Below are 144179 nucleotides of genomic sequence, written 5' to 3'. Positions count from 1 at the left end.
ATAAGGAATTGAGATTTGTATTACTTCTCAATAGTACTAATTCATGTTTACAGTTCATTATGATTTTTTCATAATCTTCTGCAAAACCTAATATTTTATTTAACGGTATATACACAGAAAATCCTCCATCGGTGGTAATGCCTGAAGGAGACCAACCCCAAACTTTTGCGCTTTTGGATTCATTTTCATTCAATGATAGATAAGATTTAATTGTTGTGGTAATACCTGCATTTTTAACCTTATCTATTTCTATCCCATTTAGTTCATATCTTATATCTTGAAATAGAAATAGTACAGGGTTGTTTACGAAATGCACACTCGGCACTTTTTCTTTGCTAGCGTTATTTTGTTTATACACATCGACTCTGCCCTCAATATACAAACAGCTGAGTGCAGGCAACACATACAAGTCTTGTTGATTAATCGGTATCCGTATTTCATCATTTTTGTTAAAACTTGAAACATAAGGCTTGTACGAATGATATTCAAAACTTTCTATGCTATTGTCGTAAGACGCTGGTTGGCATATATTTAAAATGTTCATATTAACAAACCTAGTAGCCTTAAAAAGTCTTTATTTTTCTTTGTTAGTTTTTTTTAATTCGCAGCGATGTTTCTTTGTGAGGTGATCCTTTAGGACTGAGTCTTTTTATAGGAGTGAAGGTGTTTTTATGAAAATTTAACATTTTGGTTTAAAGTGCAAATACAACTGAACTTCTTCACCGCGTAAGTTAATTTGCTTGTTTTCTGCGTCTAACAACCTTATATTGAGTGAATTTATTGAGCTCTGATTGACAGGAAAGTAAATTAAATTCTTAGGTATTTCAATAATTCTGTAACCAGGGGGTACGTTAGGCACAAATTCATAAATAATATGGCTTGCTTTTCCGTTTACAAATGATCCACTGATAACATCACATTCGATGCGTACGATAGTTGTAGCTAAAATGCTGACAGGATGCTGAGATTCAGTACTTATATTAGCTTTGATTGATTCTCTATTAAATCCTAATATTTTTCCGATTGAATTATTTTTATTAAAGTGTACATCTTTGGAACAAAAAATTCTTGTTTTTAACGTATTATTATTACAACTCAATTTCAACGCTGCATTCTTTATATTACTTTTCAGATAATCGCAAATATCTTGAAACTCATACGATCCTTCAGGAATTTCAATAACTTCATCTTTTCCATAGTAAAATTTGTTATTTTTTGCGTCTATGTTAGGTATAGAATTAAATGTAGAAAATACAAAAGCCCACATTCGTACTCTCCATTCAGTTGTAATGTAGGGGAATAGTTAGTTGTTAAAAATTCTCCTCTGCCTGTTATTGACACAGTGAAAGACATTATTATACTGATACAAATATATTTTTATTATATTATTTATACAAATGATGTTTCCAAAATTCTTTTAAAAACTTTAAACAAAGGTGTCCACAGTTTATAGTACCATAAGATTGATATTGCAAATAATTATAATTTATAGTAAAAGGACTTAAATAATTTACTAGTTCCAATGGTGGTTTTAAATCACCAAAACTATCAAAATATTCACAGTAATTAATATATTTAACGTAGGCTACCCAATGTGTTCCAGGATTGTCAGAACTATCTAAATTTAATATAGCACACTCAATTTTTTTTGGTTTCCGAGGAAGAGTATCTCTCATATACACTCCGCGAAAGTAAGGAATATCAATAGCATGTTCCATTATATCTAAATTGGTTAGTGCTCGTCTGGGTAGCCGCTTTTTCAGTTTTTTGAAGGACTTAGATATAATCCTGCTCCCTTTTTATATGGTTTTATATACAAGGCCTTTCCTAAAGCAACAGATTCCATCATCTTGTTATGTCGTTTAGACTCTTCAAAGTTTTTCTGAGCTACTTTGTAATCATTAACAGCCTTTGCTATACCTGCCGCGCCACCAGCAAGTGAACCTAAAGCTGACAGACCGGCAAAGATGGGAATGAGCGGTAAAAAGCCTCCACATTTAGGAATGGGTATACATCGTGGTAAACGTGTACGTGATCCGTTATTTTTAGAAAATAGTCTTTTTGCGGTTGCATATGCATAGTTTATACTTGAACGCTTGTCCTTTGATTTAATATTTTTAAGCTTAGATTGTATATTTTTCACTACTTTCATAAATGAACGAACTCCAGCGCCAGCTTTGAGTTTTGCTTTCATTGCATTTTTTACAATCCATGAAGCCAATTTTTCTCCTTTTCCAGCACTCTTCGATTTTATTCTCTTCTTAGCCATATTCAAAAGGTCTAAATCTGCTTTATGTCGAATGTTTAAATCCTTATTATTGTATGCAATATCGTGGTACATACAAGCTTCATCCAATTTATTTATACCTCGGTCACCTCTCAATAATCGTTTTTGAAGTTTAGTACCTGGTCCACAAAACTGATATCCAGGAATATGTAGTTCGAAAGGTAAATTATTGATGACGTTATTTAAAATACCTCTTCCCTTCTTCATAGATATTCTTAAAATGAAGATATTTATTATGACGCTCACTTTATATTACAATAGTAATGCATTCTTGTCCACCCAACTATTTTCTTTTTCACATAAACCTAACCACTTTACATAAAGTTTATTACCTTTTCGTTTAATAACTTTTTCAATAAGATAAAGTTCTGGAAATTTCGTTTTTTGTAATTCATATTCATAAAAAGCTCCCAAATTTTTCTGTTTATGTTTGTCTTCTAATAGGTATGTTGGTGGATTCGTATCATTTACCTTGACAATAACGAATATTTCTGTCGACCAGTTGGGAGTATATCCTTTATAGAAATCACCTTTAAATTTACTTATCCGAACACTATCACCAACCTGGAACTTAGGTTTGCGATATAAAACTCGTTTTTGTGCACGCAATATGTTACATCTAACATCTATCTGGTTTACTTTATTTACGTCGACAGGTTTAAATTTAGTAGTACGGTGAGTAGTATTGTTATATTTTTCTACAACGGAATTTAAATTTGGTCCTAACCATTTATAACAACCATACAAACTAAAAATTTTGTAAAGATTATATTTTATTGTACGAATAACTCTTTCCACAATAGAAGCTTTTTTAGTGGAGTAAGTGGAATAATGATTAATGTCATATTTCTTACACAATTTATTAAAAGCATCATTATAAAATTCCTTGCCTAAATCAGTTTGTAAATTTATAGGTTTTCGTTTTGAACGAGATAAAATTTCAAACATTGCTTTTGTCACACATTTTTTGTTTTTTGATTTTATAGGATATGTCCACACATATTTTGTAAAAGTATCTATTACAACTAAAACATATTTATATCCTTTGTTAAAATAAGAATATTTCTGAAAATCCATAAGATCAGCTTGCCATAAGTCGTCTATTCCTTTTATAATTGTAAATCGACGAGGAAAATTTCTTCTTGCTGCTTTATGAATTTCATCCACTATGTTTTTTTGCTCATTGTGTTGGTTCAATTTAAGTTCAATCAAATTATCTATTTCTTGTTTTGTATAAAACGATTTTGACAAACGGTCTGATGTAGCTTTTTCCAATTTTTTTAAATATACTTGTATATTATCATTAACCACTCTTATTTCTTTTCTTAACTCTTGTAGTATATTATCGACGTATGCTTTGTTCACTGCTTCATCGGCTTCATTTGGAGATGAAAGACCTTTTAATTTAGATGTTTTCAAATCATAGTGTCCAGCATCAGTTTTCACCAATGTATCGTTTAAAGTGTCGATAAATTCCAATAATCGCAAACGTTTATGGACGTGATGACCGAACTTATCTACATTCATTGCTGTCTAGATGATTAGAGATCTCGAATTATACTGGTCATTTTCTGTGGCGATAGCTGTTTATGTTCTATATTTATAATTCCAGCTTCTCGTAATTCTTCTATGACTGCAATAATTTCATTATCTACACCACTATTGCCAGCCGCTCGTGATCCTAACAACAATTTTAATCGTTCTACCAGTTCGTTGGGATCATCCCAATAAACATAATCAGTATATTTTTTTACTTTTTTCAGAAGTGGAATACCTTTTCCTTGAGGGAGACTTTCTACACTTGAAGTCATATTTTTTGAGAATTTAAATAAAGGCTTAATGACATTAATGTATTTAAAACCTTTGTTACTGTTTATAGGTTTAGATGACTCATAATTACGTCGATGTGCATTAGTATCAATTAGTAACAATTTATAATTTTGCAAGTCCTCCTCTCTGACTTTTTCTAGATCAGGTTTCCTTTTAAATAGTAACTCTCTTAAACCATCTGTCTTCTTTAAAATTCGAGTTCCTATTTTCAGAATGTTATCATTATCGAAAATACGAATATTGCCAAGCATTAGTTTTCCCCGCTCATGTCTTACTCCAAAAGGTATAGCATCCATTACTTCTGATGATGTAGACCACGACAAAGTTTGACGATTATCTGGAGAAGACGCAATAGATTTGAACGAACCTTCACTGACATTATTATCTTCAGAAGGTGTGGAAATTAAAGTTTTGTTGTAATTATTAGGAAAGTCGCTTTCAGAAACAGTGTCATTCGATTCTTCATTGGATAAATAAGAAGATGTACTTTCATTTTTACATTTTTTCCCAACAGAGGTGATGTAATTATTTTCATTCTCAACCCACTTGTCATTATTTTTATTGGCTATCAAATTAAGCGGATCAACAATAGGTTTGAAAATTTTCTCCAGTGCCATATTATTTACGTTTTTTGTATCGTTAATCATCCCCACTTTTCTTTTAACAGCTGCTGCTGACTTAACTATTTGTTTTTTAAATGTTTTTTCCATTTTACTGCTTGATATTGTGTTCAGTCGCAGATCACACTTTAAAGTGACCCTACATTATCACTACATTGTATTAAGTGTGTTAACCTAAAACTATAAAAGTGTCAAATGCTGACCTATAACATCCTTTGTTTTTATCACAATCCTTATTAATAACAAGATAACTAAAAGGCTTTTTCCAAACTTTTGAACACATTTCACGAAATTGATTCCATGAAATATCAGACCCAACATGCTCATCATAAACATGTTTCAAATTAATGTCATCTTGTTTGAATAATACAATCAAATTGGAATTGTCTCTCACTAGTTGTTTAGGTATTTTTGTATATGTTTGATTAATATAAAAACAATCAATTTTCTTATGTCGACCCATAGCAAAATAATCTCTAATGCTGTTCTGATTTTCGCAAGCTACATCATCAAATATTATAATAGAATCAGGTAGCGCTTCGTGAGGACTCAAAATTTCACAATTGTGATTGTATTTATGAAAGGTTGTACCAGAAACCATGTTCATAACTTTCTCTAAAAATAAGTATTTTGCTTGATATAAAGATTTTGAATAAACATATAAGTTACAAAATCGCGGACCATCTGTATGTAACAATAAACTTATTACTAAGTTGGTTTTTCCACAATTTGATGGACCACAAACGATACAACGTATTGTGTTCGGCAGAAGGTTTCCGTGTCGGTTTGGTTCTTGTGATGAAGCAGGACAAATACAATCTAATTTTAGTGAGTCTTTTTGTTTCACAAATTTCATTTGAAATTATTAGCATATGCTTAAACTCGTCTGCAGTACTCAACGAATTTGAGCGAAATGAATTTAGGTATAACGAATAAACACGTTTTATAATTTAACATGTAAAATCTTGTTGGTAGAACAGGAATCAGGAAAGTACAACAAAATAATGTTTGATGGTTAGAATGAATCATGTGTAAAAAGTGTGTTCGGTGTGTGATCTTTCCACGAGCCCGCGGGTGATTCTTATCAATTTTATAATGGATTCAGGTGAGTGCATTCGACTAATGTTTTGTGTTTAGAATGAATCGAATTTTGTTTATTGGGAATTCTGGGACACAAAAGTGTTCCAGAATTCCCAATAAACATCTACTCGTATTAAATGTAGCCAAACCGATTCAACCTTTAATGTGGATAGAATACGTAATGAATCTAATAAAAACATTTTGCTGAGTCAATGAAAAATTAAACGTCGAAAGTCGTACACACAAAATAGATGATTTAGTTAAAGGTCAAAAGAAAGTAATAAGTTGGTGACTCCTTTCAGCGGTCCATTTACGAGTTACAGTGGTACTTGATCACTATAGATACGAGGACAGAAGTGTAGAAGGATAATTAAAAAAAAATATTTAAAAATGTATTCTCGGTCGACAAAATGAAACCGTGGATAAACCAGGTGGAATCTGATTCCGACAGTTCATATGAAGATTTATACAAAGAAGAGTTAATGAACAAAGTCTGTAAGTAGTTCAATTACATAAGAGAAATTTATTGAGAACTTCGCTGATCCTTACCACAAAAATGATAAATATTAATTCTATATATATTAATATATATAACAAGACCATGTTATGTATTTACAAGTATCCATTCTATGCCCATCCCCATCAAGAGTCCTTAAGAGAGTTGTACGAGGACGCCCCACTGTAGAAACTGTGATTGGCATTAACAGCCATTCTAAAAGAGGAAGCTCTGGTGGTGTAAGCGGTAGTGCCAGTTGCCGTTGTAAGAGACCGACACACTGAGCGTGGTGTGAGCGGTGGTTCAGTTGATGAAGAGAAGGACCTGTGCAAGGCTGACACACTGAGCGTGGCGTGAGCAGTAGTGCCAGGCAATGATGAAAGATAAAGCTGCTGACTATGGCCGACACACTGAGCGTGGTGTGAGCGGTAGTTCAGCTAATTAAGAGAAGGAACTGCACAAGGCCGACACACTGAGCGTGGTGTAAGCGGTAGTGCCAGTTGCCGTTGTAAGAGACCGACACACTGAGCGTGGTGTGAGCGGTGGTTCAGTTTATTATGAAAAGGACCTGTGCAAGGCTGACACACTGAGCGTGGTGTGAGCAGTAGTGCCAGGCGATGATGAAAGATAGTTGCTGACTATGGCCGACACACTGAGCGTGGTGTGAGCGGTGGTCCAGCTAATTAAGAGAAGGAACTGCACAAGGCCGACACACTGAGCGTGGTGTAAGCGGTAGTGCCAGTTGCCGTTGTAAGAGACCGACACACTGAGCGTGGTGTGAGCGGTAGTTCAGTTGATGAAGAGAAGGACCTGAGCAAGGCTGACACACTGAGCGTGGTGTGAGCAGTAGTGCCAGCAAAATCAATGTAAGTATTAATGTATTAATTTACATGGTCCTGAGATAACACGTTTTGGAACTATAACAAAAGCAAGTAGAAGTGTTAATTGTACCCAGTAATTGTGGTCATAATACATGATGTTCCTGCACCTCTGTTTAATTTAATTTAAAGTAATGAATGTGATGGCGTTGAGTCTAGACAAATTAGAATTGTTGCTGAAAATGTTGTGATATTGTAAGTAGAATAAAATCAAGTTCAACAAAATGGGTAAACTAAAAGTTTAAGAGCATCTTCTTTTATGTATTAATTATTAATTTAAATTTAAAATGTTATAATTTACAGAACATTAACTTCAATGCAGTTGCTCAATAAACAGCAACGATATGAGAATTAGCCTTAAACGGTAAGAGATGACAGGGTGATATGAATAATGTTCTAATATATATTATTATTTCAGCTATTCAATTTCTGAAGCAGAATCGAAGCAAATTTGAAAGCTCATTTGCATGCGTATTTTAACTACGGGATTGGGGATCCACAAAGTGAGGACACTATACATCTCAGGATGGCCGAATAGAAAATAGTATGATTCGGTTGCGAACGATTTATTGGTACTCAAATATTTTAAAAATTAAAGATTGTTAAAGGTATATTCTATTGATTTGTTTCAAAAGGACTATTTTTGGTCGACTTCTGTTATAAAATTGTAGTCTCTTTATGTTGAAACGAATATCAAAAATGAGTAGAGTAACGCCATCTACTGTTATATTTGTGTATCTGTACCCTCTGTCTAATGTCTTTCAAATAAATTAGTCGTTCGTTAACTGTCAACTTACGTGTTTCATTTATAGGTTATGAGCCTCTCCCTGACCGCTTTGCAGTAAAAAAAAAATTTGTAAAAGTATACAGTTTTGTGGACTATTTTGTGTTGTGCGAGCAGCAAAATGAGCACCGGTTACCTAACTAACGTGCCAAAGCTCAAAGGGCGCGAGAACTTCGAGGATTGGGCGTTCGCCGTTGAAAATCTGTTGGTTTTGGAAGGCGCGGACAAATATCTGAAGACAGAAGGAACTGAGGCAGCAGCTGCAGCGGCAGATCTAAAAGCACGAGCTAAGCTGATATTGACTATCGATTCATCATTATTTGTGCACATAAAAGAAACAAAGACTACGAAAGAATTGTGGACAAAGTTTCGATCATTGTTCGACGATTCAGGTTTTTCGAGAAGGATTACTTTGTTACGTCATTTAATTTCTATCAGATTAGAAAATTGTGAGAATATGACGAGTTATGTGACACAAATTGTAGAAACGTCTCAACGTTTAAGCGGAACTAGTTTTGCGATTAACGATGAATGGATTGGTTCATTGTTACTAGCTGGATTACCAGAGCGATTTATGCCGATGATTATGGCTTTTGAACATTCCGGGATGAACATAACTGCCGATTCAATCAAGACGAAATTACTTGATATGGAATCAGTCGAGCTCCAGTGAATCAGAATATTTGGATGGCAACGAAGAAATCTTGCAGGAAGAAGAGATCACAAACTTTCAGAAAGAAGAAGACAGAATCATGCAAGAAAAGGCCAGTAGTAAATCCAAAGAAGGAGAAACTTCAGAGACAAGAGACATGCCACAAGAAAAAGAGAAGAGAGTGAGGAAGAAACCTTCAAAATACGGCTTTGCTAACATATGTACTACGCCAGGAGAAGTAGATGGGATGACTTTTGCAGAGGCTATCAGTGGTCCTGAGAAACAACAGTGGTTGCAGGCGATGGCAGAGGAGCTGCAGTCATTCGAAGACAATCAAGTGTGGGAGATTGTCGATGCTCCAGAAAACGCGAGTGTAGTACAGTGTAAATGGGTCTTAAGAAAGAAATTTGATTGTGATAATAGAGTGAAATATCGTGCCAGACTTGTAGCAAAAGGTTTTACACAGAAGGCCGGTGTGGACTATCAGGAAACATTTTCACCTGTGATTAGACATGCTACTTTGCGCTTACTGTTTGCTTTGAGTGTGCAATTAGATATGGACATCACTCATTTGGATGTCACAACAGCCTTTCTTAATGGATATTTAAAAGAGAGTATTTACATGCATTTGCCAGAAGGATTTCCCATTGATAATTCAAGTAAAGTTTTAAAATTAAGAAAAGCTGTTTATGGACTCAAACAATCCTCATTAGCATGGTATCAGAGGGTTGAGGATACATTGTGTAAGTTAGGGTTCATTAAAAGTAAATTAGAACCTTGTGTATTTATTAAGAAACATAGTAATGGAAAGTTAACTATTGTTGGAGTTTATGTTGATGATTTTATTATATTTTCTAATGAAAATTCAGAAACAGATTGTTTGTTAAAAGCTTTGAGTCAAAAATTTAAAATAAAGAATTTGGGTTAAGTTAAACAATATTTAGGCATGAGAGTCAACATTAATAAAAGCTCAAATGTAATTACAGTGGATCAGGAGCATTATATTGAACAATTGGCTAATAAATTTGATATGTCTGAATGTAATACAGCTGATACTTCTATAGAGTGTAAATTAAATGTTGAAAAGTCAAATGTTTGTAATGAGTTGCCATTTCAAAAATTAATTGGAAGTTTAATGTATTTGGCCGTTCTCACTCGACCAGATATTGCATATTCAGTTAGCTATCTCAGCCAATTCAATAATTGTTATTCATATAGTTATTGGAATTATGCTAAGAGAATATTAAAGTATTTATTGAAAACCAAAAACTATTGTTTAAGATATTCCAAAGAAACAGCAGAACTGATAGGATTTGTAGATGCAGACTGGGCTAGCGATGCCACTGACCGACGTTCATATACTGGATTTTGTTTTATGAAATCTGGGTCTGCTATTTCTTGGGAAAGTAAAAAGCAAAGAACTGTAGCATTGAGTAGTTGTGAGGCAGAGTATATGGCTTTGTCAGAAGCATGCAGAGAAGCAATCTATTTACAAAATTTAGAGTGTGAATTAACTGGTTCTTGTAAAAACATTACATTGTATAATGACAGTCAGAGTGCATTGAAGCTGGTAAATAACCATCAGTCACATAAGCGTTCAAATCACATTGATGTGCGTTATAATTTCATAAAGGATGTAATTATCAGTAATAAAGTTGAAACTAAATATTTGCCAACTGCCAGTATGCCCGCTGACTTATTAACTAAAGGGTTGCCTGTAATAAAACATTATAAATTCATGGAAACACTTGGAATTGTTGAACAATAAGTTTTATTTTATATGTTTGTTATTACACAGTTTTATAGAGGTCACAGGGTTATTTGTGATTTTGATATAGTGGGGGTGTTGAAACGAATATCAAAAATGAGTAGAGTAACGCCATCTACTGTTATATTTGTGTATCTGTACCCTCTGTCTAATGTCTTTCAAATAAATTAGTCGTTCGTTAACTGTCAACTTACGTGTTTCATTTATACTATATAGTTTTGGAACTCAAGTAACTCAAGCACACTTTAAAAAAAAAAAATTATTTCCTATACGTATACTTATACTTATTACTTATATGTATACTTTATCACATTGCTCTTCGAAAATTTGTGTGAAACGTAAATTAAATGATTATGATCATTGCTGATCGACTGCTTGTCGTCAAATTGTAATCTAAACGTAGTAATTGATACTCAAGTTTCTTATGAGTAGTTGATACTCAAGTTTTTTTTAAATATTTAGTTGTTGTATACTTTATCACATTGTTCTTTAGAAATTTAAGTTTGTAAAAGGTAAATTCAATTGATTTGATCCAAAAAGATCATTGCTGATCGACTGCTTGTCGTCTAATTGTAATCTAAACGTAGTAATTGATACTCAAGTTTTTTTGAGTAGTTGATACTCATGGCTCTTTAATATTTAGTTGTTGTATACTATATCATATTGTTCTTTAGAAATTTAAGTTTGTAAAAGGTAAATTCAATTGATTCGATTCAAAAGGATCATTGCTGATCGACTGCTTGTCGTCAAATTGTAATCTAAACGTAGTAATTGATACTCAAGTTTCTTTTGAGTAGTTGATACTCAAGGCTCTTTAATATTTAGTTTTTGTATACTTTATCACATTGCTCTTTGGGACATTTAAGTTTATAAAGGGTAAATTCAATTGATTTGATTCAAAAGGATCATTGTTGATCGACTGCTTCTGGTTAAATTGTAATCTAAGTATAGCTTGGTCTAGTCCACCCTTGAATTTTATGTTTTTCTTTTAATATAATTGTCTCAGGGCACACATGCGAGCAACCGATGTAGTACGTGTAATGTTAACCAAAATTTGAAGTATATATTTTACAATATTATCTTTTAATATTTTAATAATAATAATAGTAAGGAATGTATAATTATAACAGTACTTAGTATGTATTTATATTATTGTAATTTATTAAAGAAGAACTGAGAAAGGAATTCTGGTTGTATCATTTAGTAAGTTAACAAGTGAGTGATCTTCTTGCTGATAAATTTAAGTTATCAGATTCAAGCGCACAAATAAAGATCTGTCACCGTATTGGAACTAGAAGGCCAGACCGAGCTCGTCCAATATTAGTGAGTCTCTGCTCTCTGAAGATCAAATCTGATATATGGAACCAAAAAACAGCACTAAAGGGTACTAAAATTAGTATTGCCGAATTTCTCACACACACAAGGCAAAGCGTATTCTTAGCGGCTCGACGACATTTCGGTATGAAGCACTGTTGGACCCTCGATGGAGTAATCAATATTAAGATCCCAACTGGTGAGCGTGTTAAGATCACAACCGAAGGTGAGCTAAATGCTTTAATCAAGCCATTTCCAGGAGAGGAGATATGCAGAGATCAGGGCTCGTCGACGGCAGTAGACAAGCGACCACCCCCAAAAAGAACGACTACGGCTGTAGTCGATAAAAGGAATATGACCCGACGGCAGACACAGGCGGTCAAATCTAAGTTGCCACCACCTCCGCATACAAATTGAGTCTCTTGGCCTCTTTCACTTATATCTCCCTGTGTATGTATTCACGCGGTGCTTATTAATTCTGTATATTGATGTTGACGGTGGTCCACTATATTTTATTAAATTGCGAGTGGGTAAATTCCTAGTTTCCTCTTGTTACTCATGACTGATTTGTGAGTGATGTAGGTAGTTTTGTTTCTGTTTTTTTTTTGATCTGACATCCGTCGTTTTCCTGTCTTAATGACAGGCGTCAGTTGTCAAATGTCAATTTTCTTTTTAAAGTACCTAACCATCGTACACTTTGGAATGAATACAATCGTTGTAAAGCCCGCCATATACTCGAGACTTGTCTTTTGGTGTGTTCATAATGTTTTTTGTTTCATGTTTGAGTTTCATTATTTTTCTTTATCTGCTTGTACCAATTTATCTTAGACCTTATAATAAAATTTGTATCTGTATCAGTTATCAGGTCCGGCCGGCAGGTTGTGCAGGAACAAACTTAAAACTACACCCTACATACATAATATTTATATTTTTATACTTTTATTATTTATTATATTTAAATTAACCCATTTATCTATATACAATGCAGCAATGTGATAATATTTTTTTATCCGAAACCTTCTGCTCTGCTGAGGGATCTGGTGACTCAAGTTTCGTTTCCTGTGATTCTACAATGACCTTGGGGACTTTTGTTGATAATACATTCCACAATTTTCCATATAATTTTAATGTGTGTCATATCAATGCACAAAGCATTCCCGCGCATTACACAGACTTCGTTGAAACGTTTTCTTCCGTGCACCTTGGCGCAATTCTTGTGTCCGAAACCTGGTTGAAACCAAATTTACCTTCGACTAGCTATTCGCTACCTGGCTTTATCTTAATACGAAACGATCGTGTCGAATCCCGGGGAGGCGGCGTTGCCATTTATTTAAGAAGTGATATACATTACCGTGTGCTCGCTATGTCACCTTCTGAATACACCGCCAGCAGCGAATATATATTTCTTGAGGTCTCGTTTAAGGGAGTCGGAGCCGCTTTGGGAGTATTCTATTGCCCCTCTTCAAATATTAATTACTTCAGTGTTTTTGAATCTCTCCTTGAGTCGGTTTCTCCAGATTACACACACCATCTGATCCTAGGAGATTTCAACACGTGTCTGATGAAGGATGACTCCAGGGCCAAAAAGCTGCGAGGTATTGTCAAGTCGGTCAATTTCTCAATCTTACCATCCGGTTCAACACACTTCACAGAACATGGTCCCTCTTTGCTTGACTTGATCATTACCTCTTCCGCTGGTCTTGTTGCCAATCATGGTCAAGCGCCCGCTCCTGAATTCTCTCATCACGATCTCATTTACGTTTCCTATAAAATTAAAGTTCCAAGACCAAAACCAACCATAATGAAACTCCGTTGCCTTTCCAAAATAAATAATGAAGCTCTTACATCTGATGCAGCGAGGATAGATTGGTCTCCGATTTTGTCGGCTAATACAGTGGACGAAAAAATTTTTCGCTTTAATTATGAAGTGTTAACACTGTACGATAAACATGCTTCCGTACGTGCCATCAAAATAAAGCGCCCTCCTGCACCATGGATCACGGAGGCGGTACGTATCGCCATGAGAAAACGAAATCGTGTCTTTAGAAAGTTTAAACGGGATCGTACTAACGAGAATTGGTGCTTATATAAGGCTGCAAGGAATCTCTGCAATAGATTTTGTAGAAATGCAAAACGCCAATATTTCTCTGACAACATAGAAAATGTTTCTCCAGCTAATATGTGGAAATTTCTTAATTCTCAGGGTATAGGTAAAGTACAGAAATCATGTTCAAAATTCCCTTTCACTTTGAATGAGCTTAACAATCATTTTTTCCTCAGTTCTTCTTTTAGATGAAAATATAAAAGCTTCGATCTCTTCTATTCTTGCTTCGCCTTCTCCCGACGGTAGGCCATTTGAATTCTCAGCTGTCACTGAAGGCGACGTATACAAAATCATTTATTCCATCTCCTCTAATGCCGTTGGTCCAGATCAAATAAGTCGTGTGATGTTAATTCCAATCCTCTCTTATGTCCTCCCTATCATCACCCATATTATTAATAACAGTTTCTCAGAAAATCGCTTTCCTCTATCATGGCTTATGGCCTATGTACGTCCTCTCCCAAAAACCCCAGATCCTACTCATTTGAATGACGTACGTCCTATCTCCATACTTTCATTCTTATCGAAGGTCCTAGAAGCATCTGCCTTCAACCAGTTATCAAAACATCTACTTGATAACCACCTTTTAAACAAATATCAATCTGGTTTTAGGCCGGCGCATAGTACCACCACTGCACTTCTTCGAGTTACAGAAGACATTAGAACGGGCATGGAACATAAACAAGTCACAATTTTAGTATTAATAGACTTTAGTAACGCATTTAATACTGTTGACATTGATATCCTTTTAGCCACCCTTTCCCGTTGCAACGTCTCTTCTTCAGTGATTTCTTGGTTCTCCAGTTATCTTCATGGACGCCAGCAACAGGTTCGTAACGGTACGGATGAATCAGATTGGTGCGAATTGAAAGCTGGCGTCCCACAAGGCGGTATTTTGTCTCCTATTTTGTTCTCAATTTTCATAAACTTGCTTTCATCATTTATTAACTGTTTCTATCACTTCTATGCTGACGACTTGCAGTTTTATGTACAGACGAATATTGATAACATGGAACAGGCCATTGATTGGCTGAATCAAAACATCAACGGAGTTCTAGACTGGTCTAATCGATTTGGCATTTCTGTTAATGTTAAAAAGTGTCAGGCTATAGTAGTTGGCAGTTTCTATCAGATTAATAATATTGACATTTACACTTTGCCACCGCTGATCTTTGACGGAACTATTATTGAATTTAGTACGACTGTTAAAAACCTTGGCTTACATATTGATACCAACTTACATTGGGATTCACACGTTGTTGCAACCAGTCGGAAAGTTTACAGTGTTCTGCATTATCTGCAACGCTTAAAACATTTTCTTCCAACAAAGACGAAGATTTTGCTTACCCATGCACTTCTTCTGCCTATAATTGATTATGCTGATGTGTGTTATCTGGATTTAACTGAAGAGCATCTCAACAAATTAGAACGTCTTCTAAACAATTGTATCAGGTTTGTATTCTGCCTTCGGAAGTACGATCATATTTCTGAATACCGATCTCAGCTAAAATGGCTCCCCATCCGTAACCGCAGGAATCTTCACATTTTATGTCAGCTCTATACCATTCTCAATAATCAGCTTGCCCCAGACTATCTTAAAAAAGACTTCCAACTATTAAGTTCTACTCACGAAAAAGTCCTACGTTCTTCAAATAAGTGAACTCTTGCTATCCCTTTTCACCGTACAGGTATTGCCTCCAATTCTTTCGCCGTTATGGCTGTTAGGCTCTGGAATTCACTTCCTGAGTCCATCAGGACATCCCCAAGTCGTTCTAGTTTCAAATCGCGGGTATACAGGTTTTTCTTGAGTCGCGAGGGTATTTAATATCGCCTTTTCACTCATTTCGGTAATCGCTGCACCTATTTATTTATGTATATTGTTTATCTATTGTAGTTTTTATGTATGTATATTATAATTATTTTATTTTATATTTTGTGTAGGTATAATATATTTATTTAGTTTAACCCCACATTAAGTTCTCTGTAAGACCCAATGGTTGACTGGTAGATAATGCTTCTAGCATTAAGTCCGCCAATTGTGCTTTACATTTGTATTTTGTGCAATGAAGTTTAAATAAATAAATAAATAAAAGTATAGGTATCGCTATGCAGAAGTTCCATATAAATACACATCGACTTACCGCCATCGAGGTGTATTATAATAGCCACCAAACGCACACGCGGGAATATAGACTTCCTCCACAATAGTGCCACTCCACCGTATGGTCTCCCACGAAGTATACCCTGAGAAGTATCTACTGCCGATTTGCCAGTGAACGCGAAATTTTCATCAATAGTTCCCAGAGACTGTAGGTCATGTAAGAGCCACGTCTCTTGTAATGCAATTATGTCAGCAGTCCGACACAGGAACATGGAACAGACCGGTGTACATTCTTACAATTGCAGCTAATAAGTTTAGTTGTAACAGCTATACTTATTGTTTTTGATGAACGGTCCTTGGCTTTTGGCCACTTCGTTGTCTTCTCTTGAAGTCTATGAAACGTCTATCAGCTACTCTTACTACTACTCTATCAGATAGAACATGTTGGCCGAGCGGGCCGAGTGACACACATTTGCAGGTTTCTTTATTTTAAATTGAAATTTATAGTCAAAGTGTAGTTTAAAGCTCAAAACTTGTATATTTCAAAAGTTTAATCTATTAACTAAAACAATTGAAAAAAGTTTTTTTGAATTGGTGCAGTGTAGGCAATGTAAAATAGCAAACTAAAAACGAAATATCGGCAATTTCAATTGAAGACCAACTAGCAAGTCACTGCTGCGCTGACTTATCCGCCGCTGATCACCGAACGTAGCCGATCGCCGAGCGTCGAGTGCGATGAGACAATAGCGACCCCGTACCAGGAACCTAAGCGATAGAAAACGATACAGATAAGTCGAAATTTCTTGATAGATTATAATTCTGCTATCACAATAAACAATTTATTGTTACGGGGCAGCGTCGTTTGATGCCTACATTGTATTCACACCGATCTCACTTGTTTCCATCACTTGTCTAACGCGTAAATTGTAAACTACTATTAATTTAATACAAATTGCGTGTACCTCGTACAACGTGGTGCTAAAAATGACTCCTCCATCTACTACTTGTGCAGGTTGTCGGTGTACAATCCCGACCAAACGGATATCGGAAGATATACAGGTGTCAGGTGTGGACTGTATGACCAAAAATGATATTCGTGCAATTTTTCAAGAAGAGCTGTGTAAAGCTCTTAAATCAACTATCAAAGAAACAATAAAAGAGGTTATGTCCAACGAATTTAAATGTATAAATGAGAAGATCTGTTTGATTGAAAACTCGTTACAGTTTTTTAACACCCAGTACGAACAACTGAAAGTTAGTGTCAACGATAAATTGAACGAGATAAATAGTCTAAAAAAGGATAATGACGGGCTCAAGTCGACTGTCAAAGAACTGTCCCAAAGGCTTGGCGATATAGAACAAATGCGTGCGAACAATGTCGAAATAAATGGAATTCCCGAGCACCCCAATGAAAACTTATCTAGCACTCTAACTTAACTGGCAAAAACAGTTGACTACCCGCTAGATTCAAGCGACATGCTATTGACCACGAGAGTTGCTAAGTCACAAAAGGAGGTCCCCCGACCACGTTCTGTAATCGTTAAGTTCCGGAGTCGTGCTATCAGGGATGGACTTCTCGCTGCCGTCATGAAATTCAACAGGGCTCACCCTAAGGAAAAACTGGCGTCTCACCACTTGGGTCTGGGAGGAGCACGGGTTCCCATCTACATCTCCGAGCATCTTAGTCCATCCAACAAGCAGTTACACGCAGCAACCAGGATGAAGGCTAAGCAATTACAGTATAAGTTTGTTTGGATTCGTGATCGTCGGATTTATGTCAGGAAAAGTGAAACTACCCAAGCATTATACATCCGTAGTAACGATAGCTTGAGACTCCTTAGTTGATGTTGTTTGAGACGTGAGTGATTCTTGTTACTTCTAGCAAAATTCAATCTGTATTATCAAAATTTGAGAGGAATGAGAACAAAGACTGACAAGATAAGAAAGAACAACTACGATATTATAGCATTCACTGAAACCTGCCTACTGACACAAATTCTGGACTCTGAATTTATCGACCAACGTTATAATGTTTTCAGGAGAGATAGACATTCTGGAGACGGAGGTGGTGGAGTACTTATAGCTATAAAAAAGAGTTTTAATTCATCTCGAGTTCGCATATGGGAAACCATACATGAAGATGTTTGGGTTGTGCTGGATGTTAAAGATAACAGTCAGCGAACGAGAAAAATTGGTATCTGCTGTTTTTATTTGCCTTATCCTAAACAATACATCTTAGAATGTTTTTGTAACAATGTTTCAACTATTATACCGTCACTAGATAATGTTATAATTACTGGCGATTTTAATCTTAAAGACATAGCTTGGGTGCCCAAAGATGATGGCTCTAATGCAACAACTCCGACAAACTATGAAAACTCGCTAGGACTCACATTGGTAGATTTCCTTAACTTACATAGTCTTTTTTTTTTTTTTTTACGTGTGGAAAGACCTTCGTCTACCCGGCCGGCTACGGGAAGCCGGACGGGTTATGTGGGGCTTGAACCCACTAAAACCACACGGTGCCATCGCCTGACGCTTGTTGCCAGGAGTGTGAGCTGCCCTCGCTCATATTCCTGACGCGGCGGCCGCTTCCACGGCGGCCTCGGCTCGGCCGCTCTCCACGGAGCGGCCAGCGGGGTGACCCGTCGGCCTTCACTTCTACCCGCTAGGGGACGGTGCGCCTGGCACAAGCGCGCCTTCAACCCAGGGCCGTTTCGCCAGGCAGCGGAATCCCGTTTCCGCCGCCCGACCGGCCCTTATTGTGGGGGCAGCAGGTGCAGGGCGTATGCCCGCCTCCTGCGCCCAGTGCGCCGGCGGCGTATGGGGAGGTCGGACGTGTCCTCTCTCACCCTTTCCGCCGCCTCTTTGCGGAGCATGACGCTCTCCGCAAAGGTCTGCACTGCTGTCCACGACCTCTCGCTGTCGACCATCTGTCTCACGACAGCCGGCAGGGAAAGGTCGTCCCCCACGACCGCGCGAAGCTCCGCGCGGTCTTGGTCCCAGGCTGGGCAAACCGTCAAGGTGTGCTGGGCGTCCTCGTCAGCACATCCGTCCTTACATAGTCTGTCCCAACTAAATTATACGAAAAATGCTAATAATCGAACTTTGGATCTTGTGCTAACAGACATTAAAGGGGCGGGGCTTGAGGGGTCAATGGATCCACTTAGTAAAGTTGATTCTCATCATCCACCACTCTATATAACGTTTGATATTAGCTTATTGGTACTACCCAGACAAATTAAAACACATTTAAATTTTTATCGTGCTGACTACTCCAGCATAAAGGATGAATTGGGGAAAATCGATTGGCCTCTAAAGTTCTCCACTGCTGTGAACATTGATGGCATGACGGACATCTTCCATAGTGAGATAAATAATATTCTTGAAAGATATGTCCCTAAATCTCGACCAAGATCACAAAAGTATCCATCGTGGTTCACTACTTCTCACATTAGACTTCTTGCTGAGAAAGATAAACTAAGACACCGTTTTCGTAAATTTAAGAACCCTCGGGATGAAATCGAATACAAAATTTTGCGTGAACGTTGTAGTCGCCTTGCTAATACATGTTATTCAAAACATATACAAGTTACGGAAGAATCAATTAGCTCAAACCCAAAAAAATTCTGGAAATTCCTCAACGATAGACGTAAGAATACGAATAGCCTTCCATCTAACATGAAATACGATGATGACACTTATTCAACAGGTAAGGATGTGGCTGATTCATTTGCGGCACATTTCTCGTCGGTTTTTTCTAAAACAGTGAATGTTCGAGGTGTGAATTCAGGTCCATCCGATGGCAACATTGTTTCTGAAACGCTCTTACAAAATATTCAACTCACAGAGAGACAAATACTAAAAGCATTAAAGAAGCTTGACTCATCAAAAGGTCCTGGCCCAGATGGGCTTCCAACCACATTTGTTAAAATATGTGCTGCTGAGCTTACTTACCCATTATATATCTTGTTCAATCGTTCGATGGAATTAGGTGAGTTTCCTTCTGTATGGAAAGAGGCAAGAATTATTCCAGTATACAAAAAGGGTGAGAAGAACAATATTAGAAACTACAGACCAATATCCATTTTAAACGTTTTTTCAAAGCTCTTTGAATCTTTAGTCTGTAAAGTACTTACAAACCATATAAAGCCCTTATTGAATCCTAAACAGCACGGTTTTTGTCACGGAAAGTCTGTCTCAACAAATTTGGTTGAATATGTCTCCGAACTTGTCGAAAATGTGGACAGAAGAACGCAGGTTGATGTTATCTACACAGACTTCAGCAGCGCTTTTGACAAGGTTTGTCACTATCTTTTGCTGCGAAAGCTCTCCGCTTTTGGAATTTGTGGCTCATTACATCGCTGGTTGGATTCTTATTTAAGATCTAGGCTTCTCACAGTGGCAACTAATGGTTACTGTTCAACACCGTATGTAGCAACTTCAGGTGTTCCCCAGGGTTCTCATTTGGGTCCGATTCTGTTTTTAATATTTATAAATGACATTGGCAATTGTATTAAAAACTGCAATTATTCACTGTTCGCAGACGATATGAAGGTTTTTAAGACAATATCTTCGGTCGATGACGCGCGTAAATTGCAGGAAGACCTTGAACGTATCACTATTTGGTGTGATAATAACCTTATGACAATTAACGCTAGTAAATGTCTACACATAAAATTCACGCGAAATAAAATTAAAGTTCAATGTAGATATAAAATTAACGGATCAGAAGTAGAGGAAGTACAACAGGTTCGTGACCTGGGTGTAACACTGGACAGCAAGTTGAGTTTCGTGCCTCACAATGAGGCTATAGTTTCGAAATCTTTTCAGATGCTTGGTTTTATAAATCGAAATACTGCTGACTTCAAAAATAATAAAACTTTAATTATGCTGTATAACGCCTTAGTGAGAAGTCACCTCGAATTTGCAAGTGTAGTATGGAATCCTTATTACAGAAACCATGCAGACAGCATTGAGCGCGTTCAGAGGGCTTTCACACGGCAACTGGCTTATAAAACTCCCAACTTTAGCTACCGAAGCGAGTACAGTGAACGCTTATTAAAATTTGGGCTTTCGTCCCTAACTGATCGCCGTCGAATGCTGGACATCGTATTCCTTCATAAGCTGGTTAATGGATCAATCAATAGTGAAGATACTGTTGACAAAATTAGACTCACTGTACCTAGGCCAAATTCCCGTAGAAGGCTCACTGAAACATTCATTATTCCCCAAACCCGAACAAACCTCGGAAAACATGCACCCTTACAGAGAATGCTTTCCTCCTATAATGGAGTAAATGCCAAGTGTGATCTCGACATATATCACGATTCGTTATCAAAACTCAAGCGAAAACTACTGGCATGTCATCAATGACAAATGTATAAAAGTTTAAAAGTAATAATGTAATGTATTTCACAAATATAAGGTATAAATTCATATATTAAATAATAATTGTTAATTTATTTCTGAAATGTATTCTCTAGACTATAATTTTAATAGTAATAGTTACCTGATTTTAATAATAATAATAAATAACACTCGCCTGTTTGCTTGAAAGTTGTGTTCACCTGTAATTGGGTTGCATGCTAGCACATAAATTGAATGTTACTCCTAAATTTATTTCATGTAACCTGTTGGTGTACCTAAATAAATAAATAAATAAATAAATACTCCTTCCGACCAAAATTCATCTTGCAAAAAGTATGATAACTTACTTTTAGGTACATAGATTTTATATGCATCATACTCTTTTGGCGTTTTCATAATAATCTTTTCCAATTCAACAGGCACTTCTGTCTTATTTTTTATATAATTTTGAATATCTGTCTCTGTTACATTCTTCGCTATGTTGTAAATATATAACGGGATTCGAATGTCGGCTGCTTTAAATTTCATATTAGATTCCACAACTGCCTTTCCTTTCTGACCAATAAATCTATTTCTCAATCTCTTTCTTTGTATTAATACCCATTCCTTATTTTCTTCCTGAGATTTCCATTCACCTTGTTCCAAAACTTGAGTGTAAGATTTTCTCTCCTGCGGCCCGCGGTCATTGTAGATAGACCCGGCCGTCTGTAATGGAAGCGTAGGTACAGGCGGCGCATGACTCATGCACTCGCTCCCCACCAACTCTGTGTTGGTTACCACTCCCATCCGTCCGTTCACAGCTGATTTGATGACGTTCGCCGGTGACACATCGTTATGCATCTGTACGGCCGGAGATTTATTTTCACTTATACCTTCTTTCGGATGCTGATGTTGGTAACGGTTTTTTGGTTTTGGTGAAGATGAGGAGCAGAAATCCTTTTCACTATCAACATGCGGTAACCCCCTCGGTCCACTGCTATATTCGAAACCCTCTAATAAACAGGCACCCCTTTTTGGATTTACGTTTATGTTTCTAGGGAAATTGTTCACAGCCGTAGTCCCTTTAAGGATTTCAATGTTTAATTTGCTTAAACCTTCCTTACTTGCATAGTACTGAGACACGTTATTGATGTCCTGACGCATTTTTACTAAGTCCTTAAGAATTTGCGTTACATCGACGTGATCAAAAAGTACCGGGGGTAGCTTCTGTAATTCTCTTGCGACGAAAATTGGCAAGGTTTCAGGATCAGCTTCCTTTAGCGTACAGAGGATGTCTTCAATATCTCTTACAGTTTTCCCATCACGTTTTCTAGTTTTCATTGACTTCGATAAAGATTCATACAGTAACCGCTTTGCAGTCACAATATCACTTTGAGAGAAAGCTGTAACACATAATTATACATTTCATGAAATGAATTCATTCATTTCATTTATTTCTGAACAATGTACATTGTATTGAAATGTTACATTAATTACACTAATATTTTCTAAAATTCTAAACATGTTCTAAATATAATATAGGAACATTTTATTAAAAATATATATAAATATTATTACAAGATTCCATGTCCTAAAATTTTAATGTTCAAATGTCAAATAAAAAAATAAATAAATAATAATAATCAAAATGTACATCATAAAAACAATTACACTCTGGTCAAAAATTTGTCGGTGGAATAGTAGCACTTTTCTAATAAAAATGCTTTGAGTTTGGTTTTGAAGTCAGATTTGTAAATGTCATTCTTTAATTCTATAGGCAATTTATTGAAAAATATTATTGATTTATAATAGGAACTGTGAGCCACAACTTTCAGGGTAGCGACAGGCACTGACGCTAAATCCTTCCTTCTAGTTGCTTCTCTCTTAATCCGCTGTTCTTGGTTTTCATACCTGCTTATGTGTTTGGCTAGATGAGTCAGTAAAACAAGAATGTACAGACCAGGAACTGTTAGTATTTGGAGTTCCTTAAAAAATGGTCTACATGACGTTTGTTGAGAAATACGGACCAATGTTCTAATTGCTCTTTTCTGAATAACAAATGCTTTGACCATATTGTACTCGTAGCTTTTTCCCCAAAACAAAATGCTGTATCTAAGCTTCGATTCGACCAGAGCATAATAGACCAACTTAAGGTGTTGGATATTCACCTCCTCTCTTAGACTGCGAAGGACATAGCAAGCCGTACTAATTTTATTTACTATATCCTCCAGCTCCTCTTTCCAATTTAAGTAGCTGTCAATGTGTACGCCCAAAAACTTGACCATCTCCACCATTTTTATGTTTTCACCTTGCAAGGTACAGTCTAAAATATCTTTTTGTCTGGCACATGTCCTGAACATCATGACATAAGTTTTGCAAACGTTTATTTTAAGCCTATTTGAAGAGAACCATTCCTTGAAAGCATCAAATGCCAAATTTACTTTAGTCTTAAGGTGAGGTAGATCTTCCGCGGAAACTATGGCATTGGTATCATCTGCATACACAACTAGTTCTACACCTGGTATTTTATTACTGATATAATTAATTAGGTCGTTAGCAAAAATTATAAAGAGTATCGGTCCCAAAATTGAGCCTTGGGGTACTCCTACCTTGATGTTCTTAATTTTGGATCTTGTAGTTGTTACATTGCCTTCGTTTTGTAAGGTTTTTACCTCAACAAATAATTTGCGATTTTGGACATACGAACGGAAAAGTTTTAGTGCTGTACCTCTTACTCCGTAGTGCTCTAATTTATCCAACAAAAGTTCGTGGCTTATAGTGTCGAAGGCAGAGCTGAGATCTAGAAATATAGCCGCAACCTTCTTTTTCTCATTAATTTGAGATACAACATCTCTTATAAGAGTATCAATGGCGTCTTGTGTACTTACATAAGTCTGATAACCAAATTGTCTAAAATTGAGTATTTTATTTTTGTACAAGTGTTTGACAAGCCTAAACTTAATTACTTTTTCAAAAATTTTAGATATAGTGGATAGTATTGAAATTTGCCGGTACATAGCAGGGTCCTTTTTAGATCCCTTTTTGTGAATGGGTACTATTTTCGCAATTTTAAATTGTTCCGGAAATAAACCGGCTTCCATGCACATATTGAAAAAGCAACTAAGTGGTTCCGCCAATATATCAATATTATCTTTTATGATTGATATTGGAATTCCATCATAACCGCACGACATTTTAGGTGGCATTTTGCGTACTATTTTTCCAATTTCATCCGGTGTTGTAGGTATTAGTTTCATATTGTTTTTTATGTTCGGTTCATTCTGTTGTAAGTATTTGATTGCCATTCCAGAGTCGCCACAAGGCACACTATATTGTGTGAATTGTTCGGCAAATATCTCCGCTATTTGTGCAGGGTCGTCTGTAAGCTTATTGTCAGTTCTTTTGAGCATTAAATTTTGATGGTCCCGTGCGGTTCTATTCCTATGTTTATTAATAATATTCCATACGTCTTTTGAGATATTCGTCGAATTGGACAGTTCAGATTCCACTGCTAGTTTTTTGGCCTTTCGAATGACTTTTCTGTACAGCGTTAAATACTTATTTTTATATGTAGTTACTGTCTGGTCCACATTATTTCCATTTCTGGTGGTTAGACATCTTTTCATCTTACTGGACACTCTTATGCCTTTTGTTATCCATTTCAGTTCTCTTGTATTACCTGTCTTCATTTGGACTGTTTTAATAGCAAAACTCTGTTTGAACAGACTGTTAAACGTGTTAATAAACATGTTGATACCCATTATTGTCCAGTTTTGGTTTAATATTTTTTGTCGGAAAGCTTCCCTGTTTTTCTGATTGAAAATGCGTTTCTTAACCCTTTTGACAATGTTATTTTGAATATCAGTTTGATTTTTAAAACGACACAGCAAACCTGCATGTCCATCTGATAGTCCATTGTGATCGACACTGCAGTCTAGTACAAGTCCATCAGGTAGATTCGTTATAATATTATCAAGGCATGATTGCTGATTATTTCTTTCAAAGGTTATTACATTTACCAATGGTTTTAAATTGTATTGTGATAAAATGTTGAGGAAAATCCTTTTTTTGTCGCTGTCCACTAATAAATTAACATTAAAATCACCGCATATAACGCATTTTTTATTGAAAAAGTGTTCCAAAAGCTTTTCTAATTGGGTTATAAATTCGTCAAAGTTGTTGTCGTGTGGGGTTCTATAACAACAACAAATACATATAGCTGATAGAGTGTCCTTAATACAACAGACTTCAAAACTATCTCTCTTATACAGTTTATTCCCTATAGGCAGTTCTTTACAATCTCTATCTTTGCTACACAAAATAATAGTACCACCTCTTTTTTAATTCTTTCTAACATTGTAGGATGACACTATAAAGTTGTTTAAATTTAGTAGAGGCACTAATTGGTCATTAAGAAAATGTTCACTAATGCACAAGAAATGAACAATGTGTTTTAAACCATCTACATACAGTTCTATATCATCTTTTTTACAATTTAAACCACACACATTTTGATGGAAAATATTAAGAGAATTCTTATCTGTACTATTATCACCTATTAAACTGTAAGATATGTCTTTATTCACGAAAAAACCTATTTTCAAAATGACAGTCATCCGTTTCTGTGCCAAACTCCACCTTATTATCTAGTTTATTTGATATTTTATCAGTGTCAGTATCATTTGATGTAGCATTAGCTGTAAATTTATTTTATTTATATAATTACGTCGTATATCTGTTATATAATTCAAATAATTATTGTGATAATTTATTTTAAGTATCTCTCTCAATATTAAACCACAAAAGTCCAGTTTGCTAATTCTCTTCGAAGACATGTTGTTGAGATAGACAAATTTAGTATTTCTAAAATGTGAGCATAAATAATTTAGTGTTTTATTTAAGATGTCTTCATTAAAGTGTCGATTACTTTGGATTTTACCAACTAGGACGTTTGTGTGCTTAATTTGACACAATTGGTAGTACAAAAAAGATTGCATTTTTATAAAATTATTATCGTTGGATCCTGCTAAAATCAAAACGAAGTCAGAATTGGTGTAACCCTTACAAAGTGAGCTGCATGATTGCAGAATTTGATCCATTTGCGCGTTTGGTTTAAGAAACGAAGTAACCGAAAAGTTTTTTCCTAGTAGATTTTGCAATTTGTTCCCTACTCCTTTCGCCAACTGGTCTCCTAGTATTAAGATTTTCCGCAGGCTTGCAGTTGAGAAATTCTGATTTGAGATTTCATCCGGATTGGGTCCTTTCGTCCTAGTCGATGTCATATTACGATTTTCTCCCGATGAGTAATATTTTATGAACTACGTAGATGCTGTAGGGGCCACACTCGCCATAACAGGGAATTTTGGTTCTTTGATGGGTGTGCTGCTGTTGATATCCAGAATTGTAGCCAAACCTTCCAGTGACTTGTTCCGCCGCTTTTCAACATAATTTTCACTTTCAATATCAAGCACTGTTGAGTCAACATTTATTTTTGGAGGTGTTGTAGGTATTAACTTTTTGCTGTGTATTGGTGGAGATTTTTGTATTCCACTACTGCTTATGAAGCTTCTGATGTGTCTATATTGCGGAGAGTAAAATTTTCCTGGTGTCTTGGTTATATTTTTACAGTCTTCTATACCAACAGATTTATACAATTTAATTTTTTTCTGATATTCTTCCAGTTTATTTTTGAGTGATACGTTTTCAGAACTTAAATTATCAACCTCATTATTTGCAATTTCAAGATCCATTGTCAATTTTTCAATTTTTTGCCTTAACTCCATAATTACATCAGATCCGTCTTCCGATCTCAAATTTGGGAGGCTTTGATAAGTATTGTCTAGGTAAAACTCCTCGCTTTTATTAGTATTTCTTTCATTACACGGTTTACGGTGTGTTATATTGTCATTAGACTGCATTTTCCTTTATTTGTTCTGTTACATAATTTTAAAATAATCGATTGTTGTAAAAATTACAATCGATTATGTTCGTATCTATATGCTGAACAGCTTCTGAACGTTTGTGAAGGCAGTTGGTATTACTTATGTCAAAGTGACAGATATTGACAGCATCAGTTTGTTGTTTGTCCAATCAGCTGAGTTGCTAATTATTGCGATAATAATGATTTTAACGAATAAAAGCCTTTGTTTACAGTTTTTTGTTGAAAGATATTCAAATGTTAACGATTTATTATTCAGATTGTTCTCACCACTTTCGAGTTTTTGCTTCCAAAAGCTTTGCAGAATTGGTTGAAATAATGCCACTTCACTTAATTTGAGGTTAGTCACAACTTGGGCTACTATACAGGACTTATTAGGTGAAAAAGGTACCTTATTTTAATTAATTAGTGATGGAGCTATTAACAACAATGTTTACGTTTCTGCTGACATTGACAGAAAAAAGATACGGTTGATACTCTCTTCATCCATAATGTCCATTTTATTACAAATGAAAGCCAGTACTTCATTAATTACAATATTGCATGACACACATTTTACTGTTGTTGACATTTTGGTAAAAAATGCAACTTCACTAGTGAATCAGCGACCGTTCGCTAGCGCGTGCGAACGCGAACGTTTAATATAATGTTTGTAAGTTAATTGACGTCGTTGTAGAAAATGCAGCAGTGAAGTTTGTTGCGCCGTTTCTCCTTCACTTGCGCTTTGGAGGCGGTAGTAAACTAAAGTAAATTTCTGACGTCATTTCTTGGTTTCTGAATAAACAAATTTTATTTAACTTTTTATATTATTTTACTAACCTTACTTTGGGGAAAGGGGTCTACTGCCACGGGCACAAGGGGAATTGAGTCCCCACCCATGACTGCCACTAGGCGCTGTTCTAGCAACGACAGCTCTGGCATCACATCTACGCCACCTCCGGTGCGCCTCATGGACTGAGCCCTTTGTTGGCAGACCTTTTTAAGGGACGACTTTTTTCAGTCCAATACTGAAATGCATGAAAAGGAAATAATTATGATTTAGTATATATTCATGTTACTAATATAATAAATTAGTTTTAATGCTAGCTTACCTTAGCCCAAGCCTGCCCATCTTTTATAATCCCACCCAAGGTGTTAGTGGACTCGGCGAACTCCTGCCACTTTTTTCGGGTTTCCTGTTTAGCCTGCTGCGTTCGCAGAAGGCCTCGAGCAATTCCTGGATTTTTCTCCAGGAACTCCACTAACGCTGTCATTTGGTACTGTGTGGGTCTGTTTGCCATTTCTATAATAGTATATAAGTGAAAAAATTATTTACCTTGTGAGCGCCAAACTAAAAATTTTAAACCACAGTTTTAAATTGTTGGTGAACGTTCCATATACAGGCACAGGAAAATACTCATACAGCCAAATATGCCATTTGAAACATTGAATTTGATTATTTTTTACCTAAAAGTTATTTATTAGTAAGAAATAAGCATTGTTAATAAAAATAACAATTAAAATGAATTATTTTCTTGAAAATTACTTAAATTTAATATTGTTTATCAGAGTTTTTATTCATTCATTCATTCTATTTCTGTCGCAGACAGAGTGATGTATGTCACTGTCATATTGACGTTTAGTGGAATCGCCAAGGAAGACACAATCGCAATACCAACTCAATCTCAAGGTTAATGATTTCAAGAGTAACAAATTAAATTGTGATTGGAATTGGATTGCGACAGAATTGAGATTGCGATTGAGTTCGAGAGTAAGCCTGCTGGCCTCCACATGGGTGGTGGAGGCCAGCAGGCTACTTACGTAACATACATACATAAAATCACGCCACTTTTCCGGAGGGGTAGGCAGAGACTACCTCTTTCCACTTGCCACGATCTCTGCATACTTCCTTCGCTTCGTCCACATTCATAACTCTCTTCATGCAAGCTCGGGTTGGAGGTCGAAGGGTTCGGGTACTTTTGACCTGACCCTTTACCAGGACGTCCATAATTTGATCAAGATACGTTCGTCTAGGTCTTCCCACTCCGACCTTTCCCTCCACACTCTCCTTGTATATCTGCTTAATCAACCTGCTTTCATTCACTCTCTCCACATGGCCAAACCATCTTAACATACCTTTTTCTATTCCTGTAACATCTTCTTTCACATCACAACATTCCCTTATCACGCTGTTCCTTATCCGGTCACTCAATTTCACACCCATCATACTCGTTAACGCTCTCATTTCCACAGCATTTATTCTGCTTTCGAGCTTCTTTTGCCATACTCAACTTTCACTCCCATACATAAATGTCGGGACCAACACGCCCCTATGCAAAGCCAGTCGAGCCTTTTTGGATAGATTTTGATTGCTCATAAAGACATGCAAAGCTCCATTCACTATGTTTCTCGCGTTCACTCTCCTTTCAATATCACTATCACACTTGCCATCTGATGTAAACTTTGATCCTAGATATACAAACTCTTTTACTTGCTCAACTTTTTCTCCTCCGATCAAAATATTACATGCTGTCATTTCTTTCTCCATTTCAAAAACCAGTGTTTTAGCTTTACTTACGTTCACTTTCATTCCTTTCTCTGTCAAAGCTTCATGCATACAGTTTACCGTCTCCTGTAACTCCTCCGCTGATGACGCCAGTATAACCTGATCGTCGGCAAAGAGCAGACATTTGACGAGTAACTCATTCATCCTTAATCCACTTTCAGACTCTTTCAAATCTGTCAAACAACTATCCATAAATAGGTTGAACAGCCACGGTGATGCAACACATCCTTGCCTAACGCCTTTCTCAATCTTAAACCACTCAGTGTGCGCTTCGTTTATCCTGACACAAGCACTCGAATCCTCATGTAAGGATTTCAGTGCTCGTATTAAGAGACTGCTCACCTCATGCATAGAAAATGCTGACCACAATTTATTCCTCTCAACTCTGTCATAGGCCTTTTCCAAATCCACGAATGTGCAATAGACTTTTTGACTCTTGGCCAAAAACTTTTCGGCTTTGCACCGCAATGAAAAGACCTGATCAGTACATCCCATTCCCTTTCGCAATCCCGCTTGAACATCCCATATTTTGTCATCAGTTTCATTCCTGACTCTATTAATCAATACAATTTGCCGACGACGCTAAGCAGGCTTATACCACGATAATTTTTGCAGTCCAGCTGTGACCCTTTTCCTTTGTAAAGTGGCACGATAACCGCCTTACACCAATCTTTTGGTACTCGGCCGCTTCTCCAACACAAATTGAAAAGGCAGTACAACTGTCTAGCTACGACGCGTTTTCCTGCTTTTAGCATCTCGACTGACACTTTATCATACCCAGCAGTCTTACCCGCTTTCATACTCTTAAGTGCTTCCACAATTTCGAACATTTCAATTTCGCCTTTCATCTCAATCTCTTTCTCTTCGCTATAGCAGAACTCTTTCTTATTTTCTTCCTTTTTTTCAAATAAACTCTCAAAATAGTCCTTCCATATCTTTAGCACACATTCTTCTCCTTTTACAACGCTACCATCCTGGCATCTGATCCTAGTCAGCTCTCTGGTTATAGTTTTTCCTCGGGCTGACCTTACGGATTTTCAGAATACTTTCAGATTTGTCTGAAAGTCTTCTGATAGCCTTTCATCAAATTCCTCTTTATACTCTTCTTTCTTTTTATTCACAGCTTTCTTAACCAAATCTCTCATTTTCATATTCCTTACGCGCTTCATTCACATCTTCATCCGTAACCTTTTGCATTCTTAAGTTAGCTTTTGCTGCTAACAAATCCAGCCATGCTTTCTTCTTTAAGCGCACAAGTTCTTGCACATCTTTACTCAGCCACGCACTTTTGTGATTTTTTCCTTTTCTTCTTCTACTTACACCACACACTTCAACAGCCACTTTCACAATTCTTTCTTTAAATTCCTTCCATCCATCTTCAATATTGCTCATCTCATCTTAATCTTCAAATTCATCCTTTAGTCTATTAATATACTTCTTACCTACATCCATATCTTGCAAATTTTCTACTCTCACTCTTTCTAATGCGCTAGTTTGCTCCCTAACCCTGTGCCGCCAGGGATTGAAGATATCCCTTATCCGGGATATCACCAGTAAATGGCCCGAGTCAATGCCAGCACCGCGATTTTTCAATCTTTCATCTACAATCACAAAGTCTATCATACTTTTTAAAATACCTTCCACTCTTGTGTAGGTGTGGATCTTTATATGTCGAAACATTGAGTTCGACACAAAAAGATCCCACTCTAGACAAATTTCTAATACACTTCTTCCATTATCTTTCACCTTTTCGTTACCAAACGCACCAAGTACCTTTTCATATCCATCACGCTTTACACCCACCCATCCATTAAAATCAGCTAGCATTATAATCTTCTCATTTGGCTTAGTAACTTTCAATACTTCTCTTACACTATTCCAGAACTCCTCGTTTTCGCTTTTTGCTGTTGTTGTACCCCTCGAACCCACATCCCACGGTGCATTAACACCAAGAACGAAGATCCGAGTGATTCCAACTTTCAGCCTAATCCATAGAAGGCGAGGGCTGACACACTCATACGCATACACACACTCAGCCATTCGTGCAGAAAGAATTAGACCGACCTCTTGACAGCCTCGGCTTGTACTGGAATTTCCAGACCAATAAGACGCGAAGGGCCGTGCTGCGTCACGTCGCATCCTTTCTGCTTCGTTTCATTCACGCACAACACATCCAAACGTCTTTCATCCATCATCTGGCATACTTCCTCAATCTTATCCTTCATTCCTCCTCTTACATTCATCGTCACAAAGCGGCTTTCAGCAGACCGCATATCCCTCCCACCGGGAATGAGACGTGATGGGGTGCGGACACCATCGCCGCCATTTAGGTGCTTTTTAAAATTTTGCATCCATGCGATTCCCACGAGGCGCAAGGGAAATATAATGTCCACCCCAGCAGAGCCCCGCATGCCAGGGTAAGGCTAGCCATTACCTGGGAGTCGCCCAATCCCATGGCGGAGGTGGCACGCTCGAGACTAGGCTCGCCCCTAGCCATGCATCCATCGGCGCGGCAGACCTTAGATTGGCAGGAATTGGCATTAAAAGAGGAATCGCAAGTTTATAAGCCTATCCGTTAGTCGGCTTTTACGACATCCGTGGGAAAGAGATGGAGTGGTCCTATTCTTTTTTGTAATGGTGCCGGGAACCAAACGGCACATCCATACTTAAAGAAACAAAATCAAAAAATTAAGAAGATAAGTTGTGGTGGATCGTTGTTTTAGGAAACCGTATTGCTCTTCAATGAATAATGATGATAACACATTATAAACTTGAGTGTGCATCAGTTTTTCAAATATTTTCATAAAAATACATAATCTAGAAATCGGTCTGTAATTCTTTACGTCACTTTTAGTACCACTCTTCTGAATAGGCGTGATAAAAGCACGTTTGCATATTCTAGGCACTAAGTTTTCTTCGATTGATCTAGAAAAGAGGATCGTTAGTTGTCGAATAAGGGCACTCGCACAACCTTTAATGAATTTTGAATCAATGTAATCCGGTCCTGACCCTTTGCTAACGTCTAAAGATGTCAATAGTTTAAAAAGTGTGTCGGGATTAATTTCAATATCACAAACAGAAAATCCATGACATGGAAGATCTTGTTTACCACGCAGGTTAGAATTATTAACACTGGTATTCGATAGACTCGAGAGGAAGGTAGAAGAGAAATAATCAGCAAAAAGATTGGATACATCTTCACCGGTCTAAAACCGGTGAAGTTTGTTGGTTTAATACCATATGTATGGTAAAACCATAGACAGCTTCTTCGTAAACTATGCTGTGTGTTAATTGTAAATAATATCTGTTTTGTTGTAATGCACAGTTCTATTATATACGGCCTTAACACACAGCATAGTTTATGAAGACTTGTTTGTTATCTGTTGGTGAGAAGAAATTATTAAGAACCTTTATCAAAGGAGTACAAGTAAATAAGAAAAAAATATGTTATTTCTCATAAATCAACTCACTTCAATTAAAATTGTGATACCTAGGTAACAGAAATTTAAAAGTATCACTTGCAACTTATTTACATGCCATTATTACCAGTAGACCTGATAAATGTTAAAACAACTTTAAATCTCAATAAATCAATAGAAAATCTTATTTAAATAAGATAATTTTAAGCTTGAAATAAAGTAACATTTAAACATAACATGTTTTAACTCTATACTACTCCATACATTTGCCAAACAATTATTATTAAGCTTAAGGATAATACTTAATAATTTTATTCACTTAAGTTAATCTGTGACCTATATATACTAGATGGCAGTAATGTGGACAGCAATAATAATTACTCCTATTTAATGTGAAATGAATTTCCTCCTTCCCACCATCGACCTTATACTTCCAGAAGATGCATCAATATTAATTTCCTTAAAAATTGTTCTAATACAACCTGCTATCATAGCTGTAGAAGCAGGCTTTATTGCTCCTATAATAGATATAAAATATATATATGTAATACTAAATTTCTACCCTCAACTTCAGACTTCATTGAAAGTTCTAAGGCAAACTCTTCTCTCAACATGGGGCAATAAACACCATCCTGACGGCTGATAACTTCCAGAATTAATGAATGCATGATTTATTATGCATTGAATGAGTCATAATACAGTTGTTACATTTATTTAAAGCACTTAACATTCAGCCACAGTTGGCATACAAAATATAGTCTTATGAATTTACATTATTAACATTATCAAATAAATTAATCAATACAATAAATTATTACATAAATCAGACAGTTACGATATATTCATTTCAATCAGTGATTATTATAATTTACAGTCAATAATTATGATTATTATAATTTGTATAATTATTATTATATATTATATTGTATAATTATTATTATAATTTTCTTGTGTCAATTTACTCGTCAAAAAGTCCTGGATTGAGTAAAAACACTTATCTCTCAATAAGTTCAGTAGTTGAGTTTTAAATGGTTTCAAGTCCAGTATTTTCAGATTATATGGTAGTTTGTTGAAAAATCTAATACAACTACAATAACTATTTTTATAAAAGTATTTGGTTTGACTAGCGGGCAACATGAGCATTCTAGAATGCCTAATTGAATTCATTTTGAAGGCATTTTTCTGTTTAAATAAATGAGGATTTATCTTCACGAAGACGCAACATTCATAAATATATATAGAAGGGACCGTTAAAATATTAAGTCTCTTAAATAGGGGTCGACAAGATGTTAATAGGGCCGCATTACAAATTCCGCGAATGCATTGCTTCTGCGAAATAAAAGCTCTATCAAGATCAATCGAATTTCCCCAGATAACGATGCCATACCTCAGAATTGAATTGACATATCCGTGGTATGCTGTCAAGGCAGTTTTCCGGTCAGTTTGCTTAGCAAGTCGCCATAGAGCATAGGCAAAACGATTTAGTTTTGAGCAAACATTTTTAATATGTTGTTTCCATGAACACTGATTATCAATTGTTATACCTAAGAATTTTATTTCATTAGCTGCATGTCCTATACATGCAGCTAATGAAATAAAACTCTCCATCTGAGGAGAGTACTGTTAAATTAGAGTACTGTTAAATTATCAAATTTTTTATTTCTATTATAAAACCTAAGGTATTTAGTTTTATCTATATTTACATATAGATTATTCATTTTTAACCATTTGATAATATTTGCTATAGTCCAATTCAAATTCAAAATTCAAAATTTTTATTCATTATTATAGGATACTTCCTATATATCACTTAATAATTGTCGTATGGTTTAACAACATTGGTTGACGTCAAATAAATTACTTAAAAACTAAGTTTACTGCCGCTTCCAAGGCGTCAGTGCAGAAGAAGCGGTAACAAACTGCACTGCAGCATTTTCTTCAACAACGTCAACTTCACAATATTAAATTATACTTAGAATAGAATGTGGACGAGAGAATACATTGTTTAATTTTATATATTTATGAGATTTAATATTGAAAAAAGCAATCCATAAAATATATATATATATATATTATGGATTGCCAATTTTAAAAAGATTTATGTACAAGATTTATGTACAATTAATAACGAGGTTCCTGTGCCAAGCTCGAGCCAGATGTTTTTATCATTAAGGTAATCATCAGTCCTATAATAAGCCTTCTCACAAAGTACTTTCTTTACATACTCTTTGAATTTTCGGTTGGGCATATCAAGAACAGACTCCGGCAACCTATTATAAAATCGTATACAGTTCCCCATAAATGATTTACTGACTTTGCTAAGCCTATGAAACGGCATGACTAATTTATGTTTATTACGTAAATTTCTATCAGTTGTGGCACTAACTTTTTGAAAAAAAGAGGTATTTTTCCTAACATACATTATAAGATCAAAAATGTACTGGGACGCTACTGTAGGTATGTTTATTTTCTTAAAGAGTTGTTTTAACGAGTCTCTTGGTCCTAAGCCGTAAATTGCGCGAACGGCCCTTTTCTGAATTATAAAAATAGTTTTTATATCAGCCGCGCTACTCCATAAAAGTAAACCATAAGATAACAAGCTATGAAAATAGCTGAAATAAACAAGCCTAGCTGTAGCTACATCTGTCAATTGTCGGATCCTCCTAACAGCATAAGCGGCAGAGCTAAGTCTATTGGAAAGTTTAGAAATATGAGCACCCCACTGTAGCTTTGCATCAATTATAATTCCTAAAAACTTTGTATTTTCAACAAATTCTAATTTCTTGCCTTCCAGTATTATGTCAGTATTGGCCTGCCTTACGTTTGGAAGGGTAAATTTAATGCATTGGGTCTTATTAGCATTTAAAAGAAGATTGTTGGTTGAGAACCAGATAGATATGGCCGACAGTATATTATTAACCGAACTTACATTTTCGCTATGGCGATCTAATTTAAATATTAAAGAAGTGTCATCGGCAAACAGCACTATACCCGCCTGTTCTTCCACCATAAAAGGCAGGTCATTGACATATACCAAGAAGAGGAATGGTCCTAAAATTGAGCCCTGAGGAACACCCATTGAGACGCTTGATCCGCTTGACTTTACTCCATTAATATCTACAGTTTGAAGCCTATCAGTCAAATAGGATGCCATTAGTTTAGTTGATTTGTGGTCAAACCCATATTGACGAAGTTTACGCAAAAGTGTCTGATGATCTACGCAATCAAATGCTTTGGAGAGATCGCAAAAGACTCCAACTGAATCCTGTGAACTCTCCCACGCGTCATAAATTTGAGTAACAAGTGCTACTCCCGCATCAGTGGTGGACTTCCCGGCAGTGAACCCATATTGTTGGGAATGGAAAATGTTATTGATTTTAAAATATTGTTGCATTCGATTAAGCATCATCTTCTCAAACACCTTGCTTAAAACTGGCAATATAGAAATAGGTCTATAATTTACAAGGACTGTTTTCTCCCCTTTTTTTGAATAAAGGTATTAATTTGCTACATTTCATTAAATTTGGAAAAATACCCTCATCAATACATTAATTAAATATAAAAGCTAGATCAGATGCAATAATGTCTATGATTTGACTTATGATACTAACAGACATACCCCAATGGTCTTCAGACTTTTTCAAATTAAGTTGTTTGAACGCCTTTAATATATTATCAGAGTTAACATATTTAAATTTAAAGACAGATTTGATGGGAGTTGTGTTATTATTAACTAGGGTTTTTAGCGCGCAATGGACAAGAGTCAACGTCAGAAGTTAGCTCCACAGGGATTTTTGCAAAGAAATTATCAAAAGCATTTACTATGTCCTGAGTTTCAGAAATACTTTTGTTACCGGATGATATTTGTTTAATACTGTCTCTATCTTTGATTTTGCCAGATTCTTTATTAATAATGTTCCATGTTTCTTTAATTTTATTTGGTGCGTTGTTTATTTTACTACTTATGTGAAAAGACTTGGCTTGCCTGCAAACTTTTTTAAATTATTTTAAATAATTTTTGACATATTCTACAAAACTGGGGTCAAAATTGTATTGTGTCTGGGCATATAAGTCATATAACTTATTCCTACTCTTGTGAATACCTAATGTAGCCCATTCACTGAACTGTAATCTATTACGAATATTGACTTGTTTCTGCTTGAACCTTTTTGAGTATTCAGCAGAAATCATATTAAATAAATTGTTATAATGTTCATTAGGATTATTTCCAGAATATGTTAAAGTATTTAATTGATTTGCAATGTTTATTTTAAATTTTCTTATGTTTTTGGAAGAAAGAGGTCTACACATAATTTTATCATTATGTAAATTGTTTAAGGACTCTTTCTCAAAGGTAACATATTGACCGGTGTGATCCGAGGGCAATTTGTGAATAATTGATTTCCGTATATAAAGATTATTGCAAAAAAAAATATCCAGACACTTGGCAGATGTAGATGTTATTCGGGTTGGTTCAAAAAAAACATACTCTAAATTATAAGATTTAAACAAATTAATAAATTGTATACTAGCAGTTGATTTAACTAAAATGTCAATGTTAAAATCACCACAAATAATTAATTTTTTATTACATTTTGAGGTAACATGTAACACTTGATCCATTATTTTTAAAAATTGTTTAAATTCACTGTTTGGGGGACTGTACACACAAACAATTATATGATGATCTAGCTCGGCACAAATCACTTCGGCACACCGCTCAACCGAAAGTCTGGTTATGTCTGTTCGCTCTTTACAGCGAAGACCGCATTTGATAAATATCATAGACCAACCTCTAATTGCAGACTTTCTGTTTAAGCAGCTCACAATATTATAATTGTTTAGGCTGAACATCATCTCCCCCTCCATGAGCCAATGCTCAGTCAAACATAAAATGTCCACATTTAATTCTTCTAAAACTAGTTGTACTTCTAATTCTTTGCCGGGAAGACCTTGTATATTTTGATGGATAATTCTTAACCCTCGAGGGTTTCCCGTTGTCTAAGTGTGCAGTTTAAATTAACTGTCAAGTCAACAGAGTTACCATCACACAGAGTTGGCAATTCTGTAGTCAACTTATAATTAATACTTCGCTTACAATGTAAACTCGTCCAAAAATTAATATTACTAGCTACCAATGTAGCAATTTTGTTCTTATGGTAAATATTCTATCATTGGTCTTAAAACAATCACCTATGAAATTGTTTGTGTCAAAAAACACAAATTTGTCACTGTGACGACATGTCAACGAATGCATAAAATTATTGAGTAGGTGAATGTTTTTACTAAGTTTTGGAGACTGGCAACTCATATATGGAATAGCACATAAAATTATTTGGTTAACTTTTAATTTATTCAAAGATTCAAAACTATTAATTATATCTTTCCTGCCAATTTTAAAACTATCACCAAATATTACTATGGTGGATTTATTATTCAAATTTACATTATTAATTCTCTCAATAATTTGGGTAAAAGATGCATTTGGCATGCAGTAATTTATAAAATTAATGTCGTTATTAAAATTTCGATTAGGTTTTTCAGTTACTACTATTGATATGTCATCTGCGAATAAATTGCACTGATGTTCAGTGGCATTTGAGAGGAACAAGAGCTTATCGTGGGAGACGAAGTCAAATGCACTACTCATGTCAAAAAACAATGCAACAGTATCGATTTTCTTGTCAACATTTTCAGTTACCGTTTTAATCAGATTGAAAGCCGCAAGGTTGTGGATTTACCTTTACGAAAACCATTCTGTTCATTTCTTAGTATTTTATCATTTTCAAAAAAATCTGTTAATCTTGTGTGCATTGCTTTTTCCACGACCTTATCGAAGATACTAGTTTAGGCAACGGGTCTGAAATTCTGCATTTTGTCTTTATCACCTTTCTTGTGTATAGGTATTATTACCGCTACTTTTAATGCTTCAGGGAATTCACCTTTTTCGAATGAAAGGTTAATTATATATTAGAGTAATAGCTTTGTAGGAAACTCATCATAACCCACCGAGTTTGTATTTTGTAATGATTGGATGATATTGAATATCTCAAAAGAAGTTGTTGGTTTTAAAAAAAATACTAGATTGAGATGTATAAATATCATTTGAATTGTGGGCTGTTACGTTTGGTTTATTTGATTTATTGGTTTTATTTATAAAGTAAGTATTAAATTTATTACAGATGTCAATTGTATTTGTAATGATGGTGTTGTCGTCGTTAATAATTTCATTTATGTAATGTCTTGAACTTCTAGATTCTTCGTAACTTGTAATTAAATCCCATGTAGCTTTACTAATATTTTTAGCATTTTTAAAATATACTTCATTGTTTAATTTTCGTGCATTATTAATGCAGTTTTTAAGTAATTTAGTGTATTTACGGTATTCCATTTTTGTTTGGTTATTTTTCTCTCGGTAATATTGGAAGCGTAGTTTTCTCCTATGCATACAAGATTTCCTAAGGCCATTTGTAATCCATGCGCTTGATATCTTTTTGGTGAGTTTATATTTTACGAAAAGGAAAACATAGCCTGAAAAACAACAAGAGAGTGGCATGAAAATTATTAAAAGCCTTATTCATATCGGTTTCCTCATAAACATCATTCCACGATAGGCTAGCAATATACTCTGCAAACTTTTTTATATTTTCCGGACAAAAATCTCTTTTGTGAGTATATGACACTCTTATATGTTTTTTCTCTAGAGGAATATTAATGGTTTGACAACTTTCATGATCTGACAATCCCATGCGATAAGTATTTCCGATAGCTGAAGGAATGTTACTTATAATTTGGTCAAGACAAGACGCCCCTCTCGTAAGTTCCTAAATGTGAATTATCATACCATAATTTTGGGTTATTCTCATAAACCTTCGACGAATCTCCTTCTTGTAATATTTAATATTGAAATCTCCGGCTATTGCTATTTTCATATCTTTTTTGTTTCGAAGTTTAGATAGAAGGGTTTCCAATTTGATCTAAAATATATGTACATTAGAACTAGGAATTCGATATAAACAAATAATTATATATTTAATTTGTGGTATTTCGACACCACAACATTCAAATGAATTTACCGATGCCAGCTCTTTTAAAAATTTGATTTTTTTACATTCATAGTCTTCTTTGGACAAGATACATACACCACCTCGACGCATATCTGTTCGAGAAAAGAAGTCCACCAAGTGATAACCACCAAGGTTCAAATTTTTTTCATCTCCTATTTTTAAAAACGATTCATAAATACATATAAAATCAATTGAATTACCTTTATTAGTTAATTCATAAATGGCCATGCTCAACATGTCAGATTTACTTAATATTCTGATGCATTATTATATAATCGGAATGAATTTTTTTACTGTTGTTATTTACGAAAAAGAACATTATTATTTTTGGAATTAGAAATGTCAAAAAAATTTGTAACAATTTTTTACGGTAAACTATTGGGAAATAATCTAGTAGAGTCAATTGTTTCTTTGATTGTGGCTTACTTATGTTACCCGCTATACGTGGACTAGAGAAATGTGGCCTCTTATTATAAGAAATATTAAAAAATTTCTCCTCATAGTCAAAAGTATCAATTATAATATTTAATTTTCTCGAAATGTCAGTATTATAATCAGAATAAGATGTTACATTCAAATATTTAAAGTTTTTTAATACTGAATACTTAATACAATAACAAAACAGTCCTTTAATTTTTTAATGTTGTGGATAATTCTATAGCTAATTTGGAAGGATACATACATACATACATACGATCACGTCTTTATCCCTTACGGGGTAGACATAGCCAACAGTCTTGAAAAGACTGATAGGCCACGTTCAGCTGTTTGGCTTAATGATACAATTGAGATTCAATAGTGACGGGTTGCTAGCCCATCGCCTAGAAGAAGAATCCCAAGTTTATAAACCTATCCCTTAGTCGCCTTTTACGACATCCATGGGAACGAGATGGAGTGGTCCTATTCTTTTTTTTTATTGGTGCCGGGAAACACACGGCACTTTTATTTGGTAGGATTATAATCATTTTCCCCTATACATATTATTATTTTATCATTTAAGTCTACATTTTCACATCCTCTTAATACTTCTTCACAGGGCGCATTTAGTTTAATAATTGCAGATATGTTATAATCTTGGTTTTTCGGGTAGTCAAAGAAAAGTATACACAAGTTGTTCCAATTTAAATTTATTAATTAATTATTTTAAATTCCCTATTTTACCTTGCAATACTGTTATCTTGCTCCCCTTAGTGCCACTATTCTGGGGTATTATAATCCATAAGCCATATGCACTAATTAGCATATAATAACGCACTCACTGTCGGCTTGCTCAACACTTTCTCACTGCTTACTATTTTCTTCACATCACTTCTGTAAATCCCACAAGATGACCTCCATAGAAGCCGTCCAACAAATCCAGAAATCTCTCCAGACTGATCTACTACGGAGAATGACCGACTTTGAGAACCAGCTGAAGATGTCAAAGGAGCCAGCATCACTCAACAAGCTCTGGGAAGACTACAGCCAGTTTAAGAGTGATGTCTGTGATATCATGCAGCTTCTCCAACAACAGCTTGAGGAGTTGGTCAGATCTGTAGACAATATTGAGATGAGGCATCGGAGAAGTTGTTTACTATTTGGAGGCATCAAGGAAGCTGAAAATGGCGCAAATGAAGATGCTTCTGCAGTAATCTCTGCCATCCTGGGCGAAAGGTTTTGTATGGAGGGAATCTCTTCTAGTTCTTTTGAAGCATGTCATAGAATAGGATCAAAAAATAATAGCCGTCCCAGGCCAATTCTTGTACGCTTTGTTTGTCCTGCCATAAAGAACACTGTCTGGCGTAAGAAGACAGTCCTCAAAGGTACGACGACAGTAGTTTCAGAGTTCCTCACCCGTCGTCGGCAGGCGCTGTTCACCGAGGCTCGTAGGCGATTCGGCATGACCAAATGCTGGACATACGATGGTTCCATTTTTGTTTAACCACCCTCGGGGAAGCCCATCAGCATAAATGCACTGGAGGATCTGGACCGGGCCGGAAATGCATTTGCGGAAACTGCACCTGCTGCTTCCTCATCTGGGACTGGGGTGGTTTTAAAACAACATCGCCAACATCCCCCCAAGACGGGCGAAGTTGCACCTGGGTCTGGTGACAGACAGCAGCGAGCGAAACGAGCGGCTACCAAATTTAAGTAGTAAATTGCTTTAATTACGTACTTATTAAATTCTTTTTTCTCTTTTAGGTAAATATTACTATTTCTTGTAGGTAGTTGTTTATTTAGTGTTGTTTAGTTTGTTTACATTTTTCGCCGTTCGCTATAGCTACCTACTTTGTTTTGTATGTTAACTGTCACGGGCTGTCAGTGTCATTTGTGAATGACATTGACATTTTGGTAATATTGTTTTTTTAAACTGTTGACGTGACGTAATTTTTGTGTAAGCCGGCAGACCAATGCTGTATTTGGCTTTTATTTTATTTTTTTTAATTAGTTTTACATATATTTTTTTTATTTATTCATATTTATATTATTATAACATTATTATGGATGATTCTTTTCATACTGCTTGTAGTGATAATGACTCCACATTTCACGACAGTGATTCACTTCACACTCTTTTAAATAATGACCTGTTACCTGTCAAAAAGTATTTTAATGTATGCCATATAAATGCACAGAGTGTACCAGCACATTATTCAAGTCTTCTGGATCTTGCTTCCGTTGAATACCTTGACGCAATTCTGATCTCTGAAACTTGGCTTAACTCTAGTTTGAACTCATCTTTTTTTACAGTTCCAGGTTTTATAATCATAAGGAATGATCGAGGTATTGGTCGAGGCGGTGGTGTGGCCATATACTTACGTAGCCACTTTCCGTATAAGTTACTGAGCAAATCCACTTATTCACACACTGCATCCCCGGAGTACCTCTTTTTAGAAGTGGAAGTAAATCGAGTAAAATTGTTTCTTGGGGTTTTTTACTCCGCCCCCAATGTTTCTCGTTCTAATCTCTATTCTTGTTTCGAATCAGCCTTGGAGCCTTTTGTTGCTTTTCAATCTCATTTCTTATTGCTCGGCGATTTTAATAATAACATGTTAGACGACTCCCTCTCTTCGAAATTTCTTCAACTGTCCTATTCGTTCAACCTTTCTGTTCTCCACCTTAACGCTACACATCAGAATCTACATACTGATGACACTTGGCTAGACCTTATTTTAACATCTTCAATCTCTGATGTCTTTCTACACGGTCAGTATCCGGCCCCTGAGTTCTCAGCTCATGACCTTATCTATGCGTCATACAACATTCACACTAGGAAACACAAGCCTGCTGCTGTGTTGATGCGCAATTATGCTAGACTCAACGAGGAAGCCCTCTGTGTAGACGCCGCTGGCACTGACTGGAGCACGATCGAGGCAGCCGACTCCATAAATGAGAAGGTAAGCCTATTGAATGAGACCATTGTTACACTCTTTGATCGTCATGCCCCACTTCGTATGGTTAAACTTAAAAGACCACCATGTCCATGGATCACTCTGGGAGTTCGAATGGCTATGAGAAAGCGCAATAAAGCATTCAGCAAGTTTAAGCGCGAACGCTCAGAGATTAACTGGACTTTCTACAAAGAGGCAAGAAATCGTTGCAACCAGATGGTAAGATCTGCTAAACGTCATTACTTTCATGACCATATATCCAATTTATCCGCGGCAGATACCTGGAAGTTTCTCAAAAGTCTTGGGTTTGGTAAAAGTGTATCCAAGGCTCTTAACCTTCCTTTCTCCTCTGATGATATCAATGCTCACTTTTCGTCTGCCTCCTGCCTTGATGATACTACTAGAACACAAACCATTTCTAATATTACTTCTATGCCACTCCTTCTTTCCGAGTCTTTTTCTTTCTCTTTGGTATCTTCTGACGATGTGCGCAAAGCATTACTTTCCATTAAATCTAAGGCTGTTGGTCATGATGCTATTAGTCATAAAATGGTTTTGCTCCTTCTTGATTTCATTCTCCCTGTTCTTACCCATATAATAAATTTTTCGCTGAGTACGGGAGCATTCCCTTCCTTGTGGCGTAAAGCTTTTGTGCTGCCCTTGCCAAAAATTACCAACCCCACTTCATTAAGTGACATTCGGCCCATTTCTATTTTGCCTTTTTTTTCAAAAGTTCTTGAAATACTTTCTCTATCCCAATTATCTTCCCTTGTCATGTCCAACAGCCTGCTTAGCCATTTTCAGTCTGGATTCCGCCTTTGTCATAGCACCAGTACTGCCCTGCTCAAGGTTACTGAGGACATTAGACTTGGTATGGACCACGGTAAGATAACTGTGCTTGTCCTTATAGATTTCTCCAACGCATTCAACACAGTTGACTACGAGATCCTGCTAGCGCTTATGTCACTCTATAATCTCTCCACGACCGTCCTAGATTGGCTGTCATCCTATCTCCGCGGTCGACAACAAGCTGTCCGCCTCGACCAGACCCTTTCTTCGTGGCGAGATCTGTCTTCTGGTGTTCCTCAGGGTGGAATCCTGTCTCCACTACTCTTCTCTATTTTCATTGATTCCCTTACGACTCGACTTTCCACTTCTTACCATCTATATGCTGACGATCTTCAACTTTACCATTCATGCGATGCTAACGATATCAACTCAGCTGTAGCGCTGTTAAATAATGATCTGTATCGCATAGCTGAGTGGTCGAAAGAGTTTGGTATCTTTGTGAACCCGAAAAAGTGTCAGGCTATCATTGTGGGTAGTTCTGGGCAACTTAGCAAGTTAAATTGTGAAACTGTGTCTCCTATTAAATTTGGTCATAATAATATTCCTTACTGCCCTAGCGTCAAAGATCTTGGGTTGCATATTGACCCCACTTTCAGCTGGGTAAATCAAGTTACCAAAGTAAGCCGTAAAGTAACTGGTACGCTTCGTTCTCTCTACAGATTTAAAAATTTCCTCCCTCAGAACACCAAAAAATTACTCTGTCAATCCCTTATCCTATCTTTAATTGACTATGCAGATGTATGTTACTGTGACTTGAACCAGCAACTTGTCTTAAAGCTGGATAGACTAGCCAATAATTGCATTCGTTTCATATTTGGTTTACGAAAATATGACCATGTCTCCTCTTTTCGTTCTCAGCTTGGTTGGCTGCCTATTCCTCTTCGTCGCAAAGCTAGAATCCTATCCATGCTGTATACAATTCTCAACGACCCTTGCGTTCCAGATTATCTTAAATCGAAGTTCCCACTTTTAAGCGCTGCCCACGCTCGATCTCTTCGCTCTTCTGAAAACCTTCTTCTGGCCACTGCTGCTCACCGCCTGGGATTCATGTCGAATTCATTCCAAGTGCAAGCCATTAGATTATGGAATTCTCTTCCTGAATCTATTCGGAAGGCGCCTAATAGATTTGCATTCAGGGAGCAAGTCCATGATCTTCTTTTTGACCAGTAGATTTCCTTAAACTTTACACAATCATCCAATGTATGTAGTATACTACTCTGTCAAGAAAGTAGCAGGAAAAGATCAATAATACACAAACTGTTTGTTATTCATCCAAATTTATTTTATCACCTTCAAAATATGCTCCTTTAGAAACGATACACTTACGCCAACGAATAATCCAATCATCAAAACATTTTTTAAACGCTGTTTCCGGAATTGAGGTCAGTTCTCGCCGCGAATTCTCTTTTATGTCTTCTACCGATTGAAAACGGGTGCCACGAAGTGGTAATTTGAGTTTAGGAAAAAGAAAAAAGTCGGCTGGAGCCATATCTGGTGAATATGGTGGTTGCTCGATGGTATTTGTTGAGTGTTTGGTTAAAAATTCGTTCACAATGATGGCCTTGTGCGAAGGTGCATTATCATGGTGCAAAATCCAAGAATTTTCTTTCCACAAATCTGGCCTTTTTCGTCGGATTTGCTCTCTTAAACGCCGCATAACACTCAAATAATATTCCTTATTTACCGTTTGACCTTCCGGCAAGAATTCCGAGTGCACAACACCGCGATAGTCAAAGAAAACAGTCAACATGACTTTGACTTTTGAACGACTTTGGCGTGGTTTTTTCGGTTTCGGTTCAGTTGGAAGGCGCCACTCCGAAGCTTGTTGACTAGTTTGCATGTCAAACTCGTAAACCCTCGTCTCGTCACCAGTAACAATGCGTTTCATGAATGTTGGGTCGGAATTGACTCGTTCTAGCATGTCCTCAGCGACTCTCATGCGATTGAGTTTTTGAAAAAAATTCAGGTCTTTTGGGACTAGCCGAGCGGCAACATGTTTCATACCCAAATTATTAGTTAAAATGGTACGGATCGACTCGTGAGATACAGAAAGTTCGGTGGCTATCTCTCTCAAAGTTGAATGAGGATTTTCAGTCACTATTTCCTTCACTTTTGCAATGTTAACTTCAGTTGCAGACGTTGATGGCCTACCAGAGCGAGGCAAATCTTCCATCACATCTCGACCGCTTTTGAACGCTTTGTACCACTCATAAGCACGAGTTTTTGATAAAGTCGATTCACCGTAAGCCTTCTGTAACATTTTCAGTGACTCCGAACACGATATTCCATTGGCAATGCAAAATTTAAGACAAACTCTTTGTTCGATGTTTTTATCCATTATGAAATTAGCAATACACACTAGATATGATATAACTAAAAATAGCACTGTATTTAATGTAAACAACAGATGCAACTCAAACTCCGCGCCAAAATGGAAAACAGTTGTGCCAATCTAACAACAACAAAAAAAACTAAAATTTGAATTTGGAACCATAAATAAATAATCCATTCCCGATACTTTTCTGACTGAATGTATGTATGTTTATTTTATATGGAGTATATATATGTATGTATATAAAGTCATACTTATGTTTGTATATATTATATGCAAGTGTATTAAGTAACCTATTATTATTCATATTTATATAATTTTCTATTTTACAGTTATCGCACTACCCGTACATCCATCTCAGTTTGGTCCAAAGGTTCGACTGGCAGAGAATGCCTTGTGGCATTAAGTCCACCTGTTGTACATTTTACGTGCATGAAGTCTAAATAAATAAATAAAATAATTTTCATAGCTAGTGTTTTCTCTTAACTTTGTTATCTTCGCAGCTAGTCCCTTGCATTGTTGTGTACTAAATATTTTTATACATCTACTTTGTCTATTTGATTGTTCCTTTTCATTCTTGGATGCGTTATTGTTTATCTCCTGTACTAGTGTATCAGAGTTAGAGTTAGATGCCGACATTATTGGTGACCCTCAAGTCTGATTAGTCTGAATTGCTTTTTCTTTGTATAATGAGTTTAATGAGTTCAATTTAGTTGGTGATTCCGAGTAGGCGAAATTAATACGTCTCTTCGTGAGGCTACTCATTTTTCGGGTTGAATTAGAGATAGATTAATTTTTAGTTCCTGAGCATATATGTGTTAGCTCTTTGATTTTGAAAGTTTTTGTTTTTATGATATTTTGTAGTCTACCATTTTCTAATGATAGTTTCTCAATTTCAGTATTTGCACTTTGAAGTTGAGTAGTGAGTAATTCTATGGTAGTTTTGAGCTCGTCTATTTCATCTTTATTTATTGTTGACAAATCCGGCATACTATTCACACGCATTGACGAATATGACAAAGGTGATGAATCACATGAATCGGTATTTGGTAAGGATTCATAAGATTTTCTTATTTTTCTGTATTTATTTCTTAATGTAATGTTTTCGGATTACATATTGTTTGCACGTGCAATCGTATTGTGTTTATTTATTTTTATATATCTGATAAGTGGCGTCCTCTGTTAGATGTGACAGGACGTTGTGTATAATATTGACTTTTTAGTTTCGTATTTTCAGTACAGATGGCGGTAGCTTATTAGCGCCATCTGTGGCTGATAAGCAACAACTTTATGTAAATACGTTACTATAAAAATTTAAAATTAAACACATTTCTTCTATTGTTTTTCAAATTCATGTATTGTTTTCTTGTGTAGAATTTGTCACTGATATTACGTATGTAAATGTTTCTTAATAGGTTTTGAATTACTCACAGTTTTTATTATATTACTGACCATTCAGTTATCTTCTTATTTAGCTTGAATAACTTACACTTTACAATTGCACTTTTACATTTATATTTATTTGATAATCAGACAAATTAAAAGACGTTTTACAATTTTTATAATTAAATTTCACGGAGCTCAATGTTTTCGTGGCGCCACCTAGTGAAAGCTCAGAGTCAGCTTCAGAGTCAGTTTAAGAACAAAATTCAAAATTGAGGCCACATAATTATTTCATATTAATATATATGAAATAATTATGTGACAACATAATGCATGACAAACAAACATGAACATGAACATTGGTACCACACCCAGCCAAGCAAAGCCTGACCCAGTCTAGCTGGATACACCAGGGGGCACAAATTTTATAGGGAGTGACACGCTCAGGGATGGGAGAGGAAGGCCGACCAGCCGCAACCAGTCGACCGACTTTACAGCCTATAGCCAATATAGGAATTGAGGAAGACGGGTATTGCGAGGAGCGCGGAGGAGAGCGTTGATGTGTTGCGTCTTTCCTTCGTTCTTATTTTCTAATTCTTCCTTTAATGGTTCGTTGTCAGTTTCATTTATTTCGTAAGAATGTCATGATGCTGTGATGAATTTTGTTATTTGTCGCGATGTCTGCCCATTCTGAAGAATTTGAAGTGTAAGATTTCATAAGGCCTTCGTAATAAATTATGTAGGAATATTATCCCCCGAAAAGGATAAATGATAATTATTTAAGTGCCCTAAAAAGGTAAAATTTAAATCACACTAACCACATTCATTTATGATTTTACAGAATTGAAATTATAATAAAAGCTTGTCGTGATAATTTCAATTTCTAAATTCAATCTCAAAAATTTCATCTGACTGAAGGAGTCTTGTTTGGACATCGGACGAACACGGTCGTGTCCAGCATAATAGACTGCCACATCTGTTGGCCACTTGCAGTGCCGGTTGCAATTAGGCTGCTTTGGCGGGAAATTACAAACCTTATAATATTCTATAAAGGCTTGCATAAACTGTATTGTTGTATTGTGATGTGTGAGATTAGTTATATGAGCGTTCGTGTTGCAGAAAACCTGGTGAGATCTTTCCTTTTTTCATTGGCTTTCGTCGTACAAAGCGGCCAAAAAACAAGCGTTAGATGTTAACAATATCTAAAACTTATCTGTAACCGCACAAAGCAAATGAATAATATCACCACTTGATATCGGATATAAGTAATTCTACTCAAGGACGTATAAGAAATATTTTTTCTAAACTATTTTTTATATGCTTCTATTATTCTATCTCGAAGACACTTGAGTCATTTTCAAAATAGATGTACCGTAACACAATATAAACACAAAAGAACAGTCCGATTTTGTTACACAAAAGATAAACTGTTCCACAAAGGAATTTGTAAGGGTCCGTACATAGGTATAATTATGTGGTTGGAAAAAAAGCATCAAAATAATTATCTGATCTTTATTAAAAAAAAAGGTACACATACCATCCATCCATAGCCAAATCACTTACAAAACATTTTTTTTTATCTGACAAAAGATTTAAGCGAAAATAATGTTCATGAACATAAAAAGTCAAATAACTTTGTTTAAATGAAAGTAAATTATTAAAATAAAACAAAAGTCAAACTTAAAAAACTTTGTCCAAACGAGAATAAACAATATCTTATTAAAATTAATAAAAAGTCAAATAACTTTGCTTTGTTTAAATGAAAGTAAATTATTAAAATAAAACAAAAGTCAAACTTAAAAAACTTTGTCCAAAAGAAAGTAAACAATATCTTATTAAAATAAATCAAAAGTCAAACTTAAAAAACTTTGTCCAAAAGAAAGTAAACAATATCTTATTACGAGGGTGGTTTGAAAAGTTCTCGGCCTAACCTAGATTTGAGGGTAGAAAAAAAATAAGAATATACTCATTCGATAGATTGATTCTTTATTTACACTTGTGTTAAATTTCATTGTGATAGGTTGTGTGATTATTTTTTTACGATTTTTTGTTTGAGCTAATCTGACTCTCTACCGGAAAAATGAAAAAAACCGAAGTAAGAGCCGTGATTAAATATTTCGTCAAAAAAATATGACACCTAGCCAAATTAAGGAAGTCATGGATAACACTTTAGGTGAATCTGCGCCTTCGTATTCGACGATAAAAAAGTGGGTAGCTTTATTTAAACAAGGCAGAGAAAGCGTCGAAGATGACCCTAGGAGCGGAAGGCCTTCAACGTCCACCACGCCAGAAATGATCGATAAAATCCATAAATGGTTTTAGACGACCGCAGATTAAAAGTACGAGAGATAAGTGACACTATAGGGATCTCAACCGAGCGGGTATTTAATATTTTAACCAATGAACTTGGAATGAAAAAGGTTTCGGCAAGATGAGTGCCGCGTTTGCTGACCGCCGAACAAACACTCAACAGAGTTGAAATTTCAAGTGAGATTCTGGCCTTGTTTAGGTCAAATACCGCCGATATTTTGAGAAGATTTGTTACCACCGATGAAACTTGGATACATCATTATATTCCTGAAACAAAAGAACAATCAAAACAGTGGAAACATAGAGGTTCTCCGCCTCCAAAGAAGGCCAAGGCGATAAAGTCTGCAGGAAAAGTTCTGGCATCCGTGTTTTGGGATTACAAGGGAATAATTTTTATTGACTACCTTCTGAAAGGACAAACTATTACAGGCCCATACTATGCTAACCTGTTGGATAAATTATCAGAAAAAATCCGTGAAAAAGGCCCGGGATTGGCGAAAAAAAAAATCCTTTTTCATCAGGATAATGCACCAGTGCACAAGTCAGTTGTTGCAATGGCTAAACTCCATGAACTGCGTTTTGTAGTATTGAACCATCACCATTATTCACCGGATTTAGCACCATCGGACTATTATTTGTTCCCTAATTTGAAAAAACACCTGGCTGGAAAGAAATTTTCCACAAATGAAGAGGTCATAGCTGAGGCGGAACGTTTTTTCGACGAGTTGGAAGAATCGGCCTATAAGAGTGGCATAGAAGCCCTAGAATATAGATTAAATAAGTGTATTGAGACAAGAGGGGATTATGTTAAAAAACAAAAATATTTTTTTGTTTATTTATCTTTGTTTTCTTAGACGGGCCGAGAATTTTTCAAACAACCCTCGTAAAATAAATCAAAAGTTAAACTTATAAAACTTTGACTGAACATAATATTTGTGCATATCAAAAATTTAAATTAAGTATTAAAAGTCTTAATCAAAATAAATGCGATCACTGTCTTCTGATAACATATAGTAATTTGAAACTGAACTTAAATGGACATTTTTTACAATATTTGCAGCCGGGAGTGTATCTCTGTCAATTTTTTTTGGGGGTACGAATTTAAGCTGAGGTTTTTTTACAGTTTTTAAGAAAAATATTGTATACTTTATTTCAGGTCTGAGTTCGACGTTTTCAATAAATCCTATATAATATGTCCATCCCTTTTTTTCATAATATCTAACCAACACACTATCATTTTTATTGTAGTTTATAAAATTTTCTAATTCTTGTACTTTGGTTTCTTTTTCAGTTTTAGTTATATTTTCAGTCTCATTGTCTCTTTTAGCATAGTCTTTATTTTCTGATTCAGTCTCATTTTCTCTTCTTTTATCCTTGTTCGAGTAGTATTTTTCTGATTGTTTTTCTTCTATCACTACTTTTCCCTCTTCTATATTTTCTGATTCAGTCTCATTTTCTCTTCTTTTATCCTTGTTCAAATAGTATTTTTCTGGTTGTTTTTCTTCTATCACTACTTTTCCCTCTTCTATTATGGTCTCTTCAGTATCATCACTTTTTAGTTCTACTTCCGTACCTATTGTGGCCCCTTCTATTTCTGCCTTCTTTTCTTTTATCGCATTAGCATTATTAGTAATATTGTCATCTGCTGCATTTTCCATATCTTTTAACACTTTCTTATTTTCTTCGGCTGCACTCTCATTTCTAATATCTTGGAATCTTGATTGAATATTTGTGTTTGTTCCGAAACTTGTAGCTAGTTGATGTTTTATAGAAATGTCTATTTTGTCGACGTTATTAAGCCTAAATGGGCCGTAATTTTTTAAATCGAAATATCTGACATTTTCTGGAGTATTTCTTATATCAGATAAGAGGGTAATTTTCTTATTACTACTCTTAATTAGGTTTGTTGTCTTACTTTCTTCTAAAATATTTTCTTTGTCACCTGTTTTACTGTTTTCTGACTTGCACTCTTCTTCAACCTTCCAATCACTATCTTCGGATTCAGCATAAGTTATATCAGAATCAACGCTTGTATCACTGTCTGCTCTTGCTAATCGTTTCTTTTTTGTAATGCGTCTTCTTTTGATTGTCGTTCTTTCCGTTTCCGTTATATTTCTATTATATTTTCTCTTCTTATTCTTAATAATCAAGTTATGCTCTTTTAAGTCAAAACAATCACATAATGCTTCTTTACAGAAACAAGCCAGTTTTCTATATTTTATTGTATCGTCCTGGTCTGTTGTAATCACTTGATGTATAGTCATTGTGTTTGGAACAGGGATCAATTCTCTTGTACCAAATTCTTGTTTTACAGTTTGTATATTTTCTTCCGATATGTAAAAGAAAGCAATTTTCGACTGACCCTTTATTAGAGTGTCGTAGGCAGTTTGTGCATTGATAATGTCTTCACCGTGTGCAACTTTTTTGTCTAATGTCCGTTTTACTGCACCGCCTATCCCATCTGCTGCCCCTTTGCCGTGGGCAGATTCAAAGAATGACCAAGTAGAATTTTCAAAACCCATTTTTTTAATCATAATTGAATGTAGATAAAAATTGCCTTTCTGGCGATACTGGGTGGTGGGCCCATCGGAAAAAAAGTGTATTGTAGTCACATTCGTTATAATTTTTTTTATCTGTTCTAAAATAGGTGTCAGATGAGCCCAAATAGCTGAGGGTTCGTGATTATTTGAAGGTGAAATAGTGCAAAATGATTTTTCTTGTAAGCCCAGCTCGTTTTTGTAATAAATGACTCCAGTATGTAATGTAAACTGTTGTTTAGAACCGGCAAAATGTGTTGCTTGTACCTCTTCATTTAATTTGCAAAGATAATTTTCAGAGAAATGCACTGATTTTCAGTTAGTGTTTCTTTACATCTTTTATACATTTGGTATGCATGATAAATGTTGAAAAAGTGTTTTTTGAATATGAGAAGTTGTTCCGAAAATGTCTGTATCAAAGTTTCTAACGTACCTTGTACCATTTCTTTAGAAGTCTTCTTTGTAGTCTTGGTTTCAGTTTCCTGGTCAGTACTTTTTATTTTAGTGTATTCATGTTTCTTTGTAACCCAGCTGTACCAAAACACAGTCATATCTTTATTTTTTTGTGACTCATCAAATGAAATAATCTTATCTTTACATCTATCGCATTCATTATACATACACTTCTCATTGAACTTGTCACATACAATTTCTGAAACCAACTGTTCCAAATCGTCTGTTTCAAGAAGTCCGAGTATTTTTAGTTTCTGCGCTAGAAATGACAAATTTGCATGTTTGACACATGCACATGTGTTTCTTTGGGAACTCTTAGGATCCAAAATATAAAACGGCTTGTATCTGGTGAAAGTTGTATATGAAACCGAACCACCTTCCTCTTTATACTTTTTATGTAATTTATCTAGTGAATCTAGTAGATATCTTCTTTGTTTTTTATTTTTCTTACATGTTATAGTCTCTTTTTTTCCTGCTGTAATTCTGCTGTTATCGTCCCTTTCTAAAAATAATTGTATCTCGTTCATCCTTCTCCTTTTCTTCTGAAGTTGTGTTTGTCTTTGTCTGAGTCTACCTTTTAATCCGAAGCAAGAATGGCCGAGTTTAGTCTTTAATTTGTACTTTCTTACTAATTCGTTGTCAACCACATTCTTTAAAACCTTTTTCTCGGGTTTTTTTTCTGCTTTATTGTACTGATTATTCAACGATTCTTTCAAAACATATCCTTCAAGTATCACCTTTTTTACTTTTTTTTTCTCTGGAGTAGGTATATTTGGCACTGTTTCTTCCAAAAATTTTTCTGTTTTTGAACATGGTGTTGTTGCTTCTTTATTTTTTGTAGTGATATTTTTGTCTAAATTTTCGCAAAACTGTAAGTCCTCTTCTAATTTGTCTATGGATTTTTTTAAATTTTCAATTTTTACTTTGTAGCGAGATATAGCTCTTCTTTGTTTTTTTATAACTCTAGCCATCTTTTGAACTTTGTCTTTTAATACTGAATTTTCTTTTGATAAAATATATCGAACTTTACGTTTTTCTTTTTGAGTCGTTTCAGCAGTGTTGGTTGGTTTGCTAGTGGATGGTTCACCATTTCTTTTCTGCTTTTGCTCTCGCCATTTTTTTCGTTTTTCATTCTGCAAATAATCTGAAAATTGGTTAATCGGTTTATATTTTCTCTTGGTCCTCTCAGCATTCTCTTTTTTCAATTTTTCTAATTTATCGGGATTTTCGCGTTTTAATTTTTCTCTGTATTTTTTTTGGCGTTCGGCTGGAGTCATCGGAGGCATTTTTCGGTACCTATAGAGCAAACACACCAATACTTATCATTTTTTTTTAAATTAAAATACTATAGTTGAACAAAAAAAATGTCATAAATATCTGAAAGGATAATTAATAATATTTACCAAAGATACCTAATACCTACTCAAAATAAAATTGATCAAGCAGCATAATAAATAGGCAACCATACCTATTTTTAAAAAATATTTTATAATTTTACTTATTCAAGATATTACAAAGTGCAGATATAGATACACCCTTATCCTTTGTGTAACGTTACACATGTTACACAAAAGATTGTGTAACGCTTGAACGTCACACAAAAGAACAATTTCCAGTGGTGTCAACATAACCTTCAAAAAATTTATAAAGAAAAATCTTACTAATATAATTGTTTCATAGTTTTATTCTTATTGTACAAAACCAAACAACATAATTCAAAAAGATTTTTGCGGAATTTACTATTTACTTACCAGAAAAGTCCACGTTAAACAAGAGAATTTTTTGTTGACAAATCTCGAGCACACCATGATTCTTAACCTCAAAGTGAAATGACCGGCCGCACTGTCATTTGGTCAAGTTGGTAGTACCGTACAGTATTGCCATACTAAAATTTATTATGAGTGCGTTCAAAATCAATTAAATAGCCATAATATTTCAGTTACACATAAGAATTACACAAAAGAAATAAATTGGAGACATTTAATTAAAAACCAATAAATCGCCTATGCATTATCTTTTACTAATAACAATCGGTTTTGCGTAAAACAATATTTTCACCTATTCTACTATGAGCTAAATACAATTAGATTTAAAACATAAAATACCAAATTATTAGTTTGAATTAGAGGGAGTGTGTGGGCGACAAAAAAATATTGTATGAAAGGCATTAAATTACGTCTTAATTTTATTACTAATTTAGAAATTATTTATAAATCTAGTGTTATAAAAGTGATAAACGTTTAAATAATAGTTATAAGAAGCACATAAAATAGAATTAATCATATAAATCCAACATTAAAATAGTAAATATTCAAGGAGACAGATTTTGTTTAGTGTATGTACAACTATTTTGCAAATGACTCATATATATATTATGGATTGCCAATTTTAAAAAGATTTATGTACAGAGTGTACTGAAATTTTGATTAAAGTTCAAATTAAACTACAATTAATTACGAGGTTCCTGTGCCAAGCTCGAGCCAGATGTTTTTATCATTAAGGTAATCATCAGTCCTATAATAAGCCTTCCCACAAAGTACTTTCTTTACATACTCTTTGAATTTTCGGTTGGGCATATCAAGAACAGACTCCGGCAACCTATTATAAAATCGTATACAGTTCCCCATAAATGATTTACTGACTTTGCTAAGCCTATGAAACGGCATGACTAATTTATGTTTATTACGTAAATTTCTATCAGTTGTGGCACTAACTTTTTGAAAAAAAGAGGTATTTTTCCTAACATACATTATAAGATCAAAAATGTACTGGGACGCTACTGTAGGTATGTTTATTTTCTTAAAGAGTTGTCTTAACGAGTCTCTTGGTCCTAAGCCGTAAATTGCACGAACGGCCCTTTTCTAATAAAAGTAAAATAATAATTAATCTGCTGCATGGATCCTTTACATAAATTCAAAACCAACGTTCGCCCCGAAGCGAATGGAAACATGACATACCCTACATAGTATATAATCTGGAATATGATGATAAAACAAATGAAATAAAGAACCACTACTTAGAAAAACAAAAAAGATAAAGACGTATCAAAATAGTTAGGTATAATCCTAGCAAAACGCGACAGAAAACACAAAAAGGCGGGCCGCGTCAATCTCACCGATAACCTCAGATTATAATAGTGCAAAGACAATGCAATAGAACAGAACCACGTCACAAAAATACGGCCTCTATTGCCGAGCTGAAACTAGAAGATATAACAAACTCTCATAATATTGTATAAAAGTATTGGGAGCCATGCCCCAAGCTTACGAAGTAAGCAAAAGTAGCGTGAGCTGAAGAAAATCAACACATAAAAATCAATTATGATCTGGAGGAAATACGACATATTAGAATTAAAATTGAGTGTTGAAGAAAATGTTGGAAAAATGGAGTATTGAAATCAGTACTAAGAATTGGAGAAGTCATATTGGATCAACGCTACAATCTATGATCTGGAGGAAATACTGAAAACCGATGTATTGGAACAAATGCTGCAAACTTCAGAAAACATGACTTACTAAAATCAATGCCGCGAATCTGAAAAAACACGACGTATTAGAATCAAGGTATGAATTCGAGAAAACATGATGTATTGGAATTAATGCTGCGAACTGATGTAAGTCATATCGGAATCAATACCGCGAACCTGAGTAAATACGACGTATTGGAATTAAGACTGCGAATGTGAGAATTCATCATATATTGTTATTAATGCTACGAACTAATAGAGGTCAAATTAGAATCAATTCTGCGAAACTGAGGAAACATGACGTATTGGAAATAATGCTGCGAACTGATAAGAGGTCATATTGGAATCAACGTTGCAAACCTAAGGAAACAGGACTTATTGGAATTAATGTTGCGAACTGATAAGAGGTCATATTGGAATCAATGCTGCGAATCTGAGGAAACATGACTTATTGGAATTAATGCTGCGAACTGATAAGAGGTCATATTGGAATCAATGCTGCGAACCTGAGGAAACGCAACGTATTGGAATCAAAGGATTGAATCCGAAGAAACACGGAATCTGGAACTGATGGAAATTATATTGGAGGCAATGCCGCAAATCTGAGGAAACATGATGTATTGGAATCAAGACTGCAAATTCGAGAAAACATTATGTATAAGAGTTAATGCTGCAAACTGACGGATATCATATTGGAATTAACGCTGCTTATTAAAGATAACACGACGTATAGAATCACTGCTAAGAACCTGAGGAAACATGGGCATTGGAGGCTAAAATGAGATCTGGAAAATACGGCAAGCGAATATACGGACGATATAGAAACTAGGGCGGTGACGGTGAACTAGAGGAAATAAAATCGGAATCAATACTAACTGGAGAAACACGACGCATAGGGTCTAATGCTGCTACGGAAGTGACACGACAAGAAGAGACAAGCAACACGACACTTTAGAAACAACACTACAAGCTGAACGAAACATGAGACATCAATACCTCAAACTGGAAGAACTCATATCGGAAACAACGCGGCCAACTGGAGAGAAAGCCACAAGTTAACGGCAAATTTGGATGACAAGAATAAAGGCTTGAAGATGGCGCAGGAACTGACTTGGCGAGTGCAGATCTGAAACAGCCAACCGACCAGCCACACAACCATCAAAACGGGGATAATATTCCTACATAATTCTGTACGAAGGCCTTATTTGATCCTACATTACAAATTCTTCAGAATGGGCAGACATCGCGACAAATAACAAACCTCATCACAGCAACATGATATTCCTACGAAATATATGAAACTGGTAACGAACCATTAAAAGAAGAATTAGAAAATAAGAAAGAAGGAAAGACGCAACACATCAACGCTCTCCTCCGTCGCAATACCCGTCTTTCTCATTTCCTATATTGGCTATAGGCTGTATAGTCGGTCGATTGTGGTCGACTGGTTGCGGCTGGTCGGCCTTCCTCTCCCATCCCTGAGCGTGTGCAATCTGTACCCCCTGGTGTATCCCGCTAGACTGGATCAGGTTTTGCTTGGCTGGGTGTGGTACCAATGTTCATGTTCATGCCTTCCCATCCCTTGCGAAGTAGACAGAGCCAACAGTCTCGAAAAGACTGATAGCTGTTTGTTTGTCTTAATTATAGAATAGAGATTGTCTTGTGATATGTGTATCCTACACATTCCTTGTTGGATGTCCCCTGTGAGCCCTAGATAATCGATTATCGGAACAGACATCCCAATTACTTATCTTTTGTAGAAGAAGATCCAAAAACTAACGTTGAAAAATACGCAGCTAGAAGATGAGAATAATACAAAAAATCAAAAAAGTGGCAGTCGAACGGGTGAAGAACCGCCTAACGTATCTTATGTAAACGCGGCTAGGAAGCAGCGGGTAGGAAGTAAATATTCCAAAGAAAAGAAAAATGAAGCCACGAAACCTGCGGATACTGAGGACAACATAAACATGGCAGTTAGTAAAATTACATAGGAAAATAAAGAAGAGAAGGTAACAGCAGTAGTAGAAGAATGAATGACGGTAAAGAAAAGAAGAAGTAGGTATTCCACCAGTGAAGTAAGAAAAGGGGGTCGTATAAATGAGTGTAAGGAAGCGAGCGCAAAAAAATTTTACATGTTTGGAGGTTAAATGAACAGATCACAAAAGAAAATCTGGAGAGGTACGTGAGAGATATATTTGGAAAGGAAACTCAAATCAGTGTGTAGAAAGTAGTACACAAAACAAAAAGAGACTACGCGTCCATATAATTGGAGTGCCAGAGAGCAAATATGGAAAACTGTGCGAGCCAGAAAATTGGGCAGTTAATATAGAATATTGCGAGTGGGTGTGGTTTCGTAGACAGCCCAAAGCAGTCAAAAAATACAAGTAAATCTATCGATATAAACTACCAAAATGTGTGAGGGCTGCGAACTAAGCTGGAAGAATTTTTCACTGGCATTTCAGAGTTAAACGCAGATCTGTATGCTATAACGGAGACGGGTCTCTGTTCATTTATACATGACTCAGAAATTATTCCACCTGGGTGCTCGATATTGAGATGCGACAGAACGGATGGGCGTAAACAAGGCGGCGCGTGTCTCGTGGTCACACACTGTTACGAAATGCGGCCAGTGTGCAACGAGATAAACATTGATAATCACGTATTTGAATTGATTTGTGCAAACGTATACCTTCGCAATAAATTATTATTTTTGATTTGCGTGGTCTACATACTACCTAAAAGTAGTGATAATGAATAAATGGTGTTATTTAAAATTATCGAACAATTGTGTGATAAGTATACTAAAGTAATAGTTATTGGAGATTTTAACCTATATTCTTGTTCTTCAAATGTGATCAGTTATTATGAGTTCTTTGAAACCTATTGTGGGTTCACTCAGAACAATACGGTGAGTAATTGCAACGATCGCGTGTTGGACCTGCAGGCTTACTCTCGACTCGCAATGCCAATACACAATGCCAATCTCAATGCAAGAAACGTCATTTGGCACTCTTGAATTTTACACTAGCGCCACATTGGGGCGAAATCGGGCGGATATTGAGTGAACTAATTAATATTGAGATTGTGTTCTGGAACTTGAGAATTCGGTACTCTTGAAGCCATTTTGACAGCTCGACATTGCATTGAACTTGTGTTATTCTTGGATATTTATTGTGATAATCACAATAAGGAAATAGTAACTTTGTGAAAATTGCGTATACATTTTACTTGTAAAAAAGTGCATACAATGGCTCGTTTGGTGTTGCAAAGTGTAATTTTCAGTGATGCCTGTAGAAAGGATTTGCGAGAAACGCGTAATTTGCGTAGGATTGCTCGGTACGCTGATAAAGCACTTGCTATGAGTGATGACGAATATAAGCGAAATTATCGTGTCACCAAGGCATTGTTCCATTATTTATATCAAGAGCTAAAACCCTTGATGCAAGGTCCTAAAAGAAGAAGTGATATCAGTACAAAATACAAAGTAATTTTGTTTTAAATTATGTGAGTACTTTGTGTTAGTTTGTGATACAAACAAGTTTGCAAAAGTACCTAATTGCTTAATTAATTGGTTTTGGTCTACAGATACTAGTAGCACTTTCATTCTATGCAACTGGCAGCTACCAACGCCTAGTAGGATGTTCACTAAGTACTCTCATGTCGCAGCAATCAGTATCTCGGGCATTGAGGGATGTGACAGCAGCATTGAATCACCCGACAATCCTGCATAAATACATTTCCTCAAACTGTTCCAGAACGCAATGTTATTAAAAGAAGGTATGTAAATTGTGTTTAAGACATGACAATTTATTTTATTTGGCATATAAATGTGTGTTAATATCTGTGTTTGTTGTAGGTTTTATGAAAAATTTCGCATTCCTGGAGTAATAGGATGCATAGATGGAACCCATGTGGCAATAGTACGTCCTGCTGAAAATGAAGAAAGATATTTTAACAGAAAACATTTCCGTTCAAGAAATGTATTAATAGTATGTATCCCTTTATATGTTTATTACATAAATTCATAATAAGCTTATTTTATATTACCACTACATATATTATTTATTTATTTTTAATTTATTTTTGTTACAGATCTGTGATGCGGACTTAAATATATTAAGTGTAGATGCGGCATTTGGAGGTGCATCACATATAGTAGATAGTTTTATCTGTCCAATGCTTCGGGTACAACAGCGGCAGAGGTGGAAGGCAGCTCTACCATAGATAATCTAGATATTGGCAGTTCTATCATGGGTAAAACTGCATCAGACGTGGATGGCAAGATGGAGGGGCTAGACTGTAACAGGAAAAATAAATAAAATTATTATAAAATCACTTAACTGAATTATATTGATGAATGTCACTTTTATGTTTTAGTTCAGAGTTTAATTTTGTTAATGTTATTTTACTGATCATAGACTTAATTCATGTAATTTTAACTGTACACTATTATTTTATTAAGTGTGTTAGAATAATCTATAGCGAATGCTTAATATAATGTTTGTAAGTTAATTGACGTTGTTGTAGAAATGCAGCAGTGAAGTTTGTTGCACCGCTTCTTCTTCACTTGCGCTTTGGAGGCGGAAGTAAACTTAGTTTTAAGTTAATTACTGACGTCAATTCTTGGTTTCTGAATAAACAAATTTTATTTAACTTTTCATATTATTTTACTTACATTACTTTGGGGAAAGGGGTCTACTGCTATTCCCCTTGTGCCCGTGGCAAATGAGTCCCCACCCATGATTGCCACTAGGCGCTGTTCCAACAAAGATAGCTCTGGCACCACATCTACGCCACCTCAGGTGCGCCTCATGGACTGAGCCCTTTGTTGGCAGACCTTTTTAAGGGATGATTTTTTTAGTCCAATACTGAAATGCATGAAAAGGAAATCATTATGATTCAGTATATATGCATGTAACTAATATAATAAATCTGTTTTAATGCTAGCTTACCTTAGCCCAAGCCTGCCCATCTTTGATAATCCCACCCAAGGTGTTAGTGGACTCAGCGAACTCCTGCCACTTTTTTTGAGTTTCCTGTTTGGCCTGCTGCGTTGGCAGAAGGCCTCGAGCAATTCCTGGATTTTTTTTTTCCGTTTCCGATTTTAGTTTCCTGGAACTCCACTAACGCTGCCATTTGGTATTGTGTGGGTCTGTTTGCCATTTCTGTAATAGTATGATTACTAACATTTTTTGCTTGAAGATCACTTGTGTACTAGTGACAATCGTTTTATAATAAATAAAAGTATCAAAAACTTTAATAAGTGAAAAAATTACTTACCTTATGAGCGCCAAACTAAAACTTTTAAAACCACAGTTTTAAAATGTTATTTTGTTGTTTTGTTTATTGTGAACTTTACATATAGGCACAGGAAAATACTCATACAGCCAAATACGCCGTTTGAAACATTTAATTTGATTATTTATTTATTTATTTATTTATGTACACAAAATTATATACAGAAGCATTTATTACAGTAATTCTAGTACAAAGGTGCTACTTATTTCAAAAGAAATCTCTTCCAGTAGACCCATGAGAGGAGAGATTAATTTTGGAGCGGTATGGCGTGTGCATAAATAACGTTTAACATATTTAACTAAACATACATGCTAATACTTACATAATTAAACATGGAACAATTAAATAAATGACAGTAATAAACTACATAAACATACCAATATATATATATATATATAATATAATATAATATAAGTCTATTTGGAGAGATAATAGTCTTTAACTCGTCGTTTGAATGAAGTAAGAGTTTGGGAATCGCGAATATCATGCGGTAAGGAATTCCACAGTCGTACAGCATGAGCAGAGAAGGAAAAAGAGTAGAAGGAAGTCTTGTGGGTAGGAATAGTAAGAATGGTGCGCAAATGAGATCTGCAAGGAGAATTAGACGAATGACGGAAAGAGAAACGTTCTTTAAGATAGGAAGGAAAGGCGGGATTAAATAAAATATATTAAAAAGAAGACAGAGAATGCGAGTATTTCTACGAAAGCGAATGGGAAGCCATTTCAGCTTAGAGCGGTAAATGGAGACATGATCGTATTTTCTTAAGCCAAATATGAAACGAATACAGAGGTTTTGTAACCGTTCCAATTTATCCAGTAGCTCCTCTGTGGCATCAAGATAGCACGCATCAGCATAGTCCAGAATTGGAAGAATCAGGCTTTGCATGAGAGAGACCCTTGTTTGAAAAGGTAAGAAATATTGAAGGCATCTTAGAGTATGAAAAGAGTAGTAGATCTTACGACTAACCTCCTTAATATGGGCCGACCAGTTTAGGTTTGAATCTATAGTAAGACCAAGGTTCCTTGCAGATTTGGATTATTGTTTGCCTAAAAGTTATTTATTAGTAAGAACTAAGCATTGTTAATAAAAATAATATTTAAAATTAGTTATTTACTTGAAAATTACTTAAATTTAATATTGTTTATCAAAGTTTTCATTCATTCATTCGTTCTATTTCTGTCATAGACAGAGGGATGTATGGCACTGTCATATTGACGTTTAGTGGAATCGCCAAGGAAAACACAATAATGACACAATCGCAATACCAACTCAATCTCAAGATTAATGATTTCAAGAGTACCAAACTAAATTGCGATTGGAATTGGATTGCGACAGAATTGAGATTGAGATTGAGTTCGAGAGTAAGTCTGCTGGTGTTATCTAAATTCGGGACATATCCTCATATGTAGTATCTAGGTGTGAGTGTTGCGGGAACAACATTTGTACCTGTGGATTTACAACATTCGCCGCTGGAGATTCTCGTGAGTGTTTATCACAATTCTATTAGTTACCGGGACGCGGCTACAATTGATGATGAGACCACTTCCGACTTAGGTTGGAATTTTAGAAAAGCTGATTTTACATCGTTATACTCATCAATTGCAGACATTGACTGGACTTCTATATGCAGTTTAGACTTGGAATCAGGATTATACTTCTTCTATAAAACAATCAATAAAATTTTAGATAAATGTGTACCTAAAAAGAAAGTACAAAGCTATTACAAAAGAAAATACGTTTATCTTAAATAGTTTACGTCGGAATTAATTAATGAAATAAAACAAAAATCATTTCTTCACAAACGTTGGAAAAAGAGTAAATTACGCATTGATTATGATAGTTTTTCAGATTATAAGGCAAAAGTAAAACTACTTATAAAACTTGTATACAAGCAATATCAACAATCGGTACAAAGCCTAATGATCGAAGATGCCAAATCGTTTAGGAATTACATCAATTCAAAAAAGAATAGCGGAGGCACAGGAAAAATTGAGAAAAATGGTAAAGTTTTGACAAATAAACAGTGTGTTACAGAGTTCGCCTCCTACTTCGAGTCTGTGTATAGTACAGAACAACCGGTACTGGATGTTACTGCGGCTGTCATTGAAGCCGGGGGAGAAAGTGGTAGTTTTCGAGTACAAATTGATGAACTTCAATTAAGTGATGTGATGCATGCTTTGAAACAGCTAAAACCCAAGAAATCATCCGGAAAGACGGCATCCCGCCTTTCGTCTTTAGGGATTGCAGAATGGTATTGGATCGGCCTCTTCAACATTTATTTAATATGTCGCTAAAAAGGCAGAGTTTCTGGAAAGATGGAAAATGACTCGGGTAGTCGCAATACCAAAAGGAACACGAATAATTGAAATTGAAGGTCACAGACCGGCGGCAGTGCTCTTAACACCAGCCAAAGTTTTTGAAAGCGCAGTAAATAACATCATATACCCACAGATAAGCGCTCAATTATCCGACACCCAACACGGCTTCAGACCGGCTAGAAGCACTGCCACTAATCTGATGAGCCATATGTCATCCATAATCCCGAAAATAGATGGGCGAGAACAGACAGACACAGCATATTTCGACTTCCAAAAAGCGTTTGATCTGGTAGATAATGACAAGCTATTAGCTAAATTGGCACGTTTTGAATTTACACCGCAACTGGTGAAATTCTTCGCTAGCTATTTGAGAGATAGGCAGCAGTATGTAGAATACGGAGGGCATTGTTCTAGGTCTTATTTTACTAGGTCAGGGGTGAGTCAAGGCAGTAATCTCAGGCCCGTGTAGTTCGTCATGATGATAAATGACTTACCCCAGGTAGTGAATGATTGTTTGCAGATGATCTCAAGTTAACCATGCGGATCTCTAGAAGATTGTGGTAAACTACAAAGGGATATTGATAGCGTGGTAAAATGAAGTAAACAAAACCAGTTAAAATTTAACATCGCTAAATGTGTAACAATATCATTCTCACGGGCCCACGCTCCCATTCACTATAATTATAATATTGAAGGCAAGCTTTTAAAAAAGGTCGAGACAGTCAAAGATTTAGGCATTACATTTACGAAAGGTCTTACTTTTACGGAGCATATTTCTAAAATATGAAAAAAAACCTTTAGAACCCTAGGATTCGTACTACGTACAGCTAAAAGTTTCACAAGCATACCGGCAATCTTGGCATTGTTACAATACACTGGTTCGGAGTCAGCTCGAGGCGGGCTCAGTTATTTGGGATCCACATGAGGATAAGTACAAGTTGATGTTGGAAAAAGTACAAAACAAAATAAGGTACTTGTATAGTAAGTTGTATGGAGTCTATCCATTCTAACCGTTAATGTATCCAACCTTATTTATATTAGGTATGGTGGGGTACAACGAATTGAGAGTTAGGAGTATGACGCTTGTATTGTACTTGATGAGAGTACTTAGACGGACAAATACTCACTTTGATCTACTTGCAACAATCGGGTTTGCAGTGCCAGATAGGTACGTGTGGCGCCGGCGCCGGCCAGCACTATTGGTGGTCCCACACTAATCTCTTGCGGGAGGCTCCACTGACGCGCGCAATACGCACACTCAATCTCATATCGAATCAGATAGATTTGTTCAATTGTAGTTTAAGTAAATTCACAAGGGCAGCATTAAGAATAATATGTTATAATTGATTATACACTATCGCATTAGATTATGTCTGTATATAAAATACTATATGCGTAGAAACGTTGACTTATCCACACTTTCTCCTTTACACATTGACGGGACACCGATTGCATACACCAACAATGCAAAAAACCTGGGTGTTTTATTAGACTCCACCTTAACATGGAATTCACACATTGCTGAAACAAGTCAAAAATGCATTACTCCCTTCACTCTCAAAAATGCCTTCAAAACTTTTTACCGATTCAGACCAAAATTTCGCTTTGCCATTCCCTTATTTTGCCTCTTCTGGACTACGCTGACGTCTGTTTTCTGGATGTGACCGAGGATTTGTTGAACAAACTTGACGTCGTAATGCATCCACTATTCATTTATATTGTATTTATATTAAATTATGTTGTATTCATGTATGTTTATTTATTTAATATATTTATTTGATATTTATAACTTTATGATAATGTTTTAGGTCTATTAATATCAGTAAGTTTATGTAAGTTTATATATTAAATATTAGGTATGTACACAAGCCAATGCATTTCTTTACACTTTCCTGTCGTGGGCCTGCTGGAAGAAATTTCTCTAGAAATAAGTAGTGCCCTTGTACTGAATTTCTCTTTATTTTAAGTTTTTTTTTTGCTAATTTTTCTTGTTGTACATAAATAAAATAAATAAAATAAAATAAAATAAAATAAAATAAAATAAAATAAAATAAAATAAAATAAAATAAAATAAAATAAAATAAAATAAAATAAAATAAAATAAAATAAAATAAAATAAAATAAAATAAAATAAAATAAAATAAAATAAAATAAAATAAAATAAAATAAAATAAAATAAAATAAAATAAAATAAAATAAAATAAAATAAAATAAAATAAAATAAAATAAAATAAAATAAAATAAAATAAAATAAAATAAAATAAAATAAAATAAAATAAAATAAAATAAAATAAAATAAAATAAAATAAATACTTGTAATTTATGTGCAAACCAGAGAATTCTAGAATTTTTGCTAGAATTTCTGCCACCACACAAGACCGATAGTGCTGTTTTGATCTGATCAGACAGAAAATAGTTGCCTTAGTTAACTATTAGTCTCATACCTCAGGCTTATAGAAGTTCTGAAAGCCAGTTTGCGACTGTTGCAAATATTTGAGGGGCTGATGAAATACCAAAAGGTAGGAAAGTTACTTGTAGTTCTTGCCCCTGGTAAATGATCCACAGAAATCATCTGTGGTTTTCTGCTATTGAAATAGAAAATTGCTTGTTGCAAATCTATTTTTACAAGGCAATCCTGCTTTTGGAGGAAAACAGAAAAATCAATCTGGGATACCAGTTGAAAATATTTTATAAAAACAAACTGGTAGACGCCCTGCAGATCGAAGATGGGGTCGCATAATCCCATCTACTTTCTGAACTAAGAACATTTTTTGAATAACCTGTGGTTAAATTTGGGGCATGTTCTAAAATTCCTTTTGGATGAAGACATAATAATACACATCTGCTGAGATTTTTTTGTTGTGAAAGATTTGACAATATTCTTGGAATATATTAAAGGCAGTTTTCAAGTAAAGGGGGTATGAACCTGGTATATTGTTTTGAGTATGAACTTATGCCGTGTGGTTCCCGGCACCAATACAAAAAAGAATAGGACCACTCCATCTCTTTCTCATGGATGTCGTAAAAGGCGACTTAGGGATAGGCTTACAAACTTGGGATTCTTTTTTAGGCGATGGGCTAGCAACCTGTCACTATTTGAATCTCAATTCTATCATTAAGCCAAATAGCTGAATGTGGCCATTCAGTCTTTTCAAGATTGTTGGCTCTGTCTACCCCGCAAGGGATATAGACGTGACGATATGTATGTATGTATAGTATGAACTTACTTGCTACCAAAACGTCCCATGCTCCAACATGACCTTTCAAGCACTCACCTCGAAAGAGCGCGTCATTGTTCTGGAGTTGATTAATGGAAGTCAGTCCTCATCACACATTTAAAAACGTTTCTCATTGTTTGTATATTAATTATTACGTACATACATATGGTCACGTCTATATCCCTTGCAGGGTAGACAGAGCCAACAGTCTTGAAAAGACTGAATGGCCACGTTCAGCTATTAAGTTTAATGATAGAATTGAGATTCAAATAGTGACAAGTTCTAACCCATCGCCTAAAAAAGAATCCCAAGTTTGTAAGCCTATCCCTTAGTCGCCTTTTACGACATCCATGGGAAAGAGATGGAGTGGTCCTATTCTTTTTTTTATTGGTGCCGGGAACCACACGGCACTTATTGGTGCCGGGAACTACACGGCACAACGTTAAGAATTTTATTTGTTAAATTTATCCGTAGAGATTAAATTGCATCTCACTTCAATGCACTCAGACCTTTTCTACTACAAATAAGTTGCATAATATCCCATTTTTGATTAGTTAGTGATCCCTGACCAAAAATTAAATTAACTTGGTCAAAAAAGGTGTTGATATTCAAATTACTATTTTATTGGTAGCGCTCCCCAATCAACTAAACTCTGCAGACCAGCCTGATATATACTACGCTGTTTTGAATTTATATTTTATTAGTCGGCAATGAAAGAACAATGGCAGAAAAATAGTTGAAAATAAAATTAGCGTCTAAAAATGTTACTTAGGTACAACTTATTAAACTATTTTTTTATTTATTTACGTAAATAACTCAATTTTTATTGAACCCGCAGAAAAAACAACACATTTAATAAAAATCTAACTTGATTTCCTGTACTTTCTTATTTTTCGTACACTATGGTGTTACCACCCACCCACACTATGGTGTTTGATTTTATTGTAATGACAACACTCAAAGGTCGCTGTCTGTCAATCACAAATGCCCCCGTGCTTTTTGTGTCGGTTAAATATAATCGGTTTAATATATATGTCGGTTAATCAAATACAACACATATTCTCATTTGTAAATGCTTTTAATCCTACATGAGATTTTGAAAACATAGCAGAAATGGATGAGCGATTGTTTATGTATTGGATAGGTTATACAAAAGAGAAATTCAACACATTAGTTGAAGAAGTGCCTCGAATACAGAATATACGTAATGGAACTCTAGGGTTAGCCATGTTACTTTTAAAATTAAGGACTGGTGACTCTGATGAGAGACACTCTGGAGACCTTAATGGATAAAGTAAGAGAGGTACTTGTTCAAGACTTTGTGCCAAATAATCTTCGCATTCAGCAAGTACGTAGGGAGGAACTATTAAGTCGCAATTTAGCAATCCCAAATGCGTTATATGGAAACAATGGAAACAACACTATTGTTATATGTGATGGTACTTATATATATATTCACAAAAGCGCCAACTACATGTTTCAAAAACAGAGTTACTCCCTACATAAGTACCGAAATCTATTAAAACCATTTATGATTGTCGCTAGTGATGGCTATATTGTAGATTGTTTTGGCCCATATAAAGCAACCACATCAGACGCTGACATAATGAAAAGTTTATTTCAGGATGGATCTTCTGTAAGATCATATTTTACTGAAGGCGATGTGTTCATACTAGACCGGGGTTTCAGGGACAGTATTAGTTTTTTAGAAGATTGCGGTTATAGACCATACTCGTATATGCCAGATTCACTACTAGAAGGCGAGCACCAATTAACTACAGAACAAGCCAACCATAGTCGTTGTATTACATTGTGCAGATGGGTGGTAGAGGCTGTTAATGGTCACTTTAAGAGAGATTTTAAATTATTAAGGCAGGAATATTTTCATCGAGCACTCCACCCATGATGCAGAATTTCCAAATAGCAGCAGCTTTATTAAATATATTTGGTGTTCGCTTTCATGACAATGTATATGCTAGTGAAATATTAGAAATCATTAGAGAAAGAATAAATCTTCCAAATAATCTGGCTAATATGGTTGAAGATACAAATATGAACAGAAGAACATCTTAACTCCAAAGCATTACCGCAGATCGTAATAATGTTTTGTACTTTCCCACCCTTGCTTGTTCAGACCTTATTTTATTCGCCTTGGGAACGTATCAGATTCGACAGGCGCGCTCCTATTATGGAGAACATATACGTTTCCATGGTGGATACAGAATTGAGGTCAGTAGTGGTGAACATGTCTCTGAAGAATATGATCTTAGAGGAAATGGCGAGACCACATTAATACGAGGTAGAATAAAGTCTCGCCACATATCAAGGAAACAATATTATGTATATATTTTAATTGAAAATAATGTTCCTGGCCGAGCAGCTGTAGTAGAATATTGCTGTAGCTGCTTGGTTGGTAGACGCACTTTGGGATGTTGTGCCCATGTTATGACTGTGGTATGGTATTTAGGATGGGCCAGACATGTAAACAATATAACTGCACCAGCTGAATTCTTAGATAGTATAATTATAAGAGAAGATGATGATGAAGAATAAAAAAAGATAAAAATATGGAAATGTCTTATTTAAAAATACCCCAAGTAAGAACTGAGATAAGAATCTCAGTTCTTATTTGACTCCCTCAGTTTCTAGCAGTCTTTTGTTTTGTGATTGCCGTGGGTTCGACTTCCGTTAAGATAATTGTTGGTTTGAGTCACTTGAATTACAAATAAGAAGGATTGATGACGGCTCAAGTAGGACTGGTTATAGTAAGAAGTAATGTTGCGTAAAGGGGACGCAGAGCGTAGTCGTTCCTCGGCATTTTACGCACATGTATTAGTACACGCTGTATGGAACAATTTGCCAGATTCGTCTAAATAGAATTATTGATTAAGTACTAACTAAAACATTCTTATAATCTATAGTCAAAGATATTTTCATTACAAAAACTAGATTCGTAGGTACTGATAGAAGACAAGTATCCTCCAGTTTTTGTTATTGACAGTTGACAATGACAGATAACCTCAAAAAATCTAAAAGTTCAAATCGAAAAATCTTTTTTTTTCCGGCTTTCTTAAGACGAATAATAAGTGACGGACAATATTTTAAGGTATTTTTGATGCTAAGACGCTGCCGGTTAGATTCAACTATTTTTATGTATGGGCGTCTGCCATTATTCTTTTCTATTGCCAGCAAATAGTATTTTATAGCGGGGCGAGATTGAGAAGTAAAAGCCAACTACGGGATAACAACTTTACTTTGGTAACTTATAAAAAGAAATACAAAACTCGCTCGCTAATAAGAGGTGCATACCGCACGGGCGGTCCTCGACGCGGGCGCTGGGAACGGCGTGGTATGGACGAGGGGGGCGGAGAGTGACGCGATGTCTCCCCGGAAGGGCCTACAATGTTGCCCGCTATATCCTCCCCCTCCAAGTTACATGGTCGACCCGACTGTGACTTGGCTGGTCTGCCGCGATGGCGCTGATGCGCAATAACAGGAGATTTACCCACGTAACGCGTTAAGGCGCTGGCATGGTATTTGCCCTTTACAATGTTGTTACAATCAACGACGAGATTAGAAGTAGGACTACAAACTTTTGATATGCGATAAGGTCCCTCTCGCTTAGGAGCAAATTTGCTCGTGCACATGCCACGCTGTGCATTACTCGGCATATGGACCTCCACCAGGACCATGTCTCCCTCATTAAACGGAGCAACCTGCCTCCGTTGTTTATCGGCGACAGCCTTCCTTATGTCCTATTGCGACTCAATACGTCTCCTGACATCTGTGTTGGTCTTGGATTCATATAAATGATTAGACTTGAATTAGGTAACTTGAGTTTATTAAATGAACATAAGAAAATACAAGTGCCGTGAGTAATGGCTAGCCCCCAACCCGGTTGGGACGCCATCTTCTTTCTCCTAGTGATGTTACACAATAATAGTGACGTGACATAAACATAATCATAACATCCCTCTTATCATTAAAAGTTAAACTATTATAATTTTACAGCTTATCTGTTTATAAAATTTACTGAACTCTTAACTATAACATTGACAACAAAGACTGTTGAAGTAACCAAGAATAAGACATTTTGTTAAACTAAGTCTAAAGCTCTATATTCTAGTCTTAACTAAATTAGTCAGTCTTTCACAATCATTGCTAAAATTTTATTTAATGACATACTAACTCTTATAAGTCCAATCGTCTTGGTGGTCTTATGACTCTTCCACACCTAGTGCGCATTCCACCTGGAGTTGTATGCTCTTCAATAGATGGTGATACTGTATGAGAATTAGGAGATGTCTCAATATTTTGCCTCTCTTGTACTATATCTTGAGATTCCGTTTGAGGTGACTGCGGAAGCTTCAAAATATGCTGTCTGTTTCTCCTTCCCATAAATCCATCTGACCCTTCAATATTATAAGACCTAGGCTGATCACATTTAGACTTTACTGTGCCTTTAATCCATGGAGTATCTGGCATTTTCTTAAAATAGACTTTATCTCCTTCTTGTAGTTCTGTTAATGATTGAGTCTTTCTGTCATAGTAATCCTTCATTTTATTTTTATTTTCTTCCTTAATTTTTTCATATTTTTGAAATTTTACTATTTTTGGTGTTAAATTTTTTGTGACTGTTGGTAATTGTGTTCTAAGTGACCGTGACATTAGCAATTGTGCTGGAGATGGTAAATTTCCTCTTGGTGTATTTCTGAATTGAAGCAAAGCAAGATATGGGTCTGTTCCTGACTCCTCTGACTTTGTAAGAAAACGTTTACATATCTTTACTGCCGACTCTACCAATCCATTTGACCTTGGCATGTAGGGACTTGACGTGTTGTGATGTATTCCCCATTCAACAGTAAAATTCTTTAACTCTGCCGAATTGAATGGTGGCCCGTTGTCCGAGAATAACTCAACTGGGATTCCATGTCTACTGAAAATACTTTTTAGACAAACAATTGCTGTCTTAGCGTTAGTACTCGCCATTGACATTAATTCAATATAATTTGAGTAATAATCTTGTACTACTATATATTTTTTAGATTTATAATCCATAAAATCAACACCAACTTTTTCCCACGGAAGTAATGGAACCTCATGTGGAAGAAGTGGTTCTGGAGCATTTGAACTTCTATGTGACAGGCAAATATGACACGACCGAACAATATTTTTTATATCAGTTGACATAAATGGCCAAAATACATGTCCTCTAGCAAACGCTTTTGACCTTTCAATTTCCAAGTGCCCACTGTGTATTATTTTCAAAATTTCTGGCCTTAATTTTTTAGGTATGACTATACTGTTGCTTCTAAATATTAAATCCTTTTCTGTGTGTAAATCAAATCTATACTGCCAATACTAATGTAGATCTTTGTGAATTTGAGTTTTATTTGCCGGCCATCCTTCTTTGCAATATTTTTTCAAAACTTGCAGACTTTCATCTTTATTAGTGCCTCTGATTAACCACTGTAGACGTTCTGATGAGATTGGTAACGACTTAATCAGTAAATTTACATGAACAATGACATCATTATCTAATTCATCTGAACTTGTTTCAGAGAGTGCTGCTCTTGACAAGGTATCAGCAATGTACATATCACTACCTTTCTTGTAAACTACATTTAAACTATAGGGCTGTATTTTCAACATCATTCTTTGGAGACGTGTTGGAACTTCGACTAGAGACTTTTTAAATAATGTTATTAAAGGAGCATGATCTGTCTCGACAGTTACAGTTTGTCCATATATAAATTGATGAAATTTGATGCAGGCAAAGACTATTGAATAGAGTTCTTTCTCTATCTGAGCCATTTTTTGTTGTGTATCTGTTAAAGTTTTTGACGCATAATAAACTGGATGTTGATTTTGTAACAATACTGCTCCAACAGCACTCTGACTAGCATCACTCTGCAGGACAATCGGATCATGAATATTAAAATGTGACAACACTGAAACTTGACATATTATTTGCTTCAGACGACAAAATTTTGTTTCATGATTGGTAGTCCACTGCCAATCAGAAAGTCAAGTTTAATAGTTGGCGTAAAATTTCTGTCTCGCCTGCCATATTTTTGATGAAAGGACTTAAATAATTGAGCATACCTAGAAATCTTTGCAAATCCTTCAGTCATGTAGGAGAGGGCACCTCTTTAATTGCTCTGACTTTGTCGGAATCAACTGTGATTCCGCTTGCTGAGAAAATATGACCTAGATATTTAATACTCTCCATGGCAAATGTACATTTTTCTTTATTAAATTTGACATTGTTGTCTTTTGCTCTTTTAAATACTATATTAAGACGCTCGTTATGCTCTTGTAGTGTGCGACCACTTACTAAAATATCTTCGCTGTAAACTGCCACCCCTGGTATATCACCAAACATTTCGGTCATAATTCTGTGAAAATATTCAGGTGCACAGTTGACTCCGTATGGAAGACGTTTAAAGCGGTATCGGCCAAAAGGCGTATTAAAAGTTGTGAGGTAAGAACTCTTCTCGCTTAATTTACACATCCAAAATCCACTACTTGCATCCAAAGTTGAGTAAAATCGTGAACCCGCTACCTTGGCGCGAACCATGTCTACTGATAGAATAGGATAATGAGTCCTCTTAATCGCCTGATTCAAATTACGGGGGTCTAGACATACCCTTAATTGACCATTTTTCTTTTCTATTAAAATTAAAGAACTTACCCATTCAGTTGGCTCGGTAACCTTGGTGATGACATCTAATTTTTCCATTTTCTCAAGTTCTTGTTGAAGTCTATGGTGTAATGAGAATGGTACCTTCCTGGGAGCATCGACTTTTGGTTGGACCTCAGGATTTGTTCTTATGTGACATTCACCAGGAACGCAACCAATATCGGTAAAAACAGAATTATTAAATTCAACAAGTTGATTCAAATTTATATTTTCTAACTGACTTGACTTTAGTAGAAATGACTGTGACTGACTGTTTGTGATTTTAGGATCTATTACTTGACTTGAATTTGACTCCTTTTGACTAATTTCAGAAGACAATTGACTAATATCACTTTCTGACTTTTGCCTGCATGTACTGTCTACACAAAAAACTCTTTTAATTAGTCCAATTTCTGAGCAGGTAAGTTTACCTAATACAGTTGGTGAATTCACATTTGCAATTATAAAATTAATTTGTTTTGTCATATGGAGGTCATTTAATTGGAATTTACACTCTAAGTTTTGTTGACCTAATACCTCTAGACTATTATTACCAGTGTATGACTTAATTTTTACATCTGTTTTAGACAATAAGTTTTTAGTATTAAGTGAATCATAAACACTTTTTGACATAACCCCTCTAGCGAACATCAAGTTCGCTAGAGGGCGCTGTTCGTAATACATCATCCTTCATATCGCCTCCGTAATTAAATTAATTATAAAAATTCATAGTTCCGTATTAGTGAAATTTTTAACTGTTAACTCAAGTTTGGACTGTAACCGAAGTAAACAGTATATAAAAGTGACTATCAAGGGTATTTTTGTGACTGATTGACAAAGTGCCAGTTTGTGTGTGATTTGCCTACGTGTGGGGATAAAATAAAAACATATTTCTGTCTGAACGTGAACATTGACTGTGATGTATCACTAGGTAGACCTATTATGCTTGCTACAAAGTGCTGACTTTATAACCTAATTACTCAATATAAAACTATATTATTTTCTGCAAGTCATATTGAGCGAAGTTCGTATTTTTGAGTGTCTGAACTAGATGTCATTACTGTGCATTGCTTGAACAGCATTCAGATACTGCTTGATCCTGTGCTTTTGTCTTACTAATGTGCGGTTGATGGATCTTGCGCTTCTCTTTTACTTTATGTGTGGAGTTCACGCTAGATGGCTCTGAGAGTAACTCAATAATCACCTTGTAGATGTCGGTACTATTGCGCTATATGCACACCCATTGTAGAGCAAGATCCCAGAGCCGTAAGACACAACTTATTTTCTAAAGAATGGATCTTTCGATTCTCAGTAGTCTTTCATGTACTTTTAATACCTGCATGTTTGTGAGACTTGCCCGGTGACACCTGCGCAGGTACCAGGCGAGAAAGGTAACTAAAAATCACAGTTACTTAACTTAAATTTTTATGACTGATTTTTATATATATTTTATAGACTATTACTCTGAAGTCATATCAGAGAAGTCAGACGCTTTCCATGCGCCAGAACTTTTGTCAGACGCTTTAAAGCTCTATAAAAAAAAAAATTAACTTAATTTATTTTTAAATGTCTGACTTTTATATATGTTATTCAGATAACTATTACAAAGTTGTATTAAATCAGTCAGACAGTTTGTAATGACCAAACACCCCTTAAACACAAGAATTACTCGGCCTCGAGTATGAGCGCGATAGCACAATGCGCATGCGCGTCAGAGTAAAATATCTAATATTTGAAAAGTACTTACTGTTTTCAATTTCATATTTTTGCATATCTATTCAAATAAGATGAAATTTATAATTAAAATAATAATTAATCATTTTTAAAATAATATAATATATTGCATATAAATAGGGGAAAATGAATTTTTTTGTAGCAATAGCCTTTCAAAAAGAATGATTTTTATTTTATTTAAAAAAATATATCTATTATAATAATTTCAATAAAAAAATAATTAATTATGATTAATCAATTGAATAATTATTTTATTGTCTCTTTATCATCTTCATCATCAAAATAATCATTTGAATTTTCATCATTTATTAAATCTCTATACTGTCCACTCAAGTCATCGTCCTCATCATCAGTTAGATTGTCGTTGCTGGCAGAATTTTCCGTAAAAATAAAATCATAAACAATTAAAAAATAGTATAGTAATAGTAAACCTATAACATATAAATATAAGTGAAAGGCGACTAAGGGATAGGCTTACAAACTTGGGATTCTTTTTAGGCGATGGGCGAGCAACCTATCACTATTTGAATCTCAATTCTATCATTAAGCCAAATAGCTGAACGTGGCCATTTAGTCTTTTCAAGACTGTTGGCTCTGTCTACCCCGCAAGGGATATAGACGTGACCATATGTATGTAGTCTACTTTAATTTCGACACCACCGCAACGGCTTCGATGGTCCAGTGGTTAGCGCGTGAGACTGTGAAATTGGCGGTCCGAGTTCGAGTCCCAACAATAACAAGATACATACATACATACATATGGTCACGTCTATATCCCTTGCGGGGTAGACAGAGCCAACAGTCTTGAAAAGACTGAATGGCCACGTTCAGCTATTTGGCTTAATGATAGAACCGAGATTCAAATAGTGACAGGTTGCTAGCCCATCGCCTAAAAGAGGAATCCTAAGTTTATAAGCCTATCCCTTAGTCGCCTTTTACGACATCCATGGGAAAGTGATGGAGTGGTCCTATTCTTTTTTGTAATAGTGCCGGGAACCACACGGCACAATAACAAGAATACACGGCACGGCACGTAACGGCACGTACGGCACATAACAAGATATATATTAATTTTTATTAAAAATGTTTTTTTTTGTGTTGTTTGAGTATTTATTAAAAAAACTGAAAATCAAAATACTACATATAATCATACGGTAAAAATATTTTGTCTGTACATTTAATATTTTGACTGAAACAAATAGAGAATTTTTTTTTACATTTTTTGTCTGTCTGTCTGTATCAGACTGTATGATTAAGATTCAACTCGAACTTTACGCGGACGACGTCGCGGGCAACAGCTAGTATGCAATATATTATATTATTTTAAAAATGATTAATTATTATTTTAATTATAAATTTCATCGTATTTGAATAGAAATGCAAAAATATGGAATTGAAAACAGTAAGTACTTTTCAAATATTAGATATTTTACTCTGACGCGCATGCGCATTGTGCTATCGCGCTCATACTCGAGGCTGAGTAATTCTTTTGTTTAAGGGGTGTTTGGTCATTACAAACTGTCTGACTGATTTAATACAACTTTGTAATAGTTATCTGAATAACATATATAAAAGTCAGACATTTAAAAATAAATTAAGTTAATTTTTTTTTTGATAGAGCTTTAAAGCGTCTGACAAAAGTTTTGGCGCATGGAAAGCGTCTGACTTCTCTGATATGACTTCAGAGTAATAGTCTATAAAATATACATTCAGTCAGAAAAGTATCGGGAATGGATTATTTATTTATGGTTCGAAATTCAAATTTTTGTTTTTTTTGTTGTTGTTAGATTGGCACAACTGTTTTCCATTTTGGCGCGGAGTTTGAGTTGCATCTGTTGTTTACATTAAATACAGTGCTATTTTTAGTTATATCATATCTTGTGTGTATTGCTAATTTCATAATGGATAAAAACATCGAACAAAGAGTTTGTCTTAAATTTTTTGCATTGCCAATGGAATATCGTGTTCGGAGTCACTGAAAATGTTACAGAAGGCTTACGGTGAATCGACTTTATCAAAAACTCGTGCTTATGAGTGGTACAAAGCGTTCAAAAGCGGTCGAGATGTGATGGAAGATTTGCCTCGCTCTGGTAGGCCATCAACGTCTGCAACTGAAGTTAACATCGCAAAAGTGAAGGAAATAGTGACTGAAAATCCTCATTCAACTTTGAGAGAGATAGCCACCGAACTTTCTGTATCTCACGAGTCGATCCGTACCATTTTAACTAATAATTTGGGTATGAAACATGTTGCCGCTCGGCTAGTCCCAAAAGACCTGAATTTTTTTCAAAAACTCAATCGCATGAGAGTCGCTGAGGACATGCTAGAACGAGTCAATTCCGACCCAACATTCATGAAACGCATTGTTACTGGTGACGAGACGTGGGTTTACGAGTTTGACATGCAAACTAGTCAACAAGCTTCGGAGTGGCGCCTTCCAACTGAACCGAAACCGAAAAAACCACGCCAAAGTCGTTCAAAAGTCAAAGTCATGTTGACTGTTTTCTTTGACTATCGCGGTGTTGTGCACTCGGAATTCTTGCCGGAAGGTCAAACGGTAAATAAGGAATATTATTTGAGTGTTATGCGGCGTTTAAGAGAGCAAATCCGACGAAAAAGGCCAGATTTGTGGAAAGAAAATTCTTGGATTTTGCACCATGATAATGCACCTTCGCACAAGGCCATCATTGTGAACGAATTTTTAACCAAACACTCAACAAATACCATCGAGCAACCACCATATTCACCAGATATGGCTCCAGCCGACTTTTTTCTTTTTCCTAAACTCAAATTACCACTTCGTGGCACCCGTTTTCAATCGGTAGAAGACATAAAAGAGAATTCGCGGCGAGAACTGACCTCAATTCCGGAAACAGCGTTTAAAAAATGTTTTGATGATTGGATTATTCGTTGGCGTAAGTGTATCGTTTCTAAAGGAGCATATTTTGAAGGTGATAAAATAAATTTGGATGAATAACAAACAGTTTGTGTATTATTGATCTTTTCCTGCTACTTTCTTGACAGAGTAGTATATAAAAATCAGTCATAAAAATTTAAGTTAAGTAACTGTGATTTTTAGTTACCTTTCTCGCCTGGTACCTGCGCAGGTGTCACCGGGCAAGTCTCACAAACATGCAGGTATTAAAAGTACATGAAAGACTACTGAGAATCGAAAGATCCATTCTTTAGAAAATAAGTTGTGTCTTACGGCTCTGGGATCTTGGACTATTGTTTACGCTTAGCCGGCCCCGCCCGCCACTTAAAACATAACCTACGTAACAAAACTCATTTTTAAAACGTGTTAATCTGTGAATTATAGTGGGGATTACTAAGAGTTTTACTCAAAATGGAGTGCCTAGGCTGCAAAATGCCAATTACGATCAAAAATAATCATCTCACTTGTCATTCGTGTGACGGAAAGTTCCACAGTGGCTGCCTAAACCTTAAACAAGAACAATTTCGAGCTCTTTCAGAGGAATACCGCTGCAACTGGGTTTGTCCGGCATGCGCCAATATCACCAGACGTAAAGGGCAGAACCTGAACACTCAAGGCAAAACCAAATCCCTATAGGAGAGAAGACCATGAACAATATGAACGTGTCCTGTGAAATCTTTGAACAGACACATCCTGGTTCGGGCGATCGATTCGACATGTTATTGGAAACCCTTAACCACTGGCGTAGTGACATTAACACAAACATGTTGGCAATCAGGGATGAAATCCATGGGAATCTAGCTGAGATTATGTCTGAAATTAAGTCACTCAGATCTGATCACATCGTGCTGAAGAGAACTGTTGATAACCTAGAAGCTGATCTAAGTTCTTTAAAATGCTCTGTCCAGTTGCAAACAGAGGAGCTAAACAGTCTAGATGTACGAGTGAAAGAAATCTCAACAGCTGCCTCCGAAAGGACCACTGTTGCTGTCTCCCACTTCGAGTCCAAGATCGACGCTTTGGAGCAACAGGCAAGACAATGTAATGTGGAAATCTGTAACATTCCTGAGCGCCGCAACGAGAATCTAACAGGTATCGTCGAGGCCATCGGCTCTGCGATCAAGTTCCAGGTTGAACAAAGGGATATTGTTTCTATTCATCGTGTCCCGCATGCCCAATCAGACGGCAATAGACCAAAAAATATAATTGTCAAATTTTGTACAAGAATTCAAAGAGACAACTTTCTCAGCTCTTTTCGGAAAGGAAAAACATTAAAAACGGATCAAGTGGGCATCCCCGGAACTTCATCCGCAATATTCATTAATGAACATCTGACTTTGAAAAGAAAGCAGTTATTTCGGAAATGCCGCGAGTTCGCTAGAAAGAACCAGTATAAGTACGTGTGGATCAAGAATGCAATAGTCCTTCTTCGTGAGCGGGATGACTCAGCTGCCTTCGCTATCCGATGCGACGATGACCTCGCCAAAATCGTGCCAAAAAAGAATGCTCGGATCTCTTAAGTGCCTATTTGTCAATGTGAAAAATATTGTAACCATTATCATGTATTTATTGTTCCTATCCGTATACGTATTTTCAGTGTATAATCATTGCGAAGTAATTAATTTTTTATATCTTAAAGTGCTGCATTTGCTTACATACTCGTATTATATCCCGCAACCTGTATGTGACGATCTGAGCCTGTTGAGCAATAAATCTATAACTGAGTATGCGAATTTATTACACCATGTGAAACCTATTATACGTTTACCACTACATAACTACTTATATATATACTATCTTGTTTTATTTACATATTATTATTGTATTACTAAATCAGTGACAGAGGACTCGAACTTATTTTACTATAATATGAATCCTAGCATACATATATACATACATACCTGTCTCAATACATACTTTTTCACAATATATACTTATTATACCATTAACTTAATGACAGAGGAGGATTTTTATCTTTTAAAATTAATTTATAAACACGTATATCTCAACTTGATTATGGATAATACAATTGATGCAAATGGTCTCTCAATATACTATCAGAACTGTGGCGGACTTCGCACTAAATTATACACATTATATATGAATATTCTATCAAACACGTATGACATTATAATCCTAACTGAAACTTGGTTGATGCCCGACATCAACAACAACGAATTTGTAGACCCTCGCTATATTGTATTCAGAATGGACCGCGACCGTGTCACTACTGGTAAGCTTGATGGTGGTGGAGTGCTTGTAGCTGTTTTGCGCACCCTTAGACCCTCACTAGTCTACTCATCCGATTTACACCCATCTCATTCAAGCAGAATTGAGAACATTGTTGTAGAAATACCCAGTTTAGATAGCGCCAAGAGACATTTGTTTAGCGCTGCTTATATCCCACCTCAAACTCCCGCCTACATGTACGAAAATCACTTTGAAACATTAGAACAAATGTTGGTGTCTGAAAGTGTTGAGAGCTATTTTATTGTTGGGGACTATAACTTACCCGAAATTCAATGGATTCCTTCTACAACAACAAATCCTGTTACTTTAGATCCTGTGGGATCCTCAGCTGAACAGTCCATACTTGTAAACTTCATGTCAGTGCTTGATATATCGCAATACAACGGTTTTGTGAATGACTTGGGACGAATTTTGGATTTATTTATGTCAAATGCACCCTCAATCATACAAAATGCTAGTCCACTTTTGCCACCCAACTCTCATCACCCTCCTTTTGTTGCTTATGCTACTGCTCGACACTCTGTGCATTCTATAAAAAGACGTTCTATTATTAAATATAATTTCTACAAGGCAGATTATGATGGTATTGACTTGGAGATTGAAAACACTAACTGGTATGAACTGCTCAATCACCTTCCATCAGAAGACGCAATTGAGGTTTTTATAAATGCTTTAGATAGTATAATCAAACCACACACTCCGTTAGCTAGTACTAGACGCTCTTCTTATGCAGTCTGGTTTTCTAATTCTTTGATCAAAATATGTAAAAAGAAAGAAAAAGCATGGATCAAATGGAAAAAATATAAAAACCAATTTGACTATGAAGCCTTTTCGCAATACAGAAAAGAATTTGGGATACTCTGTGAACAATGCTACGAGAAATATATGAACTCGGTAGAGCATGGTATCACCCAAAATGTCAAGCATTTTTGGACATACGTATCAAATCGCAAAGCTACATCCAATATACCATCTACAATGCAATACCATAATATGAAGTCTAATAATCCAGAAACTATTTGTAGCATGTTCTCAGATTTCTTCCAGTCTGTATTTGAGCCTCCGTCACCAACACTAAGTCACTGGCAGCCTCCGATAGATCATAGTGGTGATGATACACCTGTAACTGACATTCATTTGTCTGAAGCAGATATTTTAAAAGAATTATCATTATTGGATGTCTCCAAGGGCGCTGGCCCAGATGGACTTCCACCTTTGTTTTTCAAAAAAACTGCAAAAAGTATATGCAGACCTCTCTTTCTAATTTATAATAAATGCTTGAAAGAGGGAGTATTCCCCGAAATATGGAAACGAGCCAATATCACTCCAATTCATAAAGGTGGTTCTAAGCACGACTGTGAGAACTACAGACCAATCTCAATTCTGTGCACACTAGCAAAGCTTTTTGAGCGTCTAATACACAATTTAGTCTATCCTATTCTACACAAAGCTTTAATTCCTCAACAACATGGATTCGTTAAACATCGATCTACGGTTTCCAACATGATTATTTTCGCTAACGACTTATTTCAGAATATGGATCGTGGGATACAAGTGGACGCGGTCTATACTGATTACAAAAAGGCTTTTGATAAAGTGGATCACGCTTTTAAATAAAATTGCCTTTAATGGTATTCGTGGAAATTTATTGCGATGGTTTGCATCTTATATTTCAAATAGATCACAGAGAGTCATTGTCAATGGATATCAATCAAACAGCGTTTCTATTACATCAGGAGTCCCCCAGGGATCCATTTTGGGTCCACTGCTATTCATAATTTTCATAAATGATATAAAACAATGCTTTAACAACTCTAACTTCTTACTTTATGCTGACGACCTTAAAGTTTACAAAGCCATAGAAACGCCTAATGACTGTTTTCTTCTACAACAAGACCTTGACAGGCTCTCAGCTTACTGTCGTGATAATAAATTACAATTAAGCATCAATAAATGTTATACGATAAGCTTTACAAAAAATCTAAATATTTTAAACCATACCTATATCCTTTGTAATGCAAACCTCACTAAAGTACCATCATTGAGAGACCTAGGTATTTATTTGGATTCCAAACTTTGTCTGAGTGCTCACATAGACAAGATAGTTAGTAAGGCTTTCAAGCTGTATGGTTTCGTCATGCGCTCATCCAAGGACCTCAAACGAACCTCCACACTACTATATCTATAGAAGACTCTAATACGTTCGCAACTCGAATGTGCTGTACCCATCTGGAACCCGTTTTATGATAAATATTCAGATGCAATTGAGAGAGAGAAAAAATTCTTGCGCGCCATGCACTTTAAATTTCATAGAAACTACTTGCCATATCCCCTATTGCTCACCAGATATGGGTTGCTCACATTGCTTGATCGCCGTAAATATTTGGAGGCCACTACACTGTATAAAATAATTAATAATGAAATCGATTGTGTGGACATTGTTAATGACATACGCTACACTGTTCCTAGACATGCCCGTGTGCGCCAAGTGCACCGTCATCCCTTATTTGCACTGGACACATGCCGCACGAATAGTGGAATGCGGGCTCCCATTCGTCATATGATGGAATGTTATAATAAAAATTTTATCAATGTAGACATTTTTTCTTGCAGTACATTTCAATTTAAAAAACAAATCACAACTATGTTAATGAATGTGTAAATTAGGCTTTTCTCTTAAAGTATTTTTTTTTTTTTTTGTTATCGTCACAATGTTACATTTCCTTGTTTACTCTATTCTTTTGGTTTTTTTTTCTCAGTTTTGAATGATTTTATATCTTAATACGTATAATTTTATTGTTTTTGTTTTTATTTTTTCATGTCAAACTAACAGCCCAAATATTGTTTACTAATCTGTGAATAACGGTGTGGGCTATATTGTTACTATTTAAGCATATAATAAATAACTTTTAATATGTCTTTATAATATAGCTGTTTGTTATTCCTAATGAATAAATAAATAAATAAATAAATAATGTTGACATCACTGCCTGTATCAATAATACAATTTATCTGTGAATTATTTATATATAAGTTAATTGTCCATTCATTTGACAAAGACTTGGATGACTGAATATGACCTATAAATAATTCATCTTGTTCTGACTGTACCTCTTGCATATTACTATCGGACTGTACATATTTTACTGACTTTGATTGAATTGACCGACAACAGACTGCAAAATGACCGACTTTTCCACATTTTCTGCACTTTACATTTAATGCTGGACACTTGTAACGATACACCTGACCACACCTTGTACAAACATCCTGTCTTGACTGCTGACTCGACTGCTGACTATATTGACTGACATTCCTTGAGTTAGACTTAGACCTCGAGCTCGACTGACATATATTATATAAGACTGAGCTTTGTTCTGCTGTCAATTCATCCGTTTGATGTCTGGAAGCAAGCATGGCCTTTGCCATCTCTAAGGCCTTATCAAGATCCAGCTTATCTTCAAGCAATATTTTTTCTCTAATATAGTTATATTTTTGTTGCATTTTACATATGAACATTATTTTTATTAAGCGTTCCTACAGATGTCTCGAGTCTCGTTTGGACATCGGACGAAGACGGTCGTGCCGAACACAATAGATCCCATCACATCTGTTGACCACTCGCACCGCCTAAACGTCACCCGGGCTGAGCCTCATACAATAAGTTTAGTCGCGAAATTAAGAGACTTTTTTAGTTTTAGATTCCTTAAACCATACATAGTGCAAATTGTGTCGTGTTTTCAAGTGTTTTGTGTTGGTGCAGCGCAACAATTGCGATATTTATATGTGCTCGTGCTGCAGAAAACCCGGTGAGATCGTTTCTATATACTTTAACACCTGCGGTACCAGAGCTCCCAAGAAAGAAAACTATGATAAGAATACGTCATTTCAACCCAAACAGAACAGTCCCTACATTCAATTATTTATAACTAATAAAATTAAAAGTAAATACCAATTCTGCTAACAATTTTTCAACAATCTATGGCAAGCTCAATTCTGTGTAAAAGTTAAATGACACAAATCAAGTAAACAACACAATAGGGCCTAAGAAACTTCAAACATTTAAACACATCGAGATCAATCCAATAACAACCCCAACTACATTTTTAACTATAACAACAAATAACATCATTAAATTCACGTAGGTTTTCTTTAACAACCACTAACACCCGAGTATCGTAGCTCCCGCTATTATTATCAAAAAAGGTCAAACATCTCAAAGCCAATTAATATACCAAACCATATGAACCAGCTAATGTAATAATTAATGTAGTATAGTAATTCATATATGTTAACAAAATTAAGGAACCTCAATCACCAGACTTAATAAACCTTGTCCATGTAACAATTATTCTATATTCAGAATACACAAAAACTCTAAAAAAGAGAAAAAACCTAAACAGGGCCATCCGTAATAAATAAATAAAACCATCGGCGTCAATGACAGCGCAACACTATAAAATAATCCTCCTACAAAACTTTCTCGAAAGTCAATGCCGAACATGTGCGAGCATTGCGCAATAAACAAAAATTTTAAAAAGAAATAACAAAAAGAGGGACCCTAAAGAAACAACAATTTCAATGAATCCGAAACCTGAACCATCAAACAGATATTTCAGATTTAGAAACACAAATCAAGAAATACACAAAATCACAATTCACGGAAGGAGTATGAGGTGGAACCGACATTCTAATAGCTGCCGCCGAATACGACATCATCCACGTCAAAGTATTTCTCGGCACCCTCTTAAAAGAAATAGCAGAGTTTAATCTTCATAGAAAACCACTACGATTGTTTCGAACACCATATGGGCGCAATGGGCCCAATCATAACTCAAGACACACTAAGCTCTAACGATTACACGCCGATGGATGCCGCCCAGACGAGACAGGCCACAGACTTATTCGTCCCAGGCCCTACTAAACCACGACCAGATCGATAATAATAACCTCAACATAGCAACATGGAATGTAAGAGGCGCTGCAACCCTAACTAAGAAATTGGACATCGACCAAACACTGGAAGACAAAGCAATGCCTATAGCCTGCCTTCAAGAAACGCACATAAAATCCGGCACCTATGAATCTAAACACTATAACTGGATTTTGAGCGGCAACAATAGTAGCCGAGGGCTAGACTAGTCATCCTGACAAAGAAAAACTACAATATATCGACTGACTGGATGAAATCCAACATTAACAACATGGCAGCATTAATCAACGTCGGAAGCAAAACTAATCTACTCGTGATCACAAAACATTGATCAAACTCAACATCCGCAGTAACTAACGACCTCATACGAATCCGAAAACTCATAAGAGTACAGCCAAACAACTTCAACCTGATAATTCTAGGTGATTTCAACGCACATGCCGTAAACCAAGACACTAGAAAACAACGCACCTTAAAGAGCATAGAGGAAAACCTCCACCACAAACACAAAAATACCACGGGAGAAATTCTAACAAACCTTATAACGATGGAACAACATAGATTAAATAAATTAATCGGCAGAGCAAGCTGCAAAACCACGTGGATCTCAGGCAATAAAATCAATGCTGGAATTTGGATAAAATACGACATATTAGAATCAAAATTGAGTGCTAAATAAAACTAAGTACTAAGAACTGGAGAAGTCATATTGGAATCAAGGCTACGAGCTGGAGGAAATACTGAAAACCGATATATTGGAACTAATGCTGCGAACCTCAAAAAACATGACTTATTAAAATCAATGCCGCGAATTTGAGACAACACGACGTATTGAATTAAGGCTGTAAATTCGAGAAAACATGATGTATTGGAATTAATGCTGCGAACTGATAGATGTCATATTGGAATCAATGCTGCGAACCTGAGACAACATGACGTATTGGAATCAAGACTACGAATTTGAGAAAACTTGATGGACTGGAATCAATGCTGCGAACTGATAGAGGTTATATTGCAATCAATACTGCGAACTGATAGAGGTCACATCGGAATTAATGCTGCGAACTGATAGAGGTCATATTGGAATTAATGCTGCGAACTGATAGAGGCCATATTGGAATCGATGCTGCGAACCTGAGAGAACAAAACAAATTGGAATCAAGACTACGAATTAGAGAAAACATGATGTATTGGAATTAATGCTGCGAACTGATAGAGGTCATATTGGAATCAATGCCGTGAACCTGAGACAACATGACGTATTGGAATCAAGACTACGAATTTAAGAAAACATGATGGATAGGAATTAATTCTGCGAACTGATAGAGGTCATATTGCAATCAATGCTGCGAACCTGGGAGAACACGACATATTGGAATCAAGACTACGAATTAGAGAAAACATGATGTAATGGAATTAATGCTGCGAACTGAGAGAGGTCTTATTGGAATCAATGCTGCGAACCTGAGGAAACATCACGTATTGTAAGCAAGACAACGAATAAGAGAAAACGTGATGTATTTAAATTAATACTGCGAACTGATAGAGGTCATATTGGAATTAATGCTGCGAACTGATAGAGGTCATATTGCAATCAATGCTGCGCACCTGAGAGAACACGATGTATTGGAATCAAGACTACGAATTAGAGAAAACAAGATGTATTGGAATTAATGTTGCGAACATGATGTATTGGAAAGAAAGAGAAAACATGATTGGAATTAATGCTGCGAACTGATAGAGGTCATATTGGAATCATTGCTGCGAACCTGAGAGAACAGGGCGTATTGGAATCAAGACTACGAATTAGAGAAAACATGATGTATTGGAATTAATGCTGCGAACCTGAGAAAACACAATGTATTGAAATCATAGGTTTGGATCCGAGAAAACACTATGTATAGGAATGAATGCTGCGAACTGATGGAAATCATCATCATCAAACACGACGTATAGGAATAAACGCTGCTAATTAAAGATATCACGACGTATAGAATCAATACTAAGAACCTGATTAAACACGGGCATAGGAGGCGAAAATGAGATCTGGAAAAACTACAGTAAATAAAATCGGAATCTATGCTACGAACTGGAGAAACACGACGCATTAGGGCTAATGCTGCAACTGGAAGTGTACAAGAAACACGACACTTTAGAAACAACACTACAAACGAAACGTGTAACATCAATATCTAAAACTGGAAGTACTTACATTGGAAACAACGCGGCCAACTTGAGAGAAAGCCACAGGTTGAAGGCAAATTTGGATGACAAGAATAAAGATCTGAAACAGCCGACCAACCAATCACAAAAACCATCGAAACGGGGATAAAATTCCTACATAATAACGAAGGCCTAATGAAATCCTACACTACAAATTCTTTAGAATGGGCAGACATCGCGACTTATAACAAAAATCATCACAGCAGCACGAGATTCCTACGAAATAAATGGAACTGATAACGAACCGTTAAAACAAGAACTAGATACAAGGAAGAAGGAAACACGCAACACATCAACGCTTTCCTCCGTCGAAATACCCGTCTTCCTTAATTCCTATATTGGCTATAGGCTGTATAGTCGGTCGATTGTGGTCGACTGGTTGCGGCTGGTCGGCCTTCCTCTCCCATCCCTGAGCGTGTCACTCCCTATAAAATCTGTGCCCCCTGGTGTATCCAGCTAGACTGGGTCAGGCTTTGCTTGGCTGGGTGTGGTACCAATGTTCATGTTCATGTAAGCGTTCCTACAGATGTCTCAGCTCACAGTTTTGTGACAATAATTTTAATTTGCAAGTAAAGTCGTCTAAGGTTTCATTTTCACCCTGTTTGTATGTGAAAAAATTATGGCATTCATAAGTGAGGTTAGCTTTTGGGGCGAAGTGATTTTGAAATAACTGTAAAAGCTCGTCATATTTAATATTGTCTTCGTCTTTCCCAAACGTATTTGTGGCTACCAACATACTTACCAACAAGATTACCTTACCCATTACCGAGCACAACCATTACCTTCATAATATTTACCATCATAATACCAAAACATTACCAGGATATAATAGATATAATACATATATATATAAGAGATGAATAAAACAAATCAAGCACTTTAATATCATGCCGACTTCGTTGCCCAGAAACCAGAAGAAGCTAGTTCTGAAAAGAACTGTTTGTGAGCGCGTGCACATGGACATGCCACACATCGTGCATCAGCAGTTCTTCCAGGCAGCATCAGCATCTTCACACGCCAATTCTTCACACTGCATTATTGTCCATCGGATCTCCGTCCGAAACAACACAACTCAAGAGTTCGACGCACACACTGCACTTCGCGAGAGCATCACGAGCGCGTCCTCACGCCGCAAGTTCAAATTAACACTGAGGCGGGGACGACGTGTAGTCTTCCCAAACTCCATTGTGTAGGAGTTGGAGTGAACGGTCAGGGTTTTTGACCCTCTTCGTTGGCTTCTTCGCTGCCTACAGCTGTAGGCAGGTCAATGGAGCGGCCGTGGCGGCCTGGATCCTCTTCTTCTTCTTCTGTCTTCTGGGAGTTCCCATCGGCGGCGGCGTCATCACTGGGCGACGACGTCTGCCGCAAGGCAGCGAGGTGAGGGCTTCACGCGACGGTCCGGAGGGCGGGCGTGGAGTGGCGCGATGCCGCGCAGGTGTTCGTGTGCTGATGCGTCCGCCCTCTCGAACATCTTCGTGGCCAGCCTGGCCACAAAGTCGCCAAGGCCCTCCCACTTCAGGTCCCTGAGGATCGTCGAGTTCCTCACGTACCGCGGGGCACCGACGACTGCTCTGAGACTGAGGTTCTCTTGCGCTCTGAGTCTTCTTCTGTTGGTCTCAGAGCAGTAGGCGTACCACGCCGGGGCCGCGTACGTGAGGCGGGATCTGATGTAAGCTCGGTAGACCCCGAGCTTCGTCCTCAGGGGGAGGCTGGAGGAGAGGACTCCGTAGAGCTTCCCTCTCGCTGCCTTGGTGTTCGCGACGACGTCTCCCACGTGCTTCTTGAACGTGAGACGCCGGTCAATGGTAACTCCCAGGTATTTGACGTGTGGCCGCCACGGCACCGGTTCGCCGAGCAGTCGCAGTGGAGGCGGGTGGGGTCTTGTCCCCGTCAGGATTGCTTGGGTCTTGCCGACGTTCACCGAGAGCCTCCATTTGGAGAGCCAGCCCGGCAGAGCCTCAAGTGTGGGCTGCAGCCTCTTGGCGGCGTACAGCGGGCGCATGGACGACGCGTAGTACGCCGCATCGTCAGCGTACAGCGCTAGCTCCACCTGGCCGACGGCAGGGATGTCGTCGGTGAACGCGGCGTAGCAGGCCGGGGACAGACAGCTTCCTTGTGGAACCCCCGCGCGCACAGGGCGCACGGAGGAGACGGCGTCTTCTACTGCGACATGGACTCGGCGATCCGTGAGGAAGGAGGCCAAAACCCTGACCATTCTTGGTGGCACTTGGGCCTCCGACAGCTTGTACAGCAGCCCCTCGTGCCATACCCTGTCGAAGGCCATTTCCATATCCAGGAATACGGCAGCCACGTATTCCTTTTTATTGTGGCTCTCGGACATCTTGTGGAGCAGTCTTGCGACCTGGAGCGTCGTGGAATGTTCGGGCCGAAACCCGAATTGTTCCTGTCGTGGCTCGACGAAAGGGAGCAGTCTCCGGAGGAACAGGCGCTCGAAGAGCTGCGAGAACTTGCTCAGCAGCGCGATCGGCCGGAATCCGTTGGGTCTTCGGTGATCTTTTCCCGGCTTGGGCAGCATAATCGTTTTGGCGTTCTTCCATGTAGAAGGAAAGTGACCCGAGCGCAGTATGCCATTGAAGAGGCGCGTGGTCGCCGCGATAGCTCGCGGCGGGAGATGGCGCAGCGCCTCATTGGTGATTTGGTCTGCGCCCGGGGCTTTCCTTGGCTTCAACTTCGGCAGCATTCGCTGCACCTCGCCGGGAGAGAAGACCACCGGGTCTTCCGTCGGTTCGAGCGGCTGTGTGAGAAGTTCCCGCACTCGATCGGTGACCCTCCGGTTGTGCTCCTGGTCGGTCACGGGGTTCGGTGTGAACTGGCGCTCCAGGTGGTCCACAAGGATGTCCGCGCGGTCTTTCGCACGAAATCGTGGGAGGCCGTCAGGGCCCAACAGTGGCCTGGTTGGTTGGGGCTCTCGCGAGAGCTGACGGCATAGGCGATGGAGAGAGGGGATACCATCGCCCACAGTCTGCAGGTGATTCTCCCACGATTTGGCTGCGTGCTCGTTCAAGGCGTCTTTGACGTCTTCCACCAGGCGATTGAGACGTGATTTTAGGAGGGGGCATCTCGTCCGCATCCATTGTCTTCGGACTGCGCGCTTCTCCTCCACCAGGTTCTTGAGAGCCGGCGGCAGCGGATCGGGTTTCGCGCCGGCTGCGAGTTCTCTGGTGTTGGAGATAAGGGCTTCCTGGATGCGGCTGGTCATGTCGGAGGCTGCCTCCTCTACGTCTTCGGCCGTTGCAATCGGCCTGGTGGGAAAGTCTTTTTGGAGGGCGTCCTGGAATGCCTCCCAATTTGTCTTGCGGCGGCATGTGGTCAGCGAGACCCTGACCGGGGCACTGTCGACGAGGACGAGGACGGGCCGGTGGTCTGACGGCAGATCGGGGAGCACCGTCTGTTGTGGCGGTGCTGGAAGTCCTTTGTAGACCAGCACGTCGAGGACATCGCAGCCGCCCTGAGTGTCATAATGGGTGGGCTCTTCTGGACCTGCGATGTCGTAACGGTGGTCTATGGCGTCCTGCAGGAGACGTCGTCCTTCTGCGGTGTCCCTGGAGGAGTTCCAGTATGTGTGTTTGGTGTTAAGGTCACCGGCCACGATGGTTGGAGACTCCGACCTCAGCAGCTTCCTAAGCTCCGCCGGGTTGATCTTGGAGTTGGGCGGGGCGTAGGTGGCAAATAGTCGGAGCTCTAGGCCGGCGACGCAGACCAGCACTCCTAACGCGTAGAGGGACTGGAACTCCTCGACGGGGATGAGCTGGTGGACGACGCTCCTTTTCACCAGCACCGCCAGTCCCCGATAAGCGGCTCCAGTGGTGGGTGTCGTCTCGTCCTTTCTGTAGGTGAAGTACCCCGGTACAGAGAAGTGGTCGCTCCTGCTGAGATGGGTCTCGCTGACCAGCATGACGTCGACTTTTTGCTCGCGAAGGAAGTGGGCCACCAGTCTTTTCTTCCTCGCGAGCGTTGAGGCATTCCAGTGAACGATCCTTAGAGGGGCACTAAATTTGAGGCCGTGCTTGCAACCCTCTAAGGATCTCCGCCATCTGCTGCATTTGCTGGCCCAGGAGGAGCAGCATGGCGTTGGTGTCCGGGATGTTTGGGCCGGGCGCTGGAGCTGGTGCGGGCTGCACCCGCTCCGGGCCGTCAATTGGTGGAGGTCGTGGGGGGGCTTCGGGCTTCCCCGGTGGTTGTGAGTCCGTGCCCGACTTCTTCGCGCCTCTCTTCCTCTTCTTTTTCTTCCCGCTAGGGAGGGCGGCTCCTCTCTCGGCGGGCGGGTTCGCGGGAGCCATCAACGTGGCGGGCGCCGACTCCTCCACCATCGGCGCTGGCACCACCGCTGGCGTCGTGCGGGCGATTGTACCGGCCCGCTTGTTTCGCGCCTCCTTCCTGAACACCGGGCACGCGGCGTTGTTGGCGGGGTGCGGGCCCCCGCAGTTTGCGCAGGTGGCCGGCACTTCCAGGGGGCGCGGGCAGTCGCTGGCGGCGTGCGGCTCCCCGCAGCGCACGCATGCTTGAGGGCGGTGACAGTTGTGGGAGCTGTGCCGGAACAACTGGCAGCGGTGGCATTGCGAGGGGCCCTTCTTTCCCCTCCACGCCTCGATCTTGACGCCCGGCATCAGGAGGAGCTCGTCTATTTGGTAGACCTCCTGAAAACCCGAGGTCTTCTTCAGGAGGCCGTAGAAAATACACCCGGGGCGCCCTCCCCGGGCTCGGATGTTCTTTACGTATTCAACTTCGAAGCCCTTCTCCGTGAGGGCTTCTTTTACGGCTTCCTCGGGGGTCTCAAGGGGGAGGCCTCTTATTGCCACCTTGAGGCTCCTCTCCGCCGGCAAGGAGTAGGAGAACCATGAGATGCGGGCGTCTTTTTTCGCCACGTCATCTAGGTACCTCTGGATGGTACGATATTCGGAGTCGTCCCTCGGCGAGAATCTAACGCCAGCGCCGAAGGGGCGGGCTGAGGGCGGGTGTCCCAGTTTTGCGGTGAGCTCCCTGAAGTGCACCATCCAGTCAGGGAGCTTCTCCACTACAATGGGCGGGTATTTCGTCCGTGGGGCCTGCGAGGGGGGCGCGGTTGAGCTGGCGCCGCTGTTCTTTGGCGGGGCGGCAGCGGGTGCTGGAGCGGCGGTGCTGGGTGTGGCAGTGGCGGCGGACGTACTGGGCGCGCTTGCACTAGCAGCAGCGTAGGTGCGGCCCCAGGCAGAGGAAGCAGGTGGCGCTGTTGGCCGAGTGGCGGCCAGCCGCGGCTGTCCCCACGCGGAGGGAGCCGCAGGCGGCGCGGCGCGCCGAGCGGCCGGCGGCGCGGTGAGCGGAGCGGTCGGCGGTGCGGTGCGCGCGACGGTCGGCTGCGCGGTACGCGGCGCGGTGAGCGGCGCGGCGAGCGGCGCGGTGAGCGGCGCGGCGAGCGGCGCGGTGAGCGGCGCGGCGAGCGGCGCGGTGAGCGGCGCGGTGAGCGGCGCGGTGAGCGGCGCGGTGAGCGGCGCGGCGAGCGGCGCGGTGAGCGGCGCGGCTAGCGGCGCGGTGAGCGGCGCCGTGAGCGGCGCGGTGGACGGCAAGGTCGGCGGTGCGGCGCGTTTGGCGGCCTGCAATGCTGTGAGCGGCGCGGGCGGCGGCGCGGACGGCGGCGGGGCGCGCGGGGCGGCCGGCGGCGCGGCGAACGGCGCGGCGTGCGGCGCATTGAGCGGGGCGGCCGGCGGCGCGGTATGCGGCGCGGAGGCGGCCAGTTGCGGCGGAGCCCTCGCGGGAGCTGCCAGCAACGGCGCGGGGGCGGGGGAGCGGTTTAATCGCGGATCGCGACTTCGCTGTGGTAGCGGTATACCCGAGCGGGGGGGGGCGACCGGCGGTGTTGAGTCGCCCGCAGACGACCGCGGGGGTGCTTCGCGGGGGCTCGACGGCACGAGTGCCGGAGCCCGTCGATCCTCTGTTGTTGCATCCGAGGGGTGCGAGGGGTGCGGGGGGCTTGGGGTCCAGGAGTGTGCCCTCTTCCTGGGACGTTTCGCGTTGGGCGTCTCGCATTCGGGCCCTTCCTCTCGTTGCCGTTGGCGCGGTGCTCGAAGTGAGGGGAGGGGGGCGGGTGTGGGGGGCATGGCCAGTCCCGCCGACACCCGTCCCGCACTGGCTTGCTGTAGGATTCCGACGTCTATATCGTCGGGACGGCTTCCTGCTTCCTCGGCGTCTCGCAGCCGGAAGAAGAGCGCCATCCAGCTTTGGGCCGCCGCGCTAAGGAGGCCGCATTTGATAATGCTGTGGAGCGTGATATAATCTCGCTCCACACCTGCCTTAGGCGACAGCTCGTCGCCGCGGGGGCGCCGCCTCATCCCGAGCATGCTTTCCGCCCAGAACGCAAGGGCGTGGTCGTCGGATTTTTCCTCGTCCGGAGTCCGGTAACTATCTTTCGGTGAGTCGGGGCGACTGGTTGTTGCCTCGAAGGTAGCGGCGGGGTGAGGTGAGGGGCGGCGGGAGCGCGCACCCTCCTCAGTCGATTTTTGGGGCTCCATTTCGGAGCCCAAAGACGCGCGGGCGGGGAGTTGCCGTGCGCAGCCCGTCGGGCCGCGGGGCGAGCAGCCCCCCTCCCCCCTTCCCCGGTGAGACCCGCTGGTGGGAGGCCGGGTAGTGGGGGAAAGAGAAAACTCGCCTTCGCGGTCCGGGATTCTCTTAATTTGCGCGCGACTATCCCCGCCTACGCCTTTATGTTGGCGCAGGGGACTTGTCATCCGTACTTTAAAACAAAGTAGGATGACACAGCACTGATGCACAAATTTCACTAGTAGCGGGCTCGTACGCAGATGAAGGTGTTCACTCGACGGCAGCTGGCACGATCCTGAGGCGGGGAGCAAGCAGCAAGACGGTTTTATACGCAAGCAAGTTTCGCCCAACAAACATCGCGTGCACACCGCACGTGGCGCCCTCGGCGCGCCTGCGGCCGCACCGGGCGTCACAGAAACTCAAGCTCGACACGTGTAGCGGAAACGGGACGGAGCTATCTAGACTCAAGAGACAGCAATGCAAAATTCTCAGAAATCTATGCAAATTCATTTTATTATCCTCAAAAACTTTTAGATAGATTTCCTATTGTAAATACGCTCACACCATTGGCTATAATTCGATATTTCTGATTTGTTAAAAATAATCTCTCTTCATCATTGGTAATAATTCCGTATTTATGATTCGTCCATGCATTTTCCATTGTAAATAGTTTTATATAAATATGTCTCAATTTTGTAAATAAATCATTCCATTCTCACCTTCTGAAACGGAGTATTATTCTACTACAACAAACCCTGGAGAATATCTCTCTCTCCAAATTGGTGACCTCCGACTGAACAACATCAAGAAGAAGAATCCCTGCTCGTCGGCCCAGCGGAAAAATTCCTGAAAAGAAAAATTTCAACGCGGAATCTCTGCCCGACTGCAACAAAAAAAGAAGGAATCAACATGGACGCCGAAAAATCTGCCGCAAATGCCGCCGCCGCCGCCGCATCGCAGTCCACACAGCCCGATCCAGCCCACGTCCACAACCAGCCCGAAATCGCCAACATATCCCTCGCTCTGCGGATACCACCATTCTGGCGCGACCGACCACGTCTATGGTTCTACAGTTTCGAGGCTGCCACCCACGACCAAAGGAAGAGTGAACAAAAGATGGCGCAGATGGTCATCGCTCGTCTAGAAAAACAAGATATAGAGCAAATCAGCGACCTCCTCTACAATCCGCCAGAGACGAACCCATACGAGGCCATCAAAGAGCGTCTCATCACCGCCTACGAAGAATCGGACAGTCGGCAATTCCAAAAGCTTCTGTCCGAAATGGAACTAGGCGACCAAAAGCCGACCCACCTGCTACGACGGATGCGCGATCTCGCTCGAGACAGAATTCCCGACTCCACACTACGACTCATGTGGACCAACCACCTACCGGCACATATTCGCTCTGTCCTCGCCGTAAGCGAATCATTCAGTACGAAAACTGCATTAGAAGAGCTTGCCCTACTTGCCGACAAAATGATGGAGCAACATCGGGAAATTTCCGCCATCAACATAACCACGTCGTCACAATCATCATCACAAGCCCAGTCATCATCGCAACCGTCAGATACGCAATTTCTTATCAATGAATTAAGAAAACTTTCCGTCGAAATCGCAGAACTGAAATCAAGGCCGCCATACAACAACAACAACAACAACAACAATTATCGAAGAAATCGATCCCAGTCCCGGAACCGCAACTATTCTCGTCCCAACTCACGAGACAATTCGCCATCGCCGTATTGTTTCTACCACCGACGTTTTGGAGCACAAGCGAGAAAATGTACATCGCCCTGTTCCTACATCACGAAAAACGAGAAGCCGGAAAACTAGACCGAACGTTGGCCGAGGCGGAACCCAGCGTTCTCCCATGCACATACCGCCTATTCGTCACAGACAAAAAAACTGGTCTATCTTTCCTGGTGGACACCGGTGCGAACATTTCAGCTATACCTAGGCTAAAAACCAGCCTAACTAAGCCGCTACCCTACAAGCTGTATGCCGCCAACAACACCGTCATATCAACATACGGCGAAAAAACACTCGAACTTGATCTCAACCTACGTCGTCCATACAAGTGGAAATTTATCGTCGCAGACGTATCAAAACCGATCCTGGGAGCCGATTTTCTCAAACATCATCAACTCATCGTCGATCTCAAAAACAAAAGACTAATCGACAACGTTACGAGTCTAAAGGTCAACGCCCCTGTTCGAGCAACATCTGTACCTACAATACGCAGTATTGACTCGAATAATTCATATCACGCGATACTCGCCGATTATCCCGGAATTACTCGTCTCACCGCCATGAATATCAACAATAGCAAGATCAACGTTCAACATTTCATCGAAACCGAAGGTCAACCTGTCCACTGCCGAGCTCGTCCCATACCACCTCATCGCTACGAGAAAGTCAAACAAGAGTTCCAAAACATGATCGAACAAGGACTTTGTCGACCCAGCAAGAGCCCATGGTCATCACCACTTCACGTCGTACCAAAGAAGAACGGAGACATCCGAGTCTGTGGTGATTATCGCCGTCTCAACGCGATCACCAAACCCGACCGCTATCCAGTTCCAAGGGTTAAAGACTTCACCTACCAGCTTGCCGGAAAGACCATATTCTCAGTTTTGGATTTAAATCGAGCTTATCAACAACTGATGGTTCGTGAGGAAGACATCGAGAAGACAGCCATCATCACACCGATGGGACTATTCGAATTCCCACGAATGTGTCCAGGTCTCAAGAACGCAGGTCAAACTTTCCAACGATTCATCCACCAAGTACTCAGAGGACAACCTTTCGTCTTTCCATTCATCGACGACGTACTCATAGCATCAGAAAACGAAACCCAGCACCGTGAACACCTACGGCAAGTACTCGAACGACTTGAAGAACATGGCATTACCATCAACCCAGCAAAATGTCACTTTGGCCAACCTGAAGTAAAGTTCTTGGGCTACATCGTATCCAAAGATGGTATCAAACCACCAGCTGAAAAGGTAGACATCATCTCAAAATACCCCAAGCCCAACACCATCGAAGAGCTACGTCGTTTTCTCGGTATGTTGAATTTCTACCGCGATCACATACCTAACGCCGCATCTATCCAAGCACCACTCAATGCACATCTCCACAACGTCAAGAAACGTGACAAAACCGTCATACAATGGACACAAGAGTCATCGGACGCATTCGAAGCATGTAAAAACAGCATATGCAACGCTGCTTTACTCGCCCACCCGTCCCACGATGCTACTTACGCCCTATTTTGCGACGCTTCGGATAAATCAGCTGGCGCCGTGCTACAACAATACATCGACGAAAAATGGCAACCACTTGGCTATTTTTCTAAGAAGTTTTCCAGCGCACAAACAAAATATTCAACATACGACAGAGAACTACAAGCAATCTACATGGCCGTAAAACACTTCCGAAAAATGTTCGAGGGACGTCCACTGATCATCTTCACCGATCACAAACCTCTTACGTTCGCTATGCACAAAATAACGTCGACTACAGAAACGCCACGCCGTACCCGACAACTCCTATTCATCAGTGAGTTCACAACCGACATACGCCATGTGAGCGGAAAAAACAACATCGTAGCCGATGCCCTAAGTCGCATAGAAGCAGTATCGTTCCCGTCTACAATCAATTACGAAGAAATTGCAAAAGCTCAACACGAAGACATATCTGTACCCGACTTACAAAAACAAGACAACATCTGTTTCAAGAAAATCATCATTCCCAACACCGACGTCGAACTCTACTGCGAAACATCAACATCGAACATACGACCATACATCCCCGAACAATATCGTGAAGAAGTATTCAAGAGTGTACACAACATCAACCACCCTGGTACACGCACAACACGGAAGATGGCATCTCAAAAATATTTTTGGCCGTCAATGAATAGCGACATCTCAAGATGGACGAAAAGCTGCATCGATTGTCAAAAAAACAAAATTCAACGCCATACCTACAGCGAAGTTTCGAAATTCCCGCCAACTGAACGTTTTCGACACGTACACGTGGACATCGTCGGACCGCTACCTACGACGTCTCAAGGTTATCGCTACCTAGTAACCATGATTGACCGCGAAACGAAATGGCCCGAAGCAATACCTACCGAAGAAATAACAGCTGACAAAGTTACCGAAGTAATTTACAACCACTGGATTACGAGATTCGGATGCCCCACAACACTCACCAGCGACCAAGGACGTCAGTTCGAAAGTCAACTTTTCAACAACCTTATGAAGCTTATGGGAATCACGAAAAATCGCACAACGGCATACCATCCGCAATCAAACGGTATCGTCGAACGCTGGCACAGAACACTGAAGACCGCACTTCGCACCCGGCTATCAAGTTCAAGGTCATGGATCGACGAGTTACCTACAGTCCTATTCGGATTACGCGCCACCCTACGCACAGACGCTGAAGTTAGCCCAGCCGAACTCACATATGGCTATAACTTACGTCTACCGGGTGAATTTTTCACTACGTCATCAATACCTACATCAATGGACTACAACTTCGTCGAAAAACTACGATCAACCATCAAAGAACATAGCCCGCAACAGTCAACAATACATCACAACAGCAATCCACGCATCTTCATTCATAAAGACCTACAAGATTGCACACACGTATTTGTTCGTGTCGACGCCGTTAAGAAGTCACTTCAATCACCATACGAAGGCCCTTATCGTGTTATCAAGAGACTAACGGACAAGTACTACACAATTCAATTACCGGATCGCGAGTCAAACATTTCAATAGACCGACTCAAGCCTGCCTACCTATTGCAAGACGACGACATCGCAAATTCATCAACAATGTCAACACAAGTTCAAGCGCAAGCTACACTAGGTCAAGGTCAAGCTATCGCTAAGGCACAGGCGCAAGAAAGTACCTCACCACAGAAAATTCCCGCTCCGGTTAATACGAGCAACATGACGCCACAGCAAATGGACAAGAAAACTCGTGTCGGCCGTGCCGTCAGGTTGCCGGTACGTTTCACTTGAGGGGGAGTACTGTGGCTACCAACATACTTACCAACAAGATTACCTTACCCATTACCGAGCACAACCATTACCTTCATAATATTTACCATCATAATACCAAAACATTACCAGGATATAATAGATATAATACATATATATATAAGAGATGAATAAAACAAATCAAGCACTTTAATATCATGCCGACTTCGTTGCCCAGAAACCAGAAGAAGCTAGTTCTGAAAAGAACTGTTTGTGAGCGCGTGCACATGGACATGCCACACATCGTGCATCAGCAGTTCTTCCAGGCAGCATCAGCATCTTCACACGCCAATTCTTCACACTGCATTATTGTCCATCGGATCTCCGTCCGAAACAACACAACTCAAGAGTTCGACGCACACACTGCACTTCGCGAGAGCATCACGAGCGCGTCCTCACGCCGCAAGTTCAAATTAACACTGAGGCGGGGAGCAAGCAGCAAGACGGTTTTATACGCAAGCAAGTTTCGCCCAACAAACATCGCGTGCACACCGCACGTGGCGCCCTCGGCGCGCCTGCGGCCGCACCGGGCGTCACAGAAACTCAAGCTCGACACGTGTAGCGGAAACGGGACGGAGCTATCTAGACTCAAGAGACAGCAATGCAAAATTCTCAGAAATCTATGCAAATTCATTTTATTATCCTCAAAAACTTTTAGATAGATTTCCTATTGTAAATACGCTCACACCATTGGCTATAATTCGATATTTCTGATTTGTTAAAAATAATCTCTCTTCATCATTGGTAATAATTCCGTATTTATGATTCGTCCATGCATTTTCCATTGTAAATAGTTTTATATAAATATGTCTCAATTTTGTAAATAAATCATTCCATTCTCACCTTCTGAAACGGAGTATTATTCTACTACAACAAACCCTGGTGAATATCTCTCTCTCCAAATATTAAATACGTCCACACCTTTTTCACCAATAACATGTAAAAATAAAGTTACCTTTCTGCCATCACTTTCTTCATCCATGCCGGACGCACGCAAATAAAATTTAAATGACTGCACCCATTTTTTCCATTGTTGAGCCAAATTACCATTCATTACCATGGGCTGTGGACTGGACATTCCAGAAAGTTTCCTGGGCTTTAGATTTTCTTCAGACATGACGCCGACTTTTACACTAGATTTTCACAATGACTTATGAAACGTAGATTACGAACCCGATTCTGACACCATGTGTTGGTCTTGGATTCATATAAATGATTAGACTTGAATTAGGTAACTTGAGTTTATTAAATGAACATAATACAAGCGCCGTGAGTAATGGCTAGCACTCAACCCGGTTGGGACGCCATCTTCTTTCTCCTAGTGATGTTACACAATAATAGTGACGTGACATAAACATAATCATAACACTTACCACACTTCGGTATTTACCACCCACAAAAACATTAATTACGCGTTGTGCTCGATGCAGCCGCTAAGAGTGGAGGAATTAACTTAAACAGTTTACTTATTCCTGGGCCTGACTTGTTAAAATCTTTATTAAATATTTTATTCCGTTTCCGTGAAGGACGAGTAGCATTAATTGCTGACATAAAAGAGATGTATTCTCTAATTCGCGTAAGAAAACAAGACAGAGATGCGCTACGTTTTGCGGAGAAGTATCCTAAAGCTGTAGATGCCATTTTATACGATCTTTACATGGACGATTATATTGGTTCATTAGATTCCATAACTGAAGCAGCCCAACTTGCTCATGATATTGTACATATTCACAGCGCGGCTTGTATGGAGATGCGAGGATGGACATCCAATGATCGCGCAGCCTTAAATATGGTAAATACAAATTTACAAGCCGCTCAGATGTTGGATGTTAATTCGAGTGTTTCTTGTGATGTCAAAGTATTAGGCGTAAAGTGGAATCCTAGCGTAGACCAATTAGGTTTTAGAGATCCAGGCTTCATCTTCCCAATCATTTTGACAAAACACAAAGTTCTTTCTATGCTGATGAAAGTATATGACCACTTGGGGTTGCTTGGTCCTATTGTAGTAAAAGGACGCATATTATTTCAACAAACTTGGAGATCTAGTATTGATTGGGATACTCATCTTCTTACCTCCGAGGTCAATAAATGGACCGCCTGGTATCTGGGGCTTACCAGCGCAGTAACCATTAAGATACCACGTTGGTACGCTTCCGCTGAAGGTTCTGAGCCACTTCAGAGAGATCTTCACATCTTTGTTGATGCCAGTGAACAAGCTTACGCTTGTGTAGCATATTGGCGATTTAAATACAAAAACGAGCGAGTTTAACGCAGCGGGTGATATAACACGTTCGGAACATATTAATTTTGACTCTGGTCATAGATGGTTTACTGGACCATCATTTTTACTTGATTCACCAGAGAATTAGCCTGCAAATCCAACCAAATTTCCTCAAAATTCTAGTGAACTTAAATCACAAACGGCTAAATCAATTGCAGTTGTCGCTTTAAAATTATAACCACAACCAGTCACTGCAGATATCAATCGTTTTGGCAACTGGTTACGTTTATTGCATGCTACAGCACCAGCTCATCAAGCTGCAGAATGTTTTAGAATTTTTTTGGCTTGCCGGCAAAATTCCAAAATTACAAAAGTTCTGCGGTTTTCTTCAGCCACAACTACCGCTTTGCCACCTTTAACTGCAGATCATATAAAAGCCGCAGAAAGGCACATTTTGCAACGCGCTCAAATGGATAGTTTTGCTGAAGAACTTTATGCTATTTCCAATTCGCTGCCGCTGACACGTCGCAGTCGCTTGAAGAAAATGTTGCCTGTGTTGAAAGGACGATTACTTCACATGTCCCTGAAGCTCTTATCTTCTCCGATTCTCAATCGTCTCTCAAGGCCATTCAAGACCGCAGCAATACCGACCCATTAGTTAATCGAATCCACCACCTCATCTCCTTCCATTCATCCATCCATACAACAGTTAAATTCGTCTGGTCCAAGGCTCATATTAGCATAGTGGAAAATGAGATAGCAGATGTTGCGGCTAAGGAGGCCGATGTGAAGAAAACCGCAACTCTGCTAAATCATTTCCCACTCTCACACGCTAAGGGAATCCTGCGCCTGCGCACTCTGGACGCTTGGCAGTGCGAATATGAGTCGGCCCCACAAGGGTCCATCACTTAGTCTTTCTTTCACTCTATCACCGAAATAGCCCAATTCCGTAATAATGTCAAATTCTCCTTCCCTATCACCCAAATTTTGTCTGGACATGGCTATCATAAAACCTACCTCCACAAATATAAAATAACTAAGGACGATCGTTGTCCTTGTGACGACGTGACTCCTCAGGACGTCCACCATCTCCTGGAATCCTGTCCTATATTTCACAATAGCCGAGAGAAATATCTAATGATGTGCCTCAGGAAGAAAATAGAACCATTTAACTTTAAAGTCTTGTCTAAATGCGAAGATACCACGAAACACCTAATATCACATATTAAACAACATAGTAACCCACCTAAAGAGGATCAATGGCACCTAATTTCCCATACTAGTTCGATATATTTAGTGACGATGTGGTATCTGTATCAAATAGCTGATACCCATCGACGCTACTTTTTCTATATTATAAATTAGCATACCCTTTAATCAAACAATATATTTCTTACAAAACAATTTAGCGAAAAAAAAAAACACAAACCTAACCTAACCTAACTTTTTTTTTTTTTTTTACGTGTGGAAAGACCTTCGTCTACCCGGCCGGCTACGGGAAGCCGGACGGGTTATATGGGGCTTGAACCCACTAAAACCACACGGTGCCATCGCCTGACGCTTGTTGCCAGGAGTGTGAGCTGCCCTCGCTCATATTCCTGACGCGGCGGCCGCTTCCACGGCGGCCTCGGCTCGGCCGCTCTCCACGGAGCGGCCAGCGGGGGTGACCCGTCGGCCTTCACTTCTACCCGCTAGGGGAGGGCGCGCCTGGCACAAGCGCGCCTTCAACCCAGGGCCGTTTCGCCAGGCAGCGGAATCCCGTTTCCGCCGCCCGACCGGCCCTTATTGTGGGGGCAGCAGGTGCCCGCCTCCTGCGCCCAGTGCGCCGGCGGCGTATGGTAAGGTCGGACGTGTCCTCTCTCACCCTTTCCGCCGCCTCTTTGTGGAGCATGACGCTCTCCGCAAAGGTCTGCACTGCTGTCCACGACTCGTCTCTCGACCGTCGTCGAGTACGGATCGTCTGCATTCGGCTCCGCATTTTTAAATTTTTAATTGTGCAAGGTCGCCCCTTTCGTGATATACTACTCTGTCAAGAAAGTAGCAGGAAAAGATCAATAATACACAAACTGTTTGTTATTCATCCAAATTTATTTTATCAACTTCAAAATATGCTCCTTTAGAAACGATACACTTACGCCAACGAATAATCCAATCATCAAAACATTTTTTAAACGCTGTTTCCGGAATTGAGGTCAGTTCTCGCCGCGAATTCTCTTTTATGTCTTCTACCGATTGAAAACGGGTGCCACGAAGTGGTAATTTGAGTTTAGGAAAAAGAAAAAAGTCGGCTGGAGCCATATCTGGTGAATATGGTGGTTGCTCGATGGTATTTGTTGAGTGTTTGGTTAAAAATTCGTTCACAATGATGGCCTTGTGCGAAGGTGCATTATCATGGTGCAAAATCCAAGAATTTTCTTTCCACAAATCTGGCCTTTTTCGTCGGATTTGCTCTCTTAAACGCCGCATAACACTCAAATAATATTCTTTATTTACCGTTTGACCTTCCGGCAAGAATTCCGAGTGCACAACACCGCGATAGTCAAAGAAAACAGTCAACATGACTTTGACTTTTGAACGACTTTGGCGTGGTTTTTTCGGTTTCGGTTCAGTTGGAAGGCGCCACTCCGAAGCTTGTTGACTAGTTTGCATGTCAAACTCGTAAACCCACGTCTCGTCACCAGTAACAATGCGTTTCATGAATGTTGGGTCGGAATTGACTCGTTCTAGCATGTCCTCAGCGACTCTCATGCGATTGAGTTTTTGAAAAAAATTCAGGTCTTTTGGGACTAGCCGAGCGGCAACATGTTTCATACCCAAATTATTAGTTAAAATGGTACGGATCGACTCGTGAGATACAGAAAGTTCGGTGGCTATCTCTCTCAAAGTTGAATGAGGATTTTCAGTCACTATTTCCTTCACTTTTGCGATGTTAACTTCAGTTGCAGACGTTGATGGCCTACCAGAGCGAGGCAAATCTTCCATCACATCTCGACCGCTTTTGAACGCTTTGTACCACTCATAAGCACGAGTTTTTGATAAAGTCGATTCACCGTATGCCTTCTGTAACATTTTCAGTGACTCCGAACACGATATTCCATTGGCAATGCAAAATTTAAGACAAACTCTTTGTTCGATGTTTTTATCCATTATGAAATTAGCAATACACACTAGATATGATATAACTAAAAATAGCACTGTATTTAATGTAAACAACAGATGCAACTCAAACTCCGCGCCAAAATGGAAAACAGTTGTGCCAATCTAACAACAACAAAAAAAACAAAAATTTGAATTTGGAACCATAAATAAATAATCCATTCCCGATACTTTTCTGACTGAATGTATATATAGTCTTAGTGTTATATTATTGTTGAAATTTCGCCCGAATCATCCTCTTGGATGTTTTTCGGCTAAAGAACTGAGAACTTAGTGCTTTAATTGTGTAGTGACTTGGACACTGTGTTTGCCCTCCCGGAATATCCTTGCAGCGTAAGTGGTATTTCGGTGAGTAGACATTAGTTTATTATTAACATTTTAGTGTAGAATTTGGACCTAATTAGGCAATTTTATAATAGTTTTAGTATATCTTATTGTATTTTATACAATTATTAGGGTAGTTATTTAGTAGTTTATAAGGAACTTGTAGGTAATAGTGAATAAGTTAGTGACATTTGGATTAATTTGACATTTGACAGCTGACGGCTGTCAGTTGATACTTGACAAGTGACGTTGTCACTATCAAGTTGACAGCGACAGCTAGTGATAGTGACATAGTGACAGTGATTGGTGGACTGGCCGGCAGGCGTATTGTGCCGCTGAGTCAGATATCACCTCCGTGTTAAGGGAGTTAAGGACACACGAACTTAACTTTGGCACGAAAATTTTTAAAAACTTAATAGACGTCCTTAAAGAGATGGAAGAAGACGGAGCACCCCCGCCGAACGAGTCTCCTCCGATCGACCCCTTCGCGCCGCGCCCCTCGCTGGCGCGCACGCCGCCGTTTCGAGCAGTGACCGCTGCGGAAGACAGACTGGAGGGCAGTGAAGACGCCGTCGCCCGCGTGGCCTTCGAGGCGGCGGCACTGGCGATTGCCGCGGTGCGATCGCCGATGGGAGAGGATGCCTCTGGGATGTCCCCCGCCGCCCCCCTCACGCAGCGACTGTTCGCAGCCGCAAAAAGAGTGCTGTCGCCAGACGAAAACACAGTCGCGGCAACACCAAAAAGGAGACCCGCGGAGAAGAGGACAGTTGCCGCCCCCCCCATAGCCGATCCTGAACCGGACCCCGAACTGAACGCAGACGGAATGCTGCACTTGGCCACGGCCAGAGAGCTGCTGTCCCGAGCCAACCGTGAAGCAAGGGGGGTGTCGACAATTATGAGCGGGCCCACGTCAAAACTTAATAAGGCGGACCAGGGCGCCATCACGAGCCACCTCCAGACTATGCTCGAAATAGTCGGCCAGCTGGCTCTCATCGCGGAGGCGGGTTCTTCGAGCCTTGAGAAGACCAAACAAGCCAACATAATGGAGGCCCGCCGTGCTCAAAGAGCTGAGGCTGAAGCGGAGAGAGCGCGCAGGGAGGCCTCTGAGGCTGCTGCGCGTCAGGCGGCGGCCGCGCAAATGGCGGCTAGCGCTGCGGCTGTGGGAAGAGGTGGCTCCTACGCGGATAGGGTCAGGACGCCCGCAGCAGGGGGCCCGCTCATCGCGGTCTACCCGACGGGGGGTGAGGTGAAGACGGCCGAGGAGACTAAAAAGCTCCTCAAAACCTCTGTGGCACCGGCAGCCCTCAAAATTAATATCGAGAAGATCAGAAGAGTTGGTAACGCCGGGGTCCTCATCCAGGGGAAAACCAAAGAAGACTTGGCACGCCTGAGGTCAGCGCTCCCGCCGACTCTCCGGGCGAATGATGTACAGGGGAGAATGCCCCTGATCGCGGTTCGTGGCGTTGAAGGCAGGGACACGAAATTCGAAGATTTCATCGGCAGCGTCCATGAACAAAACTTCAAAGAAGACCCCAACTGGACGTTGCCGAATATTAAGAAAAACTGTCGCCTGGCCTTCAGGAAGAGCCGCGAAGGTGGGACCCGCACGACGATGGTGCTGGCGTGCACCCCGGCGTTCAGGCTGGCGCTGTTACAGAAGGGCTGCCTATATGTAGAGTGGGAGGTCTGCCCAGTAGGGGACTTCACCACCGCCATCAAATGCGGAAAATGCCAGACATACGGCCACCCTGAGAAGAAGTGTAAGGAGGAGAAGCCCACGTGCAGCAAATGCGGTACGACTGGGCACAAAGAAGCCGACTGCAAGTCGGAGTCCGTGCGGTGCGCCACCTGCAAGAAGTTTGGCAGGAGGGAGGCGGAGGCGCACATCACGGGCGCCGGCGAGTGCCCGGCCCGCATCCACGCGGAGAGACGGATGGCTGAAGCGGCGGGCATTTCACTCTAAGATGGATACCGGACCATCAAAAATAGAGTCGAAACTCAGGGTGGGCCAGATAAACTTGATGAGGTCAATCGCTGCCACAAAGGAGCTTCCACAGGCAGCAGAGGAACTGGGCCTGGACGTCGTTCTGGCTCAGGAACATTACCCCGGAGCCCGGTGCGATGCCGCTAGCAGAATTCTGCAGTGCGGCGGCCCGGATGCGAAGGCCTGCGTCTATCTTCGTCGTACGGATATCCCGTGCGCTCTCCTGCACCATCTGTCGAACACACACTGTACGGTGTGTCACTTGCAGTTTGGTCGTGGGGGCGTGTACGTGGTGTCCGCGTACTTTCAGTACAGCGACGAGATACACTCGCACCTGCTGCATCTGGGCAACGTGATGAATGCCCTCAAAGGCAAGAGGGTGATCATCGGCGTGGACTCCAATGCACACTCGCCGATGTGGTACTGTGAGAGAAGGCAGTACGCGGGACGGGGGCCGGACGTCACGCACCGCCGTGAGTCCATGGAGGCGTTTATCCTGGCCCGGAGCTTAGATATAGCGAATGCAGAAGGTCAGCCGCACACATTCTGGACCGAGAACGGCGCGTCCAACATCGACCTCACACTTACAACAAGAGGCACCCTGGTGACAGGGTGGAGTGTGCATCGAGATCAGATAGAGAGCGACCACCGACTCATTACATTCAATGTGGCAGCAGGAGCTGAGGCCGCACAGAGCGAGGGGCCGTCTGACTGTCCTATAAGACTGCGGGATGGTGTGGTGTGCTGGGCCCGTTTCGAACGTGTACTGCACGGTAGGGTGGGTAGTATAAAATGGAACCGCCCTGCCCCAGAGATCTGCGCCCAGTTTACCGAGACCGTATTGACCACCGCAAAACAGACTCTGGGAGTGGTGAAGACCAGGAAGTCGGGTAGGGGATACGAGTGGTGGACCCCGCGGCTCACCGCTCTGCGCGCGGAGAACAACAGGCTACGGTGCGCCTGGCAGCCCCTCCGAAGGGTAGGCGGGTTGCGCGAGGAGGCTGCGCGGGAACGGTTCCATGTGCATAGGAGTAGGTATAGGGCGGCCATGGAGGAGGCGCAACTTTTGCATCTAGAACGGATAGCCGAAGGGGGGAATCTGGACCCCTGGGGACAGGCCTACCGTGAGGCCTCCGGGAGGCAGCGACCTCCGAGTAACGTAGTGAATGGCACGAAATATGCCGAAGGACATGCTGAGGACGTGGACGGGGCCATGCATAGCCTTATGCGTGCTCTATGTCCGGACGACGATGTGTCCAAGGACACGGAGCACCATAGGCAAGTGCGTCTAGTGGCCCCGCTCCAACCATCAGGAGAAGATGCCCCCCCTCCGACGGACGAGATCATAGGGGAAATAGTCAAGGACCTTCCTAACACTGCGCCGGGAATCGACGGGATCAGTGCCCGGATCATCAAGCACGTTTGGTCGGCCGCGTCGGTCGAATTTAACGAAATGATTAGGCGATGCGTTCGAGAGGGGTGTTTTCCGGATGTGTGGAAGGACGGCAGGCTGATTGTCTTGCCGAAAGGCAACGGCAGGCCGCTTGCCGACCCGAAGGCATACCGCCCCGTCACGCTGCTTCCGATCCTGGGCAAAATTTTAGAACGGATAATGTTGAGGTGCGCTCCGCAGATGACAAGGAGTCTATCGGATCGCCAGCACGGTTTCACGCGGGGGCGGTCGACGGTGTCCGCGCTGAAGGAAATCTTCGGCGTGGCCAGGGAGAGCTCGTCGAAATACGTGCAGGTCATCTACCTAGATATCTCTGGTGCTTTCGACAATGCGTGGTGGCCGATGATTTTGCTGAAGGCGAAGAGAGGGGGATGCCCGCCAAACATCTTCAGGATGCTGGTGGACTACTTCTCTCGACGCCGGGTTGGCATGTTCGTCGGGCGCCGGGTACTGTGGAAGGCCGCAACGATGGGTTGCCCGCAGGGATCGGTGTTGGGACCCACGCTTTGGAACATTCTCATGGACGACTTGCTTCGGCTGCCGCTCCCCGGGGGGGTCAGGCTCGTGGCTTACGCCGACGATGTGACTATCCTGATAGAGGCCAATTCCAGGGCGAGCATAGAGGTTACCGCGTCGACCACTTTGGGCCTCGTGGGTGAATGGGGGCAGCGGAACCGCTTGGAGTTTTCGCCGAGAAAGTCTGCAACTATGACCATCCGAGGGAAATTCCAGCGTCCGCCGACTATTAAATTCGGGACGGCCTCTGTCAGGAGCGTCGCGTCGACCACGGTGCTGGGGGTGGTGGTCGATTCGAGTCTGTCGTTCGCGCAGCACGCGTTATCGATAGGGGAGAGGGCGACAAATTGCTTCGGCAAGATGTCGAGAGTGTCGGCGACCTCTTGGGGTATCAGGTACAGGGCCCTGAAGGTCCTGTACAAGGGCACGTACATTGCCACGGTGACGTATGCTGCGCCGAGTTGGTACCGGCGTGTGTCCTTTCACGTTGTGCGGAGTGTGCTAATGCGCACGCAGAGATCCGCCTTGATCCTTTTGACCAAGGCGTACCGGTCGACGAGCACTGCCGCTTTGCCGGTTCTGGCCGGTGTGCTGCCGGCCGACCTCGAGGTGACCCTGGCGGGCAGATCGGGCGATGCGCGCGAGACCGCGGATTCCCAGGAGGAGTGGCAGCGTGCCAAACTCAGCATAGCAGAGTCCGTGCTTGCCGAATGGCAGGCGCGTTGGGACGCATCGGCGGATGGGAGGGAGACACATCGATTTTTCCCGGACGTGGCGAGTTTACTTGGGTCGAGCCGGACTATGAGACCTCGCAGATCCTGACCGGACATGGCTGCTTCAGGGCGAGGCTTCACCGGATGAAGCTCTCGGACACGGGGCTCTGCTTCTGCGAAGAGGCAGTTATCGAGGAAATGCACCATGTGCTTTGGGAATGCCCCATATATAGGGATGCGCGTAGGACTCTCTTAGATAATGTGGTTCCGCTCGAGACGGGTCCCGTATACTACGCGGATCTCGTAGGATCTAAGGCAAACTTCAGGCGGCTAACAGAGTTCGCACATCGGTGGCATAAAATCCGGAGCGGCCTCGAGAGAGGCAATACAAGTTGACCATCAAGTTTGTCAGAGGTTTTGCTGGAGAGGAATGAAGACCCCGGCCGTCGACGGACGAGTACACGAGTACTGTCAGTGTGCTGTACTCACCCCCAAAGAGGGGGGCAGACATTAGCCGGATCCGGTGATCCGGCGGGGGACAAAAACCTGCCGGAATACAACTTGTAGGGAGTCAAGCATAGGCGCGCCCTTACAGAGAGCCTAAGAGCATTAGGGCGCCCTTCTCCCACGATTCGCACCGTATAACAAGATGTTGGTAGGTGCATGGGTGGTGGCGGGCCCGGCAGGGCCCAGAAAGGGCTGCTGTCCACGACCTCTCGCTGTCGACCATCTGTCTCACGACAGCCGGCAGGGAAAGGTCGTCCCCCACGACCGCGCGAAGCTCCGCGCGGTCTTGGTCCCAGGCTGGGCAAATCTCCAAGGTGTGCTGGGCGTCCTCGTCAGCACATCCGTCACAGTGGTGGCAGATAGCAGACGGCTCCCGACCGATCAGACACAGATACCCTCCGAAACTATCATGTCCGGAGAGCATCTGTCCGTCATATCACCCCGGCCGGCGGAAAAGCGACGCGTATGATTCAGAGGTCAACGACACAATTCATTCAGCTGAGCGATCTCGATAACTCTGTACTTTACTTGATCTTGATACTAGAAAAATAATTTATTTTTCAGACATTTATTTACATGTTTTGTTTTAACTTCTTTTTGTAGTATTGGTCTTTAATAAAGCGTGTGACGTAGTTTTTGAGGGTTTTTTAAATGTGAAAATGATGACGTTTAATTTAAATAAAAATAGGCTCAAACGGCTCAGAAGCATGGGTATAGTCTATGTTTAAAAGGATGCAGTTGTTTTAAATGTCACCCTGTATAAGCATATAAACCAACGGGTATATCTTCACCTCAGGGAATAATTTATTATCCGCTGAGGCGGAGCCACCCTATGCACTTGTTGCGAGCAGAATTCCGCTTTGGGTTTCCCCCAACGCGCCGCAACTTGCCCCAGATTATTGCTATATTTAATAATGCGATTTATCAAAATACCAATACCGGACAGCTACGACACGCCGGTAGATACGCGAAATTAACAGGATTTTAAAGTTTAAATTTTGAAAAGAGCCCAATTCGAAAAGTCAATTTTGGATTTGTTATTACGTAAAATATGTTCTGCTTTGGGAGTTTGGAGAGAAATTAATTAATATCTTAAAATTTACTAACCCAATCCGTTCCAAATTTTTGTGAGCGACAGGGGAGTAAACAATCCCTCAATATATATATTATCTAAAAGAATTTTTCTTGTTTTAGGTCCAGTTTCACCTCCACAAAGTCGTTACTCTTCGATTTCGGGGTGAAGAACCTTCGCTGCTGGCTAACGGGGTGTCCTAGGCTGTTGGTCCAGGTATGTAATTTTTTGTCCCCAGCTGGCCCGTCGAACCTCGGTATGCCTGGTGCTCGGATCCCGCGGGTTGAGCGGCAATTTCTGAAAAACTTCTGATTGGCTGACCGCTTTTTTCGTTCTGGACGCCAACCCCTTATCCCGATTTTAATGATTTTTGGAAGGTAAGGCCCTCAACCGGTCCCTCACAGGTCGGCGTATGCAGCTCCTCACCCCGATCCACCGATTCGCCGAAAAACGCCCCCCAACGTCCGATTTCGTCAGACACTTCGCTCACTCCACTTCCCGACGTCCGTCCGTAGCCTGGCTTCCCGATGCGACCGGACACTGGTGAATACTTCAGTCGATTTTTTATCTGTCGGCCTTTTTTAATTTCCGATCTCAGCTATGTGGTGCAACGGTTTACCGAGCTGTTAGCCGGGGAAAAGATTGGCGTCTCGGGGGCTCGAACAAAAGGTCTCGCTATGTCGGCGTCCTCGGCCTCAGGATTTTGGGACTCCGTCCAGGGAAGGCCACCGTCACTGCCCACCTTTCTGCAATTTCAGTTCGCAAAGTCACCGATATTAAACAAAAGTTTGGGCCGACGAAACGCCAGGAGGCGTCTAGCCCGCAACTTTATTTTGATATATTTTGTTTATTTTTCGTCCAATTTCCAAAATTTTTTTACAGTTCGTTTAGTCACTTCAACGCGAATCCAACAATATATCACAGTTGTGTAACTTTGTCAAAAACGATTTGTTGCCGGAGCAGCCGAATGCTGTCTGAAAAATAAATTATTTTTCTAGTATCAAGATCAAGTAAAGTACAGAGTTATCGAGATCGCTCAGCTGAATGAATTGTGTCGTTGACCTCTGAATCATACGCGTCGCTTTTCCGCCGGCCGGGGTGATATGACGTATTTAGGATCGTGGATTTTGATACTTTTATTTTTTTTCGTACTTCATTAAATATGAACCGATATTTTTCTTTTAACGTTTTTAAATATTCTTTAGATGAGTACACTTAACAGTTAAATTTATGCAGTTGAATGTTGAAAAAAAGTCACCCTGTATAATTCTGGTTTTATGATTTATACAATTTACAGTAGTAATTAATTTTAACATAATTGACAATAAAATAGATATTCAATAGAAGGTTAAGAATAATGATAAGGAAACCTGACCTGGTTGTGTGATATTAGTAAATAAGTTAGTAAATAAGATGACGAAACAATTTTACAGCTATACAAATATTTTAAGCTACAATTTAACTGAAGTTTAAAAAATAAGAACATATTAATTCCAAGTAATGACAATGTATACAATATAATGTAAAATTTTAAGAAATTTTTCCCTAGCGTCTCGTGGGAATCGCATTATGAACCTTAAAAAGCATATAAATGGCGGCGATGGTGTCCGCACCCCATCACGTCTCGTTCCCGGCGGGAGCGGTATGCGGTCTGCTGAAAGCCGCTTTGCGACGATGAATGTAAGAGGAGGAATGAAGGATAAGATTGAGGAAGTATGCCAGATGATGGATGAAAGACGTTTGGATGTGTTGTGCGTGAATGAAACGAAGCGGAAAGGATGCGACGCGACGCAGCACGGCCCTTACACGGCGTATTGGTCTGGAATTTCCAGTACCAGCCGAGGCTGTCAAGGGGTCGGTCTAATTCTTTCTGCACGAATGGCTGAGTGCGTGAATGAGTATGAGTGTGTCAGCCCTCGTCTTCTATGGATTAGGCTGAAAGTTGGAATCACTCGGATCTTCGTTCTAGGTGTTTATGCACCTTGGGATGTGGGTTCGAGGGGTACAACATCAGCAAAAAGCGAAAACGAGGAGTTCTGGAATAGTGTAAGAGAAGTTTTGAAAGTTACCAAGCCAAATGAGAAGATTATTATGTTAGGTGATTTTAATGGATGGGTGGGTGTAAAGCGTGATGGATATGAAAAGGTGCTTGGTGCGTTTGGTGACGAAAAGGTGAATAATAATGGAAGAAGTGTATTAGAAATTTGTCTAGAGTGGGATCTTTTTGTGTCGAACTCAATGTTTCAACATAAAGAGATCCACACCTACACAAGAGTGGAAGGTATTTTAAAAAGTATGATAGACTTTGTGATTGTAGATGAAAGATTGAAGAACAAAGTGCTGGATACCCGTGCATATCGCGGTGCTGGCATTGACTCGGACCATTTACTGGTGATATCCCGGATAAGGGGTATCTTCAATCGCTAGCGGCACAGGGTAAGGGAGCAAACCAGCGCTTTGGAAAGAGTAAAAGTGGAAAATTTGCAAGATATGGATGTAGGTAAGAAGTATATTAATAGACTGAAGGATGAATTTGAAGATTTAGATGAAATGAGCGATATTGAAGATGGATGGAAGGAACTTAAAGAAAGAATTGTGAAAGTAGCTGTTGAAGTGTGTGGTGTAAGTAGAAGAAGGAAAGGAAAAAATCACAAAAATGCGTGGATGAGTAAAGATGTGCAAGAACTTGTGCGATTAAAGAAGAAAGCATGGCTGGATTTGTTAGCAGCAAAAGCTAACTTAAGAATGCAAGAGGTTATAGATGAGGATGTGAATGAAGCACGTAAGGAATATAAAAAAATGAAAGATTTGGTTAAGAAAGCTGTGATTAGAAAGAAAGAAGAGTATAAAGAGGATTTTGATAAAAGGCTATCAGAAGACTTTCAGTCAAATCTGAAAGTATTCTGGAAATCCGTAAGGTCAGCCCGAGGAAATACTATAACCAGAGAGCTGACTAGGATCAGATGCCAGGATGGTAGCGTTGTGAAAGGAGAAGAATGTGTACTAAAGATATGGAAGGACTATTTTGAAAGTTTATTTGAAAAAAAGGAAGGAAATAAGAAAGATTTCTGCTATAGCGAAGAAAAAGAGAATGAGATGGAAGGCGAAATTGAAATGTTCGAAATTGTGGAAGCACTTAAGAGTATGAAAGCGGGAAAGGCTGCTGGGTGTGATAGAGTGTCGGTCGAGATGCTTAAAGCAGGAAAAGGCGTAGTAGCTAGTCAGTTGTACTGCCTTTTCAATTTGTGTTGGAGAAGCGGCCGAGTACCAAAAGATTGGTGTAAGGCTGTTATCGTGCCACTTTACAAAGGAAAAGGGTCACAGCTGGACTGCAAAAATTATCGTGGTATAAGCCTGCTTAGCGTCGTCGGCAAATTGTATGCTAAGGTATTGATTAATAGAGTCAGGAATGAAACTGATGACAAAATATGGGATGCTCAAGCGGGATTTCGAAAGGGAATGGGATGTACTGATCAGGTCTTTTCCTTGCGGTGCATAGCCGAAAAGTCTTTGGCCAAGAGTCAAAAAGTCTATTGCACATTCGTAGATCTGGAAAAGGCCTATGACAGAGTTGAGAGGAATGAATTGTGGTCAGCACTTTCTATGCATGGGGTGAGCAGTCTCTTAATACGAGCACTGAAATCCTTATATGAGGATTCGAGTGCTTGTGTCAGGATAAACGGAGCGCACACTGAGTGGTTTAAGATTGAGAGGGGCGTTAGGCAAGGATGTGTTGCATCACCGTGGCTGTTCAACCTATTTATGGATAGCTGTTTGACAGATTTGAAAGAGTCTAAAAGTGGATTAAGGATGAATGAGTTACTCGTCAAATGTCTGCTCTATGCCGACGATCAGGTTATACTGGCGTCATCAGCGGAGGAGTTACAGGAGATGGTAAACTGTATGCACGAAGCTTTAAAAGAGAAAGGAATGAAAGTGAACGTAAGTAAAACTAAAACACTGGTTTTTGAAATGGAGAAAGAAATGACAGCATGTAATATTTTGATTGGAGGAGAAAAAGTGGAGCAAGTGAAAGAGTTTGTATATCTAGGATCAAAGTTTACATCAGATGGCAAGTATGATAGTGATATTGAAAGGAGAGTGAACGCGGGGAACATGGTGAATGGAGCTTTGCATGCCTTTATGAGCAGTCAGAAACTATCCAAAAAGGCTCGACTGGCTGTGCACAGGGGCGTGTTGGTCCCGACATTAATGTATGGGAGTGAAAGTTGGGTATGGCAAAAGAAGCATGAAAGCAGAATAAATGCAGTGGAAATGAGAGCGTTAAGGAGTATGATGGGTGTGAAATTGAGTGACAGGATAAGGAACAGCGTGATAAGGGAATGTTGTGATGTGAAAGAAGATGTAGTTACAGGAATAGAAAAGGGTATGTTAAGATGGTTCGGTCATGTGGAGAGGATGAATGAAAGCAGGTTGACTAAGCAGATATACAAGGAGAGTGTGGAGGGAAAGGTCGGAGTGGGAAGACCTAGACGAACGTATCTTGATCAAATTAAGGACGTCCTGGTAAAGGGTCAGGTCAAAAGTACCCGAAACCGCCGAGCTTGTATGAAGAGAGTTATGAATGTGGACGAAGCGAAAGAAGTATGCAGAGATCGTGGCAAGTGGAAAGAGGTAGTCTCTGCCTACCCCTCCGGGAAAGAGGCGTGATTTTATGTATGTATGTATGTTTAAGAGAACTATAAATTAAATTTTTAAGAATGTACCCTACAGGAAAACATTATGAAAGTAGCAAATCATGCTCTTAGTAAAGGTAAATAATTAACATGTAACAGTGACCAGTATCGGCAAATTATAATATTTTTAAAGTAAGTAACAAACGTTGACAAAACAATGACAAAGAACTTAAAATACTGCTCTGCGCGATCCAACAAATATGTAATTGTTGGGTCGACAAGTAAAAACAAGATAGCAATAAGTATAAATTAGCTCCTAGAAATAGTGATAAACTAGTACTAGAATAGAGAAATAACGATATGTATTATAAAAAGTAAATGTATATATCTAAATCAGCCCAATACCACCAGGTAAATTTGTCTTGAGGGTTTCCCCCTTCCTTAGGCGACAGGACACTCGAGTTTGGGCTCGCTCAACTCGGTCACTCTGCCCAGGGTCCAGTTTCGCCATATGCCTACAAGCAGCACCACCACGGCTCTCGTCGCCATCAGCCTCTGTGGCCTCCGCAGGGAGGCGAGGTTTTGGCGAGAGAGCGCATCCGCCCATACGGGGGCCCCGTAAAGGGCTATCGATCGCACGACCCCCATGTACAAGCGCCTGCAGGACGCTTCTGGACCTCCCAGATTCGGCATGAGCCGAGTCAGCGCTCCGGCCGCCGTCGTCATGCGCGGCGCTAATTCCGCGAAGTGGGCGCCGAAGTTCCATCTGCCATCAAGAACGATGCCCAGGTAGCGCATCGATTGCTTGATGGCAATTGAAACACCTCCAACCGTCAGACTGGCGTCTGCAGGCGGCTTCCTCCGAGGGCCATGGAAGCACAGCGCCTCGGATTTGTGGAGAGCCACCTCCAGACCCAATCGACGGATCCGGCGCACCACTTCAGCGACTCCCGCAGTGGCGAGCAATGACGCCTCCCTATATGTGGCGCCGCGGGCGGCCACGAGTGTGTCGTCCGCGTAGCAGACGACCTCCACCCAGGGCAGAGTGACCGTCCGCAGCACCCAATCATAACCGATGTTCCACAGGAGCGGTCCTAGGACAGAACCCTGTGGAACACCGCGCGTCATTGAACTCTTCGTCCAACCGTTTCGGTCAGGGAAGATTATCCATCTCTCTGAGAGGTAGTCCCTGGTAACCTGACGCAGGTAGGTCGGCACCCCATGGTATCGGAATGCCTCCACAATGCAAGACCAGGGGAGGGCGTTAAAGGCGTTGGCGATGTCCAAAGACACCGCCACGACCACCTCACCCTGGGCAACCGCATCCTGCGCCAAGGACTTCACCCTCAGCACGGCGTGAATCATCGACCGCCTCCGGAACCCGTATTGGCGATCCGCCAGGTCCGGCCTGACTCTCTCCAGGTGCTCGACGAGGCGGTCAGCAATGACCCTTTCCAGTTGCCGGCCTCATCGAGCACGACGAGGGGACGGAACCCGGTCGGGGAATCCACCGGACGTCCCTCCTTCTGCAGTAGGACTAGTCGGCCCACTTTCCACGCCGCGGGAAACCTTCCCTGTTCGAAACAGGCTGTGAACAGCCCCCTCAGCCGTTCCCCCAGAACGTCCAGAGCGAGGACGAGGGCACGACCTGGAACTCCATCAGGACCCGGGGCGACGTTCTTCGCACGCAGCCGTGTAACGGCCGCAGCAAACTCATCCCGGGTCACCTCCGGGATCGCCTCCACGCCCTCGCTTCTTTCCGCCAGTGGCGGTGCCATACTGGGGGGCTGAAAGGCCGCTCCCTGCGGAAACAGAGCGGCCACCACCTCACCGAGGAACTGCGGATCCAAGGTTCGCGTCAGGGGGGCCGCATACGGCCGGAGCTTATTCCGAACCAGCCGATATGGGCGCCCCCAAGGATCGCGGTCCAAGGTACCCAGCAGCTCCTCGCGTGCTGCCTCCTTGGCGGACGCTATCGCTGTCCTCAGCGAACCACTGCGCTATGCTCTGACACAACAGGTCCTGTGCACTAGTGCAGTGGTTGATATTCGTCTGGAGAACTTTGAGGGCCATAATTATTCAGAGGCCCCCGTTTCCATCGCCTCGGCGCTCTGAGCCGCACGAGCAGGCTGCGTCTGGGCCGTAGCCGCGGACGCACCCTGCTTCCCACCTCTTTTTCTTTTTTTGTTTTGGCGCGTGCTGGAGCACGCCTTACTCCCCACGCGGTGCCCCGTCGGCTTGCCTGCCCCCGCGCACAAGATGCACTTGGAGGCGGCGTTGCACGCCGCGGCCTTGTGACCCGGCTCGCCGCACCTGTATCACAGCAGGCTCCTGTCGGACTCGGCAGTGCACCGCTGCGAGACATGACCCGACTCTAGGCAGCGGAAGCACTGCATGGGCCTGGCCGGCAGCAGTTTTACCTGCGCCGAAACCCATCCGACTAGGAGCCTGGTGCCGTTGGCGGTCAGCCGTTTGGCCGCCGCAATGGGACACCTGACGAAGGCGGTACGAACGCCCGTGCGGTCCTCCCGAATGTCCCCGACCCGGATTTCGGATTCGGGGCATTGACCAGCCCGGGCGATCGCACCACACACCACAGCTGGGGTGACAGAGTCGCACAGCTCCAGCACGCGCAAATCAGCGTATTTCTGAGGCCTGGATACCTCCGCTACTTGAGGATCCAGGACCTCTTTTAATTTCGACGCCTGGAGGTTGGCCTTTGAATCCTTCTCGGTACCCGCGATTTCTAAAATGCGGGCACCGGTTGCCGCCTTTTTAAATTTGACCCCGGGTATACCCAGGGCACCGAGGTCCACTTTATCCCTGGCCAGATCCATGATCTGACCATAGGTCGCTCCACGCTTTTCCGCGTCCGGCTGCAGCTTGATCACAACCGCAGCCGACCGCGGAGGGCGGAGTTTGGGCGGTTGTGGACCCTTCTCTATTTTGGCCGCAGCCTGCTTACCCCGGGGTGGGGCAGCGGCAGCGGCGGATTTCCTCCTGGCGCCCTTCTCCGGCACCTTCTTCCAGGGCACTGGCCCAGGAGCCGGTGGCGGAGCGGGTGGCCGTGACGCCGGCGCAGCCGTTACAGCTGCGTATGATGGCGAGTTGGCCGACCTCGGTAACGACACCGGTGGGGACGCCGACGGTATCGGCTCGGGCTCAGGCGCCGTAGGGGCAGGGTTCCCTTTCTTGCCCTTTCCCTTCCTACCCCGTTTGCCTTTGCCCTTTCTGGGCTTGGGTTCAGGGGTCGGTTGGGGGGGGCGCCTTCCGCCACACGGCCGTACGGCTCGCTGGAGCCCGCACCGTGACCTCCTCTACATCGGTGTCCGAGTCCGAGAGCATGTCGGCCACCGAGGCAGCAAACCTCTTCCCCGACGTCTCTTTCGCCGGCGCACGGCGTTTATCGGCCGCCAGTGCGGGCCGCAAACTTTTCTCCGGCAGGAGACGGTCCTGGAGCCCCTCAAAACGGGCGTCCAGTACAGGACCAATCGTGGAGAGAATGAGGCGCTGCAGCACCTCAGTCTCCTCCTGCCGGAATTCCGTCAGAGGGGCAGGCGCAAAGGCCGCCCGCTCAGGACGCTCACTTTTAATGGCAGCTCTGAGCTGCGCCACTTCTTTTTCAAGTGAGGAGACTTTTGCTTCCATGCGCTCGCATATTACGCGCAGGCGCTTAGCCTCCCCACCTGTCGACCCGGAGCTCAGAGCCGACATGACCTTCTCTAGGGACGCTGCAGCGTCCTTCAGGCCCTTTTGGAAGGTACCCTTGAGGTTCCCTGAATGGGCCGCAATTTCCCGAATAATTTTTAAATTCGTTGCGGCCTGGTCCCCAAGGGTGTCCTTGTCTGCGGGCGATGTCGCCTGCAGCGTCTCCGCTTTTTTGGCCATCTCGGCCACGGATTTCAGAATAAAAGCCCAACAAAGTCAATAAAAAAGCTAAAGCAAAAAAATCATCACCAAAAACTAAGGAGATTTCAAGTCCTCAGCTAAATAATAAGAAAGCAGAAAAACGTACTGTGAAGCCCCAAAATATAGTCCAAAACAAAGCAATACAGAATGAAATGAAAAATAAAATGAAATTATGTATGATAAGCAGTAACAATGATCTTAAAATGCTAAAGATCGCAAAAAATAGTTTTGTTAACTCTGAAATATGTCATCACTTATACCCTAAGTGTGGAATAAGTCAGCTCATAAAAAACATAGATGTGAAACCTTTATAATTTTACAAAGGATGATTACTGCATTATTTTAATTGGCGAAGAGGACTTTAAAAAAACAAATAATTATTTTGATTTAGTTATAATGTTGAGAGAAACTTTATCAGCAATTACTCATACAAATATAATATTATGTCTACCAATATTTAGATGTGCTAACAACAAAGATATTTTTAATCAGAGACTAGAATGTTTCAATAATTTACTATATTTGGATAACCGTTATGTGTATGGTTATCCAAATATAGTAAATTATTGAAACATTCTAGTCTCTGATTGCATATTATGCAGAGTATGCATATTTGCTAGACACTAATTTTAATTTATCATATGAATATGACATGTTCTCAATACATTACGGGACAATAATTAGAAAATATCTTCATCATCCCGTAGTAATTTATTGTCCCGTAATGTATTGAGAACATGTCATATTCGAGTTCGAGTTCGAGTCGAGTTTAATAATAGGGAATATAATAAAATAATAATTTAAGCACGAATGATCAGTTTTTTCTGTGATTCGAAATTAGGTATAATACATCAAAACATTGCAGGTTTAGTGAATAAGGCTGACTTACTTGTTATTCATTTAGAAGAATTATTATGTGATCGAATTGAAATTGATGTTATTTGTATAACTGAACATTTTATTAAATCAGGAAATGAAAATAATTTGTATATACAAAATTTTTGTCTTGCAGCATGCTACTCCAGGACAAATGAAAAACGTGGAGGTGCATGTTTCTTAGTGAAAAAAATCTATCAGTATAAAGAAAAATATGTATATCAAAACATTCTGTTATTGGTGTAATAGAATGTTGTGCAGTAGAGTTGATAGAATATAAATTAATAATATTGTGCGTCTATAGACCGGCAACTTCTAAGGACTACACTACTTTTTACGATAAATTGGATATTATTTTAAAAATATTATGTGCTCATTCTAACAAGCAAGTTGTAATATGTGGAGATTTTAATATTGATATTTTAAAACGATGTAGCTTAGCTTTAGATTTTGAATACTTCCTTATGGGTTATAATCAGTCTCGGTTGGACATTAGATCGAACCACACGCTACTCAAGTTAAAGTCAGCAGTCGCCAACATTTGATTCATCATATACCTCATCAACAATGAATACGTGTAGCAGATGCAACTCAGCCTTCAATGATGGTGTTCAGTGTACGTCTTGTAGGAGTATGTACGAGTAGATGTTTCAATAAACAAAATTCGATTCATTCTAACCACAAAACATTAGTCGAATGCACTTACCTGACTCCATTATAAAATTGATAAGAATCACCCGCGAGCTCGTGGAAAGATCACACACCGAACACACTTTTTACACATGATTCATTCTAACCAACAAACACTATTTTGTTGTACTTTCCTGATTCCTGTTCTACCAACAAGATTTTACATGTTAAATTATAAAACGTGTTTATTCGTTAAACCTAAATTCATTTCGCTCAAATTTGTTGAGTACTGCAGACGAGTTTAAGCACATGCTAATAATTTGAAATGAAATTTGTGAAACAAAAAGACTCACTAAAATTAGATTGTATTTGTCCTGCTTCATCACAAGAACCAAAACGACACGGAAACCTTCTGCCGAACACAATACGTTGTATCGTTTGTGGTCCATCAAATTGTGGAAAAACCGACTTAGTAGGGGAATTGTGCTTAAGATGACATACTTTTTCTGTCAGGATGAATATTTCAAAAAAATCAAGTCATGTGAGATCAGCATATTGCGTTTATTCTTAAATGTATCATAATTAACAACATTTCTTAAGTTTTAGAACAATTACTGTAATATAAAATAAAAAAAATCAACATAAGTTGCAGTGAGGTAAACGTTTGTAAGACGACATATCTATAGGGTAAAATGACATAGTATGTCATCTTGGACTTTAAAGGGTATGTCGTCTTAAATTGTAACAGTCTTATGAACATAGTTCGCAAACAAAATGTTTCTTTCTTGCAGGTATGCCTGCGCATAGTGTGTGACACCAATTGGAACATAGTTGACACTTCACCCAATGTTCTTTTGGCCTAGACTGGCTAAACATTTCATTGCAGTAAATGCAAGCTGGATCCTCCTCCTCTTCCGCATCTTTATGGGCATAAGGATCGTCCAAGACGTCGTCATCGTTCAAAATAACAGGCTGCGTCTGCTTTCTACTACGCGTAGACCTGTATTTCTTTGAGGAGGGCCCAGGGTCCATGTTAGGTATTTTTTCGAGGTTCTCATCATCGTCTAAATCAGGTTTTGTTCGCTTTGGACCTCGTTTGGATCTGAGTTTTTTTGATACAGGCTTATAATTCACGTCATCATCTTCAAAAATAACGCGCTTCACTTTCTTTTGCTGTTTCAGAGATTTCAGATTTTCCTTTTCCTTTTTCTGCTGTATTGTTGATTTTATGTCATTCATAAATGGACTAGATGTGAAAACCTGAGCTCCACCGACTTTTCTCTTTGCTTTTAATCTTCCTGTAGCTTTTGGTAATGGAGAAATGTCGTTAAGTATGCAGTTAGTAGCAGAAAGTATTCCCGTTTGCAAAAGTCTAGTCTCTTCTTTGGCATTTGTGGATTTTTCAGAATTAGGCTCTAGGAGTGTATGCAGGGATTGAAACGGAATGTTTTTGTCATGATCTTTTAATAATTGCTCAACCATATTTGCTGCTAAAGTTTGAAGGGATAATGGATTATTTAAAGTAGAAGTAGCATCTTCACTCGGAGAAATAATAATATTAATTTTATCGCCGGCGTTATGAGGTTGCTTAGAGTCAGACTCTTGAAGTATAGGTTGGGACTGAAATTCAGTATTGTCATTATGGTGTTGTGATAAATGCGTAACTGTGTTTGGTAACAAAATTGAGGGGGATGAGGGACGACCTTCAACATCTCTAGAAGTGGCTTGAAAATCTATTTGCTCCTGAGAGTTGTCAGCTGCATTCTCCATTATCTGTTCCTCAGCGTCTGTTGATTCCGAGGAGTCTTCATTATTTAGCTCAGGCTGAGATGAAGTACTGGCAACCGGCTCTTCATCGTTATTCAATTCATTCTCGGTAACTTCGCTAGGTAAATACATTTCTTCTGGAAAAATGTTTGGATTAAAAGGAAAAATTCCAGTTTTCTCAAAACCACTCGTTATGTTCTTGACAGAGGCTGCATTTTCGTAGGCTCTTCCAAAAATTTGAGCGACTTGGTATAGGCCTACGGTTCTGCCAGGATGGTTTTTCATCCATGTTGCCATTTCGCGATCATAATAAGCCTGAAGTGGACCAAAAAAAGATACATCAGTAGGCTGCATTCGGTGTGTGCAATGTGGCGGCAGACAGAGCATTATCACACCGTTGGACTTGGCGAGTTCCAGTGCTTCTATATTTTTATGGCTGGAGTGCCCATCAAGGATTAGCAATGCCTTATTTGTTACAGAAGCATTCACAAAACCTATAAAATGGCGCATCCACTTGAAGAATAAGTCACCAACCATATAACCAGAGGGATAGCAAAGCTCTAAAGTACCTGAAGGAGCACCATCAAAGTATTCAGCCTTATGATTTTTTCTTGGAATAATTAATGCAGGTGGAACAAAATTTCCAATGGCGTTAGCACAGGCAACAACTGTGAAATGTTCACCGCGTTCAGCACTAGTGACAGCGCCAACTTGTTTTTTGCCTTGGGATGCAAAAACTTTTGGGGGCTTTTGAACTGTGTTTAGTCCAGACTCATCCATGTTGAAAATTCTATGCGGCTGGATCTCGTTAGCAGTAACTTCTCTTTCCAAAAGAGCAAAGAACTATGATACTTGAGACTTATTGAATGCCCTTGCTCTTGCAGCTGAGGTTGGCTCGGGAGCTCTGAGTGCAATATTTGGGTTGCGTTCTCTAAACCCCTTGAGCCAATCCCACCCAGCTATCTTCTCATTCTTATCAAATCTGTGATTCAGTCCCAATTTTTCAGCAAATTCAAAAGCTAATTTTCTTATTTCAGTCGTGTTAAAACCAAAAAGACGACTTTCAAACTCAAGAACACGATCTACGAGTGCTTTTTCCATATCTTTATTGAAGGTTGGCTTAAAACGACCAAGATTTACTGGAGTACTATGATAATGACGACGAAGGGTAGCTTGTGGCACGTTGAAATGTTTAGATGCTAAAAGCCAACCCATCCTATTATTTTTTACAGCTTCGATGGCCTTATCCATGTCTTCTTGTGACCAACTTTTTCGCGTCGATGTTCTTTTATAATTACCAGGCATCCTGCATTTAAAAAAAAATTACTCGAATCACAAATACTACAATGTCATTCAACAATAATCTTTAGACAAAAGTAAAACAAAATAATACCCTTCTACCAAATAATTATGTTTTGTAGACTTTCAAATGTCAAGAATACAATAATTTAAATGTGGGTAGAAATTGATTACATGTTGTCTCTAACTGCGATGAGAATGATATAGAGTATAAATTGTTACGATAAGAAATGTATACTACATTTCTTATTAAATGTATACTACATTTCTTATTTAATATATACCTACTACATTTCTTATTTAATGTATACCTACTACATTTCTTATTTAAAAGTAAAAGGTAGGTGTAAGATGACATAGTATGCCATCTTACACCTACCTTTTGTATGTCATCTTACCCAATGCATAATGCAAAATTCAACACAATTATCGTGACAGCAACTTTGAGGTTAGATTTTGCATTATTCAGTTCTTGTATCACATAATAACCGCATAATACATTTCAAATTAATTTAACCAAAAGATCTTTACCTTACGCGTATTTTCACCAACAAACAAAAGAGTAAAAAAACTTTTTTACATTCAAAATCACCAAATATGAATTACCACCGGCAACCGGCACTCACATTCCGTCATAACTAAATTGCAATAATAGCGACATCTATTAGGGACCCTCTAATACGTCACACGATCACTTTGCGCGAATATTTAAATCAATATGACTAGTGTGTCATCTTATCTGACTATGTCATCTTAAGCACAACTCCCCTAATAAGTTTATTGTTACATACAGATGGTCCACGATTTTGTAACTTATATGTTTATTCAAAATCTTTATATCAAGCAAAATACTTATTTTTAGAGAAAGTTATGAACATGGTTTCTGGTACAACCTTTCATAAATACAATCACAATTGTGAAATTTTCAGTCCTCACGAAGCGCTACCTGATTCAATTATAATATTTGATGATGTAGCTTGCGAAAATAAGAACAGCTTTAGAGATTATTTTGCTATGGGTCGACATAAGAAAATTGATTGTTTTTATATTAATCAAACATACACAAAAATACCTAAACAACTAGTGAGAGACAATTCCAATTTGATTGTATTATTTAAACAAGATGACATTAATTTGAAACATGTTTATGATGAGCATGTTGGGTCTGATATGTCATGGAATCAATTTCGTGAAATGTGTTCAAAAGTTTGGAAAAAGCCTTTTAATTATCTTGTTATTAAAAAGGATTGTGATAAAAACAAAGGATGTTATAGGTCAGCATTTGACACTTTTATAGTTCTAGATTAACATACTTAATACAATGTAGTGATAATGAAAGGTCACTTTAAAGTGTGATCTGCGACTGAACACAATATCAAGCAGTAAAATGGAAAAAACATTTAAAAAACAAATAGTTAAGTAAGCAGCAGCTGTTAAAAGAAAAGTGGGGATGATTAACGATACATTCAAACCTATTGTTGATCCCCTTAATTTGATAGCCAATAAAAATAATGAAAAGTGGGTTGAGAATGAAAATAATGACATTCCCTCTGTTGGGAAAAAATTTAAAAATGAAAGTACATCGTCTTATTCATCCAATGAAGAATCGAATGACACTGTTTCTGAAAGCGACTTTCCTAATAATTACAACAAAACTTTAATTTCCACACCTTCTGAAGATCATAATGTCAGTGAAGGTTCGTTCAAATCTATTGCGTCTTCTCCAGATAATCGTCAAACTTTGTCGTGGTCATCAGAAGTAATGGATGCTATACCTTTTGGAGTAAGACATGAGCGGGGAAAACTAATGCTTGGCAATATTCGTGTTTTTGATAATGATAACATTCTGAAAATACGAACTCGAATTTTAAAGAAGACAGATGGTTTACGAGAGTTACTATTTAAAAGGAAACCAGATCTAGAAAAAGTCAGAGAGGAGGACTTGCAAAATTATAAATTGTTACTAATTGATACTAATGCACATCGACGTAATTATGAATCATCTTAACCTATAAACAGTAACAAAGGTTTTAAATACATTAATGTTATTAAGCCTTTATTTAAATTTTCAAAAAATATGACTTCAAGTGTAGAAAGTCTCCCTCAAGGAAAAGGTATTCCACTTCTGAAAAAAGTAAAAAAATATACTGATTATGTTTATTGGGATGATCCCAACGAACTGGTAGAACGATTAAAATTGTTGTTAGGATCACGAGCGGCTGGCAATAGTGGTGTAGATAATGAAATTATTGCAGTCATAGAAGAATTACGAGAAGCTGGAATTATAAATATAGAACATAAACAGCTATCGCCACAGAAAATGACCAGTATAATTCGAGATCTCTAATCATCTAGACAGCAATGAATGTAGATAAGTTCGGTCATCACGTCCATAAACGTTTGCGATTATTGGAATTTATCGACACTTTAAACGATACATTGGTGAAAACTGATGCTGGACACTATGATTTGAAAACATCTAAATTAAAAGGTCTTTCATCTCCAAATGAAGCCGATGAAGCAGTGAACAAAGCATACGTCGATAATATACTACAAGAGTTAAGAAAAGAAATAAGAGTGGTTAATGATAATATACAAGTATATTTAAAAAAATTGGAAAAAGCTACATCAGACCGTTCGTCTACATCAGACAAAATCGTTTTATACAAAAGAAGAAATAGATAATTTGATTGAACTTAAATTGAACCAACACAATGAGCAAAAAAAACATAGTGGATGAAATTCATAAAGCAGCAAGAAGAAATTTTCCTCGTCGATTTACAATTATAAAAGGAATAGACGACTTATGGCAAGCTGATCTTATGGATTTTCAGAAATATTCTTATTTTAACAAAGGATATAAATATGTTTTAGTTGTAATAGATACTTTTACAAAATATGTGTGGACATATCCTATAAAAACAAAAAATGTGTGACAAAAGCAATGTTTGAAATTTTATCTTGTTCAAAACGAAAACCTATAAATTTACAAACTGATTTAGGCAAGGAATTTTATAATGATGCTTTTAATAAATTGTGTAAGAAATATGACATTAATCATTATTCCACCTACTCCACCAAAAAAGCTTCTATTGTGGAAAGAGTTATTCGTACAATAAAATGTAATCTTTACAAAATGTTTAGTTTGTATGGTTGTTATAAATGGTTAGGACAAAATTTAAATTCCGTTGTAGAAAAATATAACAATACCACTCACCGTACTACTAAATTTAAACCAGTCGACGTAAATAAAGTAAACAAGATACATGTTAGATGTAACATATTGCGTGCACAAAAGCGAGTTTTATATCGCAAGCCTAAGTTCCACGTTGGTGATAGTGTTCGGATAAGTAAATTTAAATGTGATTTTTATAAAGGATACACTCCCAACTGGTCGACAGAAATATTCGTTATTGTCAAGGTAAATGATACGAATCCACCAACATACCTATTAGAAGACAAACATAAACAGGAAATTTTGGGAGCTTTTTATGAATATGAATTACAAAAAACGAAATTTCCAGAACTTTATCTTATTGAAAGAGTTATTAAACGTAAAGGTCATAAACTTTATGTAAAGTGGTTAGGTTTAAGTGAAAAAGAAAATAGTTGGGTGGACAAGAATGCATTACTATTGTAATATAAAGTGAGCGTCATAATAAATATCTTCATTTTAAGAATATCTATGAAGAAGGGAAGAGGTATTTTAAATAACGTCATCAATAATTTACCTTTCGAACTACATATTCCTGGATATCAGTTTTGTGGACCAGGTACTAAACTTCAAAAACGATTATTAAGAGGTGAGCGAGGTATAAATAAATTGGATGAAGCTTGTATATACCACGATATTGCATACAATAATAAGGATTTAAACATTCGACATAAAGCAGATTTAGACCTTTTGAATATGGCTAAGAAAAGAATAAAATCGAAGAGTGCTGGGAAAGGAGAAAAATTGGCTTCATGGATTGTAAAAAATGCAATGAAAGCAAAACTCAAAGCTGGCGCTGGAGTTCGTTCATTTATGAAAGTAGTGAAAAATATACAATCTAAGCTTAAAAATATTAAATCAAAGGACAAGCGTTCAACTATAAATTTTGCATATGCAACCGCAAAAAGACTATTTTCTAAAAATAACGGATCACGTACACGTTTACCACGATGAATACCCATTCCTAAATGCGGAGGCTTTTTACCGCTCATTCCCATCTTTGCCGGTCTGTCAGCTTTAGGTTCACTTGCTGGTGGCGCGGCAGGTATAGCAAAGGCTGTTAATGATTACAAAGTAGCTCAGAAAAACTTTGAAGAGTCTAAACGACATAACAAGATGATGGAATCTGTTGCTTTAGGAAAGGCCTTGTATATAAAACCATATAAAAAGGGAGCAGGATTATATCTAAGTCCTTCAAAAAACTGAAAAAGCGGCTACCCAGACGAGCACTAACCAATTTAGATATAATGGAACATGCTATTGATATTCCTTACTTTCGCGGAGTGTATATGAGAGATACTCTTCCTCGGAAACCAAAAAAAATTGAGTGTGCTGTATTAAATTTAGATAGTTCTGACAATCCTGGAACATATTGGGTAGCCTACGTTAAATATATTAATTACTGTGAATATTTTGATAGTTTTGGTGATTTAAAACCACCATTGGAACTAGTAAATTATTTAAGTCCTTTAACTATAAATTATAATTATTTGCAATATCAATCTTATGGTACTATAATCTGTGGATGTAGCGACATCGTCGTACATACAATCAGCACATAACCAGATAAGGCACACTATAAGATAAAGTTTAGAGATTAAGTTAGATAGCAAAACGCACGTCCTTTATTAGTATATAAGCAACCGATATATGTAAAATAGACACACTTAAAACCATTACGTGTTTCACTACATCTCCTTGCCGGACCATCGGCAAATTGGTGACCCCGACGTGAATCAGGGAAACTAATTCAAGCACAGACTACGGCGGAACTCTGTGCTATCCACCCGTCCAACCGCCTCACTATTACCGACCGAAAAAGTGGTATTAGATATTTGATTGACACGGGAGCAAACATATCAGTTATAAGCAAGCCACAGAGTCACATAATCGCGCAAAGCGAACCTTATACACTCTACGCCGCAAACGGAACAAAAATCAAGACATACGGCGAAAAAACACTTACATTGAACTTGGGACTACGAAGAAGTTTTACATGGAACTTCGTCATTGCCGACGTAACACAATCAATTATTGGAGCAGACTTTTTAGAGCATTTTAAGTTATTAGTCGACATAGCTGGTCGGAAACTAATAGATGGGGTAACTGAGCTGACAACGCCGGCAACCCTAATCACATCGACGCAGCAAACAATTCGCACTATTGACGTTGGAATCGACATACGCATCACTCAAATATTAAAAAAATACGAAGATATTACGAAACCGTCCTCACTCAGCTCTACTCCTAAACACAAGATTAAGCATCACATTATAACAAAAGGACCGCCAGTATCAGCACGCGCAAGACCACTACCCCCGGATAAATATCACATAGCAAAAGAGGAATTTAACAAAATGATGGAGCTAGGAATTTGTCGCCCCTCGGACAGCCCATGGGCAAGTCCTTTGCACATGGTGAAGAAAAAGAACGGTGAATGGAGACCATGTGGAGATTACCGTAGCTTAAATAGCACGACAGTACCGGATAAATACCCGCTTCCACGATTAACAGATTTCACCTACATATTAGAAAATAAGAAAATATTCAGCAAAATCGATATCCGGAAAGCTTACCATTGTATTCCCGTAGAGGACGTGGAGAAGACCGCTATAATCACTCCTTTTGGACTTTTTGAATTCCCTAGAATGCCCTTTGGTTTACGCAATGCAGCCCAAACCTTCCAACGATTCATGGATTCACTATTTAGAGATTTGGATTTTGTATTCATTTTTGTCGACGACTGTTTAATCGCCTCGGAAAATGAAATAACACATATTCAGCAGCTGGATACAGTTTTCAAGCGTTTACAGGAAAACGGTATTACTATTAATCTCGAAAAATGCGACTTTCTCAAAAACGAAATGGACTTTTTAGGCTATCACATAACTAGCCAAGGAATACGTCCAACAGAAGAGAAGTACAAGGCAATAGTGGAATTCCCTAAACCGAAGACAATCAAAGAATTAAGAAGATTTTTAGGCATGATTAATTTTTACAGAAACAACCTTCCACACGCCGCTCAATATCAAAATATCCTAAACGAATACCTGCATATATCAATAAAGAACGATAACTCTCCTATTCCTTGGACAACAGACGCCGAAAAAGCTTTTGAAAAATGCAAGGAAAACATTATGAACGCAGCATTGACAGTGCACCCCTCACGCACGGCCACGCTGGCACTCATGACGGACGCCAGCGCTACCTGTGTTGGCGCAGTTCTACAACAAAAAAAGGGACGCATTTGGGAACCATTAGGATTTTTTTCAAAAAAACTAAGTGATGCACAACAGAAATATTCAACGTTCGATAGAGAATTACTCGGAATATATATGGCAGTCAAACATTTTCAAAAATTGATCGAAGGAAGAGAATTCACGATTTTTACGGATCATCGACCTTTGACTTACGTATTCTCTCGAAAATCTTCACCTAACGATACACCACGAAGAATACGTCAATTAGATTTTATTTCACAGTATTCTACCAATATTCAACACATAAGTGGACGTGACAATATTGTCGCGGACACATTATCACGTATAGAGCAGATAGATATGCCATCACCAATCAATTACGCTGAATTAGCAAAATGTCAACTCAGCGACCAAGAATTAATAAGACTTCGTGACAATAATAAATTATTATTCAGAAACATCAAACTTCCGGGTTCTACGGAAAACATCAGTTGCGACGTATCTACTGGAAAAAATCGCCCTTATTTACCGGAAAAATTTCGAAGACAGGTTTTTGATGTCATCCACGGTCTAAGCCATCCTGGGAAGAAAACTACAAGAAAGTTAATAACGCAAAGATATTTATGGCCATCTATGAACAAAGACATTAACAACTGGTGTAGATCATGCATAGCTTGTCAAAAGTCAAAAGTACAACGCCACACAATATCACCGGTCGGTAAATTCATGCCATCGCAGCGTTTCGAACACCTACACATCGATATCGTCGGACCGTTAACTATTTCTCAAGGAAAACGATATCTAATCACAATTATAGATCGCTGTACCTCATGGCCGGAAGTATTTCCCGTGGAAGACATTACAGCCGAAACGGTGGCTCGCGCACTATATGAGGGATGGATTTCAAGATTCGGATGTCCAGTACGTATCACTACAGACCAAGGACGACAGTTCGAATCAAGAATATTCGAATCACTTTCACAATTTTTGGGAGTACATAGAATTAGGACAACGCCTTATCATCCACAATCTAATGGAATGATAGAAAGGTTCCATAGAACTTTAAAAGCAGCCCTCACAACCAGGGAAGCCAACGCTAACTGGGTGAAGGAAATTCCCTCCGTCTTACTCGGTTTGCGTAGCTGTGTACGGGATGACACAGGATACAGTGCGGCGGAAATGATTTACGGAACACCCATCACTCTCCCTGGAGAATTTTTTGAACCATCACACCAAAATTCAACGTACGAAGAATTCATCAAAAGTATCCAACGGGACATTACACACATGACGTCAATTCCAAAACGCAAAAAACATAGTGCAACCATTTTTATTCACCCTGAATTGAACAAATGTTCGCACGTATTTGTGCGATGCGATAGGTTAAGGAAAAGTCTGACTCCGCCCTATGAAGGGCCATTCCCAGTAATCAGCAGAACGGACAAAGCATTTATAGTTAAAATAGGAAATAAGGAAAATACAATATCCATAGACCGATTAAAACCCGCATTTACGATGAATAGCGAAACTATGTACGTGCCAATCTCAGAGAACGCACAAAACAATTCAAGCACGTACATCACGAGAACAGGACGAGCCGTCAAGCCAGTCGTACGATAAAAATAGCTGATTCAAGCAAATCATCCATATAAATACTCACGGCAATTAGAAGGAAAACATCATTCACCGTCAACAAATCAAGAATGGGCACACAAAGTTCCAAGGACCAGATCACTTACAACACGGACAACTGCCTCAACCAAAACGAGGCAGACCAGCTCAGGAGCCTCGTCTTAGAAGAACTACGATGGACGAGGAACATCGCCATCGGACAGATCATAATCTCTCTAGGAATCGCCCTCTTATACGGAATAATGAAGACGGTAGACAAAAGAATACGATCAGCAACAAAAAATAATCAGCATAAGTGCATCGGGTGACAACAAACATTTTTTATCAAGGGGGGAGTATATGTAGCGACATCGTCGTACATACAATCAGCACATAACCAGATAAGGCACACTATAAGATAAAGTTTAGAGATTAAGTTAGATAGCAAAACGCACGTCCTTTATTAGTATATAAGCAACCGATATATGTAAAATAGACACACTTAAAACCATTACGTGTTTCACTACATCTCCTTGCCGGACCATCGGCAAAGTGGACACCTTTGTTTAAAGTTTTTAAAAGAATTTTGGAAACATCATTTGTATAAATAATATAATAAAAATATATTTGTATCAGTATAATAATGTCTTTCACTGTGTCAATAACAGGCAGAGGAGAATTTTTAACAACTAACTATTCCCCTACATTACAACTGAATGGAGAGTACGAATGTGGGCTTTTGTATTTTTCTACATTTAATTCTATACCTAACATAGACGCAAAATAACAAATTTTACTATGGAAAAGATGAAGTTATTGAAATTCCTGAAGGATCGTATGAGTTTCAAGATATTTGTGATTATCTGAAAAGTAACATAAATAATGCAGCGTTGAAATTGGGTTGTAATAATAATACGTTAAAAACAAGAATTTTTTGTTCCAAAGATGTACACTTTAATATAGGATTTAATAGAGAATCAATCAAAGCTAATATAAGTACTGAATCTCAGCATCCTGTCAGCATTTTAGCAACAACTATCGTACGCATCGAATGTGATGTTATCAGCGGATCATTTGTAAACGGAAAAGCAAGCCATATTATTTATGAATTTGTGCCTAACGTACCCCCTGGTTACAGAATTATTGAAATACCTAAGAATTTAATTTACTTTCCTGTCAATCAGAGCTCAATAAATTCACTCAATATAAGGTTGTTAGACGCAGAAAACAAGCAAATTAACTTACGCGGTGAAGAAGTACAGTTGTATTTGCACTTTAAACCAAAATGTTAAATTTTCATAAAAACACCTTCACTCCTATTAAAAGACTCAGTCCTAAATGATCACCTCACAAAGAAACATCGCTGCGATTAAAAAAAAACTAACAAAAAAAATAATGACTTTTTAAGGCTACTAGGTTTATTAATATGAACATTTTAAATATACTACTCTGTCAAGAAAGTAGCAGGAAAAGATGAATAATACACAAACTGTTTGTTATTCATCCAAATTTAAGTATTTTATCACCTTCAAAATATGCTCCTTTAGAAACGATACACTTACGCCAACGAAAAATCCAATCATCAAAACATTTTTTAAACGCTGTTTCCGGGTCAGTTCTCGCCGCGAATTCTCTTTTATATCTTCTACCGATTGAAAACGGGTGCCACGAAGTGGTAATTTGAGTTTAGGAAAAAGAAAAAAGTCGGCTGGAGCCATATCTGGTGAATATGGTGGTTGCTCGATGGTATTTGTTGAGTGTTTGGTTAAAAATTCGTTCACAATGATGGCCTTGTGCGAAGGTGCATTATCATGGTGCAAAATCCAAGAATTTTCTTTCCACAAATCTGGCCTTTTTCGTCGGATTTGCTCTCTTAAACGCCGCATAACACTCAAATAATATTCCTTATTTACCGTTTGACCTTCCGGCAAGAATTCCGAGTGCACAACACCGCGATAGTCAAAGAAAACAGTCAACATGACTTTGACTTTTGAACGACTTTGGCGTGGTTTTTTCGGTTTCGGTTCAGTTGGAAGGCGCCACTCCGAAGCTTGTTGACTAGTTTGCATGTCAAACTCGTAAACCCACGTCTCGTCACCAGTAACAATGCGTTTCATGAATGTTGGGTCGGAATTGACTCGTTCTAGCATGTCCTCAGCGACTCTCATGCGATTGAGTTTTTGAAAAAAATTCAGGTCTTTTGGGACTAGCCGAGCGGCAACATGTTTCATACCCAAATTATTAGTTAAAATGGTACGGATCGACTCGTGAGATACAGAAAGTTCGGTGGCTATCTCTCTCAAAGTTGAATGAGGATTTTCAGTCACTATTTCCTTCACTTTTGCGATGTTAACTTCAGTTGCAGACGTTGATGGCCTACCAGAGCGAGGCAAATCTTCCATCACATCTCGACCGCTTTTGAACGCTTTGTACCACTCATAAGCACGAGTTTTTGATAAAGTCGATTCACCGTAAGCCTTCTGTAACATTTTCAGTGACTCCGAACACGATATTCCATTGGCAATGCAAAAAATTTAAGACAAACTCTTTGTTCGATGTTTTTATCCATTATGAAATTAGCAATACACACAAGATATGATATAACTAAAAATAGCACTGTATTTAATGTAAACAACAGATGCAACTCAAACTCCGCGCCAAAATGGAAAACAGTTGTGCCAATCTAACAACAACAAAAAAAACAAAAATTTGAATTTGGAACCATAAATAAATAATCCATTCCCGATACTTTTCTGACTGAATGTATGCCAACCCGCGTTTTACGACAATAGCATAGAAAGTTTTGAATATCATTCGTATAAGCCTTATGTATCAAGTTTTAACAAAAATGATGAAATACGGATACCGATTAATCAACAAGACTTGTATGTGTTGCCTGCACTCAGCTGTTTGTATATTGAGGGCAGAGTCGATGTGTATAAACAAAATAACGCTGGCAAAGAAAAAGTGCCGAGTGTGCATTTCGTAAACAACCCTGTACTATTTCTATTTCAAGATATAAGATATGAACTAAATGGGATAGAAATAGATAAGATTAAAAATGCAGGTATTACCACAACAATTAAATCTTATCTATCATTGAACGAAAATGAATCCAAAAGCGCAAAAGTTTGGGGTTGGTCTCCTTCAGGCATTACCTCTGATGGAGGATTTTCTGTGTATATACCGTTAAATAAAATATTAGGTTTTGCAGAAGATTATGAAAAAATCATAATGAACATGAATTAGTACTATTGAGAAGTAATACAAATCTCAATTCCTTATTACTAAGTTCTGGAGAAATTGTCGAAGATATAATTATAAATAAAATAGTTTGGCGAGTTCCTCATGTTCGAGTGTCGGACCGTGAAAGAATCAATTTACTTAAACACTTAGAAAAAGATCGAGCGATAACCTTAGCGTTTCGTAACTGGGATTTGTATGAGTACCCATTGTTACCCAAAACCAGGAAACATACTTGGTCCATTAAAACTTCATCACAGTTGGAGAAACCAAGATTTGTTATTATTGCTTTACAAACAAACCGTAAAAGTAATGCAACAATGTCGATGGCAGAGTTCGACCATTGTCATATTCGAGACGTAAGAGTATTTCTAAATTCTTCATTTTATCCGTATGAAGGTTTAAATATTAGTTTCTCAGACAACAGATATTCATTAATATATGAACAATACGCAAGATTTCATCAGTTTTATCATAGTCGCCGAGCGGAGCCGTTGATGGGATTAAAAGAATTTAGAGACATAGCTCCGTTATTTGTTACTAGCTGTGCCCGCGACTTCGTCCGCGTGGAATAGTTATTTTGGGCATCATATTTATTTTTGCAAACATCCTCCTCGGCTTTATCAATTATAGCTGCTAATTGTTATGCGACTTGGCGACGACTTGGCCCACATCATTACCCGCGACCGAACGGAGACCATATATATGTATGCGTTTAGGGTTAGAGGTTGTGCGTTTGTGTTTGTTTGTGCAAACCAATGTTAGCATATATCTCCAAAACTACTGGTCCGAGGCGGTCACGCGTATTAGAAAGAACGCTGGTTCGCCGTATTAAATGTTTCGCTGCAAATTGCTTATAACGACTATATCTCAAAACCTATTCGTCTGATTTATATACTGTAAATGGCAATTTTAGTCTACATGAAAAGCCGAAAGTAATAAACATATTTATTTGGATAAGGATTAATACTGAATTAAAGAAAATTGGTTTCAAAATAACTTATGTTTATAAAGAAAAAAAAATCTAAAAAAATGAACATAAAAGTGGTTATTGTAAGTAAACCTTAAGAGATAGATATATGCTCTCGCGGACTTTTTTGTGGCAAAAAATGAGTACTTCACATCTTTAGTACATTGTTTTACTATATCTTTGTTGGTTTGCGCAGCGTTCACGTGGAAAGCTCGCAGATGGCCGTCTCATTCAACTTTCACCTGCATTGTTGACGTTTCCCGTAGGAAATCCGGGATAAAATGTAGCCTATAGCCTTCCTCGATAAAAAGACTATCTAACAGTGAAAGAATTATTCAAATCGGTTCAGTAGTTTCTGAGATTAGCGCGTTTAAACAAACAAACAAACAAACGAATGAGATGGAAGGCGAAATTGAAATGTTCGAAATTGTGGAAGCACTTAAGAGTATGAAAGCGGGAAAGGCTGCTGGGTGTGATAGAGTGTCGGTCGAGATGCTTAAAGCAGGAAAAGGCGTAGTAGCTAGTCAGTTGTACTGCCTTTTCAATTTGTGTTGGAGAAGCGGCCGAGTACCAAAAGATTGGTGTAAGGCTGTTATCGTGCCACTTTACAAAGGAAAAGGGTCACAGCTGGACTGCAAAAATTATCGTGGTATAAGCCTGCTTAGCGTCGTCGGCAAATTGTATGCTAAGGTATTGATTAATAGAGTCAGGAATGAAACTGATGACAAAATATGGGATGCTCAAGCGGGATTTCGAAAGGGAATGGGATGTACTGATCAGGTCTTTTCCTTGCGGTGCATAGCCGAAAAGTTTTTGGCCAAGAGTCAAAAAGTCTATTGCACATTCGTAGATCTGGAAAAGGCCTATGACAGAGTTGAGAGGAATGAATTGTGGTCAGCACTTTCTATGCATGGGGTGAGCAGTCTCTTAATACGAGCACTGAAATCCTTATATGAGGATTCGAGTGCTTGTGTCAGGATAAACGGAGCGCACACTGAGTGGTTTAAGATTGAGAAAGGCGTTAGGCAAGGATGTGTTGCGTCACCGTGGCTGTTCAACCTATTTATGGATAGCTGTTTGACAGATTTGAAAGAGTCTAAAAGTGGATTAAGGATGAATGAGTTACTCGTCAAATGTCTGCTCTATGCCGACGATCAGGTTATACTGGCGTCATCAGCGGAGGAGTTACAGGAGATGGTAAACTGTATGCATGAAGCTTTAAAAGAGAAAGGAATGAAAGTGAACGTAAGTAAAACTAAAACACTGGTTTTTGAAATGGAGAAAGAAATGACAGCATGTAATATTTTGATTGGAGGAGAAAAAGTGGAGCAAGTGAAAGAGTTTGTATATCTAGGATCAAAGTTTACATCAGATGGCAAGTATGATAGTGATATTGAAAGGAGAGTGAACGCGGGGAACATGGTGAATGGAGCTTTGCATGCCTTTATGAGCAGTCAGAAACTATCCAAAAAGGCTCGACTGGCTGTGCACAGGGGCGTGTTGGTCCCGACATTAATGTATGGGAGTGAAAGTTGGGTATGGCAAAAGAAGCATGAAAGCAGAATAAATGCAGTGGAAATGAGAGCGTTAAGGAGTATGATGGGTGTGAAATTGAGTGACAGGATAAGGAACAGCGTGATAAGGGAATGTTGTGATGTGAAAGAAGATGTAGTTACAGGAATAGAAAAGGATATGTTAAGATGGTTCGGTCATGTGGAGAGGATGAATGAAAGCAGGTTGACTAAGCAGATATACAAGGAGAGTGTGGAGGGAAAGGTCGGAGTGGGAAGACCTAGACGAACGTATCTTGATCAAATTAAGGACGTCCTGGTGAAGGGTCAGGTCAAAAGTACCCGAAACCGCCGAGCTTGTATGAAGAGAGTTATGAATGTGGACGAAGCGAAAGAAGTATGCAGAGATCGTGGCAAGTGGAAAGAGGTAGTCTCTGCCTACCCCTCCGGGAAAGAGGCGTGATTTTATGTATGTATGTATGTAAACAAACAAACAAACAAAACAAACTCTTCAGCTTTATAATATTAGTATAGATATAGATATAGATAGACTGTTCACGACAACATGAAATGTTAAAGGGATCAATTGATGTGAGAGTTGAATTCGAATCTGACCAAGACATACCCGATCAAACGGCTGCATATTGTCTGATACTAAACGATTGCATATTTGAATACAAGCCATTGAGCAACATTGTTAAGAAGTTATCATGAATGATAATACAATAATCATAGATTTACAAGGGTTTAAGGATTTGAAAACATAATTATATTGTTAAGGAATTTTCGATTGCAACTAAGGAATACACACAAACTTTCTTGGTTAAAGCACCTTATTCTTTTAAAACTCTTTCTGATGAAGAAAAAAAGCGAGTTCGATGGTTAGAAAATAATCTGGGACAACATTGGTATGAAGGGTTTATCGATTATCGAGAATTCCGGCGACTTATAATTCCATATTTAAAAAGTAAAAATGTCTTAATTAAAGGAAATGAGAAGATTGTATGGATTCAAGAGTTATGCAACGATTGTGAAATTATAGAACTGGGTAAAAAGGGTTGTCCTAAATTACTTAAATTATATGAGGATTATTGTGAGGAGAATAATCAGGTGTTAAATTGTGTTCATCATAAAAAAAGGTGTGCTTTGAAAAATGCACTCTGTTTAAAAAAGTGGTGTCAAGACAATTTTGTGTTTAATTATTTATTTAAATTATAATAAGATTTTTCGAATAATAAAAATATTTTACTGAATAAAATATACTGTGTTTTTTAATTTATTTAGGTAATGGTTCCTAATAAAACAATAAAATAGAGACACATATCTTTTAAATTTGACGGTTATTGATACTAGGCAAATAACACAAATCTGTAAAAAATAACACAATGACATGAAAACTGATAAAGGAAATTACATTAATTGACATACATTTATATATAATTTTAAAACCAATTGGTATAACTATAGTTACAATTTTTTTTTGGAAATATTACTAATATTTTTTTCAGTCTGGTCCATAATTTCATCACCAACATCTTTTACCACATATTGAGAGCTCAATAAGACCCTATCGTCCTGAAGACAGTCACTTATTAATTGATTACACTCTAAGTCAAGCACTTGAATCTTGATCAGTCTAAGACCTTTGTGGGGAGCACTTTTTATCACAAACGATTGATGTGAACATGTGATTTGACAATCTTTTTGGAAAAATCTACCTTATTGCGACCCCCCTTTAACTTCATTTTCCGTTTATGAGTACTTAATTTTGATTGTTCGGTGGGACGACTCTGTATCTTGAAAAGTTCTTCGGAGAATCCAAACGAATCTCGAGGACATTGAAATGACTCTGGTATTAATGTTTCACTATCTGGAAAGATAGCGATATCGCGTCCTGTTGTCTGTAACAAAAAATAAAAATACACATAACAATTATTCTAATAAAACGGGTTTGATCCCCGACCAGGCTAACATGGAAAAATAGTGTTTATTAGATTGACCTGGGTGGGATTTATTAAAAATTATAGTATCGTTGGTACTTATCCTGCGACACAAGTTTACCACTTACTATGGGGCTAGCTCAATCTGTGTGGTTTATCCCATCTTATTTAAATTAATAATAAAGAAAGAAATTTTTTCGTACCTTCTGATCACGCGCCTTTGCTTTTGATTTTTCGAAAGCTTGTATTTTAATTAATTCCTCAGTCAATCCATCTGATAGACGTTGAGCATGTTCAAAAGAACCGGGAATAAATGTTTCATTATCTGAATTCGCAGTCACATCATCTACGTATTGCGGCGTCTGTAAAAAAACATAAATTTAGAATAACATTAAATCAATCTTATATCTATAAGAAACAATTAAATATATAAAGCAACTTACCATTGTTTTAGTTTTTAAATACTTAAATTTATTGGAAGCAACGTCCTGTGGTGTGGACTATGCGCTTGATCGTACAAAAGTGATACATGTCACATACAGTTTGCGCACTGCACTCAAATAAAAATGCATGCGCGGCGCGATTTTGTCCTTGCTAAAATGTTTTGTGTCATAGTCGTTCAAATTACTATTCACGTTAGAACACGTTCATTCATATTGTAATTAGATACCAAGGTATATCAATAAAATTTATTACAATGAACAAAAAATACATGCACAGAACGCTTCGTCCACACAGCGGTTTGACGAGCTCCGTGGCTCAGCGGTTATCAAGCTGAACTGAGACCCGGAGACCTCGGGTTCGATCCCCGACCGGGTCAAGATGTAACACGATCTGTTTTTTCAGTTTGTCCCGAGTACGGTTTTCCATACATGAATTAACAAAATATGGTATTGTTGAGTTAGTATTTTGCGACTCAAGTTTACAACTTACTGTAGGGCTCAATTTATGTAATTTATCCCTTGTGAGCATGTTCATAGTATTCTTTCGTCACAAGTTTCTTTATAAAACTTTTTATTTTAAAAATATGAATTAATAAAACAATTTATTATTTTATTATACCCATTTTATTCTTTTTCCTAATATATTTACAAACAATACAGACATTTTCTGACTTAGAATATAAACAAAATATGAAATATGTTACAAATATGTATGTTTTTTAAAACATTTAAATTTAACAAATAAGTATCCATTTTCAAAACCTGTTAACAACTAAATATACTTGTGTGCCCCCATGCTTTAGTCGAAATCTTATTCTTTGATATGGCTCTCTTATCATCATCAGCTGATAAAGCAATTTTATTTACGGCACATGTAAATAATTCATGTTTAATTGATTTAAATAAAATATTTGTTTTACGAATTACGTTACCTTCATGCAAAGATTTTTCATAATCCGATACATTAAAATCACGCACAATGTTTCTCTTAATTCCTTTTGCTTTTTTTATTGTGCTATTGGTGGTTTTAATACAATATAACTTCGATCGAAGTCCAACAAATTCGGTTATAACTTTAGTCCCCATTTCAAGTTTAAATAGACCAGGAACTTTTTTATTTTGAATTGGTAAACTATATTCATTACTTTCACAATTACTAGTATCAAAATAATGTAAAAAGTATTTTTTTAATCATAATAAAAGTTATTTGTTTGTATATGATATATAAAACTATCTGTATCAGTGTAACACATCTTAACTTTGTAATGGGGTTGTATGTATGGTTGTAGTAATGAAAATCATACATATGACTTTTAGAAAGTTCTAAAACAGTAAAACCAATGTAAATGGGTTTGTTCAAAATAATTTCTTCAGGGTTTAATTGAACAGCTACTAAATTATCAGAAAAAACTGTTGCACTGTGGAAATTTGGACGTGCGATAAGTTTTTGAGCACAATTTCTTTTTTTAGTAAGATTTTCATTATCATCCCACTGATTAACCAGGTGCACATTAACTCGCTTCTCATTGTTTTCTAAAGTTTTTCCAAAAACGCTATTGTTCAACAGTTTAAAAAAATCTTGTTCAAAAGCGGATGAACTTTTTTGTCTTAAAGTAGTATTCAAATCAATATATTGTTTTAAATACGTATTAATAATAATTAAATAAATGTTATTACCCTATGTATTTTTTTCAAAATCAGTCCATGTTTTAAACAAGTTTTTAAATGAATGTAATGAATTACATAATAAAATTTATCATATAAATTCGGAATGAGTTTGTGATTTTTACCACCAGGTGGAATGCATTTTTCTGGACAAAATGGTAAATCATTATGTAAATTATGCAAGTGCTTAGGATAAACTAGGTCTACCTCTAGTATAAACCCATAGTCAGCATCATTTTCTACTTGAATTATATCCAATGTATTGATTTCATTTTGATTAAGAAACCTAAAATTGGATAATGGTAAATATTGACACATACTGAACCCACATAAATTGTTGCAGTCGATATAAGTAATATACGATGTAGGCTCTAAGGGTTTGTAATCAGGTAAGAAAGAATTATTTGCTTTAGCATGTCTATGGGAACATAGGCACACACCGCCGCGAATGCCCTGTTGTAACATTCGAATCATAGATAAATCATTGATAAGCTCTAACTGAACGCCTGTTTTAAGCAACATTGCATCAAAAGATAGACTAGGTGCGGTCAAATAAAATGCTGGATCCAACTGATAATGCTGTTTGCAAGTCCGACGAACTTTCAAAAATATCTGATAGTAATAGCACATCAGTTTTCAAATAGAGATCCGTATATGAACCTAGGTCAGAAATTTTAAAGGTTGACCAAATTAAATTCGCATGCCTGTAATCCTCATCGGAGATATGTTCGTCATTCAGCGAACTGTAAAATAATTCTTTTGCGGGAAGTTGACTTTCTTGATAACGTTCCCATGAGCTCATGTACTCGTACGGATATACACCTTTACGAGTAAGTAACTGAAATTTCTCATCACAGGGGTAAAAATTTTTAAGGTATTTAAATTCATCTGGTTTCAAAGTGTCTGATAATTTACTTAAACTTGTAGCTAGAAATTTAAATGAATCAACAAAACGAAGCTGATAAAACTGATCATTTGAAACCGGTACAAATTTGGTGAATGAAACATAGTTTTCTTTAGTTTTGGGTATAATTTTTATGTCACCAGGAACTTCAGCCAAAGCTTTAATGAATAAGTGACAGTCATAACCGGCTAGGTTGTGGAAAAAGATGGGTACAAACGAGGGACGTTTAAATTGCAAATTGCATTGTGGGTGGGCAGGTCCTCTGTAGCGACCGGTGACATGACAATGGTCGCATACCCGG

At 39.1% G+C, this 144179-nt stretch overlaps 7 protein-coding genes and 1 pseudogene across 8 annotated transcripts; 4 read left to right on the top strand and 4 right to left on the bottom strand.

The window, feature by feature from the left end:
* Positions 1 to 3828: 3828 nt before the first annotated feature.
* LOC132904188 (uncharacterized) lies at positions 3829 to 4827 on the bottom strand. Its single transcript, XM_060954099.1, has one exon. The coding sequence runs from the start codon at positions 4825 to 4827 to the stop codon at positions 3829 to 3831; it is 999 nt and encodes a 332-aa protein (XP_060810082.1).
* A 46576-nt stretch (positions 4828 to 51403) lies between these two features.
* On the bottom strand, positions 51404 to 55802 carry LOC106132896 (myb-like protein X). Its single transcript, XM_013332467.2, has 2 exons — positions 55216 to 55802; positions 51404 to 54760 (listed from the first exon to the last, which is right to left on the bottom strand). Exon 2 carries the CDS (start codon positions 53006 to 53008, stop codon positions 51446 to 51448), a length of 1563 nt encoding a protein of 520 aa, XP_013187921.2. The 5' UTR covers positions 53009 to 54760; positions 55216 to 55802; the 3' UTR covers positions 51404 to 51445.
* Positions 55803 to 60102: 4300 nt separating this feature from the next.
* Positions 60103 to 61154, top strand: LOC132904187 (putative nuclease HARBI1; annotated as a pseudogene).
* Positions 61155 to 79880: 18726 nt separating this feature from the next.
* Positions 79881 to 80636, top strand: LOC132904186 (uncharacterized). Its single transcript, XM_060954098.1, has one exon. It carries the CDS (start codon positions 79881 to 79883, stop codon positions 80634 to 80636), a length of 756 nt encoding a protein of 251 aa, XP_060810081.1.
* Positions 80637 to 92532: 11896 nt separating this feature from the next.
* LOC132904185 (nascent polypeptide-associated complex subunit alpha, muscle-specific form-like) lies at positions 92533 to 95028 on the bottom strand. The gene has a single exon (XM_060954097.1). The coding sequence runs from the start codon at positions 95026 to 95028 to the stop codon at positions 92533 to 92535; it is 2496 nt and encodes an 831-aa protein (XP_060810080.1).
* Positions 95029 to 95965: 937 nt separating this feature from the next.
* Positions 95966 to 96680, top strand: LOC132904184 (uncharacterized). The gene is made up of 2 exons (XM_060954095.1): positions 95966 to 96598; positions 96675 to 96680. The coding sequence occupies exons 1-2, from the start codon at positions 95966 to 95968 to the stop codon at positions 96678 to 96680; spliced, it is 639 nt and encodes a 212-aa protein (XP_060810078.1).
* Positions 96681 to 106247: 9567 nt separating this feature from the next.
* Positions 106248 to 108043, top strand: LOC132904183 (uncharacterized). Its single transcript, XM_060954094.1, has one exon. The coding sequence runs from the start codon at positions 106248 to 106250 to the stop codon at positions 107775 to 107777; it is 1530 nt and encodes a 509-aa protein (XP_060810077.1). The 3' UTR covers positions 107778 to 108043.
* A 14613-nt stretch (positions 108044 to 122656) lies between these two features.
* On the bottom strand, positions 122657 to 125809 carry LOC106143061 (uncharacterized protein C01G6.5). Of its 2 annotated transcripts, none has more exons than XM_060954152.1 (2): positions 125709 to 125809; positions 122657 to 125184 (listed from the first exon to the last, which is right to left on the bottom strand). In XM_060954152.1, exon 2 carries the CDS (start codon positions 124656 to 124658, stop codon positions 122862 to 122864), a length of 1797 nt encoding a protein of 598 aa, XP_060810135.1. In that variant the 5' UTR covers positions 124659 to 125184; positions 125709 to 125809; the 3' UTR covers positions 122657 to 122861. The 2 variants fall into 2 exon arrangements, with proteins under 2 accessions (XP_060810135.1, XP_013200486.2); XM_013345032.2 differs by having other exon boundaries at positions 122657 to 125488; positions 125557 to 125798.
* Between the last annotated feature and the right edge of the window lie 18370 nt (positions 125810 to 144179).

The sequence above is a fragment of the Amyelois transitella genome, chromosome W, assembly GCF_032362555.1.
Source record: "Amyelois transitella isolate CPQ chromosome W, ilAmyTran1.1, whole genome shotgun sequence".
NCBI lineage: Eukaryota > Metazoa > Arthropoda > Insecta > Lepidoptera > Pyralidae > Amyelois > Amyelois transitella.
This window is presented reverse-complemented; position numbering and strand designations above follow the sequence as displayed.

What these genes read in the sequence shown, in the direction of transcription:
- LOC132904184 (XM_060954095.1), top strand. Translation starts at nt 95,966, where the DNA reads ATGGACGCCGAAAAATCTGCCGCAAATGCCGCCGCCGCCGCCGCATCG.
- LOC132904183 (XM_060954094.1), top strand. Translation starts at nt 106,248, where the DNA reads ATGGAAGAAGACGGAGCACCCCCGCCGAACGAGTCTCCTCCGATCGAC.
- LOC106143061 (XM_060954152.1), bottom strand. Translation starts at nt 124,658, where the DNA reads ATGGATGAGTCTGGACTAAACACAGTTCAAAAGCCCCCAAAAGTTTTT.
- LOC132904188 (XM_060954099.1), bottom strand. Translation starts at nt 4,827, where the DNA reads ATGGAAAAAACATTTAAAAAACAAATAGTTAAGTCAGCAGCAGCTGTT.
- LOC106132896 (XM_013332467.2), bottom strand. Translation starts at nt 53,008, where the DNA reads ATGATTAAAAAAATGGGTTTTGAAAATTCTACTTGGTCATTCTTTGAA.
- LOC132904185 (XM_060954097.1), bottom strand. Translation starts at nt 95,028, where the DNA reads ATGGAGCCCCAAAAATCGACTGAGGAGGGTGCGCGCTCCCGCCGCCCC.
- LOC132904186 (XM_060954098.1), top strand. Translation starts at nt 79,881, where the DNA reads ATGTTGGCAATCAGGGATGAAATCCATGGGAATCTAGCTGAGATTATG.